Source organism: Megalops cyprinoides, chromosome 24 (assembly GCF_013368585.1).
Source record: "Megalops cyprinoides isolate fMegCyp1 chromosome 24, fMegCyp1.pri, whole genome shotgun sequence".
NCBI lineage: Eukaryota > Metazoa > Chordata > Actinopteri > Elopiformes > Megalopidae > Megalops > Megalops cyprinoides.
Window position 1 is genome coordinate 5,578,144 of NC_050606.1, and position 112,341 is coordinate 5,690,484.

The 112,341-nt window shown below is 44.4% G+C and overlaps 4 protein-coding genes across 6 annotated transcripts; all 4 read right to left on the reverse strand.

The window, feature by feature from the left end:
• Positions 1-43,004: 43,004 nt before the first annotated feature.
• Positions 43,005-53,162, reverse strand: LOC118770921 (copine-3-like). Its single transcript, XM_036518697.1, has 15 exons — positions 53,016-53,162; positions 52,444-52,623; positions 52,010-52,084; positions 51,323-51,394; positions 50,394-50,474; positions 50,014-50,103; positions 48,907-49,005; positions 48,304-48,390; positions 47,420-47,479; positions 46,650-46,783; positions 45,620-45,674; positions 45,456-45,507; positions 44,787-44,920; positions 44,080-44,316; positions 43,005-43,383 (listed from the first exon to the last, which is right to left on the reverse strand). The coding sequence occupies exons 1-15, from the start codon at positions 53,142-53,144 to the stop codon at positions 43,264-43,266; spliced, it is 1,605 nt and encodes a 534-aa protein (XP_036374590.1). The 5' UTR covers positions 53,145-53,162; the 3' UTR covers positions 43,005-43,263.
• A 4,230-nt stretch (positions 53,163-57,392) lies between these two features.
• LOC118770897 (NEDD4-like E3 ubiquitin-protein ligase WWP1) lies at positions 57,393-80,153 on the reverse strand. 3 transcript variants are annotated; one of them, XM_036518657.1, is made up of 25 exons: positions 79,939-80,153; positions 72,627-72,681; positions 71,709-71,799; positions 71,247-71,385; positions 70,123-70,247; positions 69,256-69,408; positions 68,321-68,387; positions 67,354-67,523; positions 65,920-66,244; positions 65,319-65,414; positions 64,969-65,143; positions 64,280-64,334; positions 63,714-63,798; positions 62,820-62,948; positions 62,328-62,400; positions 62,137-62,208; positions 61,539-61,627; positions 61,244-61,403; positions 60,034-60,167; positions 59,756-59,896; positions 59,148-59,268; positions 58,610-58,714; positions 58,018-58,114; positions 57,753-57,825; positions 57,393-57,582 (listed from the first exon to the last, which is right to left on the reverse strand). In XM_036518657.1, exons 3-25 carry the CDS (start codon positions 71,776-71,778, stop codon positions 57,483-57,485), a joined length of 2,754 nt encoding a protein of 917 aa, XP_036374550.1. In that variant the 5' UTR covers positions 71,779-71,799; positions 72,627-72,681; positions 79,939-80,153; the 3' UTR covers positions 57,393-57,482. The 3 variants fall into 3 exon arrangements, with proteins under 3 accessions (XP_036374550.1, XP_036374549.1, XP_036374552.1); XM_036518656.1 differs by having other exon boundaries at positions 72,627-72,684; XM_036518659.1 differs by lacking the exon at positions 79,939-80,153 and adding an exon at positions 79,627-79,664 and having other exon boundaries at positions 72,627-72,684.
• Positions 80,154-80,806: 653 nt separating this feature from the next.
• Positions 80,807-86,801, reverse strand: LOC118771355 (V-type proton ATPase subunit d 1-like). Its single transcript, XM_036519320.1, has 8 exons — positions 86,592-86,801; positions 85,388-85,559; positions 84,535-84,713; positions 83,816-83,895; positions 82,783-82,860; positions 82,148-82,324; positions 81,438-81,515; positions 80,807-81,154 (listed from the first exon to the last, which is right to left on the reverse strand). Exons 1-8 carry the CDS (start codon positions 86,719-86,721, stop codon positions 80,993-80,995), a joined length of 1,056 nt encoding a protein of 351 aa, XP_036375213.1. The 5' UTR covers positions 86,722-86,801; the 3' UTR covers positions 80,807-80,992.
• An 8,799-nt stretch (positions 86,802-95,600) lies between these two features.
• asip2b (agouti signaling protein, nonagouti homolog (mouse) 2b) lies at positions 95,601-99,145 on the reverse strand. The gene is made up of 3 exons (XM_036519530.1): positions 99,007-99,145; positions 96,231-96,319; positions 95,601-95,786 (listed from the first exon to the last, which is right to left on the reverse strand). Exons 1-3 carry the CDS (start codon positions 99,143-99,145, stop codon positions 95,601-95,603), a joined length of 414 nt encoding a protein of 137 aa, XP_036375423.1.
• Between the last annotated feature and the right edge of the window lie 13,196 nt (positions 99,146-112,341).

Consider the following 112,341-nt stretch of genomic DNA (forward strand, 5'->3'; position numbering starts at 1 on the left):
TTGAGCGAGCCAGCGTGATTTGACACGTGCGTACAGCAGCTTTGCTCCTTCTGTCGTTTCTCTGATTGATAGGCGTCGGTTTTTCAATGCCTGCCAAGGCCAGCATCGTAAGCCTGGCCAAGCCGACGGGAAAGAGAAGCCAGGCGCTGTTTAAAGTGAAATACGTCAAAGAAGGAGAGGTCCAAGCCACGTTCGAGAAAAGCCACAATGCCGGTCGTTACGTGACTATGTCTAACTGTCTGAATCTGGCTGTATCACTCTGTCAGTAAGAAAGCATGGTAAGAAAAGGACAACGGAGACAAGTCACATTGCGAATGGGCCGTTTTCCCCCTTCCTGCGTTGCGGTCATTGTGGTCAAAGCATCGTTTGAAAGGGACTCTCTTCCTGACATCGGCAGGAATTGTGCCGTTTCGTTTTCTCCTGGGTGTCTTCCCCCCCCCCCCCCCCCCCCCATTTGTTTGGGTCACCTGATCCATGTTTGTTGGTGATGTCTGCTCGCTAGCCTCCCGTTCCACTTGGACGTGACCTATCCTCTGTCAGAACAATAGGGACAATATGCAAAAAGAGGTTAAATGTTGGCAGAGCGTTTGAACCAGGCTTGGAGTTTAGGCCATGGTGCTGAACTGTAGCTCCGCTTGGTGAGGGCACGCAAATCGAACAGTGGATTTGTGGACTCCTGATTCTTCAGTGCTCCTCTTCTTTCCTTCCTCATTTTTCTGGTACAGTGGGGAAAAACAGAAGCTGTAACAAAATCTCAAGATTCACGTGGTACACTGGGCTTCTAAAATGGCTGGAAAGGGGCGGAGCAAAATCACCCGAACTCTGCTGCACTTTGCTCGAAAAACCATGCGGAATCTTCCGAGGATCTCAGCCTGTGAACTCGAGTCGTTGCCATCTGGCAGGCCTGGATTTGGGCGAACATTGTCCGTTTCATGATATCAGTTTTATCTGTATTATTTGGCGAAGTCCAGAGACTCTGAATACCATCTGTGTGTGTGTGTGTGTATGTATGTATGTATGTATGTATGTATGTGTGTGTGTGTGTGTGTGTGTGTATGTGTGTGTGTGTGTGCGCACGATTCAGAGTACGGGCCCTTCATCAGAAGAGTCCTGGCAAAGAATCGCCGAAAAACTGCATCAGCACATGACTAAAAATGCCTTGAACCTCTTTAAACATATTGTATCATATGTATGTACTGTAGCAGTTGTGAACAGTTAAGGAAAATCTATCAGTCACATTTAACATTATCTTGAATATCTATGGATGGTCTTTTTTGCAGGCTCTCTGACCTTTTGGCACTAAGAATGTTGTGCTGTGTGACTGGCTGTAGGACTTCAGCGAAAAGATCACTGCCTGAAGGAGGAATAAAAAAAAGCCGTCCCGTGCCAATCAAATCTTAACTACAGGGCAAGGGGAGACAGGATGATATGCACGTACATTTACACTTACACTGTCAGTTAGCAGACATTCTCATTCAGAGGGACATACACACTTGCTAAAAAGCAATTGCTGTTATAATTTCATTTTGTTTCAGCGCAAGTCATTCTACATGCATCATATGGTACATATGGAGCGACGTAATACATATACCAACTGGAGTGACCGGACACAGTGGTAGATGCAAAATATCGATCACTTCAACACAATAAAAAAGGGATCATGGAAGTTCTTTTTGTCCCTATTCCAGCCATTACCGGGAGACCGTTGGTTTTCACTGCTGATAAAAGGTCAGAGAGGTCAAACTACTGCAGAAAGGACAAGCGAGAGTGTTAATAAAAAGAGGAGTTTTAATGTTTACAGTTGCAGTTGCTGATGTACCCTGGTAATGCAGTGGGCTGTCCGTTTCTGTGGCATTGCATCACAGCCTTGAATTTCTCTACCTGACCACCCAAACCCATATCAATCCGAGAGTGGAGGACTGTGCATGCTTGTTGCTTCATATTTTTCCATCATCACTTCAGAGTGGGAAAAGATCCCCCGTTCCTCATTGTTTTTAATGTCTTAACTCTTTCTGTTTTTTTTTTATTATTATGGTTATTATTTTTTTTGAGGAGGGTAAAGAGCTTTTATACTATTTTTCATCCTCTGTGCCCAGCGTTACTGTCTCATTGCGTTGTATTTAAGAAAGAGCCATCTTGTCGATTAATAAATGGATCTAAACAGGTTAAAACCGGGTTGCTGTTGTGTTCTCTCCTGTTCCGTGCAGACACATGTTCTAACCATGTGGAGCGGACCACTCAGCCAATGACAAAGACAGTCATGAAAGCTCTTGGTCATGAAAGCATTGGTGTGTGTGTGTGTGTGTGTGTGTGTGTGTGTGCGCGTGTGTGCGAGAGAGAGAGAGAGAGATTGATAATGATTGATTAGTAATGGAAGTGCTTCCCCTGTTAGAACAGCGTTCCAACTGTCCCCAAAGGGTTCCAGCACAGTCTGTGGTCGGAGCCGTCATGGGTTTTAATTTCCCCGCATTTTATTTAACCAAATATCAGAATTTCCCCGGCAATGATTCTTAAGGCCCCATTTAATTTCATGAGAGGAAATGTTTAAAACAGATAATGTATGCGCACAACAGACTCTCGATGGAGGCAACATAACACATTCAGCTTGCGTGGTTCAGACATTTCTTTACAGTCACTTACTGCGAGAGCATTTTTACTGGCACATGGTAAATTTACATCCCATCTGTCTTCCAGGAATAGGTTTTGGCTCTTGGGTTCTTGAGTGCCTCTCACCTCCTTTAATTTGCGCTGTCACACTGCTAATACTAATTCTGAGTGCCATCAATGAGAATTTAATGGGAGCGTGATTAACACAGCGGGTTGACGAGACCGATGTCGAGAAACAAAAGGAAAATGTCAAGCAGAGGAGTGAATGGAGGCGGGGGCTCAAAGATGCACACGGAGATGCTGCGGTGTGCGACGCTCTCTCTGTGGGAACATCCACGAACCGTGCAGTTACACACACTGCTTTACCTCGTCCACGATAAAAACATTAAATAAATAAAAAAAAAAAAACACTGTATAAACATCAAAATGGTAAATAACAACCACATGACAAGCCTGATTTCCACATGTGGAGACTGTACGAGAATTTTTTTGGTGTTTAATTATTATTTCTATTTACAATCTGAAATGTGTTATGTGTATCAAATTATATATTATGTAAATGCTATATCTATAGCAAATTAAGTAAAGAACATATTATGACTCTAATCCATTTACTGTCAAACACTGAAAAATATGTATTACTTGTATGTGGACATGTAAGTACTACATTAGTGGTTTGAAGTCTCGACCAGCTTTGGGGCCACACAGAACATTAGTGTTAGATCTCTAGTCTAACACTAGATCTCTAGATCTCAAAGTCAATGCAGTGGACTTTATACTTAAATTTGGAGTATTGAGGATGTTTCAGAAATGTCTCAGATTTTCTGAGGGTTTGATGCTGTAGCATCTGGAGTGCACTCTCCTCGGCTGAGATGAGAGGACACTCCGTTAACGTTACAGAAACAGCCAGGTCAGGAATGCACAAGCTGTGATCACAGGGAAGAAAGGCTGTGCCTGCATCTTATCCCACCTGAACCCTGAGATCACCTGATAGAGCTTAGCCTGGAGCTCAGAGCACCTGGAGTGTTTGCCTGTGAGGAGGTAGATTTATAACACAGGTGTATAATAACCTTACAGAAGAGAGTTGGGGTTTTCAGCTTCGTAACTGGACTGTATATATATGTATAAGTCCACATTAGAGCCATGTTGATGTTACAGAGAAGTAGAGTTTTAGACTCCACAACTGGCAATAAGTCAATCAGGTTTTATGTGGCATTTTTACAATCGAGATAGTCCCAAACTGCTGTACTTAGTGAAGTTTTAGCATTCACACAGCTGATGTCTTGATTCTCTCTGGAAAATGCCCTAACTACCCATTCATAAAGAATCCAGCAAGGAACAGGACCAGCCTCATCACTATGCGATCAGCTGTGGGTCTCAGACAACTCGGCAGCCAATCAGTAAAGCAAACATGCCCCAGACATACCCTCTCCCCCACCCACACACACCCCCCACCCTCCGCACTGCCCCCGCTCATTTCTTCTCTCCTGGGTCCCTGAAGGAAACATGGACACAGGAAATGTTCCATTTGTCATCCGGGAGTCACGGCGGCAGTGGGTATTATTTGCTTTCCGTTTCTCGCCGTTTAGCCGCATTCGGATAATTGGGTCATTCCTTCGGCTCAATTTTACTGCCGCCCCGTTGCAACGGCGGCTGTCTCGTCTCCTTAAAAGGCCTGACGACAGAGCCAATGCCACTACCAGCTGCTCAGAGGAACGGCGGTGGCCGGGATGGTGGTTTATTTGACTGAGGGGGGGGTTTGGCTGCAGGGCAAAGCTTAAGCTTGTGGGTGGATGTCATGCTGTGGGCTTCAAGCCTCAGCTTACTGCGTGCCCATTTTATTTTTAGGACGAAATGCTGTCACTATGCTAGGAGCAGATACCGACCCCTGACCCCAACTCTAACCCTCACCTTTAAAAGGTCTTGTTTTGTGGACCCTTTCCATTACCCTAATCTTGTCTGAACACAGTTTCCCCCCCCCCCCCCCCAAACACTGTACACACAATAGCATGTGGCTAAGAAACTTAAAGCAAGAGCTCAATCTCCAACCTGCAGCCAGATACTCTCAGCTCAACAATTTGATTCTTTAAAAATACCCACAATAAGCAATTGGCAAAAGCTGAGGTATTAAAGTGTGTTGGAACTAATTTCATACAATTAAGGATGCTCAGTTGAGGGGTGATATATGAACGTAAGAGGACAGAAATATCAAAATCAATTGCAATTACAGTAAATTATCGTTTTTTGTATGCACATTTATGTCACAGGAGAAACAAACAGCTTCTAATCTAGCATACTAGCATAACAGAGGTGTCATAATAACAGTTCACAAAGCATCCAAAACAAAAACTCTGCAACAAAGAATCATAATTTGGGTCCTTTTAGGTTTTTTCCTAAACAATTCACCGTGAAAGAGGGATTAAATGTATTGTTTTCCCCCATTTGTATTGACCCAGCCATATTGTTTTGCTGCTGGCCGCTTACGCCATCGGTTAATTGAATAATTCTGATAATCTGAATCAATGACACGGAAGACAGGGAGCTGATTAGAGAGCTGAGTGGCTTTCTCGTCGATGCTAATTGACGATAGGCATTGATACAGCGCAGAGACTGTGTACAGTTAATGGGGCTTCTCTCCACCCTCCCGCCTGAAAGCGTGGCTCTCCTTTCTCTCGCGACCCAGGGGTAATCAAATAGTGTCGGCGTAATTAAACCTGCGTATGAGGAGACACGGCTGCTCCGAGCCGGGTGGGGGGGGTTGTTGGCGGTGGGGGCGGTGGAGGAGGACAGAGGAGGAGGCACTCATGGCATGAATATGACTGCTGGAAGTGCTGACCCTCCACGTCAAATCGGAGGCTTTTCAAGCTACCCTTTATGGACAAAAGTATTCGGATGCTTGTATTGAAATACATATACTTTAATAAGGAGTTGGTCCCCATTTTGCAGCTATAACAGCTTCCACTCTTCTTGGAAGGCTTCCACAAGAGTGTTTCTGTGGGAATTTGTGCCCATACATTCTGTAGAGCATTTATGAGGTCAGGCACTGATGTTGGACGGGAAGGCCTGGCTCGCAATCTCCGTTCCAGTTCATCCCAAAGGTGCTCGATGGGGTCAGGGCTCTGTGCGGGCCAGTCAAGTTCTTCGACATCGAACTCATCAAACCATGTCTTTATAGTCCTTGCTTTGTGCACTGGGGCACAGTCATGTTGGAATAGAAAAGGGGCTTCCCCAAACTGTTGCCACAAAGTTGGAAGCATAGCATTGTCCAAAATGTCTCGGTATGCTGAAGCATTAAGATTGCCCTTCACTGGAGATAAGGGGCCTCGCCCAAACCCTGAAAAACAGGTGTGGCCAAATACTTTTTTCCATATAGTGTATGATAAAACAGGGAGATACACATAAACAGAGACGCACAGAATAACCGACTCACAGACTAACGTAGGTAGCCTACGTTAGTATTTATTAATTATTATTAGTAGTTGTAGTAGTAGCAGTAGCAGCAGCAGAAACAGTAGTACTAGCAGTAGTTCTAGTAGTAGTTCCAGAAGCAGTGGTAGTAGTAATAGCATTTATTTGCTTGGCAGAAAGTGTCATCCATGACAGTTTGACAGATTGTCCATTGATACAGCAGGATACGGATACTTACTGAAGTGATTCAGGTTAAGTACCCTGATCAAGGCCACAACAGCGTCCCACCCAGGGATTCAAACCTGTGGTGCAAATTGATTGATTGATTGATTGACGATCAGCAATGCAACCTGGACCTCTAGGTTCCTATTTGGAGTTTTTTTTTGACCGCTTCTTTGGAAATGACCCCCATTACCCAGCAGAAAAACAAACCCATTTACAACAGTACATTCAGTGCCAGAACAGTGTGCTGGTCTGGCTTAAAGCCCGTCTCCTAATCCTGTGCATTTACTACAAACCTGCACATGCAGCATGCGTGACAGCTCAAACCGCAGATTACCAAGTCCCTGAATTAATGTCAAATATTCAGAGGTGGAAAACCCCAGCTTCAGAAAGTAAAAGTCCTACCACGTATTTGTTCCACCCATGCACTACTCCAGCTGAATTTAATTAGCAGAACTCCTCAGCCAGGTAGAGGAGCTAATCAGTGAAATCACCTTGTTTAGTGAATGGCTAGAACAAATACATGGTAGGACTTTTATTTTCTGAAGCTGGGGGTTTCCACCTCTGCAAATATTCATTATTCGTCTGTGGTGCACACATTGCAGCCCGGGCAGTTGAACAACCAGCGGTATAAATGAGTACTTCATCAGCTCTGAACACTGGAAGTCGCACCGGATAAGCACATTTGCTCAACAGACAAATTTTTTATACTAATTTAATGGGGATGATGGCTTTCAATGGCGCTGATAAAGACAATCGAGGTCCAGGAGAGACACTGTCCTCTCCATCCTTCCCCGCCTTTAGTAATCGCGCATCCGGGGTGAACCACGGCTTTGAATGTGCAGCCTCTTCATGCGGGAATTATTATCTGGCAACGGCTATTACAAGTGTACCCATAGTTCGGCAATAACTCCCCTATTTAATGAAGAGCTCAAATCTAATCTTTGGCAGGCCGGCGCTCTCTAGTCGTGGGCAATTACAGGAACCCTTTCGAGTCAGCGGTTCCTCCGGGTTCCTCATGAAGGTTAATTAGACCGGGCTATCTCTTTAGAAACGAGGACATAAAAGCCGTTTCCCTACGTGTGGAACGACGGGTCCCCTGCTCAGTTTTCGATCTCTGCGCCTCTCGCCCCGCTGTGCCACAAAAAACGGAATACTCTTCATTAGAGGAGAATGGCGAGCAATTTCCGAGCATCTCGGAAAGATGCATATTCCAAGTGGCCTTGATGGCGTCACATTCATCTCCCTTCCTGCCCAAGGGTTTTGGCTCTTACTGGTCAACACAAGGGCTGGGGGGCGGAACTTTAGGTGTCGTTGCGGGACCTGCTTCGATCATACAGCTTTATTATGTAACTGTATCCTGGCAACAGCAGTCTGAAGTGGCCCTCCACAATGCATAAAGTGAAACAAAGTGAAGGAAAAAAGGAGGGGGAGACAGTTAGATTGAAAGAAAACCTGACAAAAAAAGAAACGAGAAACAAACAAAAGAGAAAAATAGAGAAAAACAAATGGCTATGATTCAATAAAAGATGCATAGTTTGGGCCCATATGAACCCCTTTTATTGCACTGTTAACAGCACATGCAATTCTACTTTTTTTATTGGAGGGACCCAGAGTCTCAGTCCAATTAGCAGTGGGTTTCAGCCATGTCCCACAATCACTTTATTTAAATAATTCAGTGATTCCTGGAGTTTGGCTCAGTTGCACTGGGAATTGAGATAGATTTAGAAAGAGCTTTATGACATTATGCTATTGTTACATTGTTACATAACCTTGGCCAGGCCGTGCAATGTCTGTGTGTGAGTGCATGTGACTGTGTGTATGTGTCTGTCTGTGTGTGTGTGTGTGTGTGTGTGTGTGTGTGTGTGTGTGTGTGTGTGTGTGTGTGTGTGTGTGTGTGCGACAGATGGGAGGGGATGAACCAGTTTCTCTGAACGTGACACTCCATTCTGTCTCTGAGGAGGATTACAGCCTGGCCAAATGAGAAGCCGGGACCGAGAAAACGCCAGGGCCACCGGCGCTGGAAATAGATGTGAACTGTGACACCCTTTCCGCCAGCAATATCGGAGGATTTTCTACACTGTACACTTCACTTCGCTGTAAGAACTCAGCCGCTTCTGAGAAGAAGCAATTATTTTAAGAAGTGCCTCATCTCCAGATGGTGTCAGACATCATGCTTAAAGCCATTGTTTATTCTAACATTGAAGGATAAGCTTGTGCCTCTCCTCCGTCGCTTTACTGTATTATCTCTCATATTGTGCGACTCGATTTGAATGAGTGTTGGGCGGAGCAAACGATCCCTGTGGTGTAATCTCCGTCTGCGCTTAACCTTCGCAAATAACCTTTGACCTATTTGATTGACATTTTGCAATCTATTGCTTTGGCATCATTTCCCCCAACCCAGCAATTCGCGCTACCAAGTTGACCTTCTTGTGTGAATAAAGGTTATGTAAATGAATAAATAAACCTCCCAGTGTTTTTTTTTTTCTCAACTGACATATCAGTGTGAATAAAAATGCATGACTAAGAAGAAAACTGAGATTTATGGGTGAGAAGGCTTTCAATGAACTCTCTTCTGTGAATCTCCGGTAAAGAAAAAAGGTATTAGCGTTTGTAAGATATTGTGGGGAGATGGTGCTAGTACATTTAAAGGGCCACATTAATAAACCCAGTCTTGCCTTTTTTCCCCCACATATACACTTTTGTTACATTTTTAATACGGGACTGGAGGCCTAACTGTCATCAGCGCAGCTATGGAGGTTGGCACCGCGGCTGCAAATGATTCAGCCGAAGGGAATATACATGGAGGAGGCAAAGGGCCATGAAAAATTCCTGTGGGATCTCTGCTTGTGATATCAGTCTTCTCAGACACAGCTGGTATCAAAGGAACAAAGAATTGCCTCCCTGTCAAACAGAATGCAGACTGGTTTGGCACTGTTCCACAATGTGTTCGATTTTAATGGGCTACTGTATCAAAAGCTGTTCTCAGGTCCAACACCGCAAGGACAGACACAGTATTTGCATTGACACTCGCAAGTCTGACTCAAAACTGCTAGTTTGTTAAGATGTTTTAACTACCTCTTTTTCACGCACTTTTTCACTACTTAATCACCCTTTCACTACCACAGTGTACACAGACACACACACAGCATAGTCATATCTCTATGTGCTGTTCACACAAGGGTGTGTATGTGTGTGTCTGTGTGCTTCATTATAATAACTCCATAATAAGACATTTCAAATACAGTAGAACATAAATAACATGGATGAATATCATAGAAATTTTGACAGTGATATTCTGTTTTACATAAAATGTTCCCTGAGTTTCAGCAATTCACTGAACCATCCTTGGCATGACTGCCTCCATATGAGAGTTACACATGCCCAGATTTCTGTGCTTCATTGTACGAGTTGATATCAGTGGCAAGACTCTTCACGAGTGAACAGCTATATTTCTGAACAAAATCTTAAATCTAGCTCTGTTTGCATTGCAAATGAGCATGAGAAAGTATGTTTTTATACACTTTTTTTATACACTGCACTTGGTAATCACGTCTCAGTGTTTGTTTTCTGACTTCAGAGAAGATTCTTTTATCGTTCGATGCTCTATACAGTAGAGTCTGTGCCTCCCTGGAGAGTATGGATAAATATAGACATAAGTGGTCATTAAATAGAACGGCTATCAGCATGACAAATGGTATAATAGTTGGAATATGGATAGCCGGTCATTATGTTTCAGATACAGGCGCAGCTGAGACGTCCGTTTTTAAGGTCAGTGTGTGTGGAGGAAATAAAACCCCATTGTTACACACAGTTATTAGCCTAATTGACTGTAGATTTTGACAAAAAAGGGCAGTTCACTTCCAGTGGAGTTATGTCTGCGCTTAATATTTCTCCATAAATAGTTAATATTTCTTTCGCCGGGTGGTGACATTCAGTCAGAAATGGTTTAATTAAAATCTGGCCCCCACATTACTGGGAGGGAAACTGCCAGAGCCGTTATTGATATTTTTGGCTGGGATACAAATCATAATCATAACATGAGCAGGGGGAGAGAAATAACTCCATGAGAGGTTCAGAACAGAGACCCCGGGATGGAGCGTTAATGTGGGGGTTTGAGCGGTCAGTGTCACTTTAACACCCCCTCCCTCTCGCGCCCCTGGGCTCAAAGGGGAGTACCAGTCTGACACCCCCCCACAACCTGTCAAAAAGCTGTTGAAGAGAGCTCAGCCGCCCTCATGTACATATTGATTTGACAGATATTTACAGGGAGGGTATTGCTCATCCAGAGTCCAGCAGGGACAGCTCATTTCCCATCATCTGAAAGGTGTTCAGACTGGCAAATAGCTGGCTGACTACATGATAGCATCAGTCATCAGTCAGGTTCAATGCAAACCTTTTTAAAAGCAGCCCCTTGGCACTTCCGGGCCACCGTAGATAACTGGTCACCTATACCTAGAATCATCTACAGGCATCTACTTAAGATACTGTAATTTTCTGTCTTTTTTGTTCTTTTTTTCTCAGTAAGGACAATCCATTCTGTACATGAGCAAAAGTGGATGTTTCATTTCTTTGCGTTTAATTATAATTATTCTTGTTTTCAAGAAAGTTCTAGATGAAAAAAACATCACAAAACAATAAACATCATGTCATTCAAATAACTGAAAGCAGAGCATGCATTCATCTTTAAAAAAACGCTGTAGAGTCAAGTAGCTGTGTTCTTCCATAATCACAGCAGGACGGTAAATGCTGAACAGTGACAATAACACATACATTTCCAAAATTGTTCAGTTTCTGCCTCCTGCAGGAAGTCGTGTTGATGTATCATAAACAATTGAGGCGCAATATTGCCAAATCTGTAGGACACCTGATGTTCTCTCCATTTGTGTTACTACTGAACTGAAGTTTGTTTCAATGTCGCCTCCAGGCCTTACACACTGCCCCCCCCACCCCATTCTCCCTTCCACGAAGGCACCAAAGCCCCATTAAGTGGTGTGTCTTGCCTTACTCACCACAACACAAAAAGGCAATATATCCCAGCTGCGGGGCTCCAGGGGGTGATGTCACGAAAGGACTCATTTGCACGATGAGCCCCCTTGACCAAACCTCTCGAAATCCGCACCCGTCCCAAGTGCCCTCCACCGACACCACTGGGGGGGGTCCCATTACAAACTGATCACGCCGGCGAGCTGCATTTTTTTCTTTTTTTCCGAGCGAGCTTTAATTAATGAAATGGAGATATCTCGGTTAAGCACTCGAAATGTCACGGCTTAAAGCGGAGGACCATACAGATGTAGTGCTTAGCGGAGCAGAAAGCTGCCGGGGCCCGGAGTGCTGTTTATTTGCAATGTAAATGACAGAGGAGCCTTCTCTTCGCGGCATCGAGATAAAACATCATCTCCGCAGCATGAGCATGCTCAGTTTAACAAAATCAGGGTGCAGGGTGCAGTTCGCCTGAGTGCTGGCGAAAAATCCAACAAGCTTGGAGAGGCACAAAAGCTGCATTCAAACAAGGCAAACTGTGGTATAACTGTGTTGTGCTCTTTACATTATTGGCATTTAGCAGACTTATAATCAGTTATAGTTTTTTTACAATGTTACCCATTTATACAGCTGGATATTTACTGAGGAAATTGTGGGTTAAGTACCTTGCCCAAGGGTACAGCAGCAGTACCCCAGCTGGGAATCAAACCGGCAACCTTTCCTACTCCTCAACCACTATGCCACACTGCCACCACATTACACCCTTGGAGTTGCAGTAGGCCTTAAATGTGGGTGCTCTCATATGTGTAACAGTGATCGTTACACATTTACACATTCATGTAGGATATAGCAGAGAGGTCAGAGTAGATTCTAGACACATATGGCAGCATGTTACCATTGCCTGGTTATTTTTGTGATTCTGCATTTAATTCTGACATTTGTCAACATAGCGCCTTCTTGAGATTTTTCCCACATGTAACATTTCGTTGCACCTTGTCGCTTGTTGATTTTTGTTGTGACAAATGCTGATCGGCTAACCTCATTAATTATGTCACTTTGGACAAGTCACGTCTGGTAGCTGACATGACGATTCGCCTCGAAGTTAGATGTCCGTTTAATTACAAAATGGCGCTTGTGCAATCAGAAGACAACGCTGTGAAGAAATTTGTTCTGTAGTCTGAAGAAAATGTAGAGGCTTTTGAGACATAGTTGCAGGTGCCATGTGGCTTCTCCATTCTCTATGTACACGTTCCATTCACTCATTTTAATTGACACTTCTTGTTGCTATAAAAAGTGCAAAATGCTTCCTTCCCCAGGGGTAACGTGTTAAAAGTGTAGCAAATCCCTTCTTCTGTTGTTAATTTTGCACGCCTGTTTGACTGTTAGTTTGCACAGACACAATTACCTCGCAGTCCCAGTTGTTGGGATTAAAATTGCAGATTTTTTTGGGAGGGTTTTTAATCATGTATTCATAAGACTGGTGCCACTTTTTAAAATGGGCCATCTCTCCCTCGCAGCTGACTGCTACAAACACGTACAAATGTAAATATTTATGGGCACATGCCGAGACACACACACACACACACACCTGTGGAATGTGAAACACGTTTCATGAAATTTTCATGAAAAACTACACATTCTCTCTGTCTCTGTTCCCCCCTGTGATACAATAGATTTTTATTAGCCATGTTTATTGTGTGACAGATTAGGACGCCTTATGTATCTTACCTTTTTCTTTTCTGTGGTATACTGCTTTATACCACTTATTGAATTAATTCAGGTAAAGTGCCTTATTCAAACGATCGTGCCTCACCTGTAAACGGACTTTTCAGTTGGAAGCCCAGCACCTAACCTGTATTCAAAACAGTCCTCTGTGTGCCAAGAACTGTATTACTGTGCCCCGGTGTTTCTGTCTCTCCTCCACTAATACATGCAATGCGCAGGACCATATATTTACAGGTAAGGCAGTGTGGATGTACTTAGAGTAACACTGGAGCCATCAGTGGTCACATACTTTTTTTTTTATCCAGGGATGTGGAGTTTATGGGTTCGGCTCAAATTTAGCCTCCTACATACTGTGCTCCTTTCATCTCTCTGACCACTTCACCAGCCCCCAGCAGGGCCTACCACTCCGTCTCCCCAAACCTCCCTAAATGTACCCTCGCTCTCCCTGGCCATCCAATGCGCTTGCATTATTTGTGCCTTTTGTCTGCCTCTCCTACACGGAACTCATGCGCTCCCTCTCCCCTCCTCCCCTGCCCCAAGGGAACAAAAGATGATGTCATGGCTCACTCGTAGGAGAATGGACTTGAGTGACTTTCCTCTTCTGCGTGATAGACGAAGAGGCAAACGCATTTCCTCCGGTGGAACTGCTCTGTGGCATCGACCAAGGCTGGAAAACGAAGCCTGTAAGAAAGCCGTGCTCAAGAGAATAAGGCCGCAAGGTGTGATGTGAGGTAACCTGGCACACGTTGTGAGAGGGCCAGGGCACGATCCGGGGGGAGTCGAGGCTGACTCTCCATGCCAGATATGAAATCAGGGAGCCGAAGAGCGTTTCATCACCCCAGGACTCGGTAACGATCTCTGAGCCATATGGTGTCACCCGCTGGTCACTGATGCTCACATATGAGGTCATAAATATAAGTCACCAACTGTTTCTATCGAGCAGCCCAGCTATGTCTATACATTTGCTGTGCATGCAGGGTTTGTAATGGTAGGCGTCTTCATATGGATCCAATAAACCCTCATGCCCCCCCCCCCCCCCCCCCCACAACTCAAACTCTTATTCTGTCCAGCAGGGCATTCACAGCTTGGTGCTCACATAGAAAGGAAGATACAGTATCACACTGCATCTTTATTCTTCTGTGGTTCTACTAGAAATGATAAGAGCTTACAGAAAACAGCTGATTTTACTGATGTTTTTTTTATTTTTGGCAGCCTTTCTCCGCATGAAAGCCAACACTAAAGAGAAATCAGTAAAAATTCCAAGGCTTCTTGATATCCAGTTGCACCCAATAAAATCATGATTGCTCATTGGGCCTGACACACCACAGTCTAATAGTAATGTTTAGCTGAGGTTTGATTTGAGAATGAATGTACTGACTTTCCTCAAGGATCAAAGCAAACTTGCATCAAATGGGCAACAGCTGTCAAAAGAGCAAAACTGGGACTAAATTGTATGCACTTGGTTTAGGAGTTTGATAAATAGAGAGAGGGTAGACATGCAGATAAATAGCAAGGCAGTGGGAAAGTTTTATTAAAGCGTATGAGAATTATGAAAGTAATAGGACAGTTCTGGAATCAGGATAAGGAAGTTACTAAGATAGTTCTGGAATCAGGATTAAGAAGGCAATGAGACAGTTCTAGAATTAGGATTAAGACAATGAGACAGTTCTAGAATTAGGATTAAGAAGACAGTTCTGAAATCAGGACAATTAGGATTGTAATAGAACATTTATGTAACTGACCATTGTAATTCGGAATTAACAGGGCAGTGAGATGGATAGTTTACCTCAATCATTCATGTCAGCCTTTAATGTAGCATTACTGTAAATGTAAAACCATTTCCCCACAAAAATTTAAAAACCTCATACCACTAGCTCATCTAAAATCAAATACTGATCCACAGCTTGTCAACTCCTATTTTCCTATTTTTCCAAATGGTTATTATTTAAAGTAAAGCTAATGGATATTTAAAAGGTTTGACAGAGTAAGTCAGGCTGCCCCTTAAGTAAGGGAATTTTTTTTTATATTGAGAGACAAATTAATGTAAAATTAATGAGTTCTTACATTTTACATTTGGCAATTGAACACCCCCTCCCAAACCCGTGTCTAAAATTACGTATCATGTTCAATTACACAATTACCCAAACTCTCTGGAGGACCACCTGATACTCCCTGGGCCCCACATAAGCTCAAGTGCCTTTGGCTGCTGCCTTATTTCATTACTGTCGAAGTGAGAAGCGCGCAGACTTGTTCAAAAACAGAGAGGGTTGGCAGCAAACAGACCCGCTCTGAGGTCAGCTGTGCGGATGACATATACTCCCTAAGGTTGCAGACTGGAGTAAAACTGAACCGGTATTAGCCGGTATGGGAAACCAGTAAGGCAAGAAAAAACTGGAACACAATACCAGTAAGACGTCCTGACTCCTGAAAAAACATATAATAAAATAAAAATAAATGTAAATAAATCATAAATTTAAAAAAAATTGTTTCACCTGTGCAGTTTAGTTATTTTACGTAATTTTATTAACAGTAGTCATTTTCAACCAGACAAGAAGCCAACATTTTCTGCAGGCATTTTTATATCAAACTATCAACAATCTAGTGCCGTAATGATGCGGTATGGCTTGAGAACCTATGGTATATCGTGAATAGTGAAATGGGTAGCGTGTGTTGATGGGCATGACTTGACGTCTATCTGTTGGACAAAATTACCAAAACATTAAGAAGCCTCATAAAAATAATATCTGTGCAAAAGTATATTGGGAGGGTATTGGTTCATCTTGAATAATCTTTGAAACTTAAAATCAGTTACTACCAGAGGTGGACACCCCGGCTTCAGAAAGTAAAAGTCCTACCATGTATTTGTTCTAGCCATTCACTAAACAAGGTGATTTCACTGATTAGCTCCTCTACCTGGCTGAGGAGCTGTGCTAATTAAATTCAGCTGGTGTAGTGCATGGGTGGAACAAATGCGTAGCAGGACTTTTACTTTCTGAAGCCGGGGTGTCCACTGGGGAGGAACAGTCAATATGTGGAACAGAGTCCACCAGCTTAGACACAACTGAAATTATTTGGTCAAGCAAACTGACATTTAGAATATATATAAGGCCAAGCATGGAAATTGTCAGCATTTCCTGGTTTATAATTCCTTTTATTGGTGTGATCTACCAGCTGTGTGCAGGACATTGAGTGGAAGACCCGATTATGGAAGTGGGAACTTATTAGGTTTCTGGAGGAAGGGGATGCCACTGGGCTTTGTAAAAATGGAATTGCTAACCACCAGAGACCATGGAACTCACGCTCTGCATGGAATCCCCAAAAGCTTACCCCATCCAGTTTTTTTTTTTTTTTTCAGTCTGTTGCAGACAATAAAAATCAATAGTAAAAACTATTGTTGAATGCAGCAAAGTATTCCAAGAGCTGGATTTACAATGGAATCTATGTTGCGGTCTAAGGACAAAGGGTGGAGGACTGAAGGGTGTAGGGCAGCATGGACACCATTACTTCACCTCTCCTCTCCTCTCTTCTGCTCAGGGATTCCAAACTGTATCCACTGTGTGCAGTTCTGAACACATCTACTGTAGCTAAAGGCTAAACATCTAAGACCCCCTCGGGAAATCGGCCCGTTAGCTTTCCCACCACAGTCACATTCTCACAGACATCTCATGAGAGATCCATCTTCCCAACACGGCTCCGATTGGGTTTCATTGCTCTCCTCACACGTGTGGTGGTGGCTGGATGGTAATCTACCGCCTGGGGTCTTAGCAGCAGACGCGCGTGATCTTGCAGGGGAGGTGAGAGAAAGAAAAAAAAAAAAACCAAGCACACTCTCACAGGGAGAAGTGGGTGTTGAAGGATGAGATGAATGAGAAACCCTTAGGGGGGGATGGTCCAATTCAGTAACAGGTGTTTAATGATATTCTGCCCTTATGAATAATGACAGGCCCAAAGCACCACTGATTTAACCCTGTCAGTTGCTAATGGCCCTTTCAGACATCCAAAAGGATGGGGTATCTTCCTAATGGATATGGCCAGTTTTACCAAAGGGACCCATAGGGTCTTTAGTCACCCTTCAAATTGCATAAAGGGCTGTTATCAAAAGGGCTGCTAACTTATAGCCATTGTCACTGTTGAGTGAATGTTAGACATTATCCAGAGGGTGTCTAATTACTACGGAAATCAAAGAGCCCAGAGAAATTATACAGCTAACTTAATCAGAAGACTGCATGTTCCAAATCCAATGTCCATTTCAATTCCTAAATAGCTCATTCCTACTGCCGTACCATTGAGAAAGGTTAACTTGAATTACTTCAGGACAACATGCACACACACAAACAGATAATACGTGAAATGTGAGCTACAGTAGCAGTCAAAAGTTTGGACACACTTGATTAAGATAATGGGAAACATGCAATCAAAGACATCTTAATCTAAAGACTTATGCTTAAATGCTTGAAATTTATTTCTTAGAGTTCATGCCTATGAATGAATTTCTTAAAAAAAAAAAAATTTGGCTACTGTTCAGGCCCAGCACAAGAAGCTGTCCCAAAAAGAGAGCAAATGAGTAATTTGGCCAGTGGAAAACAAACAAGGAAATTTAACAAAATAAGGGTACAAACTTATGGGCTTCCCTGAGTTGGAGGGGCAAGACGTGAGTGCTAGGCTACGCTGGTCTAAATGTCTTGTGAATCCTTCCCTATCTCCTGTTCAAAAAAAAAAAAAAAAAAAAACCCCACAGTGTCTTCCGGTCCACTTCCTAGCCTACTCTTTCTATCTACACTATGCTAGACAGGAGGATCTCTCACGTCTTGCAGGGAAGCCCAAAACAAAAAACAAAAAAATGTAGACAATAAATTGGCAAGCAAAAAAAAACAAAACCACTGACCAATTGCTGGGGCACAACCATCTCCGTTTGTCTCTCCTAGGGGTCCCTCCTCTCGCAGGCAAAAGTTGCTCCTCTTTAAACATGATGGCACAGGTGCGACCAATTGGCTCGTTAGCGCTGATCAGCAGCACAGCTCGTTAGCGCTGATCAGCAGCACCTTGACTCCTCCTGCACTCAGGCCACCTCAGAGAGAAACAGAAAGGGGAGGGCCGTGTAACAGCTACTTTGAAGAATCTAAAATATAAGAGTTTTGTTTTGTCTAATTTTTTTTTTTTTTTTTTTGTGGTCACTGCATAATTCCATTTGTCTTCTTTCACAGTTTTGATGTCTTTACTGTTATTCTAAGATGTGCAAAATAGTAAGAATAAAGAAAACTTTATTCCCAACTTTCGACTGGTACTGAATGTACGTGTCCTTAAATGGACGCGTCTGCAAAGCTCATAATCGCAATTACAAATACTGTAATATCCACCGATATATTGCGCAAATGTGTGAGCGGCCCAGGAGACGGCGCGGAGAGGAAGGGGGTCATGCTGTATTCGCACCCGATGAAGGTCTCACATCTCCAGGCGCGTCAGGTGATCCGGATGAAACTCTTCCTCTAATGACTGGGCTGCTGGCTTTATTAAGCTGTCAGTCATGCAGATTCGTGTGGGTGGAGAAACGATATTAATTCACAAACCTTCAACAGTGACTCTCGGGGGGGGTAGTCATATCTACCGGCTGTCAAACGCATGCAAACATCACCTGCTGCATTACGTTTTATTATTGGATTTTCCTTTCTTTTTTTTTTTTTTTTTTACATTTTTGTCTGATTCCAGACTCCTTGCAGTGCGCACTGTAAGCGGAGCCCGAGAGCACTAAGTTATTTCCCATGTGTAATTGGATTGGGTAGCACTTTAACCTGGCTGCTGGGGAAAGGAGGGTAATTTTATTCAAGCCGTGTCAAAGCTTTGTTATTACCTGTCTGCTCAGTGCGTATGAGGGTGGTGCTGATAGTGGTAGGGGGGCAATGCATTATTTACCCAACTGTCACTCTCATCAAGAAGAGACAAGCAAATCAACCGATTCCGCAACTGCAATGTGCACGGTGCTATATACACACACACACACAATCTAGGTAATTCCAGCCCTACCCACCCCTATAAACGAGAGAAAACTCAACAGAACGCAGAATAACTTGACATGCATGTTGCATGGGAACCCATTCACAAAATATCTGAGAGTGATGTCACAAAAAGACATGATCAAATGTTTAATTCTAAATTCTAAAATTCCTAGTCACTGGTCACGTTAGCTAGATCTCTCCAACTTTGGAGCAGTCCTTTCCAGGAAATTAAAAAAGGAAAAGCATTATACAGGGTGCGTTAGATGGACTCTCTAAAGTCCCTGAGGTATAAGTAAAGACCGTCTATACAATTTATCTGGACTAATTACATCATAAATATCAGCCAACTGCATACTAAGTGCCATTCTAGCCGTTATTTACAACCCCTGCAGAAGACAGTGCCAGTGACCCCCAGAGACAAGGTTGCTTGTAGTGACGGATGACCAGGTTTCTTGTCCGTGTCTCCGGGCAAAACACACTGGATATCCGTAAAATCGTTCACAACCCTGCAACTGGATTCAGAAAATGAGCCACTTGGAGGCTGTTCCACGCCTCTGATTGCGGTTGCCTCCTTCCCGAACCACTTCAAAAGGGATGCAGGTGTTGAACCCGTGTTTGAGGTGTTTACTGAGAACAATACCCAGCCATGTAAGTGCAAAAAGAAGGTCGCAGCATGCAAACCAAGAATACATGGTAATCCACAAATTCTTCAGATAAGCATTTTGAAAATCATTAATCTTTTCTTTCATTAAGGCTCATTTTAATTAAATCTAAAAATATCTATTATGACAGTTGTGTTTAGGTTCAGAAAAGCAGGAAAGTCATGTCATACTTTCTCCAACCCTTTTGTCTGAACCTAAAGGGGCCACTTGAGGTAAACGTCAACAAAACCATTTTTTTTTTTTTGCCGTCTGATAAAACATGCAACAGATTACTTTCTAATGGGATCAATTAATGTACATATTTCACAAAAATAGAAGGCCATTCATGGAGAAAAGAATGAAAGCCAGGACCAGGGAAAAATGATATCAGGAAGGCAAACAACACCAAAACCAGACTGAACAATTACAGGTCAATATTATACACTTGCAATAAATGGTTCCTTTTAATGGGAAGGATGGGAAATGCTGACATTTACACAAAACAGCAACGGAAAGTCTGAAGTGATGTCTGAAATGGGCAAATCTGCTAGACACAAACTGTTTGATAACCATCTATAAGGCTGGGAGGGGGATTTCACAATGTCAGACTGAAAATACCAGACAAGACAATGATTTACAATGTCTTTATTTTCTTAACTATATACATGTAGTTGTGTTACATCAATTCTTTGATAAAATTTTGCAGAAATAGGAACCATAATTGTATAATTACATTTTAAAAATATCCGTTGGAATTGACTGAAATGAAGGGTAAATTGCTTGTGTGCCCATAACGGTACATTGCTCCTATTCCTTCATTTGCCCTCATACGTCAAAAACAATTCAGATCTCAATACTGCCGGATCCAAAGATAAATGCTGTCATCACTGATGTGTCTTGCTGTAGGACATGATACTTGTTACTCAGTTGGAGAACTCAATGTACTCTGCGCATTCCGAAGGAGAGCAAGAAGCACAAGCAGATTGAGCTTCCCTTTTTAGCTACACGTTGACATTGAGTATAGTTCTTTTGTTTGTTTGTTTTATCCATGATTCTTTTTTCTTTTTCGCCTGTTTCATCATATGATCGCAACAGGGTGTGCGCTGTGTAGATCGTAGCGGGAGGAGACGTAGCCTGCCGCTGTCACAGAATGCTGATTGTACTTTTTATTGACACTCGACAACTGTAACTTCACAATGCCTTAACAAGTAATATATACTTGTTACAACACCTTAATATGCATGATATTACCACTTTATAAAACATTAGTAAATGGCTATCATGCTTCTTGCCACAATGTAGCGAGTGATATACATGATGTGATACGTTACCTCAACACTATGTAGATGAATGTGGTATGTCACTGTATTTGAACTGTTTTATGATTTATAAGCAAATGTCATTTTATAAAACCATGTATAATGGAAATCCAGATTTTGAGCAGATTGTGAACCATTTGGCAGGTGGGAAACTGACAGAGGTTCACCCGCTGCAGTATCCAGTCTTCCAACATGTTTCCAATCGAAGTCCTTTCATGTGAAAGGCTTAAACTGCGTAACACACCTCCCTCACCGCTTGCTCATGACCTTGCAGTCTTACTCTCAGTGCCCCGTGGAGTCCTGCCACGGTATGCAAGAAGCCAAGATCTGCGCTGCGCAATGTCCCTTTGTTTCATATGAAAAGCTCAAATTATCCCCCCCACAGTTCGAAAATCCTCTCCAGCACCCCACTCGGACTCTGCCAGCGCCCTTTCTGTGCAATAACGAACGTCACTGTATTCAACACTTCACTCATCAAGGACTGCCTGGAAACCGCCCGTGATTCAAACCTTCGGCTCTGATGAAATGAGTCGTTTTAGCTGCGGCGCCCACTGACGCGAGATGTGCGCAGTATCCTCCCTCATAGAAGGCCTTGGTGTTACTGAGTGACTCAGGGCAGCTCTCCTACTGTGGTTTTCTTTGCATGAGCGCAAAGTTTGTGTGGTTTTCGCCCTGCTGTTGTCAGTCTCACTCGTTTCTCCCATGGTGACTTTATTGTTTTATGCTTAATAAAAGCATGTATCCTCTGCCTAGGCAGTGGCTGAAAGCACTTCAGTCACAGGTGAGACATAGTGTTGCTCGTGGAAAACTGGACTGCAACATAAAAGTGCGTGTTCTCAAGATGAAATCACTCACTGCATTTTTGGAAAGATGTTTTTCAGCATGCTTTCTCATCCACTTTCTTTTTGACCCTCTTGCGTGAAAGAGATGTTTTGGCACATGGTTTTTGTCCAGATCCACCTCTCACAGGTAGTTTTTGAAAAGTGGCTCTGGAGAAAGGCATCTTTTGAATCTGTGCTTATGCAGTGGTATCACTATTGGTTCTGGCCTTTGTGAACGCGCTCCGCTAAAGATCAAGTCTTTCCTTTATTTCTGCTGTTCCTGCCAACCTTTGCTCTCACTGCAACCTTTCAGAAAATGTCTCTGTGCTGAGTCTTACAGTGCCATTGAAAATTGAATTCTTCCATCGCTTCTAAACTGTCCGTGCAAGTAAGACAGACTGGCTTTTCTCTGCCCCACAAAAACAAATGTTCAAATTCCAACTTTTATAGAAACATTTTCCTTCCCCTGTCAACCTCCCTTTTCATTTCTAGTTTATGGTTTCAAACTTGCATTCACGCTTTCCTGCTTGATGTCAAGAAATATGACATCACTTACTGAGTCACTGTAGTCTTCCAGCATTTTTTCTCATGGTAACGTTTGCACTGCCTGATGAGATTTGTCTCTTTTTGTCATCTTCAATTCAAACCATCAATTTAGAATTGACAAGTCATCCCAGACTGAACTGCATGCATGATGAGTAATCTTTAGAGTGGTCAGACAGAGGCAAGCGATTTGGCAGATATAGTATTAAGAACCCCTATTTCAAACTCACAAGCCTACACGACCACTATGATGTTGCCTGCTGTCCACGACAGGAAAGGCAGACGTGCACAAAACCTTAGGCAAAACGCTCCCGGTGATTTTGTGAATGCTGTCATTTCACCTGTGAAATTAGTTTTAAGATCTGGACATGGACAGCTCACAACCCTCCCTTTCTCAGACTGAATTATTGAGGCTATCGTTAAAGATTTACCGGGATGGTATCCCACTTCTGCTCAGGTACAGAAAAATAAATGCAAGATCACCCTTTCCCATGTAATAACCTGCAGTGCCTGATGGTGGGTGAAACCAGGGCCACAGCAGCAACACCACTGCGGTCAGGCTGCACAAGACCGGATCAACTCTCCTCTGACTTGAAGAGAGGAAAAGAAAAGAGCTGCTTTCTCAAACACAGCTGGAGTGAACCTGAGTTTAAAAGAAAAGCTAAATCCACCAGATGGAAATTTCTTCACCCTCTGGGAGCTGGCAATAAGTCTACATCCTTTTCCCTCCCCGCTGTGGGGTATCTCTTAGCTTGACTGTATTTGTATAACTGTGAGTGTAGTCAGTGCATACAAAAACAGGGAGTGTAACACAGCAGTGGAAACGGCTGAGCATAGAAGGGGGAACAGATGAACACTATGGGGTGGTAGTACCCATACAGTCTTTGCATTGCTCTGAGCAAAGTACGTGCAGCTTCACACTCATAGATTACTGTCCTGTAGGCTGAGCCATGAATTACAATTGGCCTGGCCTGTGTTATATGCAGGCAGTGGGACCTGTCATGTTCTGTCAGTCTAAGTGGGCTAATTATAAGATTATTTTGTACTCTGGAATATGTTTCCTTCCTCGCCCCCCCCCACTCCCTCCCATCCCCCCCCATCCCCCCATCATCATGGCATTAGGAAGTGGGGCAAGCTGGCTGATTGGGAGTAATTGCATCGCGTTTCGGAAGCTTTCAGAATCTGTTTGTTTTTTCACGAAGCCGAGATGAATGCAGCCGGAGGTTAGAGGTTTGCAGGGTCCAAAAAAAGGAACAGAGTGTGACAGGCTTTTGGCAACTTTGGCGGATGGTGTCGACAGTGGGATCAGGGGAGACGGACCAGCAGTGGAAATGGCAAATTATGGTTGGGCCCATGAGACACTGAGCATGCTCTGAGAGGCCAAACTGGCTTCTCCCTCTCTGCCAATAAGCATGTCTAAATGTGCAGTGTCTGTGTGTGTGTGTGTACTTGTCCGATTTTTCTGGTGACAGATGTTGACAAGAATGGGTTTGCTGTTGCCTATAATTCTTCTCCAGCCCTGTCTTTAGCAAATTACACATACATTGGGGATTCAGTAGTAGAAAAGACAAAGAGCTGAGTGAATGGACACACATACTTGCATGTGCAGACTTTCTCTCACTCACTCACACACACACAAGCACGCACAAGTGCACACACACACACACACACACACACACAGATTCTCTCTCAATCACACACATTCACACAAACATACACTCATACATTCACACATATGTGCAGACACCCACTCACGCCTACCCACGAACTCACACATTCACACACTCCTACACACACATGCACACAAACACTATCATTTGGCGAAGGACAGTTCACATAAGGCAACCGTCAGAATTATGATAGACAGCTGGACAAACAAAAAACACGCATAAGTCTGTATGTCAATCAGCAATTGTGGCTACGCTCATTAGTTACATAACATGTTACGGTATTCAGGGCAGACGCAATTCCAACGTGTTTCAGAACAAAGTGGAATATTACGTGGTACGCCCACATGCTAGAGTCCTGCTCACTGTGGGAGCTGAAATTGCCTGCTGGCACAGCAGGGCCGAGGGTGTAAATGCATACGCTTGTGGTCGCATTGTTTACGGAGATGAGGCGGGGCAGGTGGGAGGGCCAATAAATGGATGAGAAAAAAAAAAGTGTTTTTATCTGGCCTCAGGAAACTCAGCCATTCAGGGAGGGAAGGAAGTATAAAACCAAGGAAGTTATATCCCTCTAGGTTGTCTATTGGCCTGTAAGACGCAGCAGATATAGTGGAAGGCCTCAGTTTCTGTGGAGGTTCTCCACCCGAGTTTTCCTACATCTCGGAATGTCACACCCATGTTCCAAGGCACACGTCGTGCAACCAAATGACGGTGAGTGAAATCCCTAAGGAAGGCACAGGTACCCTTCCGGGGTTAGTGATGGGGGTGTTCACAAGTACCTTGAGTATTGCAGAACTATGTACTGCACAGAGTCAAGGTTTTAGTCTTTTACTTTAAGGCTAAAGTTGAAATAAATGAATTAATAAATAAATACATAAATCACAGCCTCCCATTTGTTAACCTACAACCCTGTGAGCTTACTTCATTCTCTGTCAAATAACGCCTCAATTTTTTTTCATGTAGAAACTTCCAGTATAATTTATAGTGTACAGGAGGCTTTCGGTGTCAAGTACATCAACAGCAAATATAAAACATGTTTCCCAACTGTGGTGCTAAGTCTGCCTGCATTTTTGCAGCATGTTTATTTCAAAACCAAATCAGATTCATCTGGGTTATTTCAGGACATGAAAATTGTTTTTGCTATGTACTAGGAATGTGGGTGTTCAATCAGATGTCAGTGAACAAGAGGATTGTATACAACAAAGATGCACTCTGCACTTACTGATATCTGCAGTGCATTCAACCATGCATCTCTCTCAGCTCTACCAACCACTTAGATGACAAGAGCAAATTCAATGATTATTGAAATCAGTTTTTCTTTTCATTGGTAACATAAGTGAGACATGAACTGATTTAGTATCTTAGAAAAAACTCTTATCTGACTATATTTCTGATCATGTTTTCGTCTGGCTCTCAGCTGATGCTTTTTCCACATTATAAAGCAATGGAATACTCCTCTGACATGATTTCAATCCAGACAATCTATACCATCAGTCTCTTTAGATACCTGAGCTGACACATTTGATTTTGGAAAGGCGTTCAAGTAAACACATTTTTTTTTTTTGACAAGCGAGAATTTTACCTAATAGAAAAGGCCATATCAAATTCCTCATGTCATGCTCAGGGCTCCCGTTGGCATTTTCCATTAGACAAATTAGTTCTGAACAAAATGATATATGGCATGTGTGGATAGGTATTACAGATCCTGAGTAATCTGCCTGGACCTGAGAGGAGTCCAAAACATCCACAAATAGGACAGAGTGCATAGGCTTAAGAGGGACCCTGAGTAAGAACCGCAGTGCTCTTTCTAAGTGGATATTGCAGTCACAGAAAACACAGCAGACTAATTTTAGATGTAAAAATGCATGCCGGAAACAAATGGCTGAACAGCCTGTCATTAATCTGTCAGATTATCTATCAGAAGCCTATACTTACTGCTTGGCAGCAAATATTTCTGAGTTTGCATCATAGAGGGCTAAAATAAACTTGTTTATTCTTTGTCTGCTCCCCTTTCCACTTCTGGTCCTCCAAATATGCGTGCAGTGTAGCAGGAAGAGGGCCCGTGTCTGTTGGATCAAGCTAAATGTTATTACAGAATGGGGAATTTTTTTGCTTTGCAGATCCATTTTTTTTCCTGATTAGAGTTGTATGTTATGAGAGATGGAGATGGATGAGAGTGAACGACACTCAGACTCTGGCGGGGGGGCGGAGGATCAAGACAGTGACCACAGGAGTGGTCAGACTAATGGCACTACCATCACATAGCACGTCTGTGTGTGTTTGTGTGTGAGGTAGAGACATTAGGTAATGTCTGTGGTTGGTGTGTGTTAGTGTGATAGCTGTGCTGGGAAGTGTGTGTGTGTGTGTGAGTTACCGATGCACTGCGTATGTGTGGTAGACACTGGGTTACATCTGTATATGTACATATGTATATAGGTTATGTATGTGTAATTGCACTGTTTAGTTGTGTGTAGTATAGTGTGCATTGAAGGTGTCTCATTGTGGATGTATGGTAGAGGTGTTGAGTTGTGTAGGTACAGCTGTTAGACTGTGTATGTGTTGTACAGGTGTTCAGTTGGCTGAGCATGGTGGAGATATTAGGTGTCTGTGTTAGGCTGTATGTGTTCATCGCAATTCCCATATCTCTGTGGGTGGCTTGTGTCCTGCCAGGCCCACAACTCATACAATCCTGCCCATTCCAGACACACTATCAGAGAGGAAAATTCAAACTCCAGGGAGAAAGAGAAAGGAGAGGGTGTCCAGTAAATGATGGAAGTAATCTATACTTCGGCAAGGGCCCCAAAATCCAGAAATTATTTCCTCATATGACAAAGCCTGGTTTGGGTTACAGAGGTGAGCTTTAAAGCTGATTTATCGGGGCCCTTTAACTCTAAGAGCAACACCGTGCATCATCCCTGACAGCTGTTTTTTTTCCCTTTAAATCCCATTTGGGCTGTGTGGCACACCGGTCTAATGTAGCTCATTCCTCCTGCTCCTTGACAGTGTCCTGTCTGCCCTGCTCAAATCTATTTACAGTGGAAAGAGGGGGACCGCGCCGTGGAACGAAGAACAGGCCCAGAGGAGTCACTTCCTCCCTGCTTTTCATCTCGTCTTCTGATGTAATGAAACAGGGACTTCCCTCTGGTCTTCATCACGCCTGCCTACTTTCCCACTTGGGCAGTACCTCACGCTGCACGTCCCCAGTGCACATACACCTCTGAGCTGATGCGATTGGCTAGCCGAATTCTTTCCTCTGCCCTCTTTATTCCTGTTGAGGTGGAGCTAATGTTAACCACGAATTCAAGGGCGCACACTAGAGGTCTTTTCCTCTGCCTCTTTCTTCCTACTGAGGTGGAGCTAACATTAACCACAAATTTATTTAAGGGCGCGCGTTAGATGTCAGGAGAGCTAAAACCAATATCACTGCAATTTCTTTGTCGTGTTTGTCTTGTTGAACTTGTCTGTGCATTGTGAGGGTCACTCTGAAACATAGTCACACCAGAGGAAAAGCCATCAATACTCTGAGAAACAATCATGTGGAGAAGGACAATGGACTTGTGGCATCTCAAAGTGGTTTACAGTGAAGGTGGGTAACTCACCTCAACCACCACCAACAGCTAAGACCCACCAGTGATAATTCATAGTAGTCATTTTTGCATCATAATTCTCACCACAAATCATCTGAAAGGGTAGAGAAGGAGGGATTTACTTCAACCAATTAAACAGGGGCAGGATCAGATAGCCAGAGTGAAAGAGCCTGACTATGAGTGTGTTTGTGGGTTTGCATAGTGTGCATTTACATGCGTGTGTGTGTGTGTGTGTGTGTGTGTGTGTGTGTGTGTGTGTGTGTGTGTGTGTGTGTGTGTGAGTGTGTGTGTGTAAGTGTGTGTGTGTGTGTGTGTGTGTAAGTGTGTGTGTAAGTGTGTGTGTGTAAGTGTGTGTGTGTGTGTGTGTGTGTGTGTGTGTGTGTGTGTGTGTGTGTGTAAGTGTGTGTGTGTGTGTGTGTGTGCGTGGTTGTGGCCCTGAGGGCAAACCTCCATATCTCCTCACCACAGTGAGCGTGGCTCTGGGCTCCATTTGAATACATTGACATTTCCTCACGCTGCGGCTCCATCCGCGGCCACGCATTTACCCCCTGCAGCAAGAGAGCACATGCGGCAGCAGGCGAGTCTCTGATGCCCCCTGCTTCTGTCAAGTGCTATCCCTCCAACAGCACCGCTCTCGAAAAAAAAAGCACATTGGGGTCACAGTGTTAATAGTAATTTTTTACCAGTCCCTCTAAAGGTTTTCCTCTGTTGGTGTACCTGTGGTATACAGACTCGCTGCACAACACTCTCTACAGTGACCTTTGACCTGCTCCTGATGCCTTTATCTTCTGTAAAATTCTCCATGATTGGTCATGACCTTTGCTGGAGAGTTGTGCACACATTGGCCTTCAAGTCAAGGATTGAGGTGTTTTTTTTTGTTTGTTTTGTCCATGGGAGGAACAAATAACTGAACTTTCTCAGACAGGACCAGCATTGTATCGCACAATTTTAACATTAAGAACTAAATTCTTTCAAATGATTAAAATCCAAGTTCTGTGCAATTATGACACTTAAAGGAAGGCTTGAATGCCTTGGGCAGACACAGCAGATTCCTCTCTGTTCCACCAATGAGAATGCATGTGTTGTTTCCCATCGCTCACACCGTACTGATTCATGTTTGGATTGAGAAGGTCATGCATTGGGCTAGTGTTTTCACACATCAGAGCCTTTGGAATCAAAACTTTGAACGAACATTAAAAAAACGCCGTGGGGAGCTGAGCTACAGGCTCTCACAGATACAGTTTAGGTAGGTTGAGAATGAAGTGTCCTGCCCCTCCTCTCCCCCTCTCCCCCGACAGGAACGATTGCAAGTCTGGATAACAACAGGCCCCGGGAAGGAGAGGAGGGAGCATATCTTCGTCTGTCAGAGTCGCACGGAACCTGTCTCCCCCTCCCTCCTTCTGTCCCTCCCTCCTTCTCTCCATCTCTTGCTTGCCTGCTCCCTTACCTTGCGGTTTCCAATCATCTTGGGTCGTTAATGTTCTCCCCTACCGGTCAGTCAGACGTGAGCGCCGATAAGCATCAGTCAGACGAGGTACACAGCACCGGAGAGGGCCTGTCCCCCCCCCGTCAGTGACTGGGCCTTCATTGGATTGGAATACAGGCCAGCTTTGTCCACATGGTTTTAAGTCTCTGGATATGGCCACCAGGCTATAGATATTTGAGAGAGGGTATATGACTGGAATTTCGCCATCCTCGCGAAGCTGCACTGTGTGTTTGTTTGTCTGTTTGCATTGGGCCTACGGTGGTTTATGATGCATGTGATTTCCCATGCTTTTGTTTGTAGTGTGCTTCTGTGGATCATCTTCTTGTAGACACAGGATTATCGCTATGGTCCCCATTACAGCAAGACTCGAGCTCTCTACCGCAACAGCATCAGAGAGGGAGGTGTCAGAAGTGAGTGATGACTGAGTGCATGAACAGAGGTAAGGCCATGCAATGTGTCAGGTGTGTACAGTTCCAGGCTTGAAGGGGAGGGCAGACCACAGGGTCTCAGTTGAAAAGCTTTTGATGTCTGCCTGTGTCTTTTGCGAGATGGAGACCGTATTGTTAATTTTGCTGGTAAAAAAGGATCTACAAAGATAACCTAGCAGAAGAGAACATGTGGCTTAGAACAATCCCTCACTCTCCTAATCTCACCAACACATCCCTTCCCCTAACCCTTTGACCAATATATAAACCCTTTCTTACCCCATCCACAACTTCTGAATCAAGGCAGTGACTTTTGGTTCCAAGCACAGGGCATGGGAGAGCTGGTGCTCCTCTATAATGCTGCCAGAGAAATGAGCCACAGAGGTCTTTCTCACCATTCACTCACAGGGGGTCATCAGCCAATCAGGTCGTTCTCTAGCTGGCTGGCACTGGAGTGGGTGTGGCAGAGTGAAGGTCACAGGTGTACAATGAGCAGTTCCAGGGATCAATCTGTTTAAAAGAGTGTAGGTAGGGGCCCCTGTGAGATTACCGCTCCCCCACCCCAACACACACACACACACACACACACACACAGGGAACACAGCACTAGTGAAAGGTTGTTCTCGCTTCCTGCTGGGCAGCAGTGCCCTTAACTGCCATTAACTTAATCACATTCATCTCTAGAAAGGCCTCGGGGCCTTCGATCCAAAACCCTTCTCCTGTATTTACTGGCCAAAACACCAGATCACGCTCCATTGCCTTTAAGCACCGACATCCTGCCTGCCGGGGGTTTCAGATTACAGGAAGTTGATGGGCGTTCCACTTGAGGAGAGTGGTGGATGAGGACGAGAGAGGAAGCTGCAGCGTCAGCGTCAGTCAGGGAGAGTCTGATTCATCTAACAGCAGCTGAAGAGGCTCAGAGTCCAACCACGAGAGTGTTCTGCAGACACACACGCAGACACACAGACACACACACAGACACACACACACACACACACACACACGTGCACACACAAACACATGCAGAGACACAAACACAAATACACACACACACACATATACACACAAACATACACGCACACACAAGCACGTGCACACACACACACACACACACACACACAAACACACGCAGACACACACGCAGACACACAGACACACACACACACAAACACATGCAGAGACACAAACACAAATACACACACACACACACACACACACATATACACACAAACATACACGCACACACAAGCACGTGCACACACACACACACAGATACACACACACACACACACACATATACACACAAACATACACGCACACACAAGCACGTGCACACACACACACACACACGCGCACACACAAACACATACATACAAACATACACTCACACACAAGCACGTGCACACACACACACAGACACACACACACACACACACACACACACACACAAACACATGCACAAACACATGCACAAACAAATACAAACATTACATCTTGGTGATTGCAAATTCTTCACTTGATTTTAGTCTTGAAAATACTTCTAAGCAAAAGAAGACAGTAATGTTCCTGCCTGCACCTTGATCATACCATACCCTGTAATCAGATCACAATATGTTTAATCATGGGGCAGGACTCAGCAGTATTTCAATATCATATTAATTAACCATAGATGAGAGCCTGGTGAGAGGTTATTATTACATATAATTTTAGCATAATAAAGATAGTTTTAGGATATGATAATATTATGCATACAAATATCACTCCTTTTTGATGATGTTACAATAAAATTGAAAGCTTCTGTCATTGGCGTTTAGTATGCCTATTTATTATCTGTGGTGCATTAGATTTTCTGAAAACCTATTTGTGAAGTTCTGGTCAATAAACTCAGTAATAGCTCAATAAATCAATTTTATATATTTTCTTGCGCTGAATTCAGGAACCTGGAAAAAAGATACATAAAATAATAATAAAATAAATTTATGAATGAAAGAAATTCAGATATCAAATTGGATGTGTTCAAAATAGTTCAAAGCACTGGACTGGATTAAAAAAACAGTCACAGGTAATGTGCTCCATATTTCAGTACTTTTCCTCGCGCACTGTAATTCTACACCGGGTCTGAATCGGTTACAATCAAAAGGTACATCAAGACGAGTATTTCGCTCAATTAAGCATTCACGAGTTGTGAAAGGTGACTGACAGCGCCTGAATAATTTAAGCGTACGTGCAGACGTGAAACTACTCTGGCGTAGCTACACAAATCTCTGAGGTGCCAGATCCAACTGATGAAGGACGTGTGCCCGTGCAAGCATGCCAACAACACCTTCTCCATCGCGGATTCTGCACTCCATACTTCCTTTGGTGCTGAAATGCTTTTTGATGCTTTTGATCGATTCTTAAAACAGTGTTCAGTCTTAACACCCGTGTTATCCTACAATGGCAAATAAAGAACTGAAGTGAAGTGTGTTTTTTGTTTTATTACATAAAAATTAACATTAATTCCTTGGCCACTGTCTCAGAAATAGGCCCCAACAATGAGAGTTTGGAAAGGAATCCACTGGAATAATTTTAAAAGCAAATAAATACAAAAAACACAATTAAAAACCAGATTTGTCATCGACACCAAGGCAAATGCTGTCTGATAGGCACCAATGGTTGTTCAGAGAGGGAGATAAACCCAGCGACAGTGATTGGTTGGACATATGCAGCACATCTTCAATGTGTCCAGCTAAACACTTGAAACCCCAGAACTACATGAATTAATTTTCACATACTGCTCAATCTGAATTTTCCAGAAACTGTGATATTTATTTAAGGCTCACATTAGATATTCACTTTAAATGACAATTTTATGGTAAACCACAGATATTTTTTTCAGGGAACACAGCCACAGTTATTGAGCCTTCTTAAATATCTCACTTATTGTTATTCCTGATGTCAACACCCGGAATATGCTGATGTGTCTAGGAAAAAAAAAAATCTATTTCAGGGTTCACTGACATCTCATAAAAGGCTTGATCTAACTTCATATGCTCACTATAAATGTGCATATAGACATACTTCATACCGCGAGCGTAATGGGAATTTTAAATCTGCATTCTGTTTCATACCAAAAAAAAAAAGAAAGAAAAAATGAGGCACTGCTGGAAGAAAGAAAGCTATTAGCCCACACAGTGTCTGTCATCAAAAGAACACATCCTGAATTAGAATGTCCCTCTCATATCCTGCACAGTTTTATCTAACCCACGGATGGGACAAAACTAGAGCTTCATAAAGCTCTGAACCCCTAAGTGTCTAAAGCTGTAAGTGTCGCAATTTTAGCCAACTGGTCCGGCCTGGATAGACCAATTCAAGCTGAAGGAACAGCTTTGATGTGCAAAGACCCCCTCAGATCGCATTTCGATTTTGTCGCCAGTTTTGCGCATTGAAAGTGGGTCCAGGGCAATGGGTTTGCCCTTCACACTCTCACACCCAGACCCAAAAGTCATGCTGTAAAACATGGATTATTATGGACTGCAATATAGCTAATTATGTGATACTAAGATTGCATTGGCAATGAGAAGGCAATGGCAAAACCCTCCCTCATCCTAAATCTCGGCGCAAACAGTTTGCCATGCAAAGCTGAGGGGAATGATTGCACACCGACTCCTGGTGCAAGTCCAACTGTAACGTGTTTTTGAGTCGAGACACTGAAACCACGGTAAATTCATACTACTTTGCCACTGTCTTATTCTGTGTCTCAGTGATAATCTGGAATAAATAACACTGTGTGACTCCCTACCATGCTTCTCACCGCAGAGTTTTCCCAGGTAACAGAGAGCCAGTCACGCTTAAGAAAGCCCATTCTGACTGAGAGAACTGGCTGCATCTGTGGTAATCTGGCAGCCAATCATTTGCCCTTATAAGACCTGGGTGACTTTGAGATTGGTTAAGTCCCGACTGACAAATTGAATTTAGGCAGTTCGATAAAGAGCCTTAATTTTTGTCAAATGAGAAAATCGCTTTTTTTCTTTCCTCCTTCCTTTGTCCATGCTGGTCCTGACGCTTGTTCTTTGAGAGATGACCAATCCGAGTGCTTCTGCCTAGCATCCAAGGAGAAACATTTTCTTAGCTTGGGTCTGAATGCAGTTTTACCTGACATTGTTGGAGAATAGATTAGGCTGTCATCGATTTTCTTGTTTCTTGGATCACATCGAAGACAGGCTATTGTGACTCGCCCTGCTGCAGCTTTAATGACATTTTTTCGGAGAAATAGGGCCTCCAGATCTTGGCAGGAACAAGATTACCTGTACGTGGTCCAAGAGTGTCAATGCATAAAGATGTTTGACGTACTGTGCCAAGTAGCAGAGGCTTCTAAGGCCTTTTTTATGCTACACAGCCCTATATCTGTGAAGTATTACATTCATTTGTGAGTTCACTTTTATACTGAGATCAATGGCAGCCGGTGAGATTTCGCTGGCATGCTATGACATGACACGGATTGACATAATCCACCAGGGTCGAAGCATTCATCAGCACAGACATACCGAGCTCAAAGCAAGCAAATGGCCCTCACAAGGGAGACCAATATATCCTTGACACAGTCAATCAAATCCTTTTCCCGAGTTTTGCTGGCACACAGAGCCACCCTTGGATCCTGATAAGATCAGTTCTCTCTTTATTTTTTATTTTTTTGTTTCGTTTTTTCAAAGAACAGTGCATGGTGTGAGTGCTGTTGCCTATGCAGCCCATGCACCCCAGGGGTGCACGCCATGCCAAAGGACTGACCCCCCCCCCTCACACACACACACACACACACACACACACACACACACACAGACAAACACAAGGAGACACACACACAGACAGACAGATACACACACATCCACATGCGCAGACACACAGACACACACACAGACACACACACATCCACACATGCAGACACACACAGACCCACACACAGACCCACACACAGACGCACGCATTTCCTGTCACTGCCAGTCAGATGCCACTGACGTTCACGCCACTGATTTGAGATGCTAATGAAATTTGCCACCGTGGAGATAAATGCCTCTTGCCTTCCGCTTCATTAAGACGATAAGCACAATTAAATTGCCAGATCGCGTGGCCTCTGCTGTAAATACGGCATTAAAGAGATCTTACCGTGTCGACCCCCTGCTGTTCGTCTTTGAGGTTTATTTCTTGTTTGTTTCATGTCTTTTAGGTGGGATAATTGATGCCAAAATTTTCACTGCTGATTCCAAAAGTCAGGGACATTTCATTTACAGAGGGGATTTCATTCTCTCCCCGAATGGGCTTCTGCTTGCATCTAGCTGTCCCAAATGACATGTTTTTAATTTAGGTGTGAAATATGAGATATTTTTAATAATTCTTTCATATCTACAGCTATTTTATTATTTATTTTTAGGAATTTTTCTTAGCTATTTTGATGTGATAAATACATGAGTTACACAGATTATATAAACATAACTGCATGATTGCTTACACTATAATTAGGACTGTACTACATGTTTATTGTAATTTGGAAATATGAGATGGATAGTAGATTGTATAAAAGAGAAATTTCAGTTGTAGACTTCCACACAATTTACAAAGAGTAATTTAAGTGATTAAAAACTATCCTTTGGATTCTGCCTTTGTGTTACCTAAAGCCCCATCCTCTATAAACCTTCAAAGAAAAGAATCTGTTAAAATGTACAGTCCAGAATCCATACTTCATAATTAGATCTAAATATACCATGCTTATTATAAAGCACATCAGATATTTTAATCTATGAATACATTAGAGGGTATTTAAAAAAAACATATATTGTAAAATGTATTCTGCAATATTACTTGGCAAACGTGGATTTTTAAATGTGTAATTTAGTTCAAAATATGTAGAACTACGCATTCCCATAGTGCTTTGCGTATATTGCCATGGGGGCGTAGTTTGAAAAGGTTTACCTGCATGTGACTGGTCCTGGACTCAGCCACCAGGCCGTTCCGAAAATTGCAAAAGGGTCGGATCTGTATCTATCAGGCAGTCCTCTCCAGGCAGGGTGTTGTGTCCTCAGAAAAAAAAAAATAATCGCTTTTATCTACAACTTCAGTCCAGCCTCAACACTATCTTATCTCGGCCCGAATCCTTTTTATAGAAACGGCTCAGCGGAGAGGCGGGGGGGGTATGGGGGGAGTGGGGGTGGTGGCGGCGGCCAGCGAGTCCACCTGAGCTAGCCTCTGAAATGAATCACACTGATAAAGGGGCCGTGATAAGAGTTATCTCCGGGAAAGTTAAGTAAAGCCACAAAGCGCAGTTTTTTTTTTTTCTGCAGGGCGGGCGGGGTAATTTAATTCCGATTCCAAGTGCCACTTTGCTTTGAAGATAGCAGTGGAACCTTCCAGAGGTAATCGATTCCATCTGCGAGCGCGCATCCCAGCGCCGATGGCTCCCGGTGTCTTCTTTTTTTTTTCTTCTGCCCTTTCGTTAAAAAAAGTGTCTTCGGATGTGTGTTTTTTTTTTTGTTTGTTTTTGTTTCGTATTGTTTAGTTCTTTTTTTTTTAAGCCACATGTCTCTAAACGCTAAACATTACATGAGCCAAACAGTAACACTATCTCCAGGAAAGACTGATAAGATTTTGCCGACAGTTAGATATAAAGCAAACCCGCCCCCCCCCCCCAAACTGTTTGTGCAGTCCCTCAGTGCCAGTAGAGGGGAAAACGTCTCACAGGCCTATTCATCACTTCGGAGAGGGAAGAAGGAGCTCTTTGGGCTCTGCCAAGGCAAAGCTCTAGATGACTATCTTGTTTCTGTCCTTAAAGGAACCTGTCGCAGGATATATAGCGCCTTCCTCGAGGGGCGGAGTGTCGTCAGCCGCTTCTGCTATCCAAGGCCACTTCATACATTAGCCGCAGCCTCTGAGTAACTCCAACATAAAACCCACCTGATGGGTAACTGGGTATAAATATGGATAGATATGGTTTGAACAACTGGCCTACATTCACGTTTACATTATATTAATGACATGTAGCAGACACTCTTTTCCAGATGTTACAACTTGTTTACGTTACCCATTTATACATCTGAATATTTACTGAGGTAATTCTGGGTTAAGTAACTTGACCAACAGCATCCTAAACCAATGTGACATAACACAGCACCAGTGCCCAAGCAGGGAATCGAACCAGCAACCTTTTGTTATAAGCCCTGCTCGTTACCGCTACGCCACACTGCCACCCTAGTTGTATGCCAAGGTGTAGTTTCAGAGAGGGTCTGTGGATTGAGAATGGCCCAGGAGGGCCATTGGGCCTGTTCAGATGTGGTCAAGCAAACTGTCACATCAGACTGTGTTGCCTGTGGACAGCAGTTGATGAAACTTTCTGTTTGTTAAAGGGAGGTGACACAGCTGCCATGTAATGGAGTGTACCGAGAACATGGAGCTGTGTAAGGTTTCATCAACGTAGCAGCTTGGTGTCATTCACCCCTCAGCTCTTAAGTGTATGTTTCAGGAGGCTAACCTTGTCACTTCACAGGGCTGGCGTTCAGCGACTGTTAAACCCTGACCTCCTCAACGCCACAAACGAAACTGTTCCATGTCCAGCCTTCAGTCTGTCTTCAAGCTGTGAGATGTCTGACACTGAGAAAATGCCCGTTATGCATTTTGTTTTATTGGGATTGACTGGATTTCACAGCTAATATTTAACGCCTGACATATGCTTTGTCATGGTGAGAAGGTGGAGGTTAAGTGTTTGTGATAATGGAATGCTGGGAGAAGCTATTTGGATGTGATTAATGAGCTCAGCTGTTGTGGATGTCTCCCTGTGTTGTTGTCTAAATGAGACAGACACCAATCACAGACAGTCGCAAATGCAACCAGACATGAACTCTAAGCGTCATCAGAGATGGGGATGTTTTTGGAATGAGGAGAGAAAACCATTGCATCTGTATCTGTAGATCCCTCATCAGCGGTGGAGGTGGGCCTGACCTCCTGGCAGAGTGCTCCTGACAGAGTGGAGGACGTCCTTATTGACATTCCTCCTCCTGGTCTGTGAGGAAAAGACATTACAGGCTTTTCTTAAATACAAATTGCCATGCACGTTTACTCACACCCCAAGCCTAGAGGGCTGACCTGGAGTCAGGGTTTTCACAGATGTCTGAGCCCCGGCCCACACTGTATGTTGACACATCTTTCTTTTGCTACCGGTTTGTAAAGAATGCATGCTATGCCAATGTCCATCGTATCGATTGTACATTGTCTGGTACATTGAAGGTACAGTCACATTCTGTCATGGTCAAAATGAATGACACAATTTGTACAGTACATGAGGAAAAGGGGCGGCGGCATAGTGGTAAGGAGCAGGGCTCGTAACCAAAAGGTTGCTGGTTCGACTCCCCACTGGGGCAATGGTGCTGTACCCTTGGGCAAAGTACTTAACCCACAACTGCCTCAGTAAATATCCAGCTGTATAAATGGATAATATGTAAAAGTTGGAACCTATGTAAGTCGCTTTGGATAACAGCATCATGCTATATGACAATAATGTAATGTAAGATTATTTAAATACTTTGTAAGGTTATTTAAATACTACTTTGGGGTATTAGTTAGTGGCATAAGATTTTACTGGGGTAACACATGGATTCGAGCACGAAAGGTTGTTCTATGATATTTGCAGCAGTCTGAGGTACTGTATTAGTGCGTCTATAACAATTTAAATTGCAGCATTTGTGCTTCAGAAGTTTGTGTGCCCACTTAAAGAGTGAGCATCAGAACACACGGCAAACAACCTCGATTCTTTGGAAAATCAGCATTGCTAATAGCTTCAAAAGCTTTTACGGAGAAATATTTTCAAAAGCTTTTAAAAAGCTCTTGAGAACAATGTATTGATTTTCCCTCTTTTGAAGATATGTCAGGGTTTTTTGAAAAGCGTCTGGTTCCATTCTGCGCTGTGTTTCTGGTCGGCAAAGACGGACCTTTTAAAGTGGAACAAAGGCACGGAATGTGAATTTGCCCATCAGACAATATGGCGCAGGGCATCCTGCACTTGGGGAGACATCTTTGATTAACATGTAATCCCTGCAGGCAAGGCTTTGAATGCTTTGTGTGGGGTGTCAGATGAGGAGTCAAGGTCTCAGTTCTGACACCGCCGGCACAATGCCGACAGACCTCTTTAAACCAGACATTTCTTTTGTCATGTTACTGGCACTGTCCATATCTAACCTAGCTTCCGCGCTAAAGGGGCATTTTGCATGGAATTTAACTGCTTTTTTTTCCACTGCTATTACAGTCAGTGATGTCTCACACATGGCTCCAGCTGCCTCCACACGGCTTTCTTGCTTTCTTCCCGCTAGCCAGTTCTCCCCTCCTGGTTTGAATTCCGCCTCACTGCTTGGCAGTTTTCATTCTACCAGGGTAGACTTGGGTAGACTGTAGCTTGATATGGAATGTCATGTTGCGCGTTGGCACAGACTGGCACACTTGCATGCATGTTTGACTCTCTGAAGGGCTCCTAGGTGTGGCTGTGTGAGAAAACTAATCTCAGGGAAAGCAGCTGGTCGGACATTACGAAGAATTTATGAATCATTCTTGGAAGGAGAGCTGTCTGGTTGTGTGCTCGGGCTGCTAAATTTCCACGGGCTTCACCTTCGAATACTTTCTGATGTTTTTTCCAGGTTTCACATTAATGCCTAGCTGCAGGTCTAGACATGTTAAATTATAATGAAGTTGACACCTGATACACCATGCCTGAGGTGCCATTTTTAAGCTTTCCAGGGCTTCCACTTAGCGCTCTCTCATTTTCAGTTATATTGTGTATGACCAATCTAGGTGAGCTAGATGCAGTAACCAGAACTCAGAGTATGGAATTCCCATCAGCAGTTAAAGTGTCTCTGATTTAGTTCAGATAACAGTGTTGCTGGAAGGCAGGAATGAGTTCCAGTGGAAAGTGTCTGGGACACAAAGCAGCTGATTCAAACAACACAACGAAATGAAATAAAACCATAGAGGGGCGAAAAACTGCAGATGAAGCGAACTGCACTCCCTTGTTTCCTTCATAAAACAAACGGATGTCTTCTGCTGGCTCACGCTCACTGATCTGGGGTCAGTGTGGGGGTAGTGGAGGATGGTTAGAGGAAGTGGGTCGCTTCCTGCCCCACTGGCACAGGGACGGGGGCTCAGGGGGACGAGGGCAGGGAGCAGGAGGGCAGAGTGTGACCTCTGAACCTTCCCTGGTTCCTCTGCCCTCTCCCTGTCACACACACGCACTATTAAACACGTACACGTATACACACACACACACACACACACGCACTATTAAACACGTACACGTACACGTACACACACACACACACGCACTATTAAACACGTACACGTATACACACACACACACACACACACACACACACACACACACACGCACTATTAAACACGTACACATACACACACACACATACACACACACACACGCACGCACGCACACACACACACACACACACACACACGCATACAGACAAATGAACAAGTGAAGTGCGCATATGCAACCACACACATATGGAACACACACACACACACACACAAGTGAACAAGTGAAGTGAGCACACGCAATCACACACACGTGGAAAAAACACACACAATAACAATACTCAGTTCTACATGCTTTAACACGCATGCAACCAGAACCCAAAAAGAAAAAAAAAACCCTAATCTCCAAGCTCCTCTCAGACAGACCTTGGTCAGTGTTGATCACACAGACATCACCACGGTGAGGAACACATACAGGGTCACAGAAGACAGCAGTGGGGTCCTGTGGGCTGTTCCCTACCCTGATATGAGTGTTTAATGAGCTTCCTCCACAGAGCAGGACCACACAGAGAGAAACATACCTTACTGTGCCATACTTAAGCTTGACCTTCTATGACTGGTCTGGTCAAAAATAAAGTAGTTTTCTTTTCCACTCAAGCATTTAGCTTCTTGATTGTGTTAATTATCTTCCTGAGTGGGCTGTAAGCACTGCTCTTACGCTGGGGATTTTTGGTCTTAAAGACCACCAGGTGACCCGCTGGCCTGCAACCCCTCAGATACGGACACACCAGATTTAAAAATGATCCTTTCCACTAGCGATTTGGGTCACTGCTCTCCCCCGCCTGAGAAAGGTGTACTGACGCAGATTACAGAACTGTGTCCCACTCTGATGAAGGCTTGAATGCATTAGACATGACCTGCCCATTGACATGTGACCCACTGTTTAACCTCTGCAGCACGTTGTGGGTTGAAAACAGTCAGATAAATTTCAGCTTTACATCCACATGCATCAATCTACTGCAAGAACAGCAAGAAGATTAAACTTATTAATAATTATGATTATAAAAGAAAAATAACTGCAAAGAACACAGCGCAACCTACAGAAACTTGAGGGGAAAGGTCAGTCAAACAATACCCAAATCAAAATATTAAAAATTCAGAGAAAGAAACGGATAATCTAACTCAATCTCTCAGAAATAAATGACACTGCACTTTAGAGTTACCATAAATATTAAAACTGCCCCCTGCTGGTCACTGTGTGAAAAAACACCAAGTGTAGCTGGATCAGAGTGGAATGCAGGCACTCTAATGAAAAAACATGATCAATATTGCAGAAGAACATAAGAGCATTAGAGACATGCCAATACAAACCAGTATGACACATCCTAACTGTACGAGTACGTTATTCTAACAAAAGATGTGAACTGTATTGTGCTCTTAATGTGAGCATAATACATAATGAGCATAACGAGCTATGATTTATTTTAAAAAAATATATGTTTACACTCAAGTGCATATAGGCAGAAGTGTGGTGTAGTGGTAAGGAGAAGGGCTTGTAACAAAAAGGCTGCTGGTTCAAGGCAAGGTACTGAACCTGCAGTTGCTTCAGTATATTCAACTATATAAATGGACAGAATTATAAGTTACTCTGGATAAGACCGTCTGTTAAATGACTGTAATGTATAAAAGTGGGAGATGTGCTTTTTTGCTTCTGGAAGTAACAGAAATAAAGGCTTTAAAGAATTAAAGGAATTATTATGGGCAGATGAAGTTTGTCTAAACTATAATGTCAGAGAGTATCCTGCCACTTTTCTTTAGCAGATACTCCTGGGGTGGTTAGCATTGTTTCCTGGTGTGATTAACTTAGCAAGTGTCTCATCATTTAGCGAGACCTTTTCAAATCGTCCCATCTCCTATGGAGTGACTCTATACGGAAACCAATCAGAGCTCTGACTCATATGCCAATGCCCAACGCAGTATCCAGCCTTACAGTGGCGGCGTGGCTATTTTTTGCGTTGAAATCTTTGTGCCTTACAGAGCTCTGTGTGAATGGGCTCATTGTTGAACCTCTGTCATTGATTGACAAAGTCGCGGAGCGTCATTTCATTACGGAGGAGGGGTTATTAACACCCACTCCTCACTCTTTTTCTCTGCTTTTTGTTTTGTTTTTTTTTTTTTCTTCTCTAAATTCCTCTTTCAGTAACCATTGAAAACGAGGTTTAGAATGACACCCGTCCTTTGAACGTGTCCCACGGGACACTGGGAAGAGGCTATTAGTCTTAGTCACTCAAAAGACACCGCCGCGCCGAGAAACTCTCGGCGAGCTCTCTGAATGGAGACAAAGCGTTCCGTTAGTCGTCACACATCTGTCATTACTCCCAGCGCGGAAATAAAGGCACGCCACTGCGTAGGTGATGAAAAGAACAACTTTTCTTTTTTTATTCAATTTTTCCTCTAAGTTGGGGGCGGAATTGCAAAGCGGGTGGGCTGAAAGCCGTCCTGCTGCGCCTCTGTGTACAACGAGCGCCAAACTGCTTTCTCCATCATGCAGCCATGTTCCCATGATTGTGTTTCCTTCCTGTTTTCTACGTGGCACTGTGTTCCGTTTAAGTTGTCAACAGTTGTATACCTGCCGGTACAACTGATGTGGTATAACGCATTGTTCCAAACCCATCGATTATTGTACGTGTCCCTTAATGCCATGCTCTTTTGTTAAGGACACAGGACTATCAGAACAGGTGGCAATGTTCACATTAAAACGAACATGGGAACGCATAATTTTTGTTGCCTGTCTGTTCTCTTTCTAGCTGTTGTCTATTCTCTATGCTGCCACCTGATGGCCATCTTGGGAGGTGCATGAGAAGGAATGAGGTCGTTCAGGGCCTGATACACCTCTCCTATAATCCCCTCAGCCTCGCAGTGAGCTGGAGAGCTTTAATTAAGTAAACGCTTCCTCTGCGTCCAAGTGCTGCCAGAGCACTGCAGAGAGAGGGAGGCCAAAAAAAAAAACCCAATTACTGCGGGCCACTCTGGTCCTCGTGTTCCAGACGCATGTCGGAGGAGGAGGCGAGAGAACGCACCGTTATTGAAAAGGTGATGATTCTGGCCCATCAGGCTTATACACAGCAGACCACAAGGACATAAAGAGACACCTGTTCTGTGCTCAGAGCAATAGGGAAATAAACAGCGGAGGCTTGCAAACCGGAAAGAGTCACCGTGAGCAAATACATACGCAAGGATACATACAAATAAAGTACACTGGAAATAACCATGACTAACCATGACTTGAACTACTGGGGAAAACATGACAAAACAATCCTTTGGTTGGTGTATCAAGAGAGGAGACAGATTACTCCCAGTTTAAAGCATTTTTTAGAAAATCCTTTTCCCTGTTCAATAGTTAAGGACACCTCCACAGCTGTCTGTGATCAGGGATGTAGGGGTTGGCCTAAAGGGAGGGTGGGTCTGAGGTCGTAGGGCGTGGTCAGGGGTGAAGAGGCTTGTTTGTAGTGTTGGTGGGTGTGTGGTCATTGGGCGTGGTCAGGGGTGAAGAGGCTGTTATGTCGACAGGACAGGGCTGGGGTCGTTGGGCGGGCTCAGCCCCACCATGCGGAAATAGGACACCACCTGGGCAGGGACCTCAGCCAGCACGGCCTGTGCCAGAGCCTCCATGGGGACCTGCAGAGAGAGGGAAGCAACAGGTGACCCCCTCAAGCTGACCCCCAAAATGTGGGCTCCAGTTGCTTCCCCATTATCATTTTTTGTCAACCTGGACAAGAGCAAACCATGTTATCCCAGCTCCACAAATGGAGCTGGCCTGGGTAGAAGAAATAGGCCAGCTGCGAATACTTCACCCAGCAAGGCGCTATGGTGGCTTGGCTCAGCATGCTTCTGTCAGTGGAAAGCAGACATGGATTCCATGTCCTGGTTCTAATACCCAAGGTTTCATACTTAAATCTTTGAGTGTTTCTCCGACCAACTCAAATTGCTGTGTTATCCATTTATGCTGAACTCATGAATGGGTAGTGCCCAGCCAGCTCACTGCGACCAGAAGAAAAACCACGATCAGCATCAGACTCAGCTCCTGCTGGGCTCCGTCTAGAACATTTCTTGCTCCAACTTGCTCCCCTGGCTTCATCTGTCTAATTACTTATTCGGCCAGATACATTTGCATCCCCTGAACTCACAGCAGTGAAATATATCTTCATTATGAGGTTACACTTTCAACTGCAATACATCACTTGAAGTAAAATGCAAAAGCTGAGTAAATCAGAGAGGTGATTTAATAACAGACACCCTCATGCTGTAGAGAGCGCTCAGCCCTGCAGGGAAGAGAGGCTGGCAGCGGGGAAAGGGAAGGGGGAGAGGACTCACGTCCTGGAAGTCGCGGAACGGCACGAACTGCACGATGTCTCTGGCGACGGCCTCGCCCGTGGGCGCCTGCAGGGGCCCGTCATCCCCGTCCAGGAACTCCATGCCGCTGAAGTCGGCCCCGCCCACGCCGACGATGATGATGGACATTGGCAGCCGGGAGGCGTTGACGATGGCGGCGCGGGTCTCGTCCAGGTCCGTGATCATGCCGTCAGTGAGGATGAGGAGGACGAAGTATTGCTGAGACAGGAAGAAAAGAAGACATTGTTCGGTCTGGCATGGCCCTGAATGCATCTCATCTGCAGTGCACAGGGCACAGTATGAGGGAAAGGTCAAAGTACAGGACCTGTTATTAGATGTTTATGGCTTTGAATGATTTAATAATATATATAAGTGTATATAAAATTATAGCTTCATTGGTGAATACCAGTTTGTGAACTTTTAGTGCTATCTTACAATATCTATGCAAAGGGTACAGTAGGAGGAGAAGATATGCTCCCAGATTTGGAGTTCCAGATTACAGATCCATTTAATTTACAAATAAATGCCCTTAGAAATGATGCAGTCTCCTGGTGACCCTATTTTACAGGTGGAAATGCAGGACCCTGCTATAACATGCTGGGAGCGTGAGCCAGTCCTGCTTTCCGGGCCTACCCACGTGACCACGGGGCAATGACTTAGCATTATTCGCGGTGCTGGGCGGGACTCACCGAGGCCGTGTTCTGCTGGGCCGCCTGGAAGCCAAAGCTCGCCACATGGTTGATGATGGGGGCAAAGTTCGTGGGCCCGTACAGCTGTACCTGAGGCAGACACATCCTGTAGGCCTCCAGCACCCCCTCTACACCTGCGGAGGAGCGCACCACACCCAACCACTAAAGGGCTGAACCCCATCCCAGACTCCTCCCACTCCATCAATGCCTGCTCAAGCATCTGGGAAGTCAAACCTATGAGCCAGACGCTACTTCCATGAAAAAACAAAAAATCAATGCATTCCTGAGAACAATCTCAGCACCCACTATTATTTAGGCAAGCAGTAATAAGCACTTCATTGATTAAAAACTTGTGCTTCTTAAATCAATGGAGTTGATTACTGCCTCCGCAACACAGTGTATGTCTCCATAGCACTGTGCGTTAAGATCAAATGTGTAACCTTAACCAGAGCGGGCAGACCTATTCTTCAAGAAAGTGAATTAAAAAAAACTGCCACAAAACATACATTCACGAGCAGAGCTTTTCCTTTTTTACTAGCTCTTTACTAGCTCTTAGATAGCTCTTAGATAGATGCTAAGGTCAAGGTTTACTGTAAGCGGATTCCTTGAGAACTCGAACCCGGTTCAGCGACCCTGTATGCACACACACCATGGGGGCTGAGGGCGTACCTGCGCAGAAGGGGTAGCTGGGATTGAAGTTGAGAGGGAACTCGTGCGAGACCTGCAGAAAGAAGGAACACTGTGAGGGGTGGTGAAGGGCGCCTCCCCCGTGCACGTTCCCCCACCGGATCCCCTTCAAAAAGATCTTGCTGTGCGTGTGGCCGTTAGCTCACCTCCCACGATGGGGGAATCTGAGCACCAAATCCAAACGCCGGAAACATTCTGTCGCTGCAAAAAGAAAAACAAAAAAACAGAAATGTACCCTCGCGCAATCCTGCTCGAACTGAACTTCCACGATCACACGACCGCCCGCGCAGTGCGATGCAGGCGCCCCTGTTTACTCGTAACTCTACACTTTCATAACATCATGTGTCAGACACACCGCAAGGTTACAGTATGTTCTGCTCTCCTTTGTGTATCCATGGCAACTTATGAAAATCATTGCAGTTTTTGTATCTTTTACAACCAGTCACTGAGCTGGGGCTCGGTGCTTTGCCCCAGGGGGAACAGCTGTGTGCCAGCCGGGACTCGATCCCGCAGCCTTTGTGCAGCTTCAGACCGTTACACCATGTGATGGGCTTTATGAACTGTGCTCATATCCATGTACTGCCGTTTGTTATCAGACAGATGCTCTTATCCGGAGGGACTTCAGGGCAAGATACATCCGGTGAATATCACAGGAGCACATGAGGGACCAAGATGAAAAACAGTGCTAAAAATGAGCATAACTGCATTATCATACAGATAATGCCTAGCAACACAGCTACAACTCATACACAGCTCAAACATACACACTGCAGCTAGCAATGACTTATAAGAGCAACAGTAATTCTGGGTTCAGATGGTAGAAAACAGTGATTCATTAGAGCAACATGGCTTTTTGTTGCACTGACATAAACTTAGGGCCTATGAATGACATGTGAATGAGTTAACCATGCAGGACACAACAGGTATTGAGAAGTGACGTATTTTAAACTGATATGTGCTGTGGTAAAGTAAAATTCAGACCAGGAGTTTGCAATAAATACCCAGAGAATGCCCAAGACCCCCTCAGTTTGGAGAGTCGGTCATGGTCACAAGTGAGGGAACTTACATCAATCTCTCTGTGAGATGCATCTGTGGTAGAAGTTGCATGACGGAGGAACCAGATCAACAAATCAACACATTGTCAAGACTCCGGAGACACGTTAAAGTGGGCAGTACCTATCGTAGTCTTGGATGACCATCCCCACAGACCAGATTGCCACCAGGTACTCATTGAAGCCATCAGGGCTGATGTAGTGCAAGGACTCTGGGCTGCTGGGGTCACCATTGGACCCTGTGAAGTCCACACCCACCTAGGCGACCCGGGAGAGAAGGCGTGACACCATTAACATGCTGTAGCAGGGGGACCTTCGATTGGCTGGAGATGTGGCCAATACGCGCTCACATACGGCAATGGGATTTAGCAAAATCCAGCATCCAGCCCCGCACAAACAGGCACACAAAAGCAGGGCCACAGCCCTCTCCTCGCAGGCGTATCGAGGCTGTTTGTGCACGGCGTTCTGCATTGTTTCCATAACAATTCTACCCCAGTTTGGTAATCTGGTATTAGGCAGGCTTCTATTTCCCCGTCCTCACTGAAAGGTTTGAGCCACTGGAAAGAAAAGCCATGGAAAATCAGCCATTCACAGTCCAGCAATGGCTACCGCTGCTAGTGTTGTGTACTCTAAGCTAATGTGATCAGAACCGTGGATGATGCATGTAAGTTATATATATAGGTGATTTATAACTATATATAGACAGAAAGTTACATATCACCTATATATGTACATATATATCTCATACAAGGGGGTAGAACATCAGTCCAACAGACTAGCTAAACTCCCCTAATGGAATCCAGGCTAAACCTAACAAACACCTATTTATATATACACATATATGCATGTATATACATACAGCTGGTGTGAAAAAGCAGTAAAATTGTTGCTCACAGTGAAGTTGATTTGGCATCCACCCATGACGTAGTCAAGGAAGCTGTACTCCTTCACAACCTGCAATTATAGTAAACTATAAGCAAACAGTATGTTATGTATCACAGTTTTACCCCGCTACAATAAAGCTTATTCACAAGTAAACACAAGAAGATGTACTATGGGGTACCCCATCGAGTAAATAGTTACACATGTATCTATGTATGTTATACATGCATAGTATATAGTGTGGTCTGTAGTATATTTGCATGGTTTGTAAGGCCATACACTGCTCTGAGTCACAGGTTAAGTGCGCACTCCACACGTCAGGCTGCTACGCTACTCAATGTCAAGACTAAACACCCACAATGTGTGTTGTTCAAAGACACCTGAGGTCATTCTCTGAGAGCAGGTTGAAATGAATTAAGTACTCTGGAAAAAAGGCCATTAACTAAACCAAACTCAGGGACTCAAGGACTTACTGCATGCTGGGCCATTTTTGTCTGTTTAAAAAAAAAAAATGCTCAGATGTGTGTGTGTGTGTGTGTGTGTGTGTGTGTGTGTGTGTGTGTGTATGTGTGTGTTGCCCAGTCACAGCTCCTGGATCTGTCTCATCTCACACACAATATGGTGGTGGTTAGTATTAGAGCTGAGTCAACTGATCCTGGATGATTACATGGGACAGGGACACCCCTACTTTTCCACAGCAACAGAGAACATGCTTAGCTAAACCCCAGCACAATTTGTTGAGTGTCCCTTTCTGACAATTTTGTATTGTTCTTGTCAAAGTCTACAATAGCCTTAGTAATATTTAACACCACAGAGAGGGAGAAATGACTGTACTGGCCTCCAGCGACTGCTCTGTTTTACTGGGGCAGATCTGACAGCAGCTGAAGGAAGCATACCTGGCAGAGCCTGAAACTCACAATGCCCGAGTTCTCGTAGTTCTTTTTCTTCTCTTTCTTTTCCTCGTTCACACACTCAAACTCTGCCTGGGGATGGAGACGACAGTTAAGACTGTTAAATCGATCCCTGTGTGAGTTACTGAAATCACATGAGGCTGGTTAAAAAGGAAACCAACAGACCAATGGACAAATACTCGGCAATGTTGACAAAGAAAGAAGTTTTGAAAATCCAGGTCATGATTGGCTATTGGTTGCTTTTTTTATTTTTTTTGATCTTGCTATTAATCTTTTAAGCTAACGTTTCAGAGAAGGCTTGTGAGTAAAATACAGGCTGACAAAAATAAACCCAGTTTTACAGTAGCATACAGAAGGACTGTAATAGTCATTAACAAGGAGCGGGTGAGTCATAAAATGGCATCTTAAATTCATCACTTTTGCAACAAAAACCTTCGCAACACAACAAAAGAAAAAGCTTTCATACTTTCCATCACTCAAGAAGAGACATAGGAGGCAATTTGAATTCTGCCACTCTGAGCTTGGCCACTTTATGACAGTGCTAATGTTCGATAACTGACTCCCTCACTGTGGGTGACTGGCACTCACTGGTGAAGCCCATGAAGCCTGCTGGAGGCGGATCAGATCCGTCTCGAATGACCCTATGAGTTCATGGGATCCGCCATTGTCAAAGTCGTAGCACTCTACCTGCAGCACAGCAACATCACAGAAGGAAAAAAGGGTGAAGGTAAAAGGGCAAAGGTGAAAGGTAAAAGGTGAACAGCCACTGTACAACTAAACAGTATGAAACAAAACACTTGCAATCAGAACCCATTAATTTCAATTCAAATTGTCTAGAACTGGAGGTAAATCAATCAGGTGCCACTTGGTGCCACAGTCTCAAAGCTATGAAAAACTGAAACTGAACTGAAAAACAGCATTTAATCTTGAGAAAGTGTATTGTTAACAAAAGAAAGAATGTCAATTGAATGTTTTTCTTATTTCTTTGAGAAACTCTTTTTTATGCTTGTCATAGGAATACTGGCACAGTACACCAAACAGCCAAATGGTTGCTATTTTGATGTTTTTCTGAGAGCACAGTGGTGACCCTCTTATTAAATTCTTGCCTGCGGGGGATCACAAAAAGTATTTAAGCAACAGAAAGTGTGCTTTTAAAGGGCAGAGCAGAACGAAATCTCCCCCTCAGAATGAAAATCCTTGTCATTACTACACTGTGACAGGGGCTCTCAGCTGAGGACCGAAGAAATCAAAATCGGTCTCCAAAGTAAAATGAACACGGTGCTGTCAACAACAGTCACACTTTAGTTCTGCTTCTCCCTCCAGGAACACACAAATCTATGGGTGAATATATCCCAGATTCACATCACATTATATGTATTCCAACTTTGTGCAGATTTGACACAAGCCTCATCCAATAAAATACATAAAAACGAATTAACTGCACATGCTGAGAACAAAACATTGTAATGGTTTGGATTTGAGGCCATATTACAATTCTGGATGCTGTTTAACTTTTAATCGAATCACTAAAGAAAGTAAGCCTTGAAACAGATGTTGAAATGTGTCACTATACATATGTGTTTCATTTAAATGAGACGGAATCAACTAGAGTTTTATCAATATCACCCACCCCTGGTGAGAGGGGCGGTGTGGCCCTTGGCTCCACCCCCTGGGAATGCACTGGGTTTGACCCACCTTGATGGGCTGTTCCATGTTACCCCCGCACAGGGTCTGCAGAGGAACACAAAAGGGGCTCCAGACGGGATCCAGGTTGTTTTGGATCATCTGCACAGAAAGAAGGGGACACAACTTTTCACTACAGTACATTTTAAGCTTAATACAAATCAAAAAAACAAACAAAAAAAAAAACACGCTGATTAGAATTTCCCATGTTTGGTTGCCAAGATTCAACTTGGTACCTAAAAAATCTCCACAAAAACCAAAATAGAGAAATGAAGGTGATGTCACGTCACACACAAATTATGCTTCTTTTGACCTAATCAAGCTCTAAGGAATCCTGGACTCTCTCACGTTGATAGAGCGGCAGTGTTTTGTTTATGATTTTAGGAACACACCTCTGTTCTGTGGGCCAGCTGCCATCCAGACTCAGTCTTTCTGTGGAACTCCAGGAATGGGTCGGACTTTCCAAAGAAATCCTGAAACAATCCACTTTGATTCATTTCTTTCATGTTTGGTCAAGAAAACAAAAAAAAATCTCTAAACTCTATATCTGTTTGCTTCTTTAGATGTTAGATACAACTAATGAGCAATCACTTTTAACATTGTGGCATAGTGGTAAGGAGCAGTGCTTGTAACTGAAAGCTTGCAGGTTTGATTCCCTGCTGGGGCACTGCTGCTGTACCCTTGGGAAAGGTACGTAACCCAAATTTGCCTCAGTAAATATACAGCTGTTTAAATGGATAATGTATTAACATATTACATGGATGTAAACATGTAACCTCAGAAAATCGCTCTGGGTAAGACCATCTGCTAAATGACAATAATGTAATAATGGAAGCATTTTTACATTTGCATATATACTGCTCTTTGGGCATTAGCCTCTTTTGGCTCAATTCAAACAGCCTGGTGAACTAAGGGGAGATCAGTTTAATCACATGTTACACTCATTCCATGCAAAAAAATACATTTCCAGTTATTGCAAATCTGCAGAATAGCAATGTGGGATAATCAGCAGGATGTAGGTTGGAATTGTAGGCCTAACCCTGCTGTTGTAACCTCAAGCAAGAGCTTTGGTTTATAGCCAGCTATATTAATGGGCGATATGAAGAAAAACTGGAAATGGCTGATATGTAAATAATGTAAAAAAAAAAAAAAAAGTGAATGCAGAATTTCATAAAAGGAAATGACCAGGCCGGGCTGTTCCACACTGGGAAAGAATGGACGACTGGAGGCATGGGAACACCTCTATGTGGAAAAGCTGCCATTGTTTGTATGCGAGCGGCTCTACGAGCGGGATGGTCTAATTTCTGTCACTGTGTCTTACTTTGTTGTCGAGTTTCCTGGCCTCCACCTCAATGCTCACCACCCTGTTGTCTTTGATTTCCTCTGCGCTGACCTGGTAGAGAAGGGAAAGTAAAACATCGTCCGCAGATTAAGAGCAGGCACTGCAGGACCGGAGCGTGTGTCCAGATCGAGAGGGTTGGAATGTGCCTTCCAACCCCATCTGCAGGGGGCTTATTTCAGCATACGGGAGAGGACACCTCCTAATTCCAGGCCTATTAAATTAAGAGGGCCATCGCTTCACAGAAGAGAAGCATTATGGATTCAGTGGAAATAAATTTATCCATGATCCCTTGCGCTAAAACTTAACATGCCCTTTCAATGTTACTGAGTGAATGCTACACAGGTTTATAAAGTTATTAGACATTCATAAGTTGATACGTAAATGGTTGATGATGCTGTTATTGCTTATTTATGAAACAGAATTTCAGTGCTTTACAATGTGAGCAGTCGCCAAATACAGAACATTATTCTACTGACAAAAAGACTTCTATATATGACAATCTTTTATAAAGCATTTTCCCGTGGAACACTGACGCATTGTCATTTTGACGCGATTCATCACAATGAAAAGATTTAACCGCTACTATTTATTGAATTCAGCTGAAGACTGAAGTACAGTTTTTAAAATGTGTGACATTGCCATGGAAACCCTTTGAGTGACGCTCACTGTGATGGTGCCTTCTCCTGCTGGTCTGTTGTTCTTCAGAAGAAGAGGACGAGTCTGCCTCCTGCTGGACACAAGCTGGAATACACAGAAAATTCCCTAATTATTGTTACAATCTTCTGTGTAAAGTTTTTTGTATGAATTATCGCATACAGTGCAACACCGATGTAGTTCAATTAACTTTTGATCTCTGTATCCTTCTTAGCAACCAGTGCAGGTTCACTGCAAAAAGTGTTTCTTTCACTCTGTCTGGCTTCTTTTCCATCTACAGTGCTTTAATGGGCAAAACTGAAACTAGCCCCAGTCCTGATTACTGGAAAACCCGCTATAAGGTCACCACTAAATCACAAAAGATGCACCAGAAACACAACATTTGGTTAACATATCCACAACACAGTGTCCCACCCCCCCGCCCACGGGACAGGAAGTGACCTCACCTGACCCAGCGTGCACTCCATCTCGCCCAGGAAGTCGTCATCACCGAGGTCCTTTGTCTTGTTGTCAACGTCATAGATTCCGAATTTCAGCTTCTGCACCATCTCAAAGTAATAGTCGATAACGAACCTCTTGGAAAACTGTGGGCTCAGGCAGTTCTGCACCCTCTCGGTGCGGTCCATCTGCAATTAAAGGGCCACCCTTTACCCCTCTGCTATAGCGGGTGACCTCAAATTAATCCTTTTTCCATCATAATATTTATGTCACGAAAGCCTACAGATGATAACGAAGACCCCCCCAAACCCCATTCATTAAATACACTGTATGGTGTATTTTGTGCAAGGCTTTACAACGGTCGGCACTACAGAGAGAAAACAAACTATCATAATGAAAGAATTATTTAATAAAAGAAACGAACAGGTACACTTCATTAGCTGCAACTTGTCTGTTCTCCACCTAGTGGCCTTGTATAGTTACTGCAGGAGCTACTCAGTGAGCAGGTCAGGAAGTCACTGAGGGACACTACCAACTCTAGGGGAAAAAATAAATCAGGATCTGAACAAGGGCAGCTGACCTCCAACCACTGGCCTCCAGGGTTCTCAAAGAGAACACACAGGGGGTCAGATTTGGAGCCCACGTCCCTGTCTCGCAGGTTCTCACAGGACACCGTCAGCTCCACCTTGGTCACACACCAGTCTGCCATTGGGGCCAACCTGGAACCATACAGGTACAAGGACACTTGCACTCACAGGCCCGATCCAGAACCACCCACTAACCCCTTCCCCCTAGCCCTTAATGAACCCCCCTCATAGATATGAAACAGCTGGATAGGTGTAATCAATATGGCAGAAACTGCAGAGGGCTGTGCAAAGCTGTTACCATAGTGCTGACATCTGTGTACTGTATTGCTAAAATGTGTATGTATATCTATGTATTGCTAAAATGCATCCTTTCCTGAAATGGAACTTTTCCACTGTGTATTGTGTCATTATTTATTTTTTTAAAGAGCCGTTGTAACACTTGTAATATTTTTTTCTTTCCATCATTTTTACATCTAACAAAATGACAGTTCATAATTGATTACATAAAATAATTCCAGAGTATCAGTGTTTTTCACATTATCATAATGCTAACATATTTATCTAATATTTTTAGACTATGTGTTTATATACATGTGTAATACTTGATTTCTGATGCAGGCCAGTGCTGGCCGTCCACACTCTCTGCGTCAGTACCTGTAGTAACCAAGCCTGGTTGTAAAATGCCTCGGCGCTAATCTGATCAGGCTAATACATTTCAAACAGTAATCGCCTTGTACTGTCCTGGGGTTGTTTCCACAGCACACAGTAAAACCACCAAAATAACTGCCGAGAGCTGGCTCCCGCAAAGGGAAATACTCTACGACAAAAGTGTTTGTTTAAAACCCTTTTCATCCATCACGGTCTTTCACAGCTAAACATAATCTCCCCATACAATTAGCTAATGGTATTATGTGCCTGGCCAGCCAAGTGGATAGACGACATTGAAATAATTTGGGTCTGTTGCCATTCGTATTGTATGGACCATTCAACGGTAAGAATGAGGTCGTTAAAAATAACTCCCATTTGGCAAGGGAAGAAAAGCTTTTGGAAGCTAAATTATTTGTGGCAGTCTATGTGTGCTGTTCTAGTATGCATGCATGTTGTTCTGGTAACGATCAAACAGTTCTGCATGTCACAAAGTGGAAAAATTATCAAATGATGGAATTTTTTTGACAAATACCTTTGCATGTGCAACTTTCAAGAATTAGCTATGTGCATAATATTTGGGAGCACAGACCTACTTTTCACTGCTTCAAAACACAAAATTCATGAAAACTTACCAATGGAAAAAAAATGGTCAAAAGATTGAAAGAGAGTGGTGAAATCTGAATCCAAACGCAGAGATGTTTGCAGAGCGATTATCTCCCTGAACACGCTTCCTTGTCCAGTTGACACCCTAGTCTTGTCACCATGTCATAACGTGCTGTAGAGCCACCTTTCTGATGCTGTTCTCTTCCAAACACCAAGTACCTCTGCCTTAAGGACCCGTGTCACTGACCGCAAGCCCTGGGCTCTGATTGGCTGGTGTTAATTAATCCACACTGATCTGGATGTCTCCTTAGCCAACGGCTCTTCAAGGCACTGTGGGAAAGGTCTCGGCCACTGTAAACTGGGGTTCAGGGTCTCAGTATATTTAGAAACCCTTTACTCAGAAATGCATACGCATACAGTGGATGATTAAAGGTCCGTTTTCCATTAGGAAACCAAACCGAGGGAAAGGCTGGTTCCCAGTTTTTCCTCTAATGTACAGGTGGTAACTACTACACACGTGCAACCTGTGCCACAGTTCTTAGTTTCCATTCCCTCCCTTTGACTTTGCCAGTGGCCACTGCACGCTTAGTGCTTCCTGGCACGGGCGTCGACTTGCATTAACAGCATTACTCTGGGCAGAATTAATCTTAGGACAGCCTGTCAGTGGCACCTCTGCCAAGAATAAATTTACACCGAGCCGTGATGTACACACATAGCTCTATGTAAAACATACAATATATAAGGTAAAATATACACGTATATATATAATGTAAAATATACAATGTAAAATATACAAAGACGTTTCACTTAGGGAGGCAGTGTTGTTCAAACCTGATTCATAAGTGTGGGACTGTGTCGTACTGTACAAATATCAGGAGCTATCAATCTAGCCTTTTACGCAAAACTTTTCATTTGTAATCATTCTGTAAATGTATAAACGTTCCACACTTTAAAAGGACTTCGAAATGTGAGGGGCCAGTGGCTTCAGAATTACGCTGAAATGACAGCTTTGCAGGATTTTGCAGGATTCTGGAATCACATTCAGGCAGAGATCGAATGAAACACTGCTCACCATAAAAAAATGAACGGTGAGCAAAAGAATGCCACACATCATCTTTCTCTCTCTCGCAGACTCACACACACACACTCTCACACACACTCTCACACACACACTCTCACACACACACTCTCACACACACACACTCTCACACACACAAACTCTCTCACACACACTCTCTCACACACACACACACACTCTCACACACACACACACACTCTCACACACACACACTCTCTCACACACACACACTCTCTCACACACACACACTCTCTCACACACACACACTCACACTCACACACACAAATTCAGCAAGATTATGAGAATCAGTAACGCAGCACCGCACAGGCCCCCACTGCCTGACTGGAGAAGTGGCAGGAAGCTGGCCGGAGGACATGACCATGTGTGAACACAAGACTCCGGAAGACTGGGAGATTGTTTAATCCTGTGGCACAGTAATATCCATGCAAGGAGACAGATTTAACAGTAGGACAGAGGCGTAATTGTTTAAAAGAGCAGCCTCACAGGCCAGCGTGATGCTGAACTGCTAATGTTTGCGGTAAAAACTCATTACCCTTTATTATGCATGAAGAGGGACCTTGCCTGAACTCATTATAATGTGAAGTGATCTTATAATCACATTGGTCCCCAGGCATGACCCCGAAGCAACAGGAACAGTCCCAGCCCAAAGTACAGAGGGACAGCTGCTAAATAGTGAGGAAACCTGGAAATGTGGAAGTGATTGATGTTTGAGCCATCAGCGCAGCTCTGTTGGCTGTTGAAGTAAGGGCACTCAAAGGGCAAACAGTGGCATCACCCACAAAGAGCAGAGGGAAGGCCTGGACCACATAGACACAATGACAGAAACATCCAGAGAGCAGCGTTTTCCTCCCAGTCAATTTAATTGCACTCTTTTGCTCAATCTCAACCACATAACCGACATCCACTCAATCTCGCCTATTAAGGTACACTTCATATATGGAGTCCGAAAATGTGCTATCCCCCCCCCCCCCCCCCCCCTTTTTTTTTATACAGCAGGGCAGTACCTGTAAGAATCGGATGCAAAGAGCGAACTGCATGGGCATGAAAAGATATGGCTTCAACTGTTTGTTTTGAAATGTGGATTGCCAAGCTCCAAAAGGCCCCTCGAACCCACAGCACTTTCCTCAGGAGCAGAGCTACGCCCACGTTCTGGGGCCGGTTCAGTCTGCGGTGTTGACGGACAGCTGGATGAAGCATGGTCTCTCACTCAGGTCTCTCATACTCTCCAAGAGGTGCCCTTTGACCCCCTGAGATTCCCACAATGCACCCACCAGGGATGGCTCCAAGTTCCGCCTTTCCTTGACTTGCATGAAGCAGGAGTACGGGGGGGGGGGGGGTGTTTGTAGGGGGGGATAGAGAGGGAGGCAAGGGGAGGAGAAAAGCCAAATCAAACAAATGGCCTTTTTGCGTAAGCTGGAACCAAGTTGCAGGCCACGGTTCTTTTCGAGGATGGTTGCTACGGTGGCGCAATGACGGGCGACTGCAGTTGCCCGAGTTCAGTCAGACACCCCGGATAGGAGGGGGCGGTGCCAGCCCAGGTGCCACGCCGGTATCGGTTCACCTGGTGAGCACCTGGTGAGCGTTTCTGTGGCAACAGAATGAAGGCTGGCCAGTCTCCGGATTCGAAGCCAGAACACTCCTGCAGCCAGCCAGCCATCAGAGAGGAGCGAGGGCCCGGTCCAAAACGAGCCCCGATCCGAACCCAAACACAGTCACTTTAAAAGCTCTATAAAACTAGAGCCGTTGATATAGTTCAACTATAAAACCCTTTCTTCTTATACATCATTTAAAAACCAGCCAAAAGAACAAAATAATAATAATAATAATAATAATAATAATAATAATACTATTAATCATAGGCTTCCTCTTTTAAAAGAGGAGAGAAAGCTGAAATGTTCTGTTGCATATTTATGAGGAAAAAACGTAAGGTAAATCGCTATGATGTTCAGAAATAAAATTTTGTTTTTTAAAATGACAAAATAGCTTATGTACATTAGTAGTTATCTGTGCAATTGTTTTTTTATGTAGCTATTTTTTTACTTGGCTGGGCAGAGTACAGAAGGGAAGCTTATTCTGAGATGTGTTCTGAGAGACAGCAACTCAATGATCTTCACTCCTGGCCAAATCCTTCCGTCTCCTCAATGGCAAAGAGTAGCTTCTCCTTCAGCTGCTCGTAGCTCTTATACGGTGGCAAGTCCAGTCTGTTAAAGCTGCACAGACAGAGAACAGAGCATTTATTAAGACCTCAAACAACAGCTATCAAATAGAAGTCGCGAGAAAGCACCTTGAGAGAAACATGTTTTAAAAAAAAAAAAGGCAGAGAAAGTATGACGGTTCCTCAGTGTTGATGCAGCACACACGTTGCCACAGAAACGCTCACCAGGTGTGACTGCGGGGGAGCCAGGTGTCCTTCCCCACCTTCTCGATGCAGAACTTCTGAGGGCCGTTACTGCCTGCAGGGCAAAGCGACAAGAAGGAATCAGCAAATTAACGAATTAATTAACGATTAACGAATCACTCTTGAAGCCTCCTTTGCAATGAGAGCAACTTCTGCAGCCGAGAGCACCCAGCACTATTCCGTGGTGGTCCACGCTGCCCGCTGACGGTCACCGGTTTTGGGCCATCCGTGTGACAGGGAGACTCACCCATGAGCTCAGCGAAGCCCCCTAGTGGCAGCCGACACGTCCCCGTAACGAACTGCATCAATCTCAGGCGAACCTCGTTGTCCACCTCTTTCACGAACTGCAGAGGGAGACAGAGAGGAGCTGTAGCACTGACACAGTTACACAGCTACACACACGCTCGCGTACACATACACACCTGCATGCATTCACAGATACCAGTCAAACAAAAATACAAGTTCTCTCTCAAGCTCACACAAACAAGCACACACACACACACACCCCAGCACACAAATACACACACAGCAGCACAGGTTAGAAAAGCCTATGAGTTCAGACTCTTACAAAATTTCAGATTTCAGCATTCTGTGACGCTGGTCTCGGCTGAAACATCTGCTGTTCTACTCCTTTCTGCCCGGAAGCACACATCTAAAACTGAGAGCCTCTGAGTCACAGAGTGATTCAGGAGGAGGCTGAGAATAGCTCAGGCGTGACTGGTAAGCGTCAGGGCCGCTGCACGCGGCCGCGTCTCTGTTGATAAACCGAGCCGGGGTTGGTGAGCGTGAAGAGCAGTCGCTGACCCGAGCCCCCGGCCCCCGTCGCAGGTGAGCCGTACCTGCCAGAACCAGATGATCTGCTTGCTGTTGCGGGTGTAGTGACGGTAGACCGTGTTCCTCTGCCAGTCCTGCAGGTCCACCTCCAGCATCCCGCACAACATCACCTGTAACAAACAGACACACAAATACGCTAATCTGAGTCACACCTGAGAAGTAACGCACACGCCACTGCCATCCCATTCAGCTAACAAGCACAGGTGAGTCACACCTGAGAAGTAACACACACAACACTGCCGTCCCGTTCAGCTAACAAGCACAGGTGAGTCACACCTGAGAAACAATTACCACACGCCACCATAATCCTATACAACATCATCTGTAATGAACAAATACGTACCGGTGAGTCACACCTAAGAATTACACACGCCATTATACCATTCTGAATCAGCATTCAGTTACGCACATAAACAAGCAAACACACAAACACCAGCATTTCACGCAGCTTCACTTGTAATACACACACCCCCTTAGCGTGATGGGCTGGCCAGGCCAGTGCCTATGTGACGGACCTAGGAGCAGTTACCCACGACCCCTCACCTCCAGCTCCTTCTCATCGAAGTACTGCAGCCACTGCAGAGGCACCACCTCGTTGAACCCGTCCAGGAAAGCTTTGGTTTGTTCTTCCACACCACGAGAGAAGCGCCACTCCGCCATCAGCCTGTCGAGAGGGAGGCACATCAGTCATTCCAGTAACAGGACAGAGAGTACCCTCGGTCATTCCCGTAACAGGACAGAGAGTACCCTCAGTCATTCCCGTAACAGGACAGAGAGTACCCTCAGTCATTCCCCTAACAGGACAGAGAGTACCCTCAGTCATTCCCGTAACAGGACAGAGAGTACCCTCAGTCATTCCCCTAACAGGACAGAGAGTACCCTCAGTCATTCCCGTAACAGGGCAGAGAGTACCCTCAGTCATTCCAGCAGCCTGCTAATCATTCCATTATCACAAAAAAGGAGCCATTACAACAGCATTAAAAATGAAAGGAAATCTGTCAATCTGTCATTACATGACATGAAAAGCAACAGTGAGTCATGACACTACGCTCTGTACTTCGCTACAGGGTACAACAGGTAAAGAGCTTTCTGCTGACAGAGACTGGACTCCCCGTGATTGACAGGTAATAGGCAGCTCTTCGCGCTCTTACCCGATGTACTCCTCTTTGTTCTCCTCCGTCACCAGCAAGTTGGCTCCGTCGGGCTTCAGGTCGTGCGAGGTAATTTTTCCAAGGATCTCCATGTCCACAGAGAAGTACATCTCCAGCCCACACTCCTCAATGTTGTTATCCCTGAGGACAGAGATATGAGTGAAGGAGGGTGACACAGAGGTAGAAAGGCACTTTCAGTACTTTCTTTGGACCGTGTGCTCCACCCCCACAGCCCGTATCAGCAGAGGGACCCCTCTCTGTGGCGGAGGTCCGAGTACCTGATCCAGATGAGGGAGTTGTAGAACTCGGGGTCGATGGACTCCAGGTCTTTGATGGTGAGCTTCTTGTTAAGCATGCGCTTGTAGAAGGGCAGGGAGAAGCCTGTGTCGATGAACTTGCCGTGAAACAGCGCCTGGACGGGGGAGGGGGAGAGATTTCAGCGAAAGGAAGAGGAGGAGCCACAAACCAGTCCTGCCCAAATAGCGTGTCATACAGTACATTTTTAGGAGTGTGATGACGTTACCAAGAACTCAGGGTGAAAGGGTGCAACAAATCACTTTTTTTGGAATACATGTCAGTGATGGTTGTTACCCACCTACACTGGAACTAGAGTTTCAGTAATGTTCACGTATGACTTACGCTAACATGCATGTTGGAGCTAGTTTGCTGATAAATGGCATGACTGTTAACATAACAATGTAAATAAATAAGCTAAACACAGCAGGTGAGCTGCCGTGTATGGACGCCCACATAACCACCTGGTTATGAATATAAATGCATTTCTATATTTTCTCCAAACGCAATTCATTTCATTATCTGTTGCCACTGACCGAAATCACGACGACAAAGCGGTGAGGAAGGGAGTTTAAGCACTGTGACTAATTAGTGCTGTTTTACTGTACTGTGGGGTAGTGGTAAGGAGCAAGGCTCGTAACCCGAAGGTTGTTGGTTCGATTGCCCACCGAAGCACTGCTCTTATTCCCTTGGGCAAAGTACTTAACTTAGAACTGCTTCGGTATGTATATCCTCAGTACTACATCCAGCTGTATAAAGGAATAACATGCAAACACTGTAACCTGCGTAAGGTGACCTGGATAGGTGCATCAGCTAAGCACCCAAAACGAAAATGTAATATGAAAACATGTGACGGCAATGGCGGATAATGAGGAGGTCATGGGAAAGGAGGTGGGGACACGATGGGAGGGGATGACTTGCAAACAGCCAGTGAGATCTCGGGGGGCGTGGTTTGCTTTCTCATGTGGTTTTAAGTCCTGACACACCCTCAGATCTAAAATGGATGTACAAGGCAGCAGGACAGTTCACGAGACCCCTACAGATGGGGTTTTGGACCTTTTCTGGCTCCCTCCAAATAAAACCATGCCTTGTATGCACTGCTGTTTTGCTGAAAGGACTACCTTCTTCAGAAGGCATTCACGCCGCTGTCGCTCTTCCCTATTTACTTGTGATGTCACGCATGAGGTCACTTGCCATGGCGATGAAGCGTCCAATGAAGCAGAAGTAGGACAGGTGGTCGGGGTTGATGGTGGAGGCAGGGTTGATCTGCAGACAGTAGTTGTTCTTGCCGGCGTACTCAAACAGGCAGTACATGGGGTTGAGCACCTCGTGGGAGAGCAGGAAGAACCACTCCCTGGGGAGGGGGGACGGGACGGGGGGGGGGCACAGAACACAGGTAATGCAGTGCGCTGTCAGGGCTGTCACACGGGAAAGACATCGGAGGGGGAGGGGTCAGAAAAGCTCGGCTGCGGCCGCTGCGCTGACTGACCTTGCCAGGCCACCGTAGTCCAGCCCCTCCTCCCCTCTGAAGATGACGTACAGCCTCCTCCGCAGGTCGTAAGGCTTCAGGGCCATGATCTGGACAAACACACGCAGGCAGACACACAGAGCACATCAGCAACGTAATCATGATGTGAAAAGGTGAACATATTTAAAATGCATTGCAGTGGCTGCGGTGAAAGAGGGATTACATGCTCCAAAGATGGTGAACATGAGGCTCAGAATGGAAGAAAGGACCAAGGTAGCCTAGTGTGTGTGTGTGTGTGTGTGTGTGTGTGTGTGTGTGTGTGTGTGTGTGTGTGTGTGTGTGTCTGCTTATGTTTATGAAAGTTGTGTGGTGAGTTTTTATGTTTCTGTGATGTGTGTGTGTGTGTGTGTGTGTGTGTGAGTGAGTCTGCTTATGTTTATGAAGGTTGTGTGGTAAGTTTTTATGTTTCTATGGTGTGTGTGTGTGTGTGTGTGTGTGAGAGAGTGTGAGTGAGTCTGCTTATGTTTATGAAGGTTGTGTGGTGAGTTTTTATGTTCCTATGGTGTGTGTGTGTGTGTGTGTGTGTATATGTAACACATTGTACTGAGGAAGGTCTTACTTGTTGGAAAGAATCCTCAAACAGCGTTTGTCGAGACACAGTGATTTTAACATGGCTGGGTAATGCGTTTGACTGGAGAAATAAAAAAAAAAAAAAAAAACGACATCAGAAAAGCACCCAGCGTGCGCACGGACACATCACCACAACCGTGTGGACTGGAGTGAAATAACGAAGCGGCTCGTCACCCTCACCTGACACAGGTAGCGGAAATGGGCCAGCTTCCACCGGAAGCTGCGCTCGTACGCTATCTGCGGGCCTTTGGTGCTGCAACACCAAGAGCAACACTACAGTCACACAGGCGCACATGCTAACATGCCTAACACTATGGTGCCTGCACACATCCAGAGTAATCAAAGCATTTTACCCTGACACCAAAAAAAAATACAACATGTCAAAGACACAAGAGTGACATAATAGGTCATCTGCCCTGATGATAACCCAAATCACAGACTCTGACAACTTACAAAACACTTTTGGGCAACATGGTGGCCATCTTACGTTAAAATAGAGGTAGACAGACAAAATGGGCACTCCTATGCACTTTCCACATTGTGAGAAACGGCAGCCACAGGGTGACCTTGTGATGTGTATTCAGCGAAAGAGAGGGACAGCTGGGTTATTCTGCAGCAACGCCTCACAGCACCGGGCCCCGCTAAGCGCACGCGCAGAGGGAGCCCACTCACACTGAGGACTTCCCCGTGCGGGGGTCGCTGAAGGTGGTCGTCCGGGTGTTGTGATCCACGAAGTAGCGGACGCCCTCGCGGGTGTAGCGGATCTCCCAGCCCTCGGGCAGCGGGTCCTCGTTCTGCAGTCTGGGGGGGACACAGAGAGAGGTGACGCAGACGCAGACAGCAATGCACTCACATGAAGACCGCGACCATTCCGTCTAATGCAAGCATGCAGAGCTCTCTCACGCGAAGATTGCTTAATTTAATGAGGACAATCTCAGAGCAGATATGTAAAGAATATATACAGGCTTATTTTACAATTATATCTGAACATTTCTGAGACTTGCAAAGCTAAAATACAAAAGTATATATAATTAGGCCTCATGAACGACAGCACAAGTAGAAAAAGACAGAGCGCATCTGAACATGTGCCAATCTGTCCCAAACTGTTCCACCAGAGAAAATAATGCAGGACAGCTGAAGACTCAGGTAGGGTGGTGGTACCCAATTCCATGCCAAAAATGGGGGAGGGATTGATTTGTCCAAGTTGTTTCTTCTCCAGCGAAAACAATGAAACATTTGACCACACCACTTGCTGCCTAAATTACACGAGTTTATCCACCCCTCCGAGCTCTGAGATCCTTAGCCTCTCAAAGAGGAGCTTAAAAATCTGCCCGCCTGCAGCCCTGCAGGACAAGCATGGGGGAACCTCTGGGTCCAGCCCCAACACTGCACTTCACGCTCTCCACGCAGATTACATTCTTCATACTATTTGTTTGCTTAACAGAGAGCCTTCTTCCAGGGCCGCCTGCGCGGGTCTCCTTTTAGCCGATTATCCAGCGCTAATCCAGGCTGCCGCCCCACGTTGCTGCACTCGAAGCCGCGCTGGGGGGCGGGGCCTCTGCTTACCCTTGCGTTCGAGGATCCTCCCACTGAGTGGTCTTTGTGTTGTGGTTGACAAAGTAAACCCGATCATTTGAGTCCACTCGCCGCTCTGTGAAACACACGTGAGCACACACGCACGCACACACATAAATAAACTCCAGTGCGTTCTTCCATCAACTCTGTGACAGAGTGACATAACCAGAAACAGATAATTTATTCATTTGCTTTGCAGTCCTGCATATGAAACTTACATTTTACATACATTTACAACCTGAGACAACTTGCTGTTGAACATGCAATCCTCTGGTAATGACCTTTCCGACCCACTATGCCAAACTACCGTCCACTTAAAGAACACACACCACTGTGTCTGTTTGTTCTGCCATCTACACAGAACATAACCCACATTGTTTGGTCTGTTAGATGTCTCTGGGTCCCAGCAACAGTGCAAGCTCAGATGTGTAACTCACACAGATGAGAGACGGTGTTTAAACTACAGCATCAACCCGTGTTCCAAGCTGCCCTTTAGAAATATGGGAGGCCAACAAGCCATCTCTTTAAATAAATATTATCCCATCAGGGACACTTACCCCAGCCAGGAGGCAGGGGGCCGAGGGGGTCGTTCTCCGCAGACATCATAGAGGCCTGTCCCGAGACAGAATACCATCACCACCTCAGAAGGTGTAAACTCACCACCCTTGTCACTGATTACATATGCCTGAACAATTGCTCTAACAGTGTCATGCAATCATGTGTGGATAGCAAAGATATTACTGTCTGACACCGAGATGGAGTAGGGTAATTTTTGTTTGACAGAGACTGTTGTGTAGCAGAGACTGCTACAGAGACATTCCTGGTGGACACCTACTGGTGTTACCGGCTAAATACCGCAGTGCGATTAGCTGGTAGAGGCATGTAGAGGTATTTCTGGTTTACAGAGACTGCACTGTGATTGGCTACCAGATAAACCTGAAAATATGATTAGCTGGTGGTTAATGAGTAGAGGTATTTCTGGTTTAGAGAGAGAGCAGCGTGACTGGTTGCCAGATAAAAACCATGCTGTGAATCTGCAATGTGACTGTCTGGGTTGTAAGAGTCTGGTTTAGAAACCACAATGTTACTACCAAGTAGCGATATCTTATAGAAACTGCAATGCAATTGGTTGGAAGTTACTGAGTACCGGTATCTCTGGTATAGAAACTGCAATGTGATTGGTTGGCAGTTACTGAGTACCGGTATCCCTGGTATAGAAACTGCGATGTGATTGGCTGGTAGGTACCGAGTAGAGGTATCTCTGGTTGAACTGGTGCATAGCTCCCTGCAGCTGACTGCGCTGGGACTGCCACTGCTCGAAGTTGCGGACCGACTCCATGGTGGGCCGCTGCCAGGTGGTGGTCCTGGTGTTGTGATCCACATAGTAGATCCGGCCACGGTCGTCCACCCGCCGCTCCCAGCTGCACCAAACAAAAGACACCCGTCGATCACGCGCGACAGAGACCAGGACACAAAGCTAACGGCACACCTTACGCAGAAAGCATGCACACGTGACAATGCAAACCACACAACCCTCACACAGCCCATGCAAGACTCAATACACCGTCCTTCATACAGACGCAGGGGAGGACTTACCCCGTCGGCAGGGGTTGCGGTCTCTCCCATGTGGTGGTTCTGGTGTTGTGATCCACGTAGTATGTCCTGCCATGCAGGTCTTTCCTCTGCTCCCATCTGCGAAAACCAAAGACCCAATCAGATAATCACATCGAGAGCAACGACCCCACCATCGACCAATCACACTCAGAACAACAACCCCAGCATCCAATCAGACACAGAGCAATGACTCAACTTCAGGCACTCAGATCCAAGTTAACACAATGGAGACCTGACATATTCCTTACCCCACTTCAATAGCCTCTACAATACTGCATGCTCCAGTGGCATGTCAGCTGACTGTTGCATACCTGACCTGAGTGGCTCAAGTTACTAATAAGTAGTGGATATATGTTTATACAGACTCACATGCAGGATGAAGCTGACCTAGGTACAGTTGGTATTGGGTATGTGTTGCAGTAGGTGGGTGCTGTAGTGAACCAGGAACAGTAGGAAGTAAGTGTGTGCTACACTCACCAAGGTACAGTAGGTAGTGGGTGTGTACTACACTGACCCAGGTCCAGTAGGCAGTGAGGGTGAGCTGTAGGGGATGACTGTTAGACTGACCCAGGATCAGACTCACCCTGGCGGCAGAGGGTCAGTGGTGTTGGTGCTCCTGGTCTGCTGCCTGGGCTTCACTCCATCCTGGGCACTGCTGTTGCTGCTGCTGCCCCAAGCCTCCGAGTTGGAGGTCACCGTGGGGGCAGGGGTCGAGGAGGAGGAGGATGAAGGTGTGTCAGCAGTGCTGGCGGGGGCGGACGAAGCCTCAGGCGGGTGGTTCGAGACAGGGGCGGGGCTGGCGGTGCTGTTGGCTGCTTCATTGTTCTCCTCAGAGCCTCCAGCAGGGGGCAGCACCTCTTCCATGGCAGAGGCAGGGGCAGGGGCAGGGGCAGGGGTCTCTCCATTGACTGCAGAGATCAGAGATGCACACCTTCCATTCGCCATTCATAAAAACAGGTCTGTTTCTTAGAGCAACTGACAAGAACAACTCCATTTCACAGGGCAAATGAGGTTTCCATCCACAACTTACGCTTAACTTAACTGCTGGTCACACACAGCCTTAGGATCAAAACATGACTTAAAGGCACCAAAAATTGCCTCAGATATGTAAACCACACTTCTTAAAAAACATAAATAAAGCGGCATCCTGCACTGTCTAGGGGACACTTACATTGTTTGAACTGCTTGTGGGTTGACGATAGAGCCACTGATCACAGATGCAAGCTTTGTAAACTAAAGAATGAAATGGGATTGTGACATGCTGTGAGATCAGCCACGGAGAAAAGTGCGCTCTCTGAACGCGCCTCTCTCTGATACGGTACTCCTGCAGCTCAGAGATGGTTTCCGCGGCGCCGCAGATTAAAGCAGACAGCTCCTGGGACCTGCCGGAATCTACAGCGCTTCTCAGCATCTTAAAAGCTTCAATCCTCAGCACTGTATCCTGTGTCAGAGCGCCGTTACTGAAGCTCCGGCAATGCCCCCCATCACGGTGAAAACGCACACACTCACTCAGGTACAGAGAGAACTTCACTGAAAAGCGCTATCATAAGAAAATACAGTGCCAGTCAAGGTTTGGACGCACCTTCTACATTTTTACTATTTTCCACATTTTAGAATAATAGCAAATACATCAAAACAATGAAATAATACAAATGGAATTATGCAGTGACCAAAAAAGTGTTAAAAAAGTGTTAAAGAAATCTTATATTTTAGATTCTTCAAAAAATATTTTTTAACATGACTTATATATACACACATATATATATATATATATATATATATATATATATATATATATATATATATATATATATATATATATATACATATATATATATATATATATATATATATATATATATATATATATATACAAATGCATGTGCAATACATGTGTTCCATTATCAGGTGTGTCCAAACCTTAGACTTGTACTGTGTGTTTATGCATGCTGCAAAATTAATTTTTAACTATGAGGTCTAACAGACTGTCCTCTGTAATACAACCTACGTGACTGACCCGTGCCGTTGGCGATCTGGCCGTCGGCTGGCCTTTTCGTGGGCGTGTCCTGGGGGCTGACCGGTCGGCGGGCAGGCGAGGAGCCGTTTCCGTTGACGACGGGGGCGGAGCTCGAGTCGCTGTGCGCTGATGAGGTGGAGGGGCCTTCGCTCTCTATCCCGTTGAAAGAGCTAGAGGAGGGGAGAGAGAGGCCGGGGGGGATCGTCACATGCCCCTGACAGCCTGATCCAACAGAGCACTGGCAGGGCATGGCAACAGATAAATCACTGAGGGCCACTTCACTGAAACATCTGCCTTTGCACACAGACACTTCTGCACCGCTCTGACATAAAGACTGTACTTTTAATCTTCCAGCGGGATTTCTCCCAGATAATTACTTTTGTACCTCAGGGCCTGGTAAAATCCACCCAAAAAAAACCACAGTACACTAATGTGAAGGGTTCTGAAGAGGAGATCAGATGCATCTCAGGCTAGGCTCAGTAATGACTGCCACTCCAAAGGTGCACAGATTGGTATAAAGCTCTGAAGAGGGACTAAAACAGCTGACAGCCTGCCTTGATGCACCGGTGTGTGTGTGTGTGTGTGTGTGTGTGCGTGTACGTGTGTGTGCGCGTGTACGTGTGTATCTACACATCTGTGCATGCACGCGTGTACACAACATTAACAGGCAGTAAAATTATATTACTGATAATGACAGTTGTTTTCATCCATCTCTGTAATCATTAACAAAGGCAACGATAGGTGGAAACGCTCCCTGAGCCCAGCTCTCCACAGCAGCCAGAAAGGCCAGTGCTGTTTGTACATTCTCCCTGATGCCCGTCTGCTCCAACCTCATCATCTCCATGGAAACAGACAGGAGCAGACAGGTGCCACCGCGGAGCGGTGATGGACGGCGGTCTCCTTTGGCCCCTGCTTCCAAGTGGGAGGCCCGGCTGGCGGACGGACGGACTGCGGGAGGGGGGCTTACCGCGACCGAGCCCTGGTGGAGGTCTCCCCGCCATTCTGGTGGATGGCGTCTCCGTTCTGCTGCGTTTCTGGGGGAAAGGAAAGAGAGGGCAGAGCTCGTTACAGCACGCCAGGCTGACACCTCTGTGACAACCTCTGTCCACTGTGTGTCCACCTCCTGACTTTGAGGGACAAGGGGGGGGGGGGGGGTGTGAGGGACATGGGGACATGACAGACATGGGCGAGAGGGACACGGGGGGCGAGAGGGACGCGGGGGGCGAGAGGGACAGGGGGGGCGAGAGGGACAGGGGGGGCGAGAGGGACGGGGGGGCGAGAGGGACGCGGGGGGGCGAGAGGGACACGGGGGGGCGAGAGGGACGCGGGGGGCGAGAGGGACGCGGGGGGCGAGAGGGACGCGGGGGGGCGAGAGGGACGGGGGGGCTAGAGGGACAGGGGGGGCGAGAGGGACAGGGGGGGCGAGAGGGACGGGGGGGTGAGAGGGACGCGGGGGGCGAGAGGGACGCGGGGGGGCGAGAGGGACGCGGGGGGGCGAGAGGGACACGGTGGACGAGAGGGACACGGGGGCGTGCAGCCTGAATGCAGTGCAAAGTGTCACAGTGGAGCCTCGGTGCTCAGACAGTGAAACAGGCTCCCTGCGGAGAGTACAAGTGGCAAAGAGAGGGAAGACAAGTAACGGAGGAGGCGCAGGATGGGAGGGTGGAGGGAGGGGGAGTGGGAGAGGAGAAGGAGGAGGAGAAGGGTGGGTAGGAACGAGACAGATGGGTGAGAGTGATTTGGATGAGGAAAGAAGCAGGATAAAAGAGCAGCAAATGGAAGAGAGAAGGAAAAAGAACGGGGAAGAAAGGCAAGAAAGAGAAGAGGATGGAGGGAGAGAAAAAAAGCAAGTGGAGGAAACATGAACTGAAGCAGTGGGGTGAGGAAGAGGCCCGCACTCACTGGTGGTGGTGGGGGTGCTGCTGCCCGTCCCGTTGCTTAGCGACACCTGCTCCACGGTCAGACCGTCCAGGAAGACGGTCAGCTCCCCCGTGGTGATGGACGCCCCGTTCTTCCCGTCCAAGGTCAGCTTCAGCACCTCCTTCACATTCTCCACTGCGGAGGGGCGCACACAGTCACGACCGCACAGCAGAGCGCAGCAGAGCGGTCACCTTACCGCGAGCGCGCAGCACGATCGAGTGATGGCACACCTCACACATTATTGGCATTTAGCAGACGCTCTTATCCAGAGCAACTTACATAAGTTACAATTTTTATCCATTTCTACAGCAGGATATATACTGAGGAAATTGTGGGTTAAGTATCTTGACCAAGGGTACAACAGCAGTGTGCCAGCAGGGAAGTGAACTAACAAACTTTCAGTTTCGAACCCTGCTTCTAACCACTACGCCCTACGCCTCTCCTCAAACGCCTCAGGGCCTGCCGGTGAACCTCTCTGTGACTTGAATGCAATTCCCACCCACACAGCAGATGATCCTTGTTCTCAGTCACTCGGATCATAAGAAAATGATCTCTTGCACTTAACATTATTTAGTCATTTAGCAGACACTCTTGCCCAGGTAACAGTTTTTGTTTGCTATCCATTTATACTGCTGGATGTTTTCCTGAAGCATTTGTGGATTAAGTACCTTGGCCAAGGGTACAGCAGCAGTGCGCCAATGGGAAATTGAACCAGCAACCTTTCAGTTCTGAGCCCTGCTCCTCACCACCATGCTTCACTGCCACCCCATCACTTGAATGTGTCACAGACATTACCAGCATTATTCTAAGAAATCATCCATGAAGGACAATGGGAGGGGGGTCTCTTACGCTTGCGGTGGTGCAGCTCCAGGACCTGGTGGAGGTCGAGCGTGGCTTTCCCCAGCAGCGCATCGGCCTTCAGAGTGTGGTGGCTCCACACCTTGAAGTCCAGGTTGCTGTGCGGCGTTACATTCCTGGTCAAGAGAAGATGCAGAACTGAGTCACGGCCTGAACAGAGGAGCCACCTCAAACGACCTCCTCAACGAGCAGTCACGTCCGGCGCTTAACATCCAAGCTAACATGCTCACCACATCCAAGCTCAAAGCCCTTCACCATTTAGCATTCACATCCAGACTAAACCCCTTCACATCCGGCACTTCACATTTAACTAAAGCATGCATCACATCCAAATGAAAGCTCTCATCTCATAATGCGCATCACAACCTAAGTCATGGATCCAGCCATACACTACACTTTACTGTTGTTACAGAGCCCGGGTATTTGGGTCACTGTGTTTAGGGGTGCTGTTCAGTGTACTTACAGCTTCTACTGCACACGTTCTACCCCCCAGCATCAGGCCATGTTAGGGCTGTGGCCTTGCAGCACTGTACATCTATCTGCAGCTGAAGCAGTCTCTCTCCACGATATTTCAGGGGCACATTTCGGATCACACAACCCTGCTTTCCCTCAACCAATCGCAATCTCTTTCACAATGTTTTATGACATCAAATGAGAGTTCAGGAAAGTGGGATTCACCACAGCAAGCTCTAGCTGAATTTGGCTTATCTTCACATAACTGCGCAATGTGCATTTTTAACAGTTTAAAAGAATTGGGTCTGTAAACTCCTCCTTGTTAACCGGTAAAGTTTGCCACTTAACCCTACTAACACTTAAGACATACATTCTTAGCTGTACACGTGAGTAGAGGAGACTGTTTCCGTGATCTATCTGTCTCTCCTCTCTGCTCTGACAGTACTGCATGACAGCCCATCTGGCTCGATGTAGAGAGACAGCAGTTCTGCAAAACGGGCCTTAGGTTTTCGCAACGACAGTGACTAATGCATTACTAAGTAATCTCATGACTGGGGGGTTAAGGGAGGTTGGTGGTCAGCATGGGGTGTTCCGCGGTCTAGAAAGGGAGGATCAACACGAGAGGGTGAAAGAGAGAGAGCTTGAGAGCGAGGGTCTCTTACAGCGTCAGCCGTTCGTCCCACTTGGGGTTGGAGGAGCTGTGCGATTTGGCCGTCCTGCACACCTCCCCGTCCGCCGCCAGCTCCACGTACACGGCCGTCCCGAACCAGTTCTTCTTCCGCTTAAGTTTAGCGCTGGACACTGGGGAGGGCAACGAAAGTGGGGGGTCAAGGCATATTTTAACAAGGATGTCACAGACATGCACACGCGTGGCTAGCCTTATTCCCCCACTACATCACCAACAATCAAACCCTCTGGGGCAAACTTGGCGCCCCATCCCACAACAAGCTGAACCACAAAGCTGATCGATCTCACTGATCTACTATGTGCAGTACAGCGGTAACTGAAAACGGATGGGCGCAGGTGTACACAGGCGACTACAGTGTCCCGTTTCGTCCTCATCTGAGATCTGAGTCGCCGGCGTGCTGCTGTCGTCACGGGAGACGCTGGAGGTGTGCGCTCACCGACGGCTTGCAGCTGGGACCTCCCCCCGTGGCTGTTACAGCTGTCCGCCCGCGATGCGGCCGAGGCCATGTCACAGATCGCAGCGACGGCCTGAAAACACACGCACACAAAGACGCACACACACACACACACACACACACACACACACACACACACACACACACACACACACACACAGACACACACACACACACAGACACACAGACAGACACAGACAGACACAGACAGACACAGACAGACACAGACACACGGACACACACGCACACAAAGACGCACACGCACGCACACACACACACAGACACAGACACACACACACAGACACACACGCACACACATCTGGTGTTAATACAAAGCGTCACGGTGCGCTCTCTCTCCCCGGCCCACCCCAGCTAAACAACACTCCCCCTGAGCATAAGGGAGTTACTGTTATGTAAACCCTGCAGTGTGTAAAATGTAAGCTATGCGAGCCCCCGGGATAGGGGTGTTAGCTAAGCCAGTCGTGGAGCAGGGCCTGATCTGAGGTATGCTTTTTCTCATGCGTCACACACAGAGCACACTGCCGCAGTGCTCCACAGTCAGGGCGGTGAGTGGATCAGGGCGGAATGAAGCAGCCCAGACTCGCTGCTTTGCCCTTTTCCCTCTCTGCGCACCCTAATCTTGGGAATCTGTACAGTCATTACAAGCTTCCCCATCCGGTTCACACACAATGCACACCATTGTCCCGCGGCAGAACACTGGTGCCGTTTCAATGTCTCCTGTGCAACGTAAAAAGCCACCCAAGAGGCAGGGTGTTCGGGCCACGGCTAACGAGCCAAACGGGGGCGGCAGTGGTACAGGGGCATGGGGGGTTATGGGACCGAGGTGACCGGAGGTGACCGGAGGGGGCACCGGGCAGCGGCGGCGGGGGTTTCACTCACGCTTGCGTGTTCACAAAGCCCTCGGGATCCTCAGCCCACGCCGTGGCCCATGGTTCTGCTGGAACAGGAAACAGGAAGTCAGACTCCCCCCCCCTCGCCATGCAAGAAACGGGCACCCACGTCTCACACACCTACGCACTGCCAACGGGAGCTATCCGATTAAGAGCGACGAGAGTCCACCGCAACAGCAGCATAGAGGTCAAAACCAACCCTTTCCTCTGACCCTCACTGACATGTGAGAGAGACAATTCTGTTCATGGTGTCATATGACATTCCATTTGATTATCTGCCTAGGTAGACAAACTATTTTTTTAATTCTTTAATTAATATTTTCAACATGCTAACACCCGTTGTTGCAAACATCTACAGGACATGCACTGGAGTAATAAGATCCTAATGCATTTCCTAATGCAGAGTATATTACCTATATTACTACCATTTAGCAGACACTGTCATCCAGAGCGACTTACATAGGTTGCATTTTTTTAACACGTTACCCATTTATACAGCTGAATAGAAGCCCTACTCCAAACCACCATGCTACACTGCTATTTTCTTTGTTCACCAGCTCTTTTAACGTTGGGGAAACCTGCATTTGGACAGGGGAAGATGAGCGTGCTGCATGGTCATTAACCCCGAGCAAAGGCACCTCCTACAGGGCAAGGCCGGTGGCGTGAAAGTGCTGGCGCAGCATGTTCCAGGGGGGAAGCGACACGGTTCCTGACCAGCACCGCAAAACGCACTTCTCGGAAACCCTGGCCTTGTTCCGTGCGTCGTCCCCGTCCCCGGGAGCAAAGCTCCCGCTGTGGCTCGCCCGCGGTCAGCTCTAACCGCAGGAGCGGGCCGTTCTAACACACGTTTGCGGAGCCGGGTGAATGCGGGCACGGCGGAGCGGAACGGTGCTTCGTTTTAAACTGCCGTGGATTGTGGGGAGGGGTGGGTCTTTTCCAGACTCTCTGCGCTTTCTGTCTCAGAAGAACGAAGCACAGGAGGTCACACAAAAACACAAAAATATGTTTGCTTCCTCCTTGAACATGACAGAATAAAGGAAGAAAACTACTATTGTCGACTGTGTGGGATTTCTGTACTGAGAGGCCAGGCCACCTGCTGCTTAGTTAATTGTGCTAATTTAGTGAATCGTTGGGAGTCAAGGCCAAGTTACTTTACTTTTAGTCCATTAAAAGCAATCGATGAAGACGGATGACCAGAAAAGATATGGAACAAAGGCTCCCGTTAGCAGAGAGCATACCGACCAGTCTATTTCATTACCGGGACATAAAGGCCTGAATCTTCCTGAATCCCCCCCCCCTCCCACCACTCCCACCACTCCCACTTCCTCAAATTCATGAAAGTGGTCTGAGTGCCAGCCTCACGTTGCTGCCAGGCCTTCAGTTCTCCAGCATCTCGTAAATCAGAGGACCGGGGCAGCGGACACGTGCGGAGTGCCTCTCCGAACGGCTGGCCCGTGCTTTCAGACCCCTCTCTCGTAGCGCTCGCTTGGAGCCGCCGTGACACAGAAGGGCAGGCCCGCCCGCCCCTGCGCCCCTCTCCGCTGCGCTTATCTGGCCCATTTGAATAATTAAAAAGCAGTGAAGCCGTGAAAGACACTCCGCCCCCATCCCGAGTCGGTTCCACTGACCTTCATCCCTCAGACACAGCGGCTGCACTGCCAAACAGAGGAGATCAGAAATGCCTGGTGTGAGTGTGTGTGTGTGCGTGTGTATGTGAGTGTGAGAGTGAGTGCGAGTATGTGAGTGAGTGTGTGTGTGTGTGTGTATGTGTGTGTGTGTGTGTGTGTGTGTGTGTTGAGGGGGGCTAGAAAGGAATGAAGGTAGGTTAATCTTCAGTGAGCATTACCTCACTCATCACCTGCCATTACGGCGTAATGCACCATTACACAGGGCTGGCAGGGGGTCAAGGACAGACAGGCTGAAGCACAGGCAGCCGAAGGGACACCCCTGCAAATGGAGGCGCACGAGGGTACGGGAGCACTGTGCAGTGAGCTCACAGCATCTCAGAGGAGGGAGGAGAGAGCCAAAGAGCAGTGGATCACAGGAGATGCGGCAGAACGCGGGGCGCGTGTGCGTGTGCCCAACTGAACTGGGCGGCAGTGTACCATAGTGGTTAAGGAGCAGGACTCGTAACCGAAAGGTTGCCGGTTCAATCCCCGCCGGGACACTGCTGCTGTACCCTTGGGCAAGGTACTTAACCCACAATTGCCTCAGTAAATATCCAGCTGTATAAAATGGATAACATTGTAAAGAACTGTAACCTATGTAAGTCGCTTTGGATAAAAGCGTCTGCCAAATGAATAAATGTAAATGTAAATGTAAGTGTGGGACGCCCGTATTCTACACGGTCCTGCACAGGCTTACTGTAGTCAGAGCAGACGCATTGCAGAGCTGAAGGCTACAACAGTGGAGCAAGCCACACGGCCAGGCATCTGGGGTCCACAGTCAGAGTGTGAGCTTGCATGGCAGGGGACATGTGAGGGTCTATTTATGTGTGTGTGTGTGTGTGTGTGTGTGCGCGTGTGTGTGTGCGTGTGTGTGAGAGAGAGACCCACTCATCGGCAGCATCAGGCACTATCCTCTCTACGCCGTGGTCGAAACAGACCGGACAGCACATTACTCAATTATTCAATTCCCGTCATTTATCTCGCCGGGCCGCTCGATGTGGAAACTAGAGTTCGGAATGTGCTTAGTGGACGCTAACTTGACAGCGTCCAAATATTCCGACCCCGACACAAGCTCCCTCCCGGCCAAGTCCGTCACCTGACCCGACCGGCCGCTGGACACCTCTGCGGGCCGGTCGGGCTCGGGCGTCCTCAGCGAATGCCAGACCAGCGCTAATGACTTTATTTAATCAGGCAGAGTGGAACAGGACTCCCGCAGCCTGGCCATCCCTGTGGTCAGCCTCTGCTTTCACCATATCGATACACACTGTCCTCTTCTTTGAGTTACGCTCATACTCATACATCTACCAATGAGGAGCAAAAGGACACACAAAATGGGAGACATGATGTGAGAGGGAGTGACCACTCAGAGCCTGTCTTCTGTTCAACTGAAAACAAGCGGACCAACCAAAAACACATCTGGCAACACTCCTCCTTTACTGGCATTTTCAGCTCAACGCCATTTGTCCATCCAGGTCGCGTATCTATTTGTCTGGGCAATTTCACATCATGCAAGCAGAGGGCAGGCTTTTGATTGGTCAGTTCTTTTCTTTTCATATCTTCCACACAGTGAGCCCTTTGGCTCATTAATAGGATACTCCATACTGAACACCAGCAGAACAACAGTGAATTTTTGAGTTGTATTATAGTACTACATTATTAATGAAAGCTGTGCATGATGTATTGATTACTCTTACACTACTATTTGTACAGTACAGTGTGTGTTACCATTGCACAATATTTTGTGAATGGCGCAAGAGAAATTTACCCTTTTAGCAACAAAACACGACACACCATAGTGTACTTTTACACAACAGTTAAAAAAACAAAAACAAAAAAAAACATCCTAAATTACAGAAGAAACATGTTTTGAAGGGTCAGGAACATGTGAGAGCAAGAGAGGTCATTGTCAAATGGTCATTTCCTAAAAAAACACAAAAAAAACCTTGTATCCCTGCACAATGTATTCCTAGAAAGTAAAATGTTTCTGCTGAATATGGAAAAATGGCAAAACCATACTCTTGGAGGTTATATGAGCTCTTCATTCAGTGTTCTATATTTTGGTGGGAATCTGGGCTGACTTCAGTCTAATGATGTTTACCATAAATAATGCTGAAGCTTTATTCCATTTTTTATTCTATTTTTTTTTCTCCAAAAGGACTGAAAGTCAGCTGTAATTGTTTTCTTAAAAGGCGGCTTCACATTAATATAATCATTTAGCATCTATTTCACAGAAGTCACAGGGTCAACAGCAATTTTAAACTCTGCAAAAAGAGAGTGCTTCTGAAAAGCCAACCCACATCTCAGGAAAGACTGAAAAACAACGTAAAAAGCCCTCACGTGAGAGTCTGATAAAAACCTGGCAAGTCCAACCAAATTACTTTCCCTGGGCTTATGGGGGCATTCAAGGTGCCCTTCGAGATTAAGCTTGACGGGTTGTTTATTGTTTTTAACTCCTGTTTCCTAGGGCCGCCTAGAAAGACTGACACACGATGATTCGCAAAACTTCAACTTCACCTCTGGAGTCCTGTGATGGCACAGTTTGTTCCAGTGTGTAGCAATCGGTACACCACTCAGTCCATTTCAGAACAAACACACACACACACACACACACACACAGCATGACACAGATGTGGACAGCAGACACTGCTGTAGAGAGGGTTGCCTAAAACTTAACGTTTCTGACTGGGAAAAACAACACCACAGGAACAGAAAGTAGCCGACACAGTAAAACAGGATACCTCCTGTTCTCCATGAACTAGGGGCAAAAAAAAAAAAATTCCTGAATGCTGCGAAAGTCGATATAACAGCCATTAATCGATGGAAAAGGAGAAGAGCCAAGAACAGCAAATTGTACTAACCCATCTGGGATATCAACCTTAACCCACCACATCTAGCTACTAAGCACCTACTATGAAAAAAATCTGTGCATGGTCAAACACAAAGCATTGTGCTACCTTAGAATGCCAAAATAGCCAAACTGCATCAAGACCCTTGACAGTGTAGACGCACCGTTATCCTAGAAATAACTGGCAGAAAGAGCTTCATCGGATTCCTTCATATGTTTATTTATTTGGACTGAAACTGCCATTGTAACACAGGCTGTAGTACAGGCAGGGAGCAGCTGTTTTTCGCCAGAAACGAAAACCAACTGGGAAGGAAAATAATCAAAGACACACTCGGGGACGCAGGTCATACTGCAACTGCCTCCGACCAAAAAACTTCACAGTGTGACTGCCAGACCATCAGGGGTAATACTGAGAGGAGGTATCTACAGCTGCAGCTACTGAAGAGGGTCAGTACGACCTGAACCAGTGTAGGGACAAACTGTGACAGCATTTTACTCACAAAACAAGCTATTGAAAACAATGGGAAGCTGTCATTTCCTGGCAAGCTTGACAAGTCCAACACAAAGGCCTCAACAACTCTACAAGCTAGGATCACAGATATTCCGCAGTCTGACCAGACACTCAGCTCCTGTATGCCTCCCTCCTAAAATGCTTTCCTGTCTAGGGGGGGTTCCAAGTGGTAACAAGGAGATTCCAGTACCTCACACTACTTGTGAACTAGCCACAGATGTTCTGTTATGGATCTGATCTGTTGGATCATTCTGCTCATTTATATACACAACGATCTGACAGATCGGAACACGGCTATGACTTTAATTGCACATACAGAACTTGCCATGTGAAATGCATGGTGCTGAATCTCTTTTCAATACAGAGAACATCCATGCTAAAACTCCCTCCAGCTCAGCTCGCAGTAAAATCTCACCGTCATCTCGCCCTTTGGTTTTAAGTTAGTGTGACATTAACTAGGGCTGTAGGACCATTAAGCTAAAGATCAGTGGTATTCAATGTCTGCGCATTATACACCTCTGGAACGTTATCCGACTGAAAGACTGAGTGAGATTGTTTTTTTTCCGTTATTGTTGGAGACTAGGGTTAGGTTTGTAATCAAGGACGACCAGCCTGTGGTCCTTCACACATTCGTAGGTGGCCCCTTAAGTCAGTGTGACGGGGAAAACGTATCCATTACGAACTGGACTAACGCAGTATAAAAAAAGAACTGCAATGTACGTTTGGCCTTATAGCGATTCTTTTACCTACCCCTCAGGTGAAATAAAATATTTAGCACACAAATATATACGTCTATACGACTATATAACAGTAAGCACCCACAATCCCAAAAAGATCTTAGCCATTCCTGTTTTCAAAAACTGCTTGTCTATCTGTATCTTCTCAGCTACCTCTAGATAGCCAGCTTTCCAGCTGGCTTACTGAGGGTTATCCCTAAATTACATGGGTGCCGTTAACATACTCACGCAGCTAAGGTTATCCTGCATGAGAGAACATAGCTGAATTAGCTACATTGTTGAGGTGATGCATGCCCCGGTCCCTGTTATCATTATCTTAACTCAATTAGTTTGCGTCCAACAACAAGGACAGCTAACTCTAATTTAGCTAAGTGTAGCTAGCAGGCTAGCTAGACGGGTTAGCCAGCCATTCCCATAATAACATTGACATTCACGTTGCTCGCTTCCAAAACAGCCCCTTTTCCTTGCCAGCAAACCTTAAAAAGACCGAATAAGCACATTTACACACTAAACTTCATGCGCTGACGTTACAGTAATCGAACAGCTAGCAGGATAAGGTTGGATATTTCAGTTAATGTGTGTTTCAAGCTGGCTGCCTTTTAGCGAAATTGTTCTAATTGCATCTGACTGCATTTAACAAATGGGCAACAATGCGGGTGACCTCAGGTGCTGAGCCGCTGCCAGGCACGCCAGCTACCGGTGAGATGCTTTCCATTCACCCCCTCCAGCGACCAGACAGCCGGTACACACTACAAGCGGCACACGTATCAAAAAATTAACCAGCTTAGCTAGCTAACTAAACTCAATATTTGCCAAGACCAAGTTTAACGACAACCATAAGCAGCTAATGTAAGCCAGGGAAGTAAGATAGCTGGCTACACAAGGTGGGCGACGCTGGCGAGCTAAGAAACAGTTGCTAATAATCTGTTTTAGGAAACACTGGACTCATATTATTTAGCCACTTACGAAAATGCCAGTATGGGGTGTACGTTAACATTACACAGACAGCAAGTAAAGTTCATATTAAGCCCGTTAGCTGGCTGACTTAACGTTAGCTATCGTTACAGTGCTGGGTATATTAAGTCAGTGATACTCGCAACCTACCCGAGTAGATTTTCATCTTCTCTCGCTTCCGTAACACTGAACTAATAGTATTTTTTAGTCACTATATATGGGAAGATATCAGACTATGTTCGTTTTTACCCAAAACTCCACACGAAGCGACTTACCAGCCTAAACACGGGACGGGCCCGTAACACAACTACAGCTGGTGTCCGCCATCTTTACCCTGGATCGTGTAGCAGCTAAGCTAGCTAGCTAGCTAGCTGGATAGCAAAGTAGACAGACAGCTAGCTAGCTACATAGCTAGGCAGACTGTTAGCTTAGCTAGCTAGCCGTAATGAAACACAAACAACCCTGCGTGTGACACAAGGAGCACAATCTGACACGACCGTCACAAATTCTGACTAAAAAAATCATTAAATGTCACAATAATGATAATGTCACGATCAGACCGCACCACGACTTTCTTTTTTCCTTACCGTGCCTGTTTGCTAGCCACTGGCTCTTTCTTAAATGGCTCGCTGCGGTATTTACCCCCTCTACGCCTGTCTGGTTCGCCTCTCTCAGGCTGGGTGTCCGACGGCGATTACCATCCCTTTACGCCCCGGACAGGTTTACCGCAGCGAAAACATACGCAGTTAACGTAGAGCGCCGCCCGGACGTCACCGCGCACATATCATATTGCCCTGCAGCCCAAAATACTTTCAGAGGCAATTTATTCGTTACTTATGACAGCACAGTAATACCAACGCCCTTGTGTATTGGCCAGTTGCGCTGTTTTATTACAGCATATAACATACCCCTTTCGTTTCTGATTTCAAGCCATCCGGTAATAACCTAGAGTCATGTATGCCGATAACAGCGTCTCCGATATGCTGTAGAAGAGTTATGATCCATTGTCTTTGTCTGCCAACCGATATCAACCACACTTTTTTAAAATAAACACAAGACCACTGGCATGCAACATCTAGCGGTGAATGTGATGTCGGACCACGTTGAACAAATGTTGTTTTACCAGGAAAGAAAATGTTGGACAAATTCATATTCATAAGGAGAGACAACTGAGAAATGAACCCCAACAGAACAAACAAACTTGAATGTGGTGAGGTTTTAACTTTCTGTATGGAACTGCCATTAAAGTGACAGCTCTGAGAAATTACTGCCTGGCTTCCAATAACAAGTGAGCCTGCAGGTGTGAGAGAATAAGCCCCAGGTTTCATTGTCATCCCAGGCTGCTAAGTATATTTACCTTTTTCTCGGAGATCGCCTGTGTTTTCTGTGCTAGCAAAAACTCCAAGCCTGGACCATTCACTCATTATACTATAATTTTATTCATTTTGTCTTATATCAGGTGTTCATCTGTCTGTGTGAGTCATATTGTGAACAGCAACAGTGATTTGGTTATATTTGACCATAATTTTGATCATCTGGATAAGTGAACAGAGGGAATCAAATCTTTGTGGAAAAGTCATTCTGCATGGCCAGGCTCATCAATCCACAGCCCTAACAAAGCCCTGATTTTTGTCCCTGGGGCTAGAAAATTGGGATGTAGTTGTCGATCTTGGATTTCTGTCTCTGTGAAATGCACTCTGCAATCCACACAACGTTCCTGGACTCCTGCTCCTTCAGCTTGACGTAGGCATAGAACACGCCGAAATGGAACTGATTCAGGAATGCCAGGGTGTTCATTTTTACCTGCAGGAGGGAGGAAATGTAATTTTTATCAGTATGTGAAAGTGTTGATCTTAATCCTATATGTAATATGCCATAAAAGGTTTGCCTTAGTTTTTAGAGTCCGTGTTTATTGACTGTTTTACAATAAAAGCTGTGTATATTGCATGAAAATAATAAACTTCTGACATGTGTTTGCCTGCCGGCTGTCAGTCAATATATGGAATATGGAATTACACTAATAAAGAGCTCGTATTTATGATAGAGTGAAATTTCATCATGTGTGTTACTATAGTTTGACTCTTACTTCATATTCAAAGAACCTGTCCTCCAAGGTCTTGTCTGTTGAGCCGGGTGCTGATCCTTCAAAAATGAGTCTGTATTCCTGAGAAAGGAGAAGTTCAAATAATACTGTCTTTACATTTACCAAAAGTAATACATGTAAAAATCTGTCATCCAAAAATTTCAATAATATATAAATATATTTTAGATCTGCATAAAATATACTCTTTAGCCAAAATATACCAATTTTTGCCAGACTCATGTAAGAAATATTATGTAAATATAAACTTCTTATTTTGCTAAATATTTTCTGCTGAACAAAGTAATTCATAACAATTCTTAAGCATCATAGCATGTCAGAATGACAGAAACTGACGCATGCTTAAACAAGGTTACTGTCCGTCCATCCATCTTCCCTCACATTTTCATCCCTGTCCTCCATGTCGACAGTTTGAGGGACACATGTTTCAGTGGTCATTATGTCCAAGGTTGAGTCACATAGTTTATGGGGCACATCTACAGATAAGTCACAGTGCATCCACAGTTCAAGAGACACAGTTTCGTGGTCTGCCTGTACAGGATTTGGGAGACTTGCAATTTAGAGGTCAGCGTGTGCACAGTTTGTGAGACACACCGTTCCGTGGTCCGCTTGTCTGTGATTTGAGAGACTTTAGTGGTCGGCCTGTTCCCGATTTGAGAGACCCAGTTGACCTCTTGACGGTGGGAGAGACTTACAGCGTAGTGGTCAGCCACGGCTTTGACCTGCTCATAGTCCTCGGCATGGGCCAGCATTTGGAGCCCCTCAGGGTGCAGCCTTCCACAGGTGGGGTACAGTTTGCACCTCTCCTCCCGACTCAGGTCTGTCCCAAACGAGTTCACCGTGATGATAAAGGCTCGACGGTCAGCCTCAAACTGTAATACACACACACACACGCATGCACACACACACACGCACCATGCATAAACACATTTTTACATATTCATGGCATATAAACACTCACATGAAATGAATAAACACAAACAGTTAAATGAATCCAAACATACACACATATAAATACATGCACAGGAAAACGGAAACATTGACAGACTATTATTAAGGTAAGAGAGTTTGAGAAAACACTTCAAATGTCTTTTTGGTCCAGTTCTTCATGCAGGGCACATAATGGCACCCTTTTACATATAACTGTGGTTCATAGATTCCCATCTCTGCACAGGTGGTTTAAAAAAATTCCTGGCTCTAGATAAAAAATAATTTAAAAACTCAGAGGCTTATTAGTTAGTTGTAATTGATGGGCAGTGTTTAGAAGGCCTACAGTTATGTAAAAATTTATACAGAGACACAAGACCGAAGAAAAATTGTATGAACTCACCTCCAGGATAGGGCACATGACAGTCTCTGTATCCCCTCCTGTTTCTTTACAGAATTTGTAGAATGACTCTATGTAAGCCTGAAAGACATAAAGTATAAAGTATCTGAGTGGTGCAAGTGTCTGAAGGCATTTGAGGGAAAACCAGACCTTTTTCTATTCGATCATCAATTCACTAGTTTTATAAGTGATGACGATAACAGCCATAATCATGATCATGATTGCCAGCTCAGCAGAAATAGTCATTGTGAGCAGTTTAGTAGACATTACTTGTTTAGTAATGAAAATAAGTTTTTTCTCTGCACTTGAATCAACAAGAGTGAGGGATTCGCAAAGCTTAGGAGTCTGTCCTAGCTCCTGCTTTTCAAGTTTGTGAGCGAGCATCTGTATTTTGATAGGCTAGGCAGAACCAGCATGTTGCCGCCCTCCTTTGACCTTGTTGTAAAAACACAAGCGCGTGTGAAACCCTGCCACAAGCACTGACTAATACAGATCGGAGACCTCAAGCCATCAGTCCTCTGCACAGCGGGGGCCGTAGGTCAAAGGTCGTCAGCTCAACAGTAATCCCCTATGCATGCTCTCTGCGGCTGGTCCCGGGGTTGCCAGCTTGGCTGCAGCTGAATCCTCCCAGACATTTCTTATAACTGTGCTATGCTTACAGTACTGTTAAAAGACTACAGTTACATGAGTGGTAGTACTTTCTCTCTTTCCTTCTTTCTTTCATTTACAACTTTCCACTGCTCTGGGAACAGGAATAAAAAGCAGAGACTTTTTTTAATAGGAGTAGAACCAAAAAAATGAAAGACTTTCATTAAAAAATTTGTAAACTAGTCAAAACTTATATGCTAGTTTATGACCTTGTGCCAGCTAAATAGCTTTGCAAAGAAAAAATAGACAGTTTATACCAGCAGCTATTACAGGTTACAAACTATTTTAGTGTAAAAATATAATTTGCATACACTGTACATAAATAATGTGACTTGTATTTTTGCCCAGAACATGCACAAAAACAAAATTTTGATGTCCCGTTTAGTACCTTGTAGAGTTTGTTTCTCATGATCTCAGCATTCATCTCATCCAGATCAACCTCCGAAAGAGAGTCCTGAAAAAACTGAGCTAGGAAAGAGAAAAACATCCCCAACCCCACACTGAGTAAAGGAGAGGTCGCTGCACACCAAACCAGCAATCCACCATTTACAGTGTTGAGTGTTGACATGCTCCTGACATACTGTACCTGTTTGAAGACTGAAGTGATACAATGTGAAGTGAGAAGATGTAATATATAAACATTCTAGAAAGCTACCTTAAGAAAGGTATGTGAAGGGCACATCTCTTCTGAATAGGACACAATTATATGCCCATGCTGAGGGGGCTAAAGAGCTTGTAGTCTCTCGTACATCTAGTACATATGCCCTTTGAAATGCGGACTAGGATACATAAACTCTAGAAGTGGGGCCCTTGAAGAACAGATTAAAAGACATAAGCAAGCATAATAGGCTACGCTCAACGTTCGACAGAGCTGTGTGTTGTATTTCAGACGCGCAGTTTGTGGGAATGGTGAGGTGTTTGTTGTGGCATTTGCAGTAAGTCAAAGCATAGCAGCCCTGCACCATTTGCTAAAATACTTTTATCTTTCCTTTAAATGTAAGTCTTTTCTTTATTTTTGACATTGGTTTCACCTAACTAGCATTGCTTGGTGTCACTGCCCCTGAAGAGGGTAGTATAAGGCAGGTGAATGAGGAGGTGGGACGTTACCCAGGGGTGTGTCCACCAGGATGGCGTTGTAGAGCTCGGCGGGCGTCTGGGCGATGCTGACGGCACCCATCTGCTCGAAGCCGCCCAGCGGATGGCACCGGGGCAGCACCTCCGACACGGGCCTCTGGCGCAGGGACCCGGTGATCAGCAGGATCACGTTGTCAATCATGTAGCCGTAGCTGCAGGGGACATCGAGACGGAGAAGCTGCACTTTATTACATTACATCATTACCATGTAGCAGACGCTTTTATCCAGAGGGCCTTGCATAGGTTACAGTTACAGCAGGGGTGGAACTGTAGTGTAGTGGTAAGGAGCAGGGCTCATAACCGAAAGGTTGCTGGCCCCATTCCCCGCTAGGGCACTACTGCTGTACCCTAAGGCATGGTGCCTTAGAATCACAGGGTGCCTGAGAGTGGTGAGATCAGGGGACCCTGGCCGACCTGCCCGCCCTTATTCCTCATCCCTGGTGGAACCCACCTTACAGCTGTTACAGCTGATTCGCACCCCAGCCAAAGGGCTCAGCCCCCACTCAAGATGGGTGCCTTGGTGACAGAGCCACTCAGAAGCTTTCTGCAGTGCTCGTAGGTGGCACTCTGACAAGGTGTGGCAGTGTAACATACTGGTTAAGGAGCAGGACTCATAACCGAAAGGTTCCCCATGGGGGCACTGGTGCTGTACCCATGGGCAAGGTACCCATGGGCAAGGTACTTAAACTCAGTAAATATCCAGCTGTATAAATGGATAACATTGTAAAAACCTGTAATTTATATAAATCACTCTGGATAAGAGTGTCTGCTAAATGCCAGTAATGTAATGTAATGTGCTAACAGCAAGCAGTGGGGTGGGCCTCACGTGATGTAGTCGAGGAAGGTGGAGAGCGGCTGGAGAGAGTGGGAGCGGAGGCAGCGGAACTCCGCCAGGAGACGCTCCTTCAGCTTGTCGTCAATCCGTGACACGGTCAGGTCCTCGCTCTCGTTGTTCAGGAAGTTCCCGTAATCCGTGCTCTGCAGGTGCAACTTCAGATCTACGGATTAAACCAGACAGTCATTAATCAGTCAAATCTACTAGTCGAAAAAAAAAAAACAGGTGCCACAGAGTGGACATGTATTAAAGGTATGAAGATTAATACATTTAGGCCATACTGAAAATTGAGTACTTTATGGTTGCCTGACAATGTTTCTGAGATTAATTTAGCAAAATGCACTCTTATTGCCAACAAATATAATGCTAATGCTAATAACAATAATAATAATAGCAGGTATCCTTTCCCAGACTTGTTTAGAATGCGCGTAACTCAATTTATTGGCAAGTGAGCATGTGTCACGGCTGAAATTTATCTGAGCTGAATGACACTGTAAATTCTGAATTTTCTCCCTGTCATCGTTAGGCTTTCTCATGTATCATCTGTGACACGGCCGTGGCTCTCCTGTCTCTCTGAGGGACATGCAGATACCAGAGTGACATTCATTTTTTAACACTCTTCGTTCTCTGAGAGAAGCTTCTACCATCCAGCAGCCACACTGATGATCCAGCATGATCTGTTGCTAATGAGCACGGTACTCTAAACCAGACCTGCAGACGGCCTGCATGTGATTGTGAATAATAAAAAAAATATAATATAAAGTTTCCAGTCAACTATTTAAAGCCATGTCACATTTTTCTGAGAATGGTTCTCGTAACAAAATTGACTCTTGGAGTGATTCAGTCATCTGCGGGGTGTTACTCACACCCCTCTGTCATCCTACCCACAATCCATCGCTTCCGTTTCCTCTGAAGGATGGTGCAGATTTGGGGGGAGTACAGTTACTACGATGATACACTGTCACAAGGTTTCATATCCTCCTCTCCTCTCTCAAACTCATCCTTTTACACGGAAAAGCCCTGTATTCGGGCAGTCAGACCAAACCAAATGAGAAAAAACACAGGCACAAATGCCAGCATGGACAGATGAACACATAATTTGTAGGATCATTTAAAACAATCAAAAGTCGAATGAATGAATTAAATCTAAATTAATCAGAGACATCCCTCCGTTAGCACAGTTCTGTCCTCTAACCTTCCAGAGTCTCGCACTGGGCCAGGTTCTGGTAGTCAGCTCGTGTCAGGATCCCGGCCTTGAAGCCCCTCACCAGGCCTTCCAGGTAGCCGTTGTCCACGTTGAAGCTGAGCTCTGCGCAGCTCGACATCCTGCCTCGGGTCTGTCTCTGCTCGTACTTGTCTCGCCGGTAGCTCCCCGCTCTGTGTCGATCGCCCGACCACCTCGCTCGCTCGCCAGCTCCACTTCTCCCTTCTCCCTCCTCGGGTCGCGGGTCAGCTGATCGCACCCTCTGCTCTTCCTCTTTGTGTTTCATGGGTGATTTACGCGTTCCTCTCGCTATTTTTAGCAGCTTCATAACCCCTGCTATATTCGCGAAGAAATCTGCAGGCCTCTGGTCAGTGCTGCTTAGTAAACATGCCTATTTTGGAGTCAGTATGGGGTGCCCACAGAGGGCCCATGGGGATTTGCCCGACAGTTAAGGCGCAAATTTGGCGATCAAAAGGAGCAAAATTTACAACGTAACAAATTTTAGAGCTAAAACGGAATGTTAAAGATGAGAGATGCGTCTGCGTTCAATCGTGTTCAATGAAGCATCAGGACTATTTTTAAAGTTGTGCAAAATACTTTTGTGGATGAATGGGTGCTTTTTGACAACCTATTTTGATTCGTCTTCTCTTTCTCTAAATGGTTTTCTCGTTTTTTTCATGGTTTCCTTTCAGGTCACAAGTTTTAGGAAACATTGGTTGCTGTTTTCCAGCTGTCTCGCTTGTTTGGTTTTCCCCATGGAGAGTAAGTTACATTAACCACTAGAGGGAGCCATAGCCATTTCATGCTTTTGAGTCTTTTTCTTGCGGGCAGTTCTTTGCCCTCCAGATTTTGCTGGCGAGATTTACGAACTTCCATTTGCACATATGTAATGCAGCCACATCTGTGTATCACATTCTTTAAATGCTTTAAAAATTGTTTATGTTATGAACATTTCAAAACATTTAATGCTCCGAGGCTAAAGTAAAACATTAAATATTGAATTCATGAGATATTCATGTAAGAACACATCATATACTAACATATAAGATCTGGGCAAATGTCAGGAAAGTCCATGATTAGCAAACAATTTTTGATCAATGTTCTTTAAGTAGTGGTGGCATCTACAAAAAAGCAAGCATTCTCAACAATAAGCAGCTCCAGTCAGATCTCATAAATAGCAGTTCTGACTGGGGTCAGGCTTGGCATATGCCCATGGAATGTAAATAGGAAGATCCCTCCCCCAAAGATCCCTTTCTCTGATGCAGTTAGATGTGTCCTGCTATGTTATTCACTATTCATTCCTCTAATTTATTGATTGAAACAGAAAATATTACAATATGGCAACCAACATATGTAATCTATAGACACAAAGAAAATATGTTCCTTTGTCCTCCACAAGTCTCATGTATGTCAAAGAACTTTGTAGGATGTATAAAATTCCAATCATATCCGCAATTTCATCGGCTCTAATTGCCATATTGTTTAACTTGTACGCATCTCATTATTAACTTGTTTGATAAAGGGTTGACCAAGAATCATGCACACCTCATTTATTCCATGTCCATATTCCATTTTTTCAATTTTTGATTTTCAGAACTAATAAGTAGATTTGAAAATTGTGCATTTTCTTTTGCTCATGGAAAGCAGGGTGTTAAAGGGATTTTATCAATATGTCAGTATTTCAATATCAGGCAGAGTGATTACATATGGCCCACTATACTATACTACACTATACTATACTATACTACTAATTAGACATTAATTTCCATGGGTGAATTTTTTTGCATGTTACACACAAATTGACTTACTTTTATTTAAAAAATGTGGAGAATTGGATATGTCAGACACAGCTAAAGAAACAAGGGTAAAATGTGTGATATCAGATAGGGAATATATGCATGCAAAGTGTCATGGTTGTGTGTCTTATGGTTTGAACATGTTGGATATTGGATTTTGTTCCTTAATCATTTGACCATGTGCAGCTACCCATGGGGTCCTTTCAGATCCAACTCATTGTGCTCTGCAGATCTGACAAATTTTATACGTTTTTTGTGAAACCGTCTGGATTTTATAGACATTTTTCAAAAGTGTCAGATGAAAAAGAAAAAAATGTGTGGAATAAAAATAAGGTGCCTCTCACCATCGGGACTTGCCCCCCTGACAGTGACACGGAATGGCCCAGAGACGGGTTTGAGCATTTCAGTGGGATTTGTGGGAGGGGGTGATGGAAGACTGAGGAATAAACGAGTGGTAAATTATTGCACATGTGAATCCGTACAGACCAAACAACTTTTAACGAGCTCTTCTCCCCTACTGCGATCTGCGTTTCGGCCCACAGGAATTCAAAGCAACTCTCTCTCCCTGTCTCTGTCTCTCTTACATACACTTTCTCTCTCTGTCTCTCTCTCATACACATACTCTTTCTCTCTCTCTTAAACACACACACTCCCTCTCACACACATTCTTTCTCTCTGTCTTTCTCTGTCTTTCACATGTTCTCTCTCTTACATTCTCTCTCTCTCTCTCTCTCTCTCTCACACACACACACACACACACTTCTCTCTCTCTCTTACACATGCTCTCCCTCTCTCACACTCAAACACATACACACTGTCTTTCTCCCTCACACACTCTCTCTCTCACACACACAATCTTTCTCTCTCTTACACACTGTCTCTTTTGCTCTCTTTTTCTCCCTCTGTCACACACAATCTCCCTCTCTCTCCCTCACACTCTCTCTTTCTTTCTCAGCAGACAGTTTCATAGGAACCTGTGAACTTGGTGAGTATGGAACACATAATGTGTTCAGTGTCAGTTACCTATTGTGGCCCAGCGCTTTCTTCTACTCCCTGAGGAAATCTGAATGTCAGAAATGAAGCCGGGTAAACATATAGATCCCAGCATGTTGCAGGAGAGAGCAAATTTCACACGGACCAGGCCAGAGTACAGCTGAAATCACCCCTGCTATGCTCTCTCTCATTGTTCTTTATCATGATGTGAAATTTATTGCAGAGTGGGACAGTTCACATAGTCTATGTTTAGCATGGGTCTTCCTGAGGGTGAAGGAAGGGAAGAGCTGGCTCCGTTTGTGAAAACGTCTGCATGTTACACTTAACAGCGTGACATGTTTGTGGAACACTCCTCATGTGAAACCTAAAGTAACAACATGGATTGAGGGTGACGTAAAGATCTCAGGCAATGGTCGTGTTGATTCAGGGCAAAAGGTGAACGTCAAAGTATTCGTCAGGATGGAAGTGCAGATTTTTGGGGTGGGGTTGAGGGGAGTATTCAATCTAACCTCTACGGAGAGATTTGTCCTTAACGCTACAGAATTAATCTAAGCAAGTGTAGCATTTCTTTATTCATGGAGAATTTTTTGTTCATTTTAGTGATCCCAAACTCCAGGAACTGGAAAAAAAATACATATATAATAATACATTGAGCACCATGTCAGGTAGAATGAATTCCCTCCTGTCTCAGTGGACTGTGGTATCTGAGATGGAAAATGGCAGGCAGAATTCCCAGGAGAAAAACCAACACAGAACCAATAAAAGGCGCAGATTTACAGTAGTGAAAGAGGAAGGCACAGCTGAGAGAAATAGATCAGAGATCATCGGGATGACAGCTGTGTCATTCCTTTGCACTTAATTATGGGTTTTTTATGAGGGTCAGCCTCTTGGGGACCCCCTGTTAGATGTCGCCCGACTTCTCCACAGGTCACATCCCTTGTGTAGCGGACTGCTGGTTGCCATTACTTGTTTTCCATCCTGCAATATGTTTTTCTTTCATTATGTAACTGTTCAAACCCCTTAAATCTGCGAAAGTAATTGGATCATTCCCCGATGATATATACAACCCAGGTCTGTAATTGCCTTGTATAATCAGGTTTGTTCTCTCAGAAACAACCCCCTGACCTTACCCTCAGAAGAAGGCAGCTTACTGTAGCCTCATATGTGCTGGTACCCCCGGCTGAAACCTCAGTCAAGAATGTGGGTGTGTATGTGCATATGTGTATGCATATGCGAGAGTGTGTGCGTACTCTCATGAGCGTATAAGTGTGTGTGAGTGTATGTGTGTGTGGGTGTGTGTGTTGGTGTTTGTGTGTGTGTGTGTGTGTGTGTGTGTGTGTATGTGTGTGCATGTGTTTTTGTGGCAGAAGCTAGTCAATGAGTCTATGTGTGTGGGTGTGTATTTGCACACGTGTATGCGTATGTGAGTATGTGTGCTTGCGGCCATGAGCATATAAGTATATGTGAGTGTATGTGTGCGTGTGTGTGTGTTAAAAGATTAATGGATGATCCACTGTTCCAATGTCAAAATTTGGAACTGAATAACAGCCCCAGAATCACGTTCAGAGGAGGAGGCAGGAACTTGAGGGAAATGAAAATGGATGATAGCAGAATTAGATTTAATGGAGAGGGTCTGAGCGGTTTGTGAAATATGTCTCCTCCGCGTCCCCACACACAGAGGGGGACAGAGGTCCCATCTTCTGGAGGGAGTCAAACGCCACCATGAAGAGCCCTGCGGCTCTGCACCGTTCGTTCTCTCCGATGATTGGATGAACGGCCCCAGGGTAAATGTTCTGTTGGCCAGCAGGGCAGCGCCGATGCTTTCACAGAGCTCCCATGTAAGAATTCAAAATAAGGATGGGCAGCATTGTGGCGTGGCAGTAAGCACCACAGCGTGTAACTGCAAGCTTGCCGTTTCAGTTCCCCGTTGGGGCACTGCTGTTGTACCCGTGGGCAAGGTTTTTAACCTGCAAATATCCATGTATTGCACACATGTAAGAATTGTAACCAATGTAAGTCACTCTGGATAAGAGAGTCCGCTATATGACAATAATGTAAATCTAATGTACGGTTGTAGCCCCGCCTCAAACACCGCCATCTGTGGCATCTCTCAGTTGGGCCCGCGTGCACCATTACCTATTTAAACACCACAGACGACAGCTTCCATAATTAATAGCTGGCTATGAAACTACTCTGTTTACACAGGCTGGAGTTCTTATTGTGATGTGGTATGCGGCCGACCTCTCCTCCGCTTTTATTTAAGCGCTCGGTAACACGCTGGGTCAGTCTCCCGCAGGGACCGTGCTGTATTGCTTCAAGTGACCTGGTCGCTGTCACTGCAAGAATGCAGCTGCTGCTCTGCCAAGTTCTGCTTCTGTCTGCTCGGTCGATCGGGGGGGTCGGTGCTGATGACGGCACAGCACCGTACAGGAACGCGGTCACAGACTTGGAGAACGTAGCCAGCAGCGGAGAACCGTACAGGAACATGGTCACAGACTTGGAGAACACAGCCGGCAGCACAGAACCGTGCAGGAACACGGTCACAGGCTTGGAGAACGTAGCCAGCAGCACAGAACCGTGCAGGAACACGGTCACAGGCTTGGAGAATGCAGCTATTGGGTAACGAGCCACACCTTACTGATTGAGGCCTGACTAAATGCAGGTGTGGCTGCAGAGCAGGGAGAAAGGCTCATTGTATCCCTGCTGTTGGCGCATAGGCTGGTTTTCTTTGTTTTGTTTGTTGTATTTTAAAATAAATTATTGTTTGTTTTAAACTTTGGTTCTTTTTGGGCTCGTTAATGAGGGAAGTGTCGGCCAGCTTCTCTACAGTAACTGATCAGGGAAGTGAAGGAATCAACGTAGCATCAGAGTAACACTTTATAGGACGCACGTTCAAACAATAGCTTAGTTCTAACTGTACCGTACCAATGCGTGGGAACAGCTCTCATATAGATGTCTTATGTAACCCCGGGTGGATGCGACGCAGCCCACACACTGAGAGAGGCACTGAGCACACTGGCTTCCTGCCCGTACGAGAGGTCATTGTTGTGGAAGTGATACCTCTGGCGCTGTGAAGCATTTAACCCCCTTAAAGCCTCCCACCCCTGGATGAGAGTTGAGCCTCTGTGAGCCTGTGTGTTTGTGTGAACAGCGTTATGGACCAAATTGGTGAGATGAGAGATTTAGTATGGTACTTACTGTTGTGTACCTTTGAGAAAAATTTTAAACACTTCACACATTAGATTCAGATTCAGAGACTGGGTTCTCCTTTTGTGCTGCTCCACTGCCGCTGTTTAACATAATATAATGTCTCTTTGAATTCCCCTGTAAGGTCTCGGTTACAGGGTAATCACTTCTTCTAAAAGCATTTATTAAAATGTCAAAAATCTCAGGAATACTTTCACAAGAATGTGTCAACATACGTTGCTTTTATTTTAAACTTTACAAAAGCTTTCACACAGGTTCTACATTACATACATTGCATAATGTAAGTTGGCTTCCATATTTCCATCCGTGTCAAAAGCGCTGATGTGATGTTTACATACGCCTCAAAATTCAACAGCAACCTGATTTCCGGGGGCCTCCGCAGAGCAGTCAATTTTTTTTTGCCCTCTTCTTTCTTCCTGCATCACACCTGTCTCTAACACTGCATGATCAGAGATCTCTGTGTGTCCCTCTATTGCTTGACTTTTCCTTATTTAATCCAAAATATGTCTTTCTTATTTCCTGTGATTTAGGGCTTTCTGAGGTGAAGGATTGGACACTTTTTTCAAATTGAAACATAAATTGTACGTTGTGATGCAGTGATACTCAAACCCCAAGAAAATCTTTGCAATTCAAAAAATATATTTAATTGCCACCACCAATCATATTCAATGTATATCTCCTATAATGTAATTATATGTTATACTCAGAAAAGATGAATCAGTTGGAAGAGTATACAATTTGCATACAACTAAACATGTTCATGTGGACATTCCGCACATGAGCACAGGATCGATACCTTCCACAACAAGTTTAAATGCACATTACATTTATGCACATTTATAGGGCACTCTTATTTCAGTATTACCTTCAGGCAACATATAGGTTGGATCAACTTTATGGCAATATGCACGAGGCTGCTTTCTTGCAACAACAAATGGGCATTAAAATATATTTTTAAAACAGTCAAATATATTTTGCTATTGTTTCCCATACATGAAAAATATTGCTATTGTTGCCAGAATAACAGAGATGTTCTTGAAGCTTTTGCAAAAGTACACAAAAGGGAAACGAGACTGGTGCCAGGTGTGAAACGTGTAAGGTACGATACTCAAGATGCTTCATCTCTTCAGTCTCAGCAAAAGAAGACCAAGAGAGACTTGAGGTTTTTACCATTTTAAAAGAGATTAATAAAGTAATAAAGACTAGAGAGGCTATTTCAATTTGAGCTCCATCAGCAGAGCAACAGACAGGTGTAAATGAGTAATCGGTAATTTCACACAAACACTATTATGTACGTTTTCATTCTGAGAGTTGTTAATGCGTGAAATTGTTTACCAGAATTCACAGTGGATGCAGAGACCTTTAGCTGTCCGGAACAGGCTTCAGAAATATGTTGCTTACTCTAGAGCTAGAATATAGGCAAATGACAAGCGTAAGTAAGAATGGGCTTCCTGTCATTAAAATCCTCATGTTCTTACTAATGAACTGATGTTGCTTCTTCGGATTTTATGTTAAAACCTGCATCTCGGTTAGAACTGTAACGATTCCAAGTTGGTTCCGCAATAATAAAATGTCAACAAATAGTTGGCTATGACTGCTGAGATTGACTGACTAATTTACTAAATGTGTCTGGACTCTTGCTCTAAAGACTGTGGTGAGGGCCGTAAGCACAGGCTGTCTTTTCCCATAAGCATCAATCTTTGTTGGATCCAGCCACCCTTGTGGGAGTAACATGGACAGTTCTTTGAGGTTCTGAGGCTTACCATTGATGGATGAGTCAAAGACACACACATGAAATAGCGGCCTTAGGAGTTTACATGCCAAAAAAGGCTTTGAAAACGTAAGACGTGTTGTACTGTTCGCTGTAGGACACCTCCCGTTCTGTGACTCGCGAAGAAAAAAAAATTGTAAAATAAAAATAAATGAGAACAGTGTGCGTTGTTACCATGTGCAAGATTATGACGGAACCCCTTGACTGGGGTCTGGTCATGCAATCCCCTAAAGCAGAGGTGTTTAAACCTCTCCTGGAGGGCCACTTGTCCTGCATGTTTTAGATCTCTTCCTGCTCCAACACAGCTGATTCAAATGATCAGTTTGTTATTCAGCAGCTTCAGGAGTTCATAACGAGTTGATCATTTGAATCAGCTGTGTTGGAGCAGGGAGAGATCTAAAACATGCAGGACAAGTGGCCCTCCAGGAGAGGTTTGGACACCCCTGCCCTAAAGTAAACCAACAACGAGGAGGCTTTTGGGTAGTCCTATTCTGGGGCAGGAATGAGTGAGGAGGAAGTTTCCTGTGTGGCTAGTCTCTGTGGGAGTGGGACATTTACATCTTCTACTGATAGTGACAGCCCAGCATCCAGCTGTACGATATGACTGTGAGAGTACAAGAGTGGTTGTGGGTGTGGGAGTGGGGTCTCTAGATCTTCTACCGCTAGTGACAGCCCAGCCTCCGTCCATAACAGATGAGTGGGAGAGGGTATGCGAATGGAAGTGGGTCTGAGTGTGGGAGTGGGGTCTCTGGATCTTCGACTGGCATTGATGCCCCATCTTACGGCAGTAGCAAGTGAGTGGGAGAGGTTCAATGGTCCAGCTGCAATGGTCCAGCCTGCAGCTGTAGGATATGACTGGGAGAGGTTTTGAGAGTGGAAGTGGGTGTGGGAGTGGAGTCTCTAGGTCTTCTTCTGTAAACAGTGACCCAGCCTTGGGCAGAAGTAGATAAGGGTGAGAGAGAGTGAGAGTGGGTGTAGGAGTGGGGTCTCTGGGTCATCTACTGACAGTGACGGCCCAGCATCCAGCAGTAGCAGATGAGTGGGTGTGGGAGTGGGAGTGGGGTCTCTAGCCCAGCTTCCAGCAGCAGTAGATAATCAGGAGAGGGTTACCAGAGAGGGTGTGGCTGTGGGGTCTCTAGCTCTTCTTCTGTAAATGGTGCCCTAGCCTCCGGCAGAAGCAGACGAGGGTGAGAGAGAGAGAGAGAGAGAGAGCGGTCGCAGTGGTGGGGGTCTCTAGGTCTTCTTGGGGCAGTGCCGGCCCAGCCTCCAGCAGTGGCAGATGATGTTGAAGAAGCGGCAGTGGCAGGTGGCGCAGGGGTCGCAGCAGGGCATGTTAGGCACACAGCTCTCCATCACCCGCGGGCACCGCCGGACCGGCACCGCCGGCTGCTGCTTGGGGTGCTTGGACTGCTTGGGCTTCTGCGGGACATGAGTCATGCCGGTTAGCCCGTGTGTCAATTACCCGGAATTTCATAACACAGGGAATGAAAAGCACCTTGTGAAATCGCTTCCTGTTTTTCCCACAGGCAATGCTAGTCTGTTGTGCTGAGCTTGTGGTGAGTGTTGCAGTTAGTCACAGTGGTGAGACCGACCGGGGAGACTGCAGTGTGGTATAGTGGTAAGAAGCAGGGCTGGTACGATTCCCTGTTGCTGTTGTACCCTTGGAAAAGGTACTTAACCCATATTTGCCTCAGTAAATGTCAAGCTTGTAAAAATGGTAACCTATATAAGTTGCTCTGGATAAGAGCACCTGCTAAATGACAGTAATAAAATGTCACTGTCACTGTGGTGAGGAAGCTAGTGAGGAGTGGAAAAATCTGTTTGATGTGAAACGGGTTACCAGCCGACTGATATTGGACCTACAGCGACACGATGCAGCGCCGATGGTTTCTGACGATGCGGCAGTCCTCTTCTGGCAAACAGTCTCTTCGGCTTCCCCTGGCTCCAGACACCTTCGGGAGAAATTACAATACCCTCAGCGCTTAAATCTCAGCTCATAAAGCAGGACGAAGACAGCCCTGACCCTGGGCACCAGCATTATCCCGGTTTTACTGGCGCATTCACACACCCATTCAGACCTATGGAGGATAGTCATAGAGGTTTCATTTCCTGCCCAATCAGAGGCTTTTATTAACTGGTCTGTGGAGAGCCATTCTGATCCCTGAGGCCACGATTACTTATTGCAGCTTACAGTATTTCATCTGAGCCCAAACAAACAGTATTTTCATCACTTTACATAGATTGAAATATCACAAGCAGTCTGAGTAGGGACAGTTAATTTATATCAGAGGGCACAAATTTTGGAATTTATTTTTTATTGTACTTCAACAAAAATACATACATCCTCAAGCCATCTTCTTTCCAATGCATAAACACTAAAGACAGTGAATTTCCTATCACTCTCTGATGGTAACAACTCATGTCTTTCCAGTTACACACTTCACAGTTAGGGTGGAGGTTCAGGTCTGGGCTAACTGTAAATTTAGTGTATCCTTTCCAGTCCTGAAGTTAATGCTTCATAAATATAACTCACGGTATCATATCATAGATGCTGACAATGTGGACACACCATCACCCATCTTCATCAGAAAAGAAAGCACATCACAACCAACAAACCCCTGTTGTTATAGCCCTTTCACAGCATATTTTGATTTTCTTATGAAAAATGAACTTGGGTTAGAATATGTGCTGCATATATTGGATGGTATCTTAAATCATTGCCAGGTCTGTACATTTACATATGTGCTGGTGTTGTAGAAATATTCTAAAATTGTACCTATTTTCAAAAGCATTCAACAATATATTTGATTAGACAAACAATGTAATGCTTACAGTTGGGAATTCATATTTTTTACACATGTTGACTGGAACATATTACTCCCTCATTTAGGATATAATGCAACACAGTTACCTGCAGGGACACCTGTGGGGATTTCATACAGATTTGATAGAAATCCCATTAGAAACAAAAATATATAAATGATCTTTATTGAGATGTGAGATGCCTCTGTCAGATAACCAATTACCAGATGTGATCCACTGAAGCAGATCAGCTGAGATCAAAGCAGAACAAGGAATGAGGCTTTAAAATACTGGGGTACCTAATCCCAGAACTGGAAGATATTTACCATACATGGCCAAAAACACCAAGCAGCTCACAGAAACTGCTGAGGTGGACTGCAAAGAAGCTTTATTCAGCAATCCAACAGAATTAAGGAGATGAGAATGTTATTTTTTTTTCTTCCCCGTTAGACTGTAATCACCTTACAATGGGTGAAAGGTGAAACCTACTAAACTCCCGCTGGATGGAAACATAACCCAGTTTGACCATTTGTGACGTGTTTAGGTTATCCAGTCACCGAAAGGACTCTCATTCACTGTGAAATTGATGTATCATTCCAGTTATCAGAGGCGAACTGGGAGAACCTGGGTTTTTCAGTGTTCATTAAGTGCTGGGGAGCAACCCAGTGTGACGAATACCCCAGCTTCGGTACTCTTCCTCACATTTAGGAGGACAGTCTAGCGCCCACTACTGGCCACATTTGTATGCATCCAAACATTGCAATGTAAATATTAATGTTTATGTTAGTTCCAAAGACATGAGATCACATTAGGGACTTCTACACTAGCAAATATGCCACCGAGAGGGCAGATCATTTACTTTGTTTCAAAATGGGACTGCCAAAATGAATGAATGGATGAATGAATGAATAAATAAGTAAGGAAATAAATATGCAGCCAGTATCACAGTAGGCACATTCAGCTCCATATGTCTGTATAAACATTGCAACGCGCTAGTTACAGCCCAATTCAGCCACGCAACTGCTGTTAAATGTTAGCACAGTTTTGTGGCCAAATGTCCCAAGCATTACTAGTCATAAAAGACCGTAGAAACAATTCATAGTAAATTAAAAACAAATCTAATATTTACCTGTTCTTAACACAAGGCTTCCCACCTTCCGTTAAAGAGTTGGTTTGCAAACACACCTCCTCCAGAGAGAGTGATCAAACATGTTTAGTTTGTTCAGGTATCACATTAGACTCATACACTACTACACAGAGCGTGTTCCCACACTTTGTTATCAGAGGGGCCATTAATAACTGCAGCTACATTCATATATCGAGCTTTGGCATATGGTAATGCCATATCACCAGCGGTTTACAGCAAGCATCTGCCTCGAATTATCCAAAATAAATTAGTAATCGAGAGGACAACAGATTGCATGTCATCACATATTAGCAATACGGCGCACAAAAAAGCGTCGTATTATTATCACATTCCACCACGAATACACTATGTGCACAATATACAAATATATTTCCGACCTTACAGCAGTGATTTAAATTATCATAAAGGGAAAATTGGTTATAATAAAGCGTTAAAAAGGCTCCTTTTAGACTTTTTTCTCTATTTTGTTATACGAAGTATTACAATGCGGTGATGAGGTTCATAAGAACTAGCTTTAGTGCGCATTGTGATTTTACCTAAACGGAAAACAAACAAAACGCTTGAAAATGAGCACAGGTTGATATGAAAAGATGCTGAAACTTTTGATAATATATCAAGGTAAGTATAAAGCAAATTCGTAGCACTTTATTTAAGGGTTATGTTCAACTTTCAATGCAAGAAAAGTCTCACCTGTTTCGACCGACTGCAGGTCTTTGAATGACACCTCATTTTCATGTTTTTTGCTGACATCGCGAGTGCTTGAACCTTCCACCACTGAGTGAATGGCCACTGTTAGGAGACAGACGCAGACCAGATCCCTCCACAACATTTCTGATAAACTGCAAGATCTAATGTTTCAAAAAAAAAAAAAACAAACGAAAATGAAGAATTAGAATGGACCGTCACGCTTGATTAAATGCCGCCGTCCCACGTTGATTGAATTCGCTCTTCTGGCTAAAAGATGATGCTAAAATGCATCAAAACAAATGTAAAGATCTACCCACTTACTGTTGGATATGGATGGAGAAAATGTTTCCGTATCTTAGATTATATTCTAAATTGGATTTCCATTCTGTGCGAGTCTAATAACCGAGGTACAGTAGTTCCCCGCCCACAGATTCTTCGAGTTCTAACTGGTATACAGGGACCTTAGCTTTGGCATTTCGCCCGACAGGACGCAGATCTTTTGGATAACGCGGGGTTGACGTAGATCTGCGGTCACTGACCTCTGTTTAGATCAATTATCACAAGGAACCGCAATATCCCCTGTTGAAACCTGGGACAAGCTTGAGGAAGGTGTGTGAGTTACCTCCGTTCGGCGTGAATGTGCAGAGATCAGCTGGCTACATTCTCTCTCACCAAGTGAAAATAAGAACAGTTATTTATTACCCGGTCCACTGCGGAATGCCATATACGTGACCCGTTAATCCTGAAACTGAACCTGGCACTAAACACGTAACGTGTCGGATTTGTTTCCGACAGTTAGTGTATCAACGCTTTCATTGAATTTACCCCTAACGGTAAATTCAGTTTCACCCCTAAAGGTTTACTGTCATGACCAGAAGACCTGTTGTGAGAAGACAGCCTATTTAGGTGCGAACACCGTGGTAGTCATTGTAGTCTTAAGGTTATGTATTTCTTAAGGGTATGCCATGTAAGGTCTAGTTTCAATAAAATCCCTTTCCAATAATTTTGAAGCACAGAGAAATTATGTAATATTACCAGCGTCTTTGTTTAATTTATTCTCCAAATCTACTGTATCTTTGGGGAGTCTCGGTCAGCAATGATCCCTTCCTAGCAAAGCAGACCTCTCGATGATCCCAGCTTGCAGTTAATTATGATTAACATTTTCACTGTGTCTGCCCAAGCGCGGATGAAGAAATCGTTCTGGATTCTACATACACATGCACTTTGTCATGGAACACCCTGACATATTACACCATGATAGTCTGGTTTGTCACTCTGGACATCAAATAAATTAGCTACACCAGTCATAATTTATGTCATACTATCATTAATTGTGGCATGCAGGCACGAGGTTCGCTGGTTTGACGTTTGCACGAGGTAGGTGAAGTCCATCTCGCTAGCAGCATATGACAGTTTTTTTTTTTTTTTAATGAAAGAGGGCTGGTGGATATCTGTACCTGTTGCATACATAAGCTCGTCTGAAACTGTTGCGTGGTTGCAAGCGCGCGAGGTGATTTAGCGGTCAGGCTCAGTGCCAGCCACGTGGCCGTGTCACACTTTAAGCACGCTCCAGAAGTCGCTGCAGGTGTTGAAAGGTCACTGTGTTGCTCTGAATTGTAAAGCACTGTGTTCTTGCGGTCAAAACTCTTCAGCTGGTAATTGTATATGGAATTGGTCTTATTGCATCTGTGATCTGTATTTAACGCATTGTCATACAAGCCTTGGAAGTCGCTCAGTGTGAAAGTGTCTACCAGATTAATTAATGAGTGTATAAAAACGACCATAAAACAGTTAATAATAATGAAATAATAAGAGGAAGAAGAAGAATGTTCAAGTCAGGTTGAGTCTCAATGAACAACAGCAGTATGCTTTGCTGAGGCAAACATGTAGACTCCTCTTAGCGTCACTTAGTTTTTGAGAGATTGGTCAACAACAGCATTAGATTTTCTTAATAGTGAAAACACTAATTAGCTGTATTTATGTCTGCCCATGTGAGAACTAAACCCAGTAATGCTTCTCGGGGGTTTTGCAATGTAATAGTCTGGCCTTTGCCCTGGGGAGGGCCAGTATTGTGGGATGAATGCATTTACCAGATAATCACATTGCTACATGCAACCAGATGAGAAACATGATTATTGATTGGATGTCTTTTACTGCATGACAGCTGCTAATTCCTGAAACAAGGTGGAACACTTAAATCTGCAAAAAAAAAGCACATCATTTAACGATTGTAAGAGCAAAAGAAAAGTTCTTTAATGGCACAAATTTTTCAGTCAAGGCTCCTCTCCCCTGAATATTAAAAGCAAAGATATGGCTTAAGGGATAATCAGTTGCATTTGCACATTTGCATTTGTGCAGTTGCATTTGCACAGGCATTTGCACAACTTACAGGGGTTTTTTGGGGCACAGCAAGGGGAGGTCACTCACCCCTTTCCCCATCGGCATGTGTCACTGAGGGTCTATGCTAGCAAGTGCCACTTTGGAAGAATGGAGTCCCATCATCCAAAGGCAGACAGCTGTCACAGCTAATTGGCTAGCAAGTGGCTACATTGATCAGAGTGTGCAATACATGACAGTGGAGCCATGTAGCAGGTAAGCTAGCAGATCTTGTTTAGTAGCAGATGAATAAATTTGAAGACCTGCTAAGGTGCTGCCGGTGAGTCTCACCGCGGTAGAGTACGAGACTGTCACCTCATCAGAGCTGCTCATATCCCTGCCATTGGCAAGGCGCTAGCTGCATGGACAGTTAGCTAATCACAACATGTTGAGTCTTAACTGCATTCCCAGCTAGCTAGCTAATGTTATTTTGTTACAGACAGTATAACCCACAAGAATCTTTATATATCTGTATATATTTTTTATTTATTATATATTATATATATATATATATATATATATATATATATATTTATATTATATTATATTATATATATATTTTTTATATTATATTATATTATATATATATATATATATATATTGTTACAGACAATATAACCCACAAGAATGATAACAATTTGGAGAGATACAGTTTGCAGTCTCACTTCTTATTAGGTAAGTGGACTGTGCCGAGTGCACTACCTGCCTTAAAACAGTCTCTAAAAAAACAATCAACTTATTTGGCACAGCACACTTTGCAACTGGATTATCAGAGTTCATTTTACAGAGAAATATGTAAGTGTGGGCACATGAGGAAAAACTGAAAAATTATTGAACACACTCCTTATGAGTAATTCATGATTAAAAATGAGAGTGAAAAAAATGTTGAAATGTTGTAACGGTGAGCCATGTAGCTGTAGTAAAATTGAATTGCCACGGTTAAAAAATATGTACATTTCAGTTGCAGTTGCACACAGTCAGCAGGAGACACATGCCTTACATTTGGCATCTTAACCACGAGCATTACTTACGGGTAATAATGTAACAGTTTGCGCAAAATGTTGTGAAGTCTGAATCTCTACCCAGTGGTTGGCTAAACCAGGCACTCCATCCAGCTGGCAGTATTTACCAGAACAACTTTTAGTCACTAATACGATTAATTGCATGAGAAGCCATTTCACACTGTTCTGCACCCATCTACCCAGAGACTAACAAGAGTTGAAACACCTCATATAGCCCTGAGATTCTGTAGAACAACATTTAATCATTTAAATAAAGATAAGCCATTTTGGGTGTCAAACTTTTCCAAACCAGCAAATCTGATCACTAGCAAGAAATGAAGCACTGCAAATAGCCCCAACAGCTGCACAGGTAAGTGTTAGGATTTTGTTATTATTATTATTATTATTATTATTTTTTTTTTTTTTTTTTAGGCTTGAGCACCAGTGCTTACTAGAAATAGTGTCCACTTGGCCTCACATTGACTCATGCTGATCTTTCTGTGAGTTGCATATAGTATACAGTTTACTTCACCTGGAACTTTTAATCTAACTCACAGTTTAGTCGCTGGCTCCAGGCTTATTTCAAAGGAAATTGTAATGCGCCATTAAACCTCATGTTACATATGACAACGCAGTTCCAAGTAATTCTCATTTTTCCTGTGTTTAGGTTTCATGCTACTTGACCAACTTTTATAGGAGGTGACAGGTCACACAGTGCATACAAGGAGACCAGAAACCAAGACAGGTAATCTAAATGAAAGCGAAGGTAAAGATTAAACCAGAAAATGGCTCCAGTGATTTGTTTCCACATTATTTATATGCCATTACTCTCAATACGTGGACACTCCTTTATTGAACTTCAGACAACAGAGAATGAACTTGTAGGAGCAAAACCATTGACAAGCCATTCTCAACAACAGCGCATTTGGATTGCAGATTTGGTAGAAGCTTGAAAACACACTGCTCATAGATTTTGCAGTTTGTTTGCGTATACAGGTGTCGTGTGACTGTAGGTCCACAAAGCTTACTTTGACCAAGTGTCAGCATATGCTACAAGTGTTTCACGAGAGTTAACTTCCACGTACAGAAAAACATCTGGAATATTAGCCTGTGCATGTCAGTTCGGCAAAGGGGAAAGCTAGCTGGCAGGTTGCAAAACTCATTTAAAGACAGAAACACTAAAAACAAAACAAAAAAAAAACATGTCATAAATCTCCTCCCTTGTGCTCTGTGGTCTTTGATTAATGGTCCGCTGCCCTGTAGTCATGTTCCATCTATATCCAGTAGATTGCGATCAGTTTCAAGACTGATGTTTGAGTGCTTCCCAATGAGACATGTTGGTGTGGATCCTGAGCTCATAAATAGGTTAAACAGAGCAATCAAGTGTCACACAAATTTATGGTTGACCTAAACTATATTTGACGTTTCAGCCAAAACACAGCTGTGAATTGAAGTATTACAGCCAAGTCTACAGGACATTTGACAAGCATCACAAGCAGCACTTTGCACGGTCTTGCGTGTGATGTGTTTTTGGCATGCCAAACACAGACAGGCCGTCACTCAATCATGTTGACCTGTGTGTGCCCTTTGAGAGGCTCTCAAACCTAGATCTCAAAGAAGACATAGTTCAGACTGATTGCAGTTTGTGTTGTGCAGGAGTAATCTGGGTGACCAGGATATTTATTTTGGCAAGCAGTGCTGAATCTCCAGCACTGTTTGCCAGAATAAATATTGCAAAAAAAGCATAGATTGATTGTCTCAGTAAATGTTCTTTAATGCAACAATAAATCAGAATTATCAGAGGCACCATATTTTGGGAACATATTTTGGGTACAACAGCTTTATTCATATGGTATTGCTTCACAGAAATACATTTAAACACAAGGAAGAATGACCATGAAAACATAATGATCCGAAGAAGCCCAGCCAGCCAGGATTAGGGGGTTGTTTTCTGTTTATTGAATAGACTAACTTAATAGAGTGATAATAACAAAATACACAACCAGAATGCAACTGGGCAACGACAATTGCAGCCAAAGCAAAATATGTGAAAAAAAAAAACTGTGAGAAATACAAATGAAGACCTCAGGAAAATAGCACTCAGAAAAACTGAGAAAATTCAGGCTAAATCATCAAGAGAAGAAAAAAAAAACTTTACAACATTTATATGATTATTTGATCACTGTTTTTCCTGGCAGGAAAACTTCCATTCATATCCGTTTCACTGCTTATATGGAGTGTGATCTGAAAAGCGCTCCATAACAATTATTTTGCTAAGTGAGCTTTATGGAAAAAAAAAAACTTGATTAGATTTTTTTTCTTCTTTTTTTACAGCTGGATATCTTTACTGCATTTGCTGAGAAGCCTTTTTAGGCCCAGTTGGTATATTATTTATTTTCATAGGACCCCTTTATGGTGTGCAGCTTGCATAACTTACATAGTATCCATTCTGACATCTGGATATTTTTATGGTAGCCACGCAGGTTAAGTGCCTTGTCCAAGGGTACAACCATCTCGCTCCACCCGGGATCTGAATTTGTTACCTTCTAATAACACGGCCCAGTTGTGTAACAACGGCGTCATGATATTTTAAAAGATTAAGAGCAAGATCAGTACAGTTCAATAATCTGAGGAAAGGTATGAGGAGAAACCTGGGTACATGTCTGAACATCGTAGGACATACAGAATGAATTGGGGTACAGCTTGCCTTCCAGAAAACCTGACAGCAGCTTGCATGAGAGTTGCTTCTCAAACGCTGCTGCTAGCTGGAAACATCACTGTAAAGTAGCGGTGATGGTACGAGGAAGTCAGACTTATATCTCACGGGTCGGTTAACATGCTGTATGAGATTACTGAAATGCTGTGAAATGCAAGAATGTGCTTGGATTGTGTCTCGCGCCTGAGCTTAAATGCTGACACGCATAACTGTTCCACAGGGTAAGCAAGGTCAAGGGATGGCCGCAATCTCCCTTTGATCCTAAACCTAAAATCCTTTTCTCTCAAAACTTGTCAGCTCACGATATATCTTCTTTTTTTTTTCCCTTTTCCTTTTTTTTGGTGAGATCATTTGCGGGATGAATGTCAGAGCCTCTGCGGAAGGACACCAGTGGCTGAAGATTCTTGTTTTTCAGTGCTTTAAAAAAGAACGAGAAAGGAAAAAAACTGCTAAAAACTGGTCACCTTCTTTTTGATGTGGTGTATGAAGCAGGCCCTCCTTCGAGTCATCCATCACAGCTAACGAGATGCGAGCCTGTGCTTGCTCGTCTGAACAGATACCCCCACAGTTTCCTTTGTAGGCTCTGTAAGCTGGAAGTTATCAGCAGAAAAGCCCCATTAGCTCTGTGCCTTTGGATACATGCACTTTTCCCTCTCACGGTGGCCTTTTCATTTGGAACAGTTTTGAAAGAATTCATAGCCCCCTGGGAACCGCAACAGTGCAACGGAGGAACGTCTGATTCGGGACTCTTAGCGTCTCCGTGTCGTAAAAAAGGAGGGGAAAAAGTCGGTTTTAATTTTTGTCAGTGTCTAATGAGATTCATAAATATTGTCACACATGCAAACACTGAGGTCAGGCGCAGTGTGAAAATTAACACCATGTGCATATGCTCTGTGACGCTTAGATAAAGTTTCAGCTCAGGGGATTAGGGAATGTGTCAGCAATCAGAGCTGCTTATGGGTTTCTGCCATAGACAGGCTGGTGGAGGACAGTGTGTTTTAGTTGGATAGAGGTGGTGCATGTTCTGCCACCGAATGGTTATGTTCTCAGCCAAATCATACCCAACGTTATTAAACATGGCATGCGCCTCCTCCTACCCTGTGTTCGGCAGGATATTAGTTCTGTGTTGGATTGATGTTGCGTCCTGTGGGGTTAGGGTTTGGGAGCTGCTTCAAGTCTCAGAAATGGGAATTTTCTTGCTGTCCCTGCTCGAGGCCCACGCTGCTCATTACAGTGCTTCTGTTGGCCCCAGTGCGATTGGAACCACAGATATTCTACATTATGATGTCATATCCAGCCCCTATGTTCTGTCTTTTGTCTGGTAGCAGGAAGCGTTTCCACTGCCAGCTTGCAGTGGTAAGGATATTCTGTGTTCGACCACAGGCCCGGCGCTATGGGGGTGCTTAGGGGTGCATTGCACCCCCAGACGGACTTCAGTGCATCCCCAGTTGTCTCCTTATATCCCAATGTCTACACAGTATTTATTGCACTAACTGTGGATTGCAGTTGCACCCCTCTGTATTTTCTCCTGGCGTGGAGCCTGAAGCCAGCGAATCTGAACATTTACAAACTTTTCAACGCAATGCATACTGAGCTTGGTGCTTTGAACTTCAGCAAATAATGACTGCAGTCTGTCAGTGCAGGGGAGCAGTTATAATCAGCCCCCCTGCACATGTGTGAAAACTGTATGCCCCACAATGTATGAAGTAAACACGTTCTGAGAATCAAAACAAATGAAGATGCCAGGGTACAATTCGTTCTTTCCTTTTCCAGTGTGGATATATGTGTGCAAAATAGTTTGTGCCAAAAAACATGGTACATCTTCAATTACCAACATCCTGTTTGCCCCAATACTGATATAGTGCTGATTTGCCAGATTAAAAATTTGAATATTGTTTATGTGTATGTGTGTGTGTGCGTGCGCGCACGTGTGTGTGTGTGTGTGTGTGTGTGTGCGTGTGTGTGTGTGTGTGTGTGTGTGAATCTTTAAGAGGCTGTTGTTGCTAACCTTATTTGCTCTTTGAAAAGGACATGGCAGAAGTAAAAAAAAAAAAGATGGAAAACATGTGTTGGATCTGCCAGAGACCACAGAACTGCCCTTCAGAGATGTGTTCTTATGCAATACTGTCTGTCTGTTTGCCAGCTTCTCCTAAGGTCCACCTGAGGCCACTGCACAAAGGTAAGTCACACCACATGTTCAGTTCCTTAGTCCATACATGCACTTTTTCACAGCACGTGAAATGAACTTTTTTCATACATTCGATACGAGTCATTACAGTTAATCATTATTGTTCAGTACGTCTTGCGTCACCAGAACCCTGTGGTAGAAACATGGTAGAGAGTAAAATATGGTGAATTTCATATGTTTCAAAGATATTATTATCACTGTCAGGTTTCACTTCGTTCCTTTGCAGCTGAAAACATTGCATCACCCATAAGTAAAGTAGCCCTGTGACTCCGCTCTCCATAGCAAACAGGTATTTCTTGAGGATCAGTTATTTTTTTTTCCTTTTTCAAATTGGGTTAATCTTCAGTATCTTCCACCCCAATTATTTGAATTTATCCATCTGTTCTGATATCCATTTATCTCTGTTGAACTTTGATTAGCTTGAGTGGTGGTGTCTATTAAAATAACAGAATACCACTCACCTTAGGCACCCTTAACACTAATAGTGCAAAAAACTGAATCCTTTCATCTTTATCCAACAGACAGCCATTCCACCAACGTTTGTCCAAATAAAAAGTCCAGTACCATTCAAAGGTTAGGATACATCTGATTAAGATAATAGGAAACATGCATTCAAAGACATTTGCATCTAAATATTTGTGCTTAAATGCTGGAAATGTGTTTATTGGACAAATATAAATAATGGAGTTGATGCCTATATGTGAAAGAAAGTTATTCCTAAAAAATATTTTTGGCTATTTTGAAGAATCTAAAATATATGATAGTTTTTATTAGTTTATCATTGTTTTTTCCATTTGTGTTATTTCATAGTTTTGATGTCTTTATCATTATTCTAAAATGTGTAAAATAGTAAAAATAAGGAAAAACTCTTTTATGAGTAGACGTGTCCAAACTTTGGCCTGGTACTGCGCATAGCTTTTTCAGGTATCCTGTGTTCTGACACAGGAAAGATTACATAATTCTCTGGTGGCAGGGGTATAGTAAATATGAAATAACCAGCTAATTGCAAGGAATGAGGGTTTTGTTCTCTGTAATTTGATTTCATTCAATGGGCCCATATCAGTTACTGTTCTCTCAGGGAAAGTTTTCCTTACATTTGGCTTGCAGGGAGGCGCAGGGAGGTTCGGACAGAGTTTACGTTGTACATGACTTGCACTGGGGGCACCCCTCACAGCATGTCTGCCTATAGACGGTATACGAGGGGGCGGGGGGGGTGGGGGGGGGACAATGGTTCACCTAATCTGCTTGGTTACACAGCTAAAGTCAAATTAAACTCGCCTGTCCAACAAAACAGACTGTAATTTTCATTCATTTTTTTTTAATCTAAGAGGGATGCCAGGACAGTCCACACATGCAGTTCTGGTTCTGGACATGAGCCCCTGTGTGATCTATGCCTGATCTGCTGTAGGGAAGGCCTCTAGGGGGGTGTTGAATGTATGGCTGGGATATTATTTTATATTGTTTTTGTTATACATTTCATCAAGCAGAATCGCTCAGGGTGCGAAACGGATCTGAGACGTGATGGAGACTTTCGGAACGAGAGCCCTTGTTTTCCCCTTTGGAATCCTTCGTCCTCAGCGCCTCCCAGTGATCCCACATCTGCACACTTTAATTTCATTTTCATGTCCCATTTTTTTTCTTTTTTACGGCTTCCGTGCCACTAGATCACAGATGTACAGCACATTCTGTCCAAACTTCTTCTCTGATCTCTCTGATCTCTCTGATCTCGTGGAGTTTTTTGCGCTCCAACATTCTCAGCAGCCACATTAAACAATTCATACAGTAACAAGGCGGAGGGGTTTGGGCAGTACGCCCCACTGGCACGATAAGAGCAGATTTCGTTGTATTTGTTTGAACATATCATCGCCCGAGCGGTAAACCAGTTCCGCTAAACCAGAAGCTTTGTATCTGCAAGGTCCTGCGGTGTTGGATTTGAGGGATTCCACTCTCTTGAACCTAATACCCTTATTTCACATCACATTGAGTTGTTAATGCAAAAGGTAGAAGGTAGGTAGTAAGTGAATTGGACTTTTAAACAGAACATTGCAGGTTTGAGTCCTCGAGTCCGATGACTGTTTGTAGGTCACTGAAGGCAAATCCCAAGACTGATAACTGAACACGTTCGCTAAATTGGATAAGTTTGTCTGCCAAACAACTAAATCATTCCACACAGTTTCAAAGGTAACGTCAGTCTTGGGAATGCCTGTCAGTTCAATTTCCCAGCTCTGCCATGAGGCTGGAAAAATAGGAAATTGGATCCGACCTTCCGGTTTTATTTAATATATATATATTTTTGAAGAACAGAAAAAAAAATAGATTTGTTAAAATGACAATATTCTCACTCCGGTTTGATGAGGAAAAAATCAATAGGCCAGGAAATATGGGGTTCGTGGTCTTGTGAAGGAGAGCCTTCACCACCTCTCCCTTAGTATCCAAATGATAATTGTTAATTGATTGTGTGCACCTGTTACTTTGTATGAGGACCAGCCTATTGGATAACGAGCCACACCTTACTGGGAAAGCAAGGAGCAGGAGCGCAAATGGTCGATGTGTAAAAGGTGGTGTATTTACACAGCTAAATCTGTCTGTGTTGATGCTGATGTTCTAGCTTTGCAGTGCAGGCAGTTGCTTGTGTTTAGAGTTTGCCTTCAGCAGTACCTCAGCCTGCCTTTGGTTGAACCACAACCTCTCTCTCTCTCTCTCTCTCTCTCTCTCTCTCACCCAGAAAACTTGGACCATGGTCAGGTCCCCTCATGTTTTCTCCCTTTGGTAACAATTAATGGTGGAGTGTTGGTGAAGCATTCAAATTACAAAATAGCAGCGTTTTATGAAGTGTAACCAATATTTCACCATTTTTTTTAAACATGGCATCTTATAAATCAATAACGTAAAACCTAGCATTAAAAACGCATTTATCAATTAGTTTTGATGATATTTAAATGGAAATGTGGTCGTTTTAATCGGAAGCCAACTCTTTTCATGGTTGTGACCGTGAATGCAAAAAATGTGTTGGAATCTGGAAAATTGAAAGCGTTTTTCCAACTCTCCATTCAGAGATGCGATCCAGAATTGAAATGACAAGCGTTACTTGGACTAAACTCCTGGCTTTTAACACATCTACTGTAATGATGACTAAATTGTCCAGCTTGATTTTTCTCATAGTTCGCTATGCATTTTTTTGTTGTTGCTGCTGTTTTTAAAAGTCAAGTGTGAGAGTGTAGCAATTTTATTAGTTAAATAAATTAGCCTTTGAGTCTATGTTTTCCACCTGTTAAATCTGTTGGTAGTAGAATGACCCCGTAGAAATTTCTCGGATAATCTTTCTGGATTTGGATACAGTTACAGCCAAACAATTTTTTTTGCAAAAAAATGTTTTTAAAAACACAGCTCTAGTGCTCAAGTGACGAATACGTGTAATATCTTAAAATAATGCCTTTGCTATTTCATTGTTATTGATGGCCCCTGCTATTGTCCTGAAAGCATGATCTCGCCTCACGAAAAAGCAGAGCAGTATTCTTTACATAGGACAGCTCTTCAGTCTTATATTGGGATACCGCATTCCAGCAGATTACTTTGGTCTAGGGATCATCTTTTCATGAGTACAAACCCCAGTGTGCATGGACATTGAGAACATGCATCCCCTCCAGGCAAAACATGTCTCTGTAGTTCACCACCAATATGTTAAAGCCCTGAAAAAGCAAGTCCTGTCAGCCAGCTGGTCCTTAAGTTCACTTAGCGGACCAAAATCACCATCAGTCAAATTCCGGACAGCGCTGCAATAACAATTCCGGTTAGCGTAACCCAAATTATAAAACACTTTAAAGAGGCTTATCTGGAAAATTGGGAAACGCACACTAAAGCACAAAACCGAAATGGAATACTATTGGATGAAAAAAAGAGATTATACCCTGGCAGAATATCTGACCATGGTCAAAAATGCAAAGCAGAGAAAAATCCTGACCAAATATTACAGGCATGATCACAGCCTGACCATTGAAAAGGGACAACACAGGCAATTCTGGCAAGCCAGGGAAGACAGGCTCTGTGATCACTGTCATACATGAGAGGTTGAGACAGAGAACCACTTTCTTCTAAAATGCAATACATACTCCCGAGCAGGGGATATATTCATTAAAAATATCACATACGTCCTGCCAAATTTCTGCCAAAGAGAAAATGTCAATAATATAAGAAGGGCCTAAAATCCCACTAGCAGCTCAGTATGTGGCTTCATGCCATTGCCTGGGGGACAGAGTCCCCTGAGCTGCAACAGTATTGACTTTTGTAATATATATATACTCTATGCATATTAATCATAATAATTCACAATTAATTAACTTATAATTCCCTGTTACAATATACATCTAAGGTTAATTATGGTTTGTAAATTACCAGTTTAACCTTGATGTATAAATGTTTTCTTTATGTAACCATATTGTTTGCTTTATTGTTCACTTTATTTCTTTACACTTCATTTCAACACAGTGTTTGTCGTGTCAATAAAGCACCACAGAACACAGATGAAGTGGGCGTAAGCTCTAATGCATAACTAGCAGTCTCGTGCGGATTGTGGATACGACAGTAGTGTCCATTGTTGTGTGAGATACTACAGTGTTTTTTTTTTTTTTTTTTTACGTGACTACTGCTTTTGAAGACTACATTAATGCAGTTTCAAATTATTTCTTGGGTCAAACCATTTACCGTACAGACATGGTTCCTCTGAGGTCATGTCCGATTCCTGACATGTCACAAAGTAACAGCTTATCCTAAAGGTAGTGTTACCCCATCTTTGGACAGAACATGAGCCCCTCAAATGGTCCCCAGCTCAGCCCATGTTTAAAAGAGGCACAGAGCTACTCTTTGACCCCATGATTCAAGGTCAACTGCGCTGGGAGGTTGACGTTAACCGAGTGCAGTGCAGTGGTGTCTGACTAACCATCTGGAAGCAGCTGAGGAGGTTTGCAAGTTCAAATCTGGGTGGGCCACCTGCTGTAGGTTCAAAAAAAAAAACAACAATAACAAAAGGCATTTAATCTGAATTGCTAAAGTTAGCATCT

Coding starts and splice junctions, on each gene's coding strand:
- LOC118770921 (XM_036518697.1), bottom strand. CDS start 53,144: ATGGCAGACTGGTGTGTGACCAAGGTGGAGCTGACGGTGTCCTGTGAG. Junction 50,475..51,322: donor CCAGGAAACTCGACAACAAA/GTAAGACACAGT, acceptor GGATTGTTTCAG/GATTTCTTTGGAAAGTCCGA. Junction 46,784..47,419: donor GATGCCAAATCAACTTCACT/GTGAGCAACAAT, acceptor CGGGTCGCCTAG/GTGGGTGTGGACTTCACAGG.
- LOC118770897 (XM_036518657.1), bottom strand. CDS start 71,778: ATGGCCTCGGCCGCATCGCGGGCGGACAGCTGTAACAGCCACGGGGGG. Junction 64,335..64,968: donor ACCAGAGATACCTCTACTCG/GTACCTACCAGC, acceptor GTCTCGGGACAG/GCCTCTATGATGTCTGCGGA. Junction 61,628..62,136: donor TTGAGGATTCTTTCCAACAA/GTAAGACCTTCC, acceptor GTGTTTGTCCAG/ATCATGGCCCTGAAGCCTTA.
- LOC118771355 (XM_036519320.1), bottom strand. CDS start 86,721: ATGTCGAGCTGCGCAGAGCTCAGCTTCAACGTGGACAACGGCTACCTG. Junction 84,714..85,387: donor ACCTTCCTCGACTACATCAC/GTGAGGCCCACC, acceptor TGTCCCCTGCAG/CTACGGCTACATGATTGACA. Junction 82,325..82,782: donor TCATGTGCCCTATCCTGGAG/GTGAGTTCATAC, acceptor TGTGTATTACAG/TTTGAGGCTGACCGTCGAGC.
- asip2b (XM_036519530.1), bottom strand. CDS start 99,145: ATGTTGTGGAGGGATCTGGTCTGCGTCTGTCTCCTAACAGTGGCCATT. Junction 96,320..99,006: donor CCTGCAGTCGGTCGAAACAG/GTGAGACTTTTC, acceptor TTTCTCCCGAAG/GTGTCTGGAGCCAGGGGAAG. Junction 95,787..96,230: donor CGGCGCTGCATCGTGTCGCT/GTAGGTCCAATA, acceptor CATGTCCCGCAG/AAGCCCAAGCAGTCCAAGCA.